General features: G+C 42.3%; 3 long non-coding RNA genes across 14 annotated transcripts; 1 reads left to right on the top strand and 2 right to left on the bottom strand.

The window, feature by feature from the left end:
- Positions 1–4,906: 4,906 nt before the first annotated feature.
- Positions 4,907–80,603, bottom strand: LOC100758509. Of its 11 annotated transcripts, none has more exons than XR_004769329.1 (10): positions 79,510–80,603; positions 31,585–32,529; positions 31,168–31,298; positions 30,070–30,171; positions 26,633–26,735; positions 20,011–20,076; positions 18,639–18,721; positions 18,206–18,252; positions 14,369–14,445; positions 11,976–13,219 (listed from the first exon to the last, which is right to left on the bottom strand). It is a non-coding gene; the product is annotated as an uncharacterized LOC100758509 (long non-coding RNA). The 11 variants fall into 11 exon arrangements; XR_004769328.1 differs by having other exon boundaries at positions 20,059–20,076; XR_004769323.1 differs by lacking the exon at positions 20,011–20,076 and having other exon boundaries at positions 31,585–31,682; positions 32,031–32,529.
- LOC118237825 lies at positions 23,670–37,400 on the top strand. The gene is made up of 3 exons (XR_004769331.1): positions 23,670–23,861; positions 24,408–26,771; positions 36,108–37,400. It is a non-coding gene; the product is annotated as an uncharacterized LOC118237825 (long non-coding RNA).
- A 319-nt stretch (positions 80,604–80,922) lies between the features above and the next one.
- LOC103159467 lies at positions 80,923–114,493 on the bottom strand. Of its 2 annotated transcripts, XR_003483313.2 has the most exons (7): positions 114,477–114,493; positions 112,441–112,548; positions 106,632–106,762; positions 92,213–92,319; positions 87,436–87,623; positions 82,131–82,240; positions 80,923–80,989 (listed from the first exon to the last, which is right to left on the bottom strand). It is a non-coding gene; the product is annotated as an uncharacterized LOC103159467 (long non-coding RNA). The 2 variants fall into 2 exon arrangements; XR_003483312.2 differs by lacking the exon at positions 114,477–114,493 and having other exon boundaries at positions 112,441–112,833.
- Between the last annotated feature and the right edge of the window lie 7,403 nt (positions 114,494–121,896).

Here is a 121,896-nt window from a genome sequence, read left to right as displayed (position 1 = left end):
TGTATGCCTCTCTCCTTCTCTCTATGGCATTTTGGGGTCAGGCTAATTTGGGAGTTCCCAGTCCCAGACTTTGCTTTCAAGGGCCTGCACAAGGGATTATGTGTCTGGAGCTGTTGATCCTTAGAGGATCATGGTAGGAATAGAGGAAGAATGGAAGACATGGAGCTAGGGAGATAGCTTATCAGATAAAATTGCTTTGTAGGCAAGTATGAGGACCTGAGTTCGAGTCCCCAGGACACACATAAAAGCCAGATAGGTAGTATATCTGTAATCCCAGCACTCCTATTGGGGAGATAAGAAGCAGAAACAAGAATATCTCTGGAAACTCATAAGTCAGCTAGCCCTACATATGCAGCAGAAAATCAACAGAGACCATGCCTTGGAACAGTTGGAAGGTAAAACTGATCCAGGACTTCTCTTTGACTTCTGCAAGAGTGCCATGGCATGCACTTGCATTCCCATACGTTAACACACACACACACACACACACACACACACACACACACACACACACACACTCACACTCACACTCAGAGAGAGAGAGAGAGAGAGAGAGAGAGAGAGAGAGAGAGAGGATGAATATCCCAAGAGAACTCCTGATCTTTGCTTCTTTGTCCCATATTAATTATGGGCATCTTAAAGTTTGCTTTTGCCGATGCCTTGTGTTTTATTAATAGTTTATTCCCTGAAGCTACACAGTAAGAACCTTGTGTCTGTCTGGGTCTCCAGACAAGTAAGGTAAGTAGAGTGAGAACCAAGGAGGATCCCCTGATACCTATACTGGGCGTCAGTGGTGTAGAAGTCAGAAGTTCAGAGTCCTGGCTTTGGCAGTTCACATCTTTGCTTCTCCCTGGGAAAGGAGGGTGGAGCCTGTTGGGTCCTAACTGTTTATAAGATTGTGTATGATGATGAGATTAAAATTTTTGGTACTGGAGAGTTGGCTTAGCAGTTAAAAGTACTTGTTACTCTTGCAGTGAAATTCAGCCCTTAGTACCCTCATGACAGTTCACAACCATCTGTATCTCAGTTCCAGGGGATCTGACACCGTCTTCTGACCTCTGTGGGCATCTCGCACACAAGGTGCACATACACACATGCAGTCAAAACACCAATACACAGAAAATAAAATACATACATCTAAAGACCTTTAAAGAATTCTTCTTGTTGCCCTGTCAGTTGGCACACTCTCCTTTTGAAGGTTGCTACGGACAGAGTTGTTTCTGAGACTGTGACACTGATCTAGTAAGGGCAGAGAATATCTCCCAGGGCTTCTCCTCTGTGGGGGATTGAAGTAATGAAACATTCTGGTTTCTTGATTACAAATTGAAACTTCTTTTAAAAAGTTTAAGATTATAATCAGTTCAAAGACGATTGCCAAAACAATTTGTACTTTTTAAAAAAGGCCATCTGTTCATATTAAAACAGCCCCACAACAATTTTAACCATAATTTGAATAAGAGTGAATTCAAAAGCTCAAATTCTGTATTTTTATGTCAATACCAAGGTTCAAGGAATCTTGACTAATATGTTTGTCAGCTTCTCATTGTAAGACCCCCGGAAAGCAGAAGCCTCCAGGATCTTAGCCCAGTACCGCGGCCACCCCAATCATCATGAGGAGTAAAAAGCTTGATGCAAGCAGCATGAGGTTTTATTATAGTTGTTTAACAAGCTAACCCTATGTTAGCTCGGGCCTTCCATCCATCCACCATGGTGGATGGCTAGGAAAGACAGCTGGAAGCGGCTGCATAGAGATCTTATAGGGCAGTGTAAGGGGAGTGTCTAGGGGTACGCACAGGCTCGGGATTGGTGTGCCTCCAGGCTTGGAGGGTTTGCCCTGTGTTGATTGGCCAACTGGTTGTTATGGCCCATAGGCCCCCAGCGTCATTGCTGTGCACTTGTCAGTAAAGCATACCCAAAGCCGTAAAGCATAGCACCACCGCCTAACTTCTGATTGGTCCCTTGCCACGAGGCAGGCATCTGACCTCCTAGTGACTAAGACAAGGTCAGACAAGCACGTGTTCGGCTGTTATGGCTGCCGAAATTGGAAGCTGGTCCCTTCATCACCACTGTACCAAAATGCCTGTGACAATGGACTTGTAAAGTGAAAATTTACAAGCTCTCAGTTTTGGAAGTTTCGGCCCATGATCAGTTGACCCTACTGCTTAATGTCAGAGTGTGTGGTGGGAGCAAGGCATCAAGGAAGGAGGAGGGAGAGGGAGAGAGGAAGAGGAAGGGGGAGGGAGGGAGGGAAAGAGGGAAGAAGGGAGAGAGAGAGAAAGAGAGAAAGAGAGAGAGCACCCAATTATCCAAAGCCTCTCAAGGGCTTCCAGAACCTTCCATTAGTGCCAACCTAAGAAACATACCTTTAGAATAGGAGCCTTTTGAAGATATTTCAGAACCAAACTGCAGCACCTTCCATACAAATGCTTGTTAGTTATTTAAAAAATTTTGTGAAATGCAAGAACTGAGATACAACGTATACTCAGAGAAAATAATAGAAAACTCCAGAGTGAAGTACTTATGTTTAACCAAATATTTGTATATTTTATGTAATGTTCTTGATTAATACTAACTGGCAAGGACTTTACATATATTATCTCACTTAATCCTGCAACAACACTGGGAGGTAGGAATTAGCTCCATTTAGTTGAAGCCCACTGGGTTAGGCCACTTGTTAGCCAGCAAAAACCCCAGACTTGAACATCAGCCTCCTTGATTCCAAAAACTGTACCCTTAAGCTCCTGCATCCTATCCTATAAACACTATTAACAGTGGAGAAAAGGGTTGGTTTGGTTTAGTTTTTTTTTTTTTTTTTTTGTAGGAGTTCTAGAATGGCAAAATGATGCTGAGGCCCTGGATTCCACTCCTTACACAAAAGAGAAAGGTGAAAGGGGGGAGGAAGAGAGGAAGAAGGTGGGGAGGAGGAGGAAGGCAAGGGGAAGCAGGAGGAAGAGAGGAGGGAAAGAGGATGAGGAGGAAGAGGGGAGGGGCTAGGGATGGGAAGGAAGAGGAGTAGGAACAGGAAGCTGCCTAGAGAGGAGATGTGGCGGCAGGCCAGGTGGTGGTGGTAGTAGAGTCACCAGTGAAAGTCAGTTCAGTCCTCTAGCTGCCTTTCTCCTCACAGACTCCAGTACAGAAGGGGACTTCTTCAGCTGCCTGAGGCCTGTGAGTACCAGCTGCAGATTAGGAACTGAGCTAAATGCCAGGTTCTTAAATGTTGCACGTGGGAGCATCTGAAACAGATCTGAGTCACTTGGACTCTTCCTTAAACACCCACACAACAGAGACGGACCCCAGTGCATAGGAGGAGAGCAGAGCAGCTGCACACCTCAGAAGACTCGGCTGTTTGAACCCATGCTCCTTCACTCTCTTGCTTTAGAAGTGGGATTTCCATCGGCTTTTCTGAACACTGAGAATTTAGACTTCTCCAGATAGGGAGGATATTAGCTAACTGCAGTTTTCAATAGCTTTTTAGAGAAACACTGTGTTCAATTGCTTTCCAGTTTCATTTCTAACATACTCCTACCCCAAATCTGGGAATTTATAAAATCCCACCAGATGTTGACAGGGTGAATTGTTTAATATTGATGAAATTCAGCAACAGATTTTCATGTGTGTTTTTTGGTTGCCCCAAGACAACAGGTCTCTAACCACTGTGGGAAAATGTAAAGCATAAAACTCAGAGTTCAAATCCTTTTTAAGGAAATAATTCTTCATAAACCTAATAACAAACACATACCAAATTTGTCATCTTAAGTATTTTTAGTGTATGCAGTGTGTAGCCCTAGGTACATGCACACAAAATTCTAGAATGTTCTTATTGGCAGAAATGATGGGGGATGTCCTTCTGTATGCTGTGAATATATGTTTCTCTTATTGGTTGATGAATAAAACTGTTGTGACCTATTGACAGGCAGGATGTAGCTAGTCAGGAAGTATCGGTGAGGCTACTATACCAGACTAGGAAGATTCTGGGAAGAGGAAGGCAGAGAGTGAGTCACCAGGGGGATGCCATGTAGCCACCTGGAAGGTAGGATACCCGGGAATTCTCCAGTAAGCCAAGACCATGTGGAGATACACAGATTAATACAGATGAGTTAATAATTAAGAGAGACCTAGCCAATAAGAAGCCTGAGCCATTGGCCAAACAGTTTATAATTAATATAAGCTTCTGTGTGTTTATTTTGGACTAAACTACTGCAGGACCAGGTAGGACACACTTCCATTTACACAGAAACCAAACTCTACAGCCATTAAACATTCTCAGCCCCATCCTATATGTTTTCTATGGCTTTGCTTATATTTCATCTATATGCCTTGTATGAGCAGAATGACATTGTATTTGTATTTCTGTGACTGGTTTATTTCATTCAGCTTATTTTCTTCAAGGTTCATTCATGTTGCATACAATAGTCTTTCCTTTCCTTCCTTCCTTCCTTCCTCCTCCTCCTCCTCCTTCTCCTTCTTGGTTTTTTAAACAGTCTCATGCAACCCAAGCTTGTCTCAAACTCCCTATGTAAGGTCAGGTGGTGGTGGCACACACCTTTAATCCCAACACTCATGAGGCAGAGGCAGGTGGATCTCTGAATTCAAGGCCAGCCTGGTCTACATCACGAGGACAGCCAAAGCTACACAGAGAAACCCTGTCTCAAAAAACAAAACAAAAACAAAAAAGCTCATTATGTAGTTGAGGACACCTTGAACTTCCAATCCTCTTTCCTCTACCTCAAGTGTCAGGATTACTGGCATGTGCCACCATGCATACTCCCCCTCCCATTTATGTGGTGCTGGGGAATCGAAGCCAGGGCCTTGTGTATGTTGGGCAAGTAGTCAGCCAACTGAGCAACATCCACATCTTTTGTGGTTGCTGTTGTTATATGCTGGGTGTTGAATACTCCATTGTACATACATCCCATGTTTTGTTTATTCATTCATCCATCCATGCCTTTGACAGATGATTGGGTTGTTTCCATTTCTTAGCTTTTTGAGAACATTTGTTGCTATGAATATAGATGTTCCAGGAAATAGTAATTTCTTAAGCTGAGGTACTATGTTGCCCCAGGGAAGAATGCGAACAATTGAGGTCTCACCGAGGAGTAGGGGCAGTGGAAGAGATATCTTCACGATGCTTTACAAAATCACCAACATTTCAAACTATGCCAAGACCTCAAAGAATGTTGCTGGCAGGATCTTCAGCGTATATGCTCATTTCCTTCACAAACAAAACAAATTATTTTAAACAAAATTGCTTTCTTTTTTCCTTTTGGACTTGCTGACAGTGTTTAGTGTTAAATGAAATATTCTGAAATAAACATTGCAAAGGATGTAGAAACATTACACTTGTTAAAATCTTTCTAACCACCAAGTTTGGCCCATCTACTTATTAGTAAACTAAACTAGTTCCATGGGAAGACAAATAAAAAGTGGTTTCTGATGAACATCTGATTTATAATCAATATTAATTTATGACCATCCTAAATTGGATGTTAACATCATCTTATTTCAAATTCATTTTGATCCTCTTAAATATCTTGAACCAATTATCATCTCATTTTTATACCAGTTTTATTAGATTTTGTTTTAAATGTTTGGGCTTCCCACTGGACCCCCCCTCCCTTCCCCCTGAAAAATGGAAATGAAGGCATTTGGAGAATAGTGGCTGCAGTTAATGCTATTTCTTTTCTGCCTGAAGTAATAACGGTAGAAAGGTTTAAAAGCATTTGCAAATGTATGGGATTCCTTCCCAGCAGCAAGCTTACTTTCCCTATTGCCCTTCCAAAGAATAAAGAAAGACTAAACTATGAATGCAAGAAAATCCTGGAACATTGTAAAGACCCTCCATCATACGAATATTATGCATATTTTATTCCTGTCTAAAGGATTGTGAGACAGGATGAGAAAAACATCTGTGTAGAAAAAAACTAGTTTACCTAGGGATGCACTTTGGAAAACATGAATTTTGTCTTCTTTGTAGTGGTTATTAGAGAGACCACAGAAATTTCTTAATATAAATTTCCCTGTAAGAAATAACATTCTAAACCAGGTATATAAACTGTAATCCCAGCTCTTGGGAGGCTGAGGCAGAAGAATGGCTGTAAATTTGAGGTCAGCCTGAGCTACAGTGTGAGACTCTGTCCCAAGAACACAGCCCAAACGAAAGCAAACAAAAAGGCCACCACATTCTTCCCTGTTCAACATGGGGGATTTTATTTCTTGGAATTCATTTCCAATTATTTCTAGTTTTCATTTTGTCTTAAGATCGGATCAACTCCAAGCAGATTAACATCAGAGACCCAGGAATCAATCGAGGCAGGAGTTTATGGTGCAGTGTTTGACCAAGTTCCTGAATGTGTTAATCTTTACAGGAGAAACGAGGAACAGAGAGGCTTGTTTGACTACACAAAGAGAGCAGCCAGTCAGAGGGAAGTGGGAGACTGCCAGGTGCAGAAACACGCCGTCCAGAAAAATCATGGATTGTAAAGATCATCCTTTCTCCTTATATAAGCGACCAGATGTTGTTGCACTCAAGCTTTTTAAAAAGCTCATGAGTCATAGAGAGCAGCAGATCTTAGCAGCTCCATTAGCTACAGCACGTTGTGATATGTGTGATAGCAATTTACAAAATGAAAAGAATTGATTCTGTATCAAACAATTTAAGAATTCCAAGGACTCTTTAAGTTATAAATGTGAACCATATTGAAAGTGAATGCTGGTTAAGTGAATGAGAACTTTGTATACAGTGTGTGATCTAAACACAAACAAACAGACTGGAGAGATGGCTCAGAGGTTAAGAGCACTGGTTGCTCTTTCAGAGGATCTGGGTTCAATTCCCTACACCCACATGGAAGCTCACAACTGTATGTAATTCCAGTTCTAGAGGACCTGACATCTTCATAGAGACGTTCATGCAGGCAAAACACCAATGCACATAAAAATAAATAAACTTTTAAAAACAAACAGCTAAATTAGGGCCAAATCAATCTAAAATACCCTGGAAGACATTGAGTTCTCGATAGTTGTAGTTGTACTTTATTATCAAGTAAGTATAGGTATGTCAGGGTTGATTTCCATGGTTCGTGGGGGTGGTAGTGGGGGAGGCAGACAATTGCAGTATGAGGCAGCTGGTCAGTCACCTTGCCTACACAACCAGGAAGCCAAGGGCCATGAATGTTCTACTCTGCTTGCTTCCTTCTTAATATCCAGTGCAGGGCCCTTGTGTAAGGGTAGTGTCATCCATGCTCAGTATGGGTCTTCCTTTCTCAGTCAAAGACATCTAGAAACACCTCATAGACAACTCCAGAGTGTTATCTCTTAGGAAACCCTAAGCTCAGTCAAGGTTAACTATCACAGTGAATATCTGCACTATCGGAGATAAGAGAAAAATGCCCTTGACCTTTGCCCATTCAGAAATCTTGATAGTTTAAGAGAGTTGAAGGATTTGGGGAGGTCTAGACTGTTACAGTTTTTTTTTTCCTTGGAGACAGAGTTTCACTGTGTAGCTCTGGATGTTCTCTCTCTCTCCATAGACCAGACTGGCCTCAAACTCACAGAGATCCACCTGCCTCTGTGTCTGGAGTGCTGGGATTAAAGGCCTGTGCCACCATCACCTGGCTTTATATTTACAATTTTTAAAAAGTGCAGCAGTAGACTAGTCCACATGGAAAGGAGGTTGACACATAATTCTCTTCAGAAATGTGATTCATTAGAAGGAAATGTGTCTAAGCTATGACTTCTGGGCCTGCAGGTAGGAGGGAACATTAGACAGAAGATGGTTCAATGTGTTAATACTACATAAAGGAAGGAGAGGCTGGAAGAAAGAGAGAGAGCATGCCATGAGAGGGATAGGGTGGAGCATGGAGGAGGCTCTTCAGAAAAGTGGCTTAGGGTCTTCCGAGAAACCCCCAGAGCAAATCCCAACGACAAGAAAATATGTGACTTTTATAAGATTTTGGTGAACTGATAGGAGGTTTCATGTCTCATTATTTAGTTCAACATAGCATATGCTACAAAGAGCAGGAAGGAGCTGAGAAGGCTAAATTAAGAGCCATGGAGTCACAGTAGAGAGTGCGTCTCAACTCTTTGTCCCAGAGAAACCTTCAGGAATGTACAACCTGATGTCTTAAAGGAGCAGGTCCTCACGGGCCATCACTTTTACAATGGCTACCTCATGCCTCAAGTGGCACCCCAGGGCTCTTTTCAGAAAAACTGTGTGTGTGTGTGTGTGTGTGTGTGTGTGTGTGTGTGTGTGTGTGTGTGTGTAAGACCCCCGGAGGCTCAGGCCCCCAGGATCTCAGTCCAGGACCTCAACGACCCCAATCACCAGGCGGAGTCAAAAGCTTGATGCAAACAGCACGAGGCTTTATTGTAGTTGTTTAACGAGCTAACCCCATGTTAGCTCGAGCCTTTCATCCATCCACCATGGCGGATGGCTAGGAAAGACGGAGAGAAGCCACGACATAGAGATCTTATAGGGCAGCGTAAGGGGAGTGTCTAGGGGGTACGCACAGGCTCAGGATTGGTGTGCCTCCAGGCTTGGAGGGTTTGCCCTGTGTTGATTGGTCAACTGGTGGTTATGGCCCATAAGCCCTCCCAGGGTAATTGCTATGCTCTGTGCATCATTGCTGTGCACTTGTCCATAAAGCACACCCAGAGCCGTAAAGCATAGCACTACCAGCTAACTTCTGATTGGTTCCTTGCCACGAGGCAGGCATCTAACCTCCTAGTGGCCAAGGCAAGGTCAGGCAAGCACGTGCTAGGCTGTTAAGACTGCTGAAATCCGGAGCTGGTCCCTTCATGTGTGTGTGTGTGTGTGTGTGTGTGTGTGTGTGTGTGTGTGTGTGTGTGTGTGTTGGGGACAGAAGCCAGGTCCTTGTATGTAGTAGATAAGCACTCTGACACTGAGCTATGATTGTAGCCCTAGGTCTTATCTTTAGTATCTTACAGGATAGAGAGTGGAGATGAATATCCTTCTGACATCAGAATAAATCCAGGTTACCACATCTCTTTCCTTCCAGTGGAGATCAGGAATCTTTCTGCTTGACTATCAGGGTCAGCCTTTCCCCAGAAAGTAACCTGACACCCCAAACCTCTACCATCCCTAAGATCTCCTTGGGGTTCCATTATTCTTTCTTTACAGGCATTTCACTTCCCCTCACCATTTTCTGTCTTTCTCTGTCTTCTTCTTACTTAATTTTTTATTATTTATGATACTGAGAACTGACCAGAAGGCTTCTCACATATTATCCCAGTGCTGAGCTATAGCTTCATAATTCTCATTTGAGAAAGTGTCTTATTAAATTGCCCAGGCAGGCCCTGGACTTGGGATCATCTTGTGTACACTACCCTGGCCTGGCTTACACTGTAATTTTAAAATATGTTGCCAAAACTGCCCATAACATGCTAGAAAGTCAAGTTTATTCCTAGGTCAATAGAACAAACACCTTTATTACTCTCATGTTATTCAATCAATAAGCATTTGTCAAGGCTTTTTAGCATGGATGTGGGATATTTCAATGTAATCCTGTCTCAAGATGGACATATACACTGTTCAGGTAGGGATGAAATACTAAAACTTATGTTTATTTTTCTAAGTCTGAAAATCAGACCAAAAATCTTACCAGCATTTATCACATGGCTGCTATGGGAGCTGTCACTCAACCATATGCAAGTTGTCACATGAAAGTCCAGTTTTTAAGGTAACCTACACACCTCTGCAGAGGTCATGGTCACCCCTTCCGCAGTCCCCTCCTTCCTTCCTGGGACCGGCCTGACCTCCCATCCTCTCCTAACATCTTGGGATCTGAAGGAATTTCATTACCAGCAAATTAAATAAAATTAGACAATTGGGTGGGAAGTGTAGCTTAGGGTTTTCTAGAATGCATTATTTCTATTTCAAAGGGAGGGAATAGCTTCCTGATGCCTGGGAGGGGATGAGTGATCTCTCTCTCATTGGGAAGACACAAGTGTCTACCACAGGAGCAGAGCAATGCCAGACTGTTCTGAGAGGTTTTCACTGTTTGAGAATCCCAGAAACTGGCAACCCATCAGAGGTAGCCAAAGAACACAGAGAGACCTGTCTATCTGCACTTCACTTTTGAGTACGAAACTGAAACTAATAAATTCCAGTCAGTTTATAACTAGGCTTTTTAATTCTTTTAGAAAACCCCAAAGTATTGCTAACTTTATTGATTAAATAGCCCCAAATTTCTAATATAACACATATACTTTACCCACCCTTTTTTGCTTTGTGGTGTTGGGGTTGTGCACGGCAGGAAAGGATCCCACTATATAGAAGGCTTCGTAGCCCTACTCTGTTACATTAAATCTTTCTGCCAAAAGCCACTGAGCCCCACCGCCACATGTAAGCTTTTCGCCAGCCGCCCGCCTGAGTTAGGGCCCAAGTGAATACACAGAAACTTGTATTAGGTACAATGCTGCTTGGCCAATGACTAGGATTCTCATCTGTTAGCTCAGTCTCAATTATCATAAATCTATATATTTTATAAGACTTATCTTATCGGACGCCTTAATGGCATCCCTCCTTGCTGGTGGCTCACATTGTGCCGCTGGAGCAGGAGCAGAAGGGAAAAGAGGGCCCTTCCTGTTTCTCCTTCGCTTAAATATGAGTCTCCTTGCTATGTCACTTCCTGCCTGGATCAGCACTTCTCTACTACATTTCCCAGAATCCTCTTTGACTCCTAGTCCCATCTACTTGTTGTCTCATTGGCCAAACAGTATTTTATTTAACAATCAAAAAGATAAACATACACAGTACATTCCCCATCACCACTCCATGTCTGTGATGGTTGGTGTCAACTTGACAGAATCTATAATCATCTCAAAGAGGGTCTCTGGGTATGTTTGTGGGGCATTATCTTGATTACATTAATTGATTTGGGACAACCCACCTTAATTGTGGGTGGGGTCATTTTCTGGCCAGGGGATCTTGGACTGTATAAAATGAGAAAAGTGAGCTGAGTGCTAGCCTGCTTTCATCTTTCTGTCTCTTGACTGAATGGTGCAGTCATCTCCTTCCAGCTCCTGACTTCCTTGCCAGGGTAGACGGCAGCCTGGAATGGGGAACTAAAATCCTTTCTCCCTTAAGTTGCTCTCCTTAGGTTTTCACAACAGAAAAGTAACTAAATTAGTTCCTCACAAAAGCTAAATAAATATATGGATTTGTTGCTAATCAGATTTTATGTTTTTGGAGTGGTGTGAGTAAACTCAGGAGTGTCAAACCCCAGTAGAGTTTCGAAAGGGAAAACAAAATAATGTTTTTCCCAAGATGACATTCTTGCATGTCAGTGTCAAAATAGTCTGATACAAAAAAATCATAGAAATGGTTAAACTTCTGTGTGTTTACTGTTTTTTATTTTCTTTTTGGTGCTTAAATATACAATTCTTTACAATTTTGGGATAGATCAATTTTCTTACTAAACTGAACAAACATGATCCTCACAAGTGATAATGATGCTTACTAAAATGCAAGACTTTTAAGAAAACATTTCTAAGCTGCATACATCATGGACAAATTTCCATTCAAAACTAAGTGTGTATCTATTTTTCTAGATCCTTGGGTAGAAATATGGCATAGTGGGAAAGTACATACAAAATATGAGTTTTTATGAATTCAGCTCTACACGATTATTAATCAGTAACTTGAGTATGGAACAAAGCCAGAAGTGACTCCCTTTGTGACTTCCCCCTTGGGGAATCTGGGCATGGTCTGTTTTCTTCTCTGGCTGAGACAGACAGGGATATGCAGGGAAATCTTTCACAAGTAAAATTCCTTGTACTTACAAAGCAAGTTTAGGGAGGAAAACAGGAAAGCGGCAGATGGCTCCTGGCTTGATGTTTGCTTATCTTTGTGCATATTTTGGATTTACTCCAGGTTAACCGGGGGATAGGTACACACAGCCACGTATTTAGGCTACTGGCTCACACACATTTCAGTGACTAAAAGTATATGAACAGGAAGCAGTTCTGAATCATGTCTTTATTATTATTATTAATTTAAGGGACTCTACAATATAACAATACACGACAGACGGTTCAGAACCCAACAAAGGCTGTTTAGTTATTTATCTTGCATTTGCTCCTTTTCGGAGGCAAGATACCCAGCACTGTGGACTCTTGAGCTTATTTTTAATTAAAATCCCTATAAATTAGGAAATGTCACATATAATGGTGTTAATAGGGATGTGTGTGTTATGAACAAAAACTTCCGTATGTGTGCTTGCTTCCTCTGACACCATGGATTGTGTGAGAAGTCATATAAGGACATTTAGCTAAACAATTCAACCTCTGCTCATGTTTAGGATAATATTTAACTCTCTTATTCTTCCATGCAAATAAGAGGGAAAATTTACACTTGCTTAGTGCTGATTTTTGAAAATACCCTCCGTCTCTCAATCCCACCATTTGTCCCTGTCCCACGTGAATAAAAGGATTCGTCTCAGAAGGGCAGGCCTTGCTGCCATTGTGTTTTTTCTAATTAAAATGCAGAGTATTAAACACAGTTGAGTACATCCATGCACACATGACATGCTGTCATCACATACAGGAAGCGAAGCTCAAGAGCACGCAGTGAAGGCTCATTTCATAACATCATTAAGGTTCATTGTACCCGCACTTCTGAAAGGCTTTGTCAAAGCAGATAATAACGTCCTGTCATGCCGGGCAAACACTCTCACGTGAAGCTGTCCTTTTGCTCCTGTTTTATTGAGGGAACTTAGCTGCGTTGTTACTGTACAGGCTCAGAGCTAAAGCGAAGGGGGCGGCAGTTTCCTATTTCTGTAAAATGTTATAAAAATTTACAGCATTGAAGGAGTTAAGTGAACAATATTTGAGTCATCGGGTGGGAGTATTCCCGGGAAGAGCCACTGAATGTAGTGACTGTACTAAAGCAGAAGGTGTTTTCGGGAGCATGAAGGTGGGTGGGATTTTGCGGGATCAGAAGGTTAATTTGGAGTGAGTCAAAGGCAGGCATAGTCTTCTCTTCCTGAAGAACCTTTGGTATTTACATTCTAATCTCTGGGAAAAAGAGCTCATTTTTAAAAAGTCTTTTATACCCCACTGAGTGAAGATGGCTATGGAGACAGAGTTTACACTCTGGCTTCCTGAGTAGAATTGTCGTGTTAGCTGGGAAAGAGATGCTGAGAGTTTTGCTTCATCATATTCAATATTTTTCTTTACCGTGTTCATTGATCACGCATATGTGCTGAAACAGTAGAGGGTGAAAAGACATTAGGATTTTATTTTTAGTTTAAAATCCATATATAATGTGTTAGATGCCTTTATGACATTTTCAACAAGTGTATTTTGTGGTACCCTGTAGTGTGAATCAGACCACGCCCTAGAACTTGCTGTCCCAAAAGTCATTGGCTAAATGGATCGAAATCCCACAATAGTACCCCTTCCCCTCATCAGCATCAGTTTCATAACAAAACATGAGGCACAAAAAGTATGATGACAGGCAGCCTGACATCTTGTGATAGTTACTGTTCATTTAAACACGTGTATATTTATATGAGTGTACAAAATCTAGAGACCCAGTCAGTGCTCGACAAAAGATGATTTAGCTTTGAGCCCTAGTCAGGATCTGGTTTTAGGCTCCCCAAAAGTAGGTATATTGAGGCCACAGTATGGTTGCCCTTGGTAAAGATAGTTTTCCATCAGTGAAATGACAACTGCTTGATTGAAAGGAGAAAAAAATATCAGGAAACACAATCTATACCTGTTGGCCCTCTTTTGGATAGCAAGAAATATGTTAGGACCATGGAAAAGGCTGAGTAGTGAAGCCACGGGAAAAGGGGCAGTCCTAGAGACTACAGCTGGCTGTATTAAGGATGCACTAGGCATTGCTACTAGAGAGCTTATATATCCAAACCCATGGTCTTGGGGACCTTTGGCTTTTTAATTTCTAATAGTGAGACATTGGTTGGTCACTTTGGGTACTTAGTGTTGTGGGTACCAGGCTGGAGATTCTGTTTCTGTGTGCTGAGATAACTTCTTCCAATGTCATGGTAATACCAACAGTTGTCACATACATACATGAGATGGCATATAGAATATTGGCTCCTTGTGATGACTGGCTGGCCATTGTCAATGACTACAGAGAAAAACCAGTATAGGGCCATTGTTCTGCTTCCCTTTTCTCTCAGCACAAAATATGGATAAGCATGACATGTTTCTGTCATCCTGATACCTTGTAGGGTACTGCAAGGACTGGAAGAAATTACTGTATCTCCCAAAGTGTTCCCGTCACAAAGTATACCTACATTTTACTACTATTTTAGTAATTTGCTAAATTGATGCTAGTATTAAGGTCTTAGGCAAAGAGGATTAGGGTTTAGTATGCAACACTTACATTCAGGTCTTGGAAGTATTCATTGTAATCTAAGGCATAACCCACCACAAAGACATCTGGGATCTCAAATCCAGCATCTTAGCAGAAAGGGACAAGGAAGAAAGTTTACAACATGTAAGCATACTATTGCCATATGCTGCTGTGGTACTTACATGGTAAACAGAAGTAAGGAGTAGTGGCAGGACAAACCCTGTGAGTGCCTGGAACAGAATGATGGCTTGGGGACACAAGGGAAACAAGCAAACATGGATGAGCAATGGGCCTATATGTAGTGTACAGAGTTGAGGAAGGAAGGGTTTAGGAGGCCCAGTGGCTTTGTTCACATTGAGTGGTATGTAGTGTCCTAATGCCTATGGAGATTCTCTTAAAAGCACAAAGGACCATCCAAACAGAAAACATCATGGCACTGCCATGCATAACAAGGTGTGCCTCAATAACCGAGAAGCAGTTCTCCCACTGTGTCACTGTCCTCAGCCAGTTGAAGGACTGGAAAGCAAAACCTGGGAGACAAGATGAAAGGAAAAAGGCTTGTTCAACTTGAGGGAGAGAATGCAGAGGGTTATTTCTATGCTGATCTGTGCATCTACAATGCAGGGGTCCTAACTAGCTCTTTATGTCTAATGAGCATGGACTGAGAGGAAATGGATGCAAACTTGTGTTCAGCAAAAGAAGATGGTTGAAAGGGAAATGGTGTTTATTAAGAAACAGACAACAGGGGTCTGGAGAGATGGCTCAGTGGTTAAGAGCACTGGCTGCTCTTCCAGAGGTCCTGAGTTCAGTTCCCATCACCCACATGGCAGCTCACAACTGTCTGTAGCTCCAGTTCTAGGGGATCTGACAACTTCACACCAATGTACATAAAATAAAGTTAAATAAATTATTTTTTTTTAAAGAAAAGAAACAGACAACAGTTCTCTCCCAGAGATCTCCAGGCAGGATAAATGTGTGTGGCCCATTGGCTTTCAAACTTGCTTCAGTATGTTGGAATCTTGCAAATTCATTTATTATAATACAATAGAAGAGAAAGATGTATGCCTAGTTATATGAAACTGCCCTTCTGTACAGCCTGTGGACTAGGAGCATAGACAGTGATCTTCATGGTCACTGTCATTTTTGTTGTTGTTTTCTCTGGAGACATTGTTTCTCTGTATAGACCTTGGCTCTCCTGGAACTCCCCTCTGTAGACCAGATTGGCTAGCCTCCAGTTTGGGTTGGCCTGTCTCTGCTTCCCAAATGCTGGGACTAAGGGCATGCACCATTACCGCACAGCCCATCATTTTTATCTCTATGACCTAATATGTCTTCAATTTATAGAAAGTGCTACAAATAAAGGAACCCAGGGGCCTGAATTATGGGTTCACTAAGTAGCTAGCCTCTCTGATTCCTTGAACTTGCTGTTTCTAGGAAAAATCATCCAAGAGGAACTGTGGAGAGTGGTGCGTATCTGTAATCTCACCGAAGCCAGGAGGCTTTTAAATTCAATGCCAGGCAGGGGCTACACAGGCAGATCCCACCTAAACAAAGAGAAACAAATTCCAAGAGGAGAAGCAAGGGCAGAAGCAAAGACATTAGCATTTGAGCACATAACAAAGAGTCAAAGACTCAAAATGCTGTCTGGGCACTCCAGAAAGGAGAACCTGATTCTGAGCTCCCTAACACAACAGAGTTAGAGTCCAGGAAACCCTCCTTGAACAATAATGGACTTTCTAGTGGGCAGTGTAGCCCCCACAACACAATAGGTGTGCAATTCAGACTGTGAGAACTGAAGCCCAAAGCTGTGTAGAAGGCCAAATATAGTGATGTCATGGGATAAGGAACCAATGAGTCAGGGGCTGTCAGGAATCAGAGGAGCCCATCACTCACTGATCAGTGCAGCTCCTGCAGTGTTTGTAAATGTTGTGACCTGAAGCAGATTGCCTGGGCTCATTACTGGCCCTTTTCATGTGCTTATATGACCCTGGAAAGATATTTAAGTTTGTTGCGGCTGTGTTCCACTTCTCCATCTGTTAAATGGGCATAGCAATAGCAGCTGTTGTGAAGACTAAATTAACTAACCCTGTATGCCAGTACAAACCTGGCCTGGCACATCATAGTTTCTTACAGTGTTAGTTGCTGGTGTGTAAAAGTGTGTGTGTGTGTGTGTGTGTGTGTGTGTGTGTGTGTTGTCTGTGTCTGTATGTCTCTGTGTGTAGGTGTGCATGTGTACTGCTGGGATCTAGGGTACTTTTTGACAAGTGCTCTACCACGGAGTTACATGCCCAGTCTTAGCTGCTCTTATTTTATGTTGTTATACAATGACACAAGAGATTCATAATTGAATTCGGTTTTGTTTTATTGTGTTTTCTTGAGATGAGGTCTCACGATGAGGCTGAGGATGGCCTTGAACTCATGATCCACTTGCAGCCTTCTGAGTCCTAGGATTGTGGGTACAAATCATCATGCTTGCCCTGTTTGTCTTTAATGTTTTATTTTTATTTTTAACTCTGTGGGGTGTGTGTGTGTGTGTGTGTGTGTGTGTGTGTGTGTGTGTGTGTGACTGTGGAGCCCAGACATATCCGATCCCCCATGAAAATAGAGTGACAAGAGGCTGTGAGTTGCCTGGTATAGATGCTGGTAGAACCTAAATCCCCTGCAAGAGCAGTGTGTTTTTAACTGCTGGGTCATCTCTCCAGTCCTATATTTTCAATGTCAATTAACACAATTTCCTCACAAAATATCCTTAATAACTTTACATAATGATAGTGACATACAGACCAGACCCCAAGGCCACCAACCACCAGGAACAGGCCATGGGCTCTGCAGACCAGACCCCAAGGCCAGCAACCCCCAGGAACTGGCCATGGGATCTATCTATCTGTCCCGAGGTGATCTGGTGTGCAGTTAGGAACCTAGCAGAGAAGATGTTTGTTACAATGAAGAGACCCTGGCTCATGACTCTTCTATACTATTCCTCTTTGTTTAATTTTTTTTCAGCTTGCTGATGAGAATTGGAGCCAAATTATCCTAGGGGCTTTAGAGCAAACACAAGTTAGAGAACCTTAGCTGATATCTGCCTTAAGCAAATAATAAAAAAAAATCTGCCTGCCTCTTGTTTAGAATAATAAACAATTAACTGGTTTGTTTGTCCTTCCTTATAACAGAGCCAATCTTATTGTGAGGACAGCAAGGTACCCTGGACAAGGAAAGTACCCCGGAGCACATGTCTGAAGTAAAGAGTGAAGATGCCACCGGGAGAGCTCTGCTTGCTCAGGTGGTGTGTTACTGAATATTTGTTGGAGGTAGCAGGGAGATGCCTCATTAATATGCAGGGTCTGGAAGCGGGTAGGATAATCCTTCTAAAGCTTTGTAGTGCCTCTTTGATTGGTGGAAAGAGCCGCCAGTCAAGGATCCTGAATGTCTGAATTGGTTTTAGGGGAGTAAGTTTGTGTCTACCCTAAAACTGACCAATTGCATAAAATGTAACAATAGAAGTATCGAATGGATTCAAGGTACCAGGGTGTTGTGGGGAACAGCTGTAATCCCAGTACTTGGTGAAGCTGGAAGAGGAGGGTAGATGCCTGGTGGAGGCCAGCCTGGCCTGTGTAGCTGAGTCCTATAGTATTCTGAACTGAATTACCTACCAGGGAAGTTCTTTAAAATACAAACAAACAAACAAAATTCAAAATATAGAATGGAGTTGTTGTGAAAGATGCATACCTAAGATGTGGACTCTGAAGGAGCCTTAGTCTCCATTACAAGGTGGTAGAAACAAAGAATTTGCAGGAGGACTATTAGTCGCACACGAAATGCCAAAATAAAATAGCATCAGAAAACCACGCCAAACCCTGAAACACTTACAGTCAGGTTTGAAGCTGTCAATTCTGGCTGGTCTTTTCACCAACAAACTGCCATTAAAAAAAAAAAATTCACTTTAACTACTCCAATAAATTGGGATGTAAATTGCAAAGAGAATTAAATGCTGTTGAGTTGTGTACTCTGGTCTTTTTTCCCTCCTGCCTTTGCAGCTACAGTATGGCATTGCTGTATGTGCTGAGCAACTGCAGAGGGCTCACCCGGCTGCCAGGGAAGCATGTGGAGAACGGCTCCCATTAAAGACCTTCTGCTCTCTCCCCTTTCTCTCTCAGGCTACCAATCAGATGAGCTATTTGTCAGGGTGTCCAAGCACAGCAGCCCAGGTTCAGGACCAATGGCTTGGGACAGTGTTCTGGGAAAGGATGCCTCTTGGTCTTGTTTGGAAGGATAGAGCACAGTGCTGTGGCATCTGACTCACCTGGCTATCTTTACCATGTTGGGTTTGTATTTCTCGATGCTGCTGAGCAACGCTTTCATGGTCCTCCCGGTTCCAACAACGTCCTTTGCAAAAAAGCAGAAAGTTCAACAGAGCAATTTGTACAGCATACTGCTCTTTACATTTGCAGAGCAATTCCTTAGTCATAAAATGCACATTAATTTCAAATGCCAACCAAAAGGAGTCATCATAGGAAGCAGAATCAGTTGTGTGTTCATGGGCATATTGTTTGGAAGCGGGAGACTATGCTGGTGAATATTCTGTTCTTGCATCCTTCAGCTGTGTCGAAGGATTCGGTTCAGCCTCTGGAGAGCATGTGGGCCGCCCTTACTGAGTGTACCCGTATTCTTGCATGCACAGTCAGGGACTAAATTTGGCCCGGAGGTTACATTTCACAAAACAAGAGACACATGAATTTTCATGGACATGGGATGTACATCTGAATACACAGAAAGGATAAATCCGTCCTTGGCCTCCCTACTCCTTAGGGGATGCCGTGGCTGGGAGGCTAAATGTGTCTGGGCAGCAGCTGGTGACAGCCAGGAGTTCCGAGCTCCTGGGCCGCAGTGAGCACAGGGTCTCTGCTGCTGATGAGCTGTGGATACACAATTATACGGAACTGGAGGCTGCAATTTATTGTCCTCCTGACAGAATTCAGCTGCCAGGAGCTGATGATGAACACAACAGGTCTGAGGCTAGCCAGGGTCCGGTGACTCATTTGGCTGGAGGGTCTACTCCTGGAATTGTGTAGAGCCAGAGCTGTGCATACAGGACACAATGACAAATGTGGAACAAAAGCCTGATGACAAAAAGATCCTCTGGCTTTTTGCTGGCTGATAAGACACCATGCTTCTTGGGAAAGCATGGCGGTTTTACTGTGGGAGTCTGCTGCAGTCACAAGACAGCCTTTCTATTTCTTTCTTAACAGAAAAACAAAAACAAAGACAAAAGACCCACCACCACCAAAAACCCCATAACTTTCCCTTGGATTGCCATGTTAATTGATGGAATTTATGATTTTTGAAGGTTGAGAACATTTGAAAGCCATTAGAGATCATTGGGTGAGGAGAATTCTAGCCTTGGTTTTCCTGTTAAATACATAACAGTAAATGTATTGACTGGTTCTACCAGCTAGTTTACTCTCCCCACAACTGGCTCATAAATCCACCAAGAGCCGATTGTGATGTATGTGAGATTGTATACAAAACAGGATCACCTACCTAACAGTCATTGTAAAGAGTTGGTTTTAAATTATTTGAATCCACTGGCTATATTTGGCTCCCATTAAATACATTTAAAGAGCTACACACACAGTGGGTAATATGATAAACAAGGCCAGCATTTGAAAACTCACCATTAGATTCTTGTAACTTGCAATACCAAAAAGGAAAGGCCAGCTTACCTCAATAATAAGGACATTCTGGGGGGAAATAAAAAGACAAAAAATTCCCAACATTTCAGAATATGATTTTTTTAAAAAAACCTTGGTTCACAAGATAAATGCAAGTTTTGCTTATAGTTGGAATTTCTTAATATGCTTAATAGATCTTCCCCATTCTGTAAGTCCAATCAGAGGAAACCTAAGTATCCCAGATTCATTTTAACATCCCTGTGGAATTACCCGATGTTGCAATTTTATTGTCTATATTCAGGTTAGTAGCAGGCTCATGTCAGACCTTGCTGCCTGTTTGAAGCAACTATCCATAAAATTATGACATCTCAATAGTGCCATGTCCCTCTGTGTTCCATCTTTGGGATGCCAAGCTCACCGGCAGGAAAGCCAGCTAATATAAGTTATACCATCAATGGAGCTCAGGAGACAATCATATATTTAACAGTGACAGCCTATTCCTATGTAGCCACCAAAATTCTGGGTGTATCTACCCTTGGATTTTCAACCCTGAAGAATTGGAGTGGGGGTGGGGTGGGGTGGGTAATTGAAAGAGCTTTGAGGGACCCTCTGTGTGTTTTTACTGACATGGTCAGATCCCTTGCTACATGCTCACAAGGTATTCATCAACTTTCCCCTAAGAAACAAATTATGTTTCATCCCAATTTCTTGTTGGATAGTTTCTTCCCCCACTAGACTCTAAACTTCATGTAGTGGAGGACTGTGTTTGTCTTGTTCACTGCTGCATTCCCAGAACCTACTGTATTGCCTGTGTGCAGAAGCAACAATTATTTTCTAAAAGAGTAAGGGCTGTTAAGCTTATCAATGAATTAAAATCAACCAATCAATTGGATTAGTAGTAATATGTCAATGCTGCCCACCGAATTATGACTATTATAATATACCATTCCAATCACTAACTGGGAAGAATATTCCTTGAAAGTAATAGGGTTTTATTTTGTGCTTTTAAATATTTTTAATTTTATTTATTTTGTGTCCATGTGTGTGGGCACATATGCCAGGCCCCTGATCTTTCATTCATCCTTGATTAAGTAACTGTAATATCAGATCAAACCATAAATTTCTTATTTATATCTGATACAAAAGAAATTTAACAAATAAAAACATTAACAAGTCACCTCCCTACACAAGAATAATGGTAAAGTTATATTTTACAGTCCATGTCAAACATTTCTGGAAGTGCTTTTCTATTAGGTATAACATTCTTATTAAACCTATTTATTAAGAGTATTAATTTTCACTTGGGAGACAGAAGTGGGTGGGTCTCTGTGAGTTTGAGGCTAGCCTGGTCTACAAAGTGAGTGCCAAGACTGTTATACAGAGAAACCCTGTCTTGAAAAAAACAAGAATATTAACTTTATCATCAAGATGAAAGGCTGTATTGTCTTCTTTCTGAGCCCTTGTATCCTCTCTATGTCACTACACATTAATATCATGTGTGGGGCTGAGCCCATCAAGTCCTCTAAAACTCACACGATCAGGAAACCCTTTAGCATTTCAAACATGGCTTGCTATGGCCTTTGCCCTCCATTCATAGCACTTAACTTGGACTTGTAGTTTCAGTTTGATGGACCAAGCCTATTAGCTAAGCAGGATGCTTAGAAAATGCTGGGGTTAATTGAATTTCCTTATTTACCATCCCTTTTTGGTCCAATTATGTAAACAAAAATTTCTTTCCAAAATATGTTGGTATGCATTCTTGTCTAATTAAGTAGGGAGCCCTGAAAAGAATCATCTGTCTGTCTCTCTCTCCCCCCCTTCCATTTAGAAACTATGTAAAATAGATGCCATCTTTAAAAAGATTAACCACAATTCTAAGACGGTAGGTAGGAGGTGGGACTTGGATGTATATTGATTCTGAGATACAGTGTCAAAATCATTCCAACATACTTGAAGTTTGAAAGGTTTTAAAGAAAAATGCCACCTCCCACATCACCTCTCCTGTCCCCACTTGCTGCTGTAAGAGGCAGTCACTTGAAGTCCCCACTGCCATCCTGGCTGGTATGCCTCTATTTCTCAGATGTTCAGGTACTTTACATTACTAAAAATACACACACACACACACACACACGCACGCACGCACGCACGCACGCACGCACGCACGCACGCACGCACGCACGCGCGCACGCGCGCACACACACACACACACACACACACACACACATACACACACACACGCACGCACACGCACACGCACGCACACGCACACGCACACACACGCACGCACGCACGCACGCACGCACGCACATACACACACACACACACACACACACACACACACACGCGCACACACACACACACACACACACACACACACACACACACACACACACAAACCCTTTTTTGCAAGGCTGAGATTGAATGCTGGACCTGAGGCCCACCAGGCAAGTGCTCCAGCCTCATCCTGATATATTTGCTAACATGTCTTATGTAGCTATTTGGTTTTTAAATGTATTCAAATTATGTTTGAAAACAGAAAATCTAAAGATTTTCTCTCTTCACTGCTTCCTTCCTTCCTCCCACCCCAAATATACTAGGTAAGCAAGCACTCTTCCACTAAGCTGTAACCCAGTCCTGAGCTTTTCTTAAGTTTTGATGTGTATTTAACTTTCAAGAATTTAAGTGTATTCGTGTACTTTAAAAAATATTAAACTTACCATAACATTCTCCATTTTATATAACCAAAATCTCACATCTAACAAAAATGGCATTCTTAATATCACATAAAGCCAACCACCCATTCAAATGTTTCCAGTTGTTCCTAAAATGGCCTTTGTAATTTGTCTGTTCAGTCTAAGACCACTCATTGGATTCTACTGTACAGAGTTCCTGCATCGGAAAATGAATCGCCAGTAAACATTAAGGTGGGGCCCAATAAAGGTGATCCAACCATGTGTTCTGTCCTCAAGAATAGAGTGCTGCCATCATTGCAAGAATGGGATAGTTGTCTTAATAGCAAGTGAGGTTTGTCCCCTTTCAGTCTCTCATTCCTCTTTCTTATCTTTCCACCCTCTACCATGGGATGATACAGTATGAAGGCCCAAGGTATAAAAGATGGAATTATCACAACCTTGGAAGCATTTGTGTTAGTATCTAAGGGAACCCATCCTTTCATTTTCATGCACCAAGATTAGGCTCATCACTGACTGACAGGAAAAGGTGATCGAGAAAGGCTTGTGTTCCAGGTATGGTGGTGTATACCTAAGCACTGCACCTGGGAAACAGCACCACACCTGGAAGATAATGAGTTCCTGTCAGCCTGGTTATACAGCAAGACTTTGTGGAAGGGAGGGAGGGAAAAATTAAGGAAGGAAGGAAAGAAAGATGGAGGACCAAAAAAAAAAAAAAGAACTCTGTGTGATAAATGAATAATTTTGACTCATTTCTTTCACTTTCTGTAGCTCATTTTCTTATGAGACATCATCTCCATCTATCTTTAATGATCTGCAATTCTTCCTAACCGACCTTTCATTAGTGTCTACAACTTTTAATTTGCTCTGAGCAGTCTACTAAAATTCCCACTTTCTGAGTGGGCAACCTTCAGGATTTTTTTTTTCAGAACTCTCTGTGCCTCCAAAACACTTCCCATCTGATAACTGTGATCGCTGAATCTGAGATGTTTGCCAATTACTGTCTTAGTCATCTCCTCACACCTAGCTCACTTCCTCCCAGAAAGCCAGTAAAAATCTGCGGGGGCTGTAGGCAAAAATTCTCTAGTGGCTCTCTAGACTCTGGTGTGGGGTTTGTTGCTATTCTGAGGTCTGAGTGTTCCTAATGCAGAAGGAAGCAAGAAGGTAGGGAAGAATTATGCAGCTAGAACGGATTTTCTTAAGATGTCTATTCTTACTTTCAACCTTTGAAAACACAAAGCGATCAACACACCACACTGTCTCAACAGCAGCAACAGGGGTTTGTGGGTGTGGTCACCCTCAGAGGGATTGGCATGGCAATGGTGGGCTGGAGGGTGGCTGCTGACTGTGAGGAGGAGTGTGAATATAAATCCCACAGAGAAAGGAATGTCACTCAGCATTTCATTTTATGTGATAACTCACAAAATTGCCAGAGTCATCCATCAGTGGGCATTTCCACTATTGTTCTCAGCCTAGTCAGAGGCAATAAAAGGGAATGATTTAAACAGTTAAGGCAGCCAAGGAGGGGTGGTGGTGGTGGTTGAATTTTGGCAAGTTTCAATGCTTCATTCTGGCATTTGATTAGAAACTTATTTGGGGGGTGGGGTGCTTGTCCCGTGAAATCTTGCAGGGAACCTGCACAGCTGTGCGTCTTCAGTGCCAGATCTGGGCCTGCTTCCCTGCCTCTCTGGTTTTCTTTCACCCTTTCAGGGAGTTCTCTTCAACATGAATAGAATCCTCCTGCTTTAATGGAGACACACATTTTTATGAAGTGCCAGGATTAAATCAACTTGGGGAAGAAGAAAATGAGAGCGAGAGTGTGCTGTGCCGACAGCTTAAAGACACCAAGCAAATGCTTTTAAGCGCCAGAGGTGATTGAACAGAACCGGTGAGGGCTCGTTTTTGTTCAACAGCAATGACCTATTTAGAACCGTGACTCAGCCAGCTAGCCTCCCTTGAAAGTGAAAGAAGGCAAGGAAGAAAAGGAGAAAGACAGAAAAAAATCTTTTCTCTTATTTGAACTCCAATATCTTAAGAGGACCCAGAGCTGTTGGTAACACACATGGCAGAGCTGAAAAGGGGGAGCTGTTTCCATGTGCTTCTGGAGGTTCTTCTTTCATAAAAAACATAAGAAACATGTCTATGCCTTCCCCTTCCCTTTTGCTGCAAGCCTTGCTTTGCAGCTTTGCACACACAGGCAAACCCTCAGGGTGGTTCTGCTTCTCCTCGCTCTTGCACTTCCTTCACTCTGCTTTTTTCATATTAAATTAATTTATCAGATTAATATTAAATTAGTTAATTGATTGATTGGTTTTTTCTACAATATCCCACACTTATATTCTTTTCCCCTTAAGTAGCTCCATGATGTCACCTCTTCCCTAACTCAGCAAGTTCAACTCTTTCTTGAGACAGTCTACATTAAACCCAACTCAACTGCATTTGCAGCTATTTTATCATTTCCTTGTTCAGTTCCTTACTTGTTTCCTTAGTCATGCAGGGCCAGCCCTGTCCAGCTTCCCTACTTTTCCTTCCCTCCCCCATTCTTAATCTGGTTCTCTTTTCACTTCCTTCTGCAGTACACCCCCCCCCCCATCCCAAGATCAAAATTCCAAGAATATTTCTTCTTCTTTTATCCAGAAAAAGGGTTTTGTGGAATGACTCAGGAAGTTATTCTTGAGGTGCTCAGCACTGAGACAGAGAAGCCATGCCTAAATTCCTGGTAGGGTAATAACACGATAAATGCAAATTTATTGACTGACTTGGATTGTATGATGAGCATATGAGGAAACAGACGGTTAGATGGTGAACTGTAACAACCTAGCCACCCACTGCAGATATTTATTACAGTTTTAGACTCTTCTACAACCACCCAAACCAGGGCCCATTAGGTGTTGAGTGCTTTATTCTCTTAAGTTTGCTCTGGCTCACACACAGTCTGCATCATTGGGAAGAGATTCTGAATGCTGGAATTTATGGGATTTCTTTATTGTCTTGAAAACTCTTCTTGGGCAGACAAGACTGAACAGGTGAAGGGTTGAATATAAACTGTCCTCCCAGAGGCTCCTGTGTGGAAGGCTTTGTGCCCAGGTGGTGGCACTACTGAGAGGTGACTGTGTCATCACTATGCTGTTTGGAAGTGGCGCCTTATTAGAGGCAGAAGGATGCAGGGACATGTCTTTGATAAGTGATGTATGTCCTGTTTGGAGATTCCCCCCTCCCACCCAGCCTCTCCTGTCTGTCTCATGCCTTTCTATCATCATGTTCTGCCTCACCACAGGCCTAAAGCAATGGAGCCAAATGGACTGAGATCGCTGAAACCGTGAGCCACAATGAATCCTTCTTCTCTTTAGTTGTCTACTTGAGTATTTTGTTATAGTGCTAAAAAGTCTGAGTAACACAAGGTCCTTATTTTATAAGGAAAAGGATATCCTTAAAGTTAAATAAAAATTTTAATTTTTTTTCCAGTACTTGCCATCCAACCTAGGGACTTGGGAGTGCTAGGCAAGCACTCTAGCTATCACTGCTACACCCTAAGCTAGGCAAGCACTCTACCAGTGCTATACCCCCAGCTCCAGTTATTTTCACTCCCCCACCCTTATCTATGCAGTATTCACTTCTTCCATCTTCCTTTTAAGTTTCATCAGTACTGAAGCCTTTTGCCTTCTCTAGGACACTCAACTCCTTTCCCCTCCAGCCCTAAATGAAATCACCTAGTTTGATGTGTCCTTTCATAGCTACCTTCATTAACTTTTGTTGTTCTCCAAACCATTCTCTGTAAAGCAGCCAAAGTGTTCTTAAAGTATAAGTTGGATCCCATCACTTGCCACCAGAGGCCTTGCCAAATTGGCTTAGATTTAGAATTTTCCTCTGCCATGTCCTTGCTCAAAATTAACTGAAACTGTCTTTCTGATTTCTACATGAGATGATGCACTTACTGTTCATCCAACATTTATTCCAACCTGTGATGGACGAGGCTGTGTACGATGCTGGAGATGAGATGGTGAACACAGTGGTCTCTGCCTACTTCACACCGACTTTCTGGTGGCGAAAGGAAAATAAAAAAGGGGTTCCTAAGTAAGTGCTAAACTGTAAATTGTAGAAAGGGCTCTAAGGGAATTGAGCTTGTGCATAGGTGTATACTGGGCTGGGGGGATGGTGGAAGAGTACACCAGTGATGGGGGATGTCCTTCTGTATATATGCTTCTCTTATTGGTTGATGAATAAAACACTGTTTGTCCAATAGCCAGGCAGGAAGCATGGGGGTGGGGCAGACCAGGAGAAGGCTGGGGAAAGGAAGAGAGAGGGAGGCCGAAGAAAGAGACACCATGCTGCCAAAGGAGTAACATGCCAGGTTACAGGTAAGCCACAGCCTCATGGCAATACATAGATTAATAGAAATGAATTAATAATTAAGACAGAGCTAGTCAATAAGAAGCCCAAGCCATCAACCAACAATTTTATAATTCATATAGTGTCTGTGTGTTTATTTGGAGCAAAGCAGCTGTGGGACCAGGCGGTACAGAACCTTCATCTTCACACCAGGTGCCTCCAATTCCTGATAGCTTTGTAGGGAAGCCATAGTGTACAGAGCAGATATTGGGATTCTGGAAGAGGAAAGTGGGTTCCAGGAAGAAGGCATAGCTTGTCCACGGGGTTGGCAAGAAAGAGTCAGCTAGTTAGGGTGGAGTGCCATTAAGCCAGTGAAGTATGAAAATGTGGTAGGGGGTGCCAGTCAGATCAAGCCAGACTTATTGTAGTCAGGAATTTGGCTCATATTTATGGAACATCAAATGATGGCTTGCTAGGTAAACCACAAACACCTAATTACATTTGAAAGTCAGGTAACCAGTGAATAATTTTTAGGGTATGTCTCCAGTACTACACAGGACAAAGTTACAGAAAATATGTTTACTATATACTTACACTGAACATTTACACAATATTTGAAGTTTAAATTTGACTGGGCTGCTTGTTTTTTGTTAAGTCTGACAACTGCTAATTAAGAGGCCACTAAAAGATTTCAATTGGCAAGTGGCATGGCTCAGTTTTTATTTTAAGAAAATCCCTTGGGAGGTTTTGTGGAGAATGGTTTAAACCCTACCAAGACTCAACTGGATGCTAAAGTTTGTTAGCACCCAGGTGCTGGCAGAGTGCATCACACTGGCTCTGTACACAGGTGCAAATTGTCCCTTTAAGAGATAAGCTCTGCCTACTTCCACTCTTGTTTTCTTGTTGTTCTTCTGAAGAGGCAGACAGGTCTTTGACTCTCCTCACTCTCTCTCTCAACTGTGTGTCTCTCTCTCCCCTTCTCTTCCCCCAACAAAACTTTCCACACAAGCTCCATCTGTATGGTATATTAGTCCCTCACCTGCCTTGGTTTGGATTCACCCACCAAGGCCCAATCTCATGCCCTATCATAACAAAGTTCAAAAAAGCAAGTTGGGCTCCGAGGGTGGTTCAGTGGATATAGTAGGTTGGGGTGGGGTGTCCAGTGCTTTGCAAACCTTGAAGTGAGAAGAGACCATCTAGGAGGTTGCAATTAGGAGCTCTGGTGTGGCTCCCGAGATTCTGAATTTCTAATAAGCTCCTAGGTGGTCTAATAAGGACCTAGGTGGTGCTGACCTTGAACCAGCAAGTTCCTAGTTATAACTATGGCCTCAGAGCCACATTAGGCCTCATCCCTGTTTTTGCAAACAAAGTTTTATTGGAACACATCCATTTGGTTCTGCATCACCTCTAGTGCAAAAGTGACTGTTAGTCCATGCTGTCTAAAATATTTGTATTTTTGGCTCTTTGTAGAAAAACTTGCCTGCCTAGATTATACTTTGAGTAATAAGGGTCAAGACTTAGAAGACAGCCAGGAAGGTAAAATTCACATAAACACCCAGGCAAGCTGAAGATGTGGTGGTTGGGGGATCGGCTGCCCTGGCTCACCTAGCCCTTCTCTGAACTTCAGTCTTTAAGATCAAGTGGGGTTGTCAGTTGTTGAGTGGCTAGTCATTGTTGCTTTATCTTACAAGTTTTTGGCCCAAGGGGTTCTACTTGGCAACTTTTTAAACGTATAGAAATGTTTCTTCACAAACAGGAGGGTATAGATATAATTCTTTAGTGTCGGGTAGCCTGAGAGAAACTGTCTTGTCAGCAGGAAGATGAGGTTGACTCCTGCTTGTATGATCTCCTACTTGTTCACCTTTTCCCCTGAATGCACACTGGCTTTGATCTCTCAGTAATTTACAGCAGGGGACACCAAAGCCAAGACCCACCAAGCCTTCTGCCTACTCCACCGCAGATAAGAAGCCACCCCCATTGCCATCCCCACCCCCAACCTCTAGGGCTCAGAGGGTATACCTGTGCTTGTTTAAAAGGAAAATCACTTCAGAACAAAATGGAAAGGTAGGAGAGAGGAAGCCCGAATGGAATCCTTTAAGAGTTGTCATTGTGACAGTCCTCTCATTAAAAGCACAAACAAGATGTGGGCCATGTGTAGTGCTAACTGTGTTATGGTGGAGGTTCCACCCAAGCCTCCTCCCCCATCTCCCTACAAACCCTGCTGGATCTCAGAAAGTCGCCAAATGATGGCCCCTACCCCAGAGATGCTCAAGACCACTCCCACAGGTTATTTAAACTGCCCCCCAGAAACCAGACTGGTGCTTTTTCCCCCGTCTCCCTTTCCCGTCTCCTCTCTTGGGGGGGGGGGGGCAGAAGGCCAGTCGGCAGAGTTGTATCCATTAAATGTGGGCTTTTTCTAATTCGGTTTGATTTGGTCTGATTTGGATTGTTGCCTCGGCAGAGAGGCTTATGGGGGTCTAGAAACTTTTCATCTGGAGGTTCCACTGAGAGGGCTGTTTTTCCCCCCACTGGTTCAAAAGTGGGGGGCTGGAAAAACACCCTTCTTCCCCACACCTGCTCTCCACCAGACTAAGATCACAATGCTCCCGGTCGCCTTCCAGCCCCCCAGAGAGGAGATGGGAAAGGGAGACCAGAAAAAGCACAAGTCTGTTCTCTGGGGGACAGTTTAAATACACTGGGGGAGTGGTCTTGAGTATCTCTGGGGGAGGGGTCATCATTTGGCGGGCTTTCTAAGGTGCAGCAGGGTTTGGAGGGAGAGGGGGGAGGGGGATTTGAGTGGAACCTCCACCATAACATCCCAGACTCTTTGGGTATATGAATGCCAGTGACTGGGGTAAAGCTTTTACCATAACATCCCAGACTCTTTGGGTATATGGATGGCAGGAACTGGGGGTGAAGCTTCCACCTTAACAAACTGTTTGGAAAGAACTAAGCTAGAATGACTTAAAGAACCCTTCCAGGGTCTTAAAAGCTTTGAATTTCAGGAAACTGCTTGAGTAGTTTAGTTTTTCTAGGCTAATACCTGCCGTATCGTAGTACTGTCAAAAGATGCTCAGTTATGTTAGCCAGTTCGCTTCAGCTGCCACAGAACAGAATTCACTACTCATGGAACCTACAAGGCGGTCTTCAGAGAAAGAAGAAACTGTTTTCAGGTCATTGTCCATGCAGCCCAGTAGCGTCCCAAACATTATGATATGTACTTTTATTAAATGTGGCTGCTGTTCTGCTTTTCCCCATTCGGGGAATTGTTTAACAGTCACAGCTGCCAAGAATGAGAGATTAAAATGTGTTTGACTCTTTCTACTTAGAAAGCTGAAGGGGTTTTTTTGGGGGGTGGGTAGGGGATGTTCAGGCTAGATCAGGATAGGTGAAGATAAGCAGATTCAGCAGTTGCTAGTTGCTTTCACTCCCAGTGAATCTGCATTTCAAATCACTCCACTAGGATCATGTGCTTTGTAAAGCAGCCCTCTCTTGGAATCCCGGAATTTATGTTAGAATCCAAATAGTCCTTTCACTTCATAATTAGTCAAGGGCAAGTTTGGAACTCCAAATTAAAATAGGGTATTCTTTCCCCAACCCCCAAAGTCTAGTAGGTTTCATTCTTTGTGTGGGTGAGGGTGTCGGGGTGTGTATGGGGCTGTGGGAGGGTGGGTGGGGGTAAGGGTGTGGTGTTGAGGGTCGGGCTATGGGGGTATGGGCGTGGGGTTGTAGGTGGGGCTGTGGGTGGGAGTGTTAGCCCTTCCTCAAAGGACTAAAATCTGTGCTCTCAAGAAGCACCTTCCAACACCTCATTGTACATTTCAATAAACCTGATTAAGTGTCTTACCACAGTGCTTGCTGCAAAGCAACGGACAGAAACTCAGACAAAAGAGAAAGCTTCTTTTGAGGGTAGAGGTGGCTCTGAGGTAAGTAGAAAGAAGCCCAGCAAGGGCCCGGGGTTTTGTGGTCTGAAATAAGATTGGAATTGGAAGCCTGGAGGATTCCGTCTGCAGCACGTCCTAGAAGCTTTCTTTCTACTGGCTGTGCTTTGGACAGGAGAAATCATTAAAGGGCCTCACACATCTATTTGCATGAATTAGCAAACCCGGGAGAGCTGCTGAAAAGCATTTGGAGCTCTGACCTGACATGAAGGTCACATAGATGTCCCCAGAAGTGTACACCTCCTGAGAAGTTACATTAGCAAACCTTTCCAGCCAGTGTTGAAAGGTCTTCACCTCCTATGATCTGCATCTCACCCACGGACTGGTCATTCTTCGGAAATCAGGGAGTGGGGAGAAAAGGAAGACAATGACTTCAGTGCACAAGGAAAACCTTAAAAGCACATTTTCCCATCTCCTTGGTTAATGGCTAGATTGCGCCTTGCAAATACAGTGCACATAGCTAGCAAGGGCTCATGGTTGCCTATGGTTACCAAGAGCCACTTTCCTTCAGGCTCTTGAGACAAAGCCAGCTAATGACTGGCTGGCAGGGAAAGACTGTAGAGGGAGATGGACAGCTGGAGAGAGGATAGACAGACATAATATACCATAGACAGTACCTGTACTGAGGCAGACACATAAAATAAGACAGCCACTTGTGGACTTCACTGAGATGAGGAGGTTGGGAGCTGCAGGAGCGACTTCCATTAAGCCCTAGCTGTGGGTTGCAGTGGAGAACAATCAAATTCTCATTTCCTAGGAATTGGAGCCCTTACTTATTCTCTGTCCTTGGAAATTCAGCCCCTCATCTCATGACAAGGGCCACTGCAACAGACCATGGGATCAAGGAAGATATGGTCTTCTGACATGAGAGACAAAGCCTCAGGACCCTTCTGTAGCTCCAAGAAGATGAGAACCAGGGAGATTTTTTCTTTTTCTTTTTTAAGTACAAATCTTGTAAGAGTGGGTATATCACTCATTTTTCTTCAATGTGTAAGTATGGAACATTCTAGTGTCCTAAGAAAACTTCAAAGAGCAAGCATGCACACAAAAAAACAGTAAATACCTGCTGTTTTAAAGTGTACCTCACTTGGGGGAGAACTAAAATGGAAGTCATCGTCTGCTTCTGCCTCTGCCTCCTGATCAGAGGAACTGAACACATCAGAGGAACTGAAGCAGACAGACTCAGTCAGTCTGCTCCACAACCAAAGCAAGAATGTGGTGATGTTGCAACGCCTTGATACAAGGATAAACTTGAGAAGACAATCATATGTGTGCTGTGCTGAAGCAGGAGATGTCCTCTGTTACCCACACAGACAGCTTTCAGTCTTGGCTTGACAAGGACTTCCCTCATTCTGGAAGAGTTCATCCCATAGGGGCAGGCAGGGATGGGCTTAGCAGTGCCGAGAAATCAGCTCTGCTGGAGGCTACTGCCAGACTTAGAGTTTCTAGTCACTCAAGCCACTTCCTGGAAGAATTTTCTTGAGCCGGTTTGAGTTGGATTCTGCAGCCTACAGGTAGCAATCTGTCAGGATACAGGGTTACTTTGTCAGGGGCTTGGTTGCCTGAGAAAAAAAAAAAAGCCCAAACACCAATATGACAATTCTGCCAGTAAAGTAACTTTGTCTGACAAAAAAAAGAAAAAAAGAAAAAAAGAAAGAAAGAAAAAAGAAAAAGAGGATCAAGAGTGGAGAGACCTTAAAAATGTTCACTCTAGCTGGGTGTTGGTGGCGCTCGCCTTTAATCCCAGAACACAGGGTGGTTCTCTGTGAGTTCCAGACTATCTAGGTCTAGTTAGTTCCAGGACAGTAAGACCCTGTCTCAAAAGAACCAAATAAATAAAAGGGTCACTTCTACTTGCTAAAGCATTTCCACTTAGTGCAGTGTTGGAGGGAGCATCTGAAAGTGAACCATTGAATTAGATAACATAACAGTCTGATCCTTGAAAGAGAGGACTCATGGGAACCCAGACTTCTAGGCTTTTTTTTGTACTGGTCATCTAATCATGTTCGAAAACAGTTATGATAGTGGCTAAGAACTTGTGAAACAATATCAAAGGAAGGCTGGAGAGTCAGCTCAGTGGTTAATTGCTTTTGCTTGACTCAAAGAGGATCCAATTTCGGTTCCCAGACCACACATCCAGAAGTTCACATTAGCAGTTCCAGGGCATCCGATGCCCTCTGTGGCCTCCAAGGACACTCACACTCATGAGGCATACACAAACACATCTATACATGAACCAAAATCTTAAGAAATCTTAAAAAAGTGTCAAAGGAGAATGCTTTCTTGTCACTCATGGGAACATGGAGACACCGGACTTAACATGGGGTGATCTGTGTAATAGAGTGAGTTATGCTATAACCAGGAGAAACACAATTTCAGGCCAGTGATAATCATAGCTGGATGCAACCACAAACCACAAGGCACCACGTAACAAGTGAGATTTGGATTAATGGATCAGAGTACATTTTGAAATAATTTTGTTATTCCACCCACTCTGTCAAATGTTTATCTCTATCCTATTGTTTTATATTTGTTTGTTAAAAACAGAACAACAACAAAAAGCCATGGACCATCAGAAAACTAAATACTGGACTCAAAGTCACATAGCGTGCTGCCAAGTGAGTCTCATTTACAAAGGCCTGTTTTAGTCCAAGTTTCTAAACATGTTTTTAATATTAAATTTGTTCTTAACCCATCTGGAAGTTATATTTTCTGAGTGTGTATATAGTCAATTATCCCAACACTCTTTACTGTATTATTATTTTCCCCTATAGACTGGAAATGCCCATTTAAAAAAATTACATTTTTATCCTCATGTTAAAGGGTCAGTTTCTATGTTTTTTCAATCTAACATGCCTATTCTAGTATTAATTAATCTGATGTGGCCAGTTAATTAATTTAATTTGCTAATTAGTTATAAATAGGAAATAAGGAATTAGCCTTTCCTAATATTAAAATTCTATTGTAATATTCACAGTTTTTAAAGGATATCTTAATATCTAGTAGAGTCTTTTTTTCCCCCCTTTTTCTGTCTCATGTCTTGGTTGTTTTTGTTCTTGCTCTTGCTTCTTCCTGTGGGTTGTTTTGAAGATCAAATGAATTAATTTCTGTGGAACACTGGGAACAGAGAATGACAAATGGCTACTTCCTGGTCCACCAGACCCTCACAGTTACTGTTGGGATGTCAAGCACCCTAGCACTGCCACCATGTTGTCAGCTTGGTCTACACCTTGGTGGTCTGGGAATATGGTAGGACCTTTAAAAGGTGGGGCTTAGCAGGAAGGAGAGCACGTCACTTGGGGCTTGTCCTTGAAAGTGACACTGGCACTCTGACACCCCAATCAAATTTCCTGGACACAGGACCCGTGGCATTGCTGCCTCCATAGTGTGATTCCTCACCACAGGTCCAAAAGCAATGGAAGCAGTCAATCCTGGACTGAACCCTCAGAACCCTGAGGCAAAACAAACCGTTCCTGTCTGTAAGCTGGTTATCTCAGGTATTTGTTACAATGGTGGGAAGCTGATGACAACTAAACTTCCTGATCATTCTTTCCTTTTCAATCCATTAGGAAACGGCCTCTTGCCAGGCACTCAAGGGTCTGCAGCTCCCCTGGTTTAGTGACTCTAAAAATAAGTGGGGTTTTTATTTTGTTTTTTGTCTCCTTCTGAGACAGAAAGGGGAACCAAGAGATACAAGTTCTCCATCTGTAGGCTTTTGACCAACCTTGCTGCTGTCATTCGGTTCAGCCCTTACTCCAGCTTTTAAGACAGTAGCGACAGCCTCCTGAGCTTTTCAGGGAACTTGATGGCCGCTTCTCTCAGCTCCTCACCTGTTGCTGAGGTTCCTCTCCACAGACATTCACCTGGTCACTTTCTCTAGTCTACAGTGTTCATCAGCCGGTCTACTTTCTAAGCTTAAATGCTGACCTTCCCTGCCCAGGGAGGACTTCTCTTTCTCCTTTAAGTCCTCATGGGCAAACATTTTATTTCTTTGATCTCATTCAGTTAGAGTGGGAAAACTCTCCTGGTAGAAACAATAGGATCTCTGGCCTGAGTGGAGATGTAACATTCCAGTCAGCTGGGTCACTCACTTGGCTAAGGGACCGCACCTAGGAAGGTGAGCTCAATGGGCAGAATAATGAGTACTTTAATGAGATGTTTTATTTTCCTTCCTCTTATCCCTACCCCTAGTGTAATAGCTTGCAAGACCACAGCAATATAGCTTGCAACTCTTCTCTTTCTTAACACTTTTGAGTTTCCCCAGCGATTGGATATCCTTATCTTCCTCTAACACCTGCCCCTCTGCCATGTGGCTGCTTGTCAGCCATACATCCCATGCCAGCAGAAGCAGCATGGCCTCTTCATCTATTCTCCATCCTCTTCCTCCAGGCAGCAGCCGAAGTTTACAGATGGCCTGCCTTTTTTTTTTTATAAACTCTAACAAAAATGTTTTTGGAATTCTGCTTAGGTCTGTTCTTCAAATCTTTTATTAATGAGCCCAAGAACCCAAAAAGGAGGACATGATGTCTCCCATATCAATTCTAGCAAGGCTTCAGGAGGGGATAAAGTTAATTATATACATCCAGTCCACAGTCCACTGTCTTTAACCATGACCTATAGCTAAAGGTTCCCAAGCAGCATATGCAAACTATCATATGGATCTAGGGTTGGCGTATTTTTTAAACTTGAGGTTACTCATCAGCACTTCATCTGACTGACTTAGTGTGTTCTGTTGCTGGATCTTCAAAAACAGATTTGTGCTAGCCTCATAAAATAGACTGGGTGGTTCCTTCTCCACCCCACATCAATTTAGAAGAGTTTTTTTGAATGAATGGGTTTGTCTGTTCCACTAAGGTGCAGTAGAGCTCAGACGAGTTGATGGAGCCACCTAGCAGACATGGTCCCGCCCATCCCTAGTATTCCTAGTAGTGAGAAGTACACAGTGGCTCTTGAGGGCTGCATGGGCAAGGAGTGAAGTAAGATACCATAGCAGAAGTGGCCAAGAGAAACACCATGGTATTCAAGCTAATGATAAAGGAAGTGTGGACAGACTGAAATACTAAAGGTAGTCTCTGACATTTAGCTCTGCCATTCTTAAAAGAAATATTTGGAAAGTTAGTTTAGGTGACTTTCCTTCCAGGTACTGCGTGCTACACTCAGCAGGCCCAGACAGCCAATCGGGCAACATGTTTCTGCATACAGAATTGGATGGCTTAGATATCACTTAGTGAAAAACAAACTGAGGAAGAATAACTACTGAAAATATCCCGTCCTTCTGAAGAACCAGAAGAGGAAAGACAAGACTATAAATAAACAAAAGAGCCATTCTCTAAGCCATTCGTTTTCCAAGTCAGAGCAGTTTGCTTTGAAACCTCTTTGTCCTGAGCAACCCCAGCCTTCTCCCTCCCAGGTGCCTCCACTTGCCTATGTCCTGAGCATCCCCAGCCTTCTCCCTCCACAGATGTCTCCACTTGTTGTCTGCTCATGCTCACTGCTGATGCTTCAGGAAATGGACAACCATGAAGAACAGAAATATTTCATTACATGAAATTTTAATGCTCACTATGGAAAACATCTAGTTAAGATGTTGCACAGTGCTCAAATTGAGTCCTTTCTTCTTAGTATATTTGATACCAAGCCAGATAATGAGGATAGCTGAGCTGGGTCTGGTGTCTCAGTTTTCCAAGCATGTCCTCCAACCCCCTGTGAGGTTGGACATGACTCTTAATTGGGTCTCTCGGTTCTTTAAGCTGCATGGGATGGCACAGCACAGCCAGGATACGAAACAGAGCCTCATGTGTTATCTGCATGAGTGCCTGCTTCCAACTGTGTAGTCTCTCTTGTCTTACTTATTGGATTCAAAGGAAAATGTGTATGCGTGTGGGGGGGGCGGGGGTGGGGGAGGCAGGGACAAAGCTCCATTACTAAACCCAAAAGGCTGAAAACTACCATGCTAATGTTTGAGGATTTATTATCCCTTGTCATTGTCTTACTGTTTTGTTTTATTTTGGTTTTCTGTTTATTTATTCATTTATTTTGATTTTCCAAGACAGGGTTTCACTGTATAGCCCTGGCTGTCCTGGAACTCACTCTGTAGACCAAGCTGGCCCCAAACTCGGAGATTTGCCTGTCTCTGCCTCCTGAGTACTGGTATTAAAGGCATTTGCCACCACTGCCTGGTAGTTTTCTGTTTATTTAAATGTATTTTGCTTCTGAAAGAATTTGTTTAGAAACCCATTTTGACCATCTCTGGTGGTAAAAGAGAACCTGGAGACAGAGTGAACAGATACCTTGTGTTCACTACCCTAGAACAGACCCCTGGGTTACAGTTATAGGTGTGCCTCCCCCCAACTTTTTTTTTTCCTAGACAGGATTTCTCTGTGTAGCCCTGGATGTTAAGGAACTCAATCTATAATCCAGGCTGGCCTTGAACTCAAAGATCCACCTGCCTGCTCCTCTCAACTGCTGGGGTTAAAGGCGTGCATCACCACAGGTTCCACACAGGTTCCTTTTAACAGGTATATGAACTTGAAACAATTTAACTTCTCTGCTTTAGTTTTGCTGTGCATAAAAAGAGTGCATTCATGTTCTTACCTCAAAGGGTTATTGGGAGGGGTGGACTCATGTGCACTGAACGTTGAGAAAGGTACCTAGCATGCAGCAGTTAACAACACTTGCAGGGCACACTCTCTTCTTACCATCTACCTGTGGTCTGAAGTAACAGCTGCACCTGCTGTTTCTTAACACTGGGGTTGTGATTTAGTCTTTGTCTGAGTTACTCAATACACCGAATACGTGTAAACTGTGTGCTTTGTGGTTGTGGTCCACTGCCGATGACTGTAACCCATGGCTGGTTGACTGCAACCCCGGGAGGCATGTGGTTAAGAATGGTGTGCTTCCAGTGATGCTCTGAGTCATGGTCACTAGTGTTTGGAACAAGTTCCTCTGTGAGTTTCTTTGGGGTTTCTTAGTGACTTCCCAGTTCCTAAGGCAGGTGCTTCACAATGTACTGTTGTTGGGCATAGTTTTTGTCCCCCTTCGCTATATTCATCAACTGAAGCACCAGGGATAATGTTTTGAACTCATGTTGGATTCAAGTTGGTTTTTCTACCCAACTGTGGATAGATGAGTAGGCACGGAGCTGACCTTAGAAGTGCCTTACACTGGGGGGTGGATTAATCCCAGCACTCAGGAGGCAGAGGCAGGTGGATATCAGCAAGTTGGAGGCCAGCCTAGTCTACAGAGTGAGTTCCAGGACAGCCAGGGCTGCACAGAGAAACCCTGTCTCAAAAAAGTAAAAAACAAACAAAACAAAACAACAACAAAAAACCAAAACCAAAACCAAACCAAACCAAAACAACAACAACAAAGGGGCCTTAGAAGTGTCTATGGTCTGGCGTGCAGTTCAGTGACAGAATTTATGTGCAGCATGCATAAGGCCCAGGGTTGGTCTCCAGAACATTAAAAACCATGGTGACAAAAGATCTAGATGGGATCTAGAAAGGATGGGTAAGTTTTTGATTGTTCCAGATTGGACTACACTATTACCTGCTTAAATAGATTCGTCTACTTGTTAGCAAAAGAACATTTCCCAAATATCAAAGTTACAGAAAACTTCAATATTCATAAAATTTGACAAATGTTATGAGTCCCTTATTTGTGAACGAATTCACCACTGCTGATAGATGTCACTGGCTGCAGAGGACCCTGGGTGCCAGGCATTCACCATGGCCTTTGTCCTCCAAGTCATGGTTTATATTTGTTCGTGCCACATTTTGCCATCTTTCTTCATACAGGTCATTATTATTACTTATTTATTTTATTGTGTGTATCTCTGAATGGTGCCTGTGTATGGGCATACATGTGTGTTCACATACATGTGGAGGCCCAAGTTTGATGTCAGGTGTCTTTTTAGATTGCTCATCACCTTCTAGATCAAGGCAGGGTCTCCCACCTGAACCCAAAGTTTGCTGATTCAGTTAGTCTTGCTAGCCAGCTTGCCTTTTGAGTGCTGGCATTACAGGCAGGCTGGCATGCCTGCCTGGCATCTGTGTGGGTGCAGGGAATCCCAACTCTCTTCTTTATGTTGCACAGCAACTGCTTTACTTACTAAACTATCTCTTTAGCCTAGAAATTCTTAATCCAATTGCCTGGACTTGACTTTTTTCTGTGTTTCCAACAATGTTCTACAAATATCCGAATGTTAACAAACCATGACAGAATACTTTGGATGCTGAAATTGCCAAGAAATAAACTCTTCAGGCACCACAACCTATTTCCATTCCATTTGTACCACTGTGACTAGCACTTGGCAGGATCCAGTGTTTGCTGAGGCACCAGAAGCATGTGGGCACAGACACTTTGCTTATATTTTAATACTTATCCCCTTACTCATTTTAGACAAATGAGTAAGTGCAGGTAGCAGTTGGGTTTTCTTGCTTTCTACTCCTTCTCTAGACTCCCGAAGGAGCTCATTTTCAAAGAGAGTAAGATAAGGACCTGGAGAGATGGCTCAGTGGTTAAGAGCACTGGCTGCTCTTCCAGAGGACCCGGGTTCAATTCCCAGCACTCACATGGCAGCTCACAACTCTCTGTAACCCCACTTCCAGGGCATTTGATACATCCACACCAATGCATATAAAGTTAAATAGGTTAAAAAAAAGAGAGTAAAATAAAAACAAACCAAAATGATAAACAAGCACATATCAAAAAGTATCTGTAAAGATAGATGGAGGGTAAGGAACGACTCTAACTTTGGGCATCACGGGACATGGAAAGACGAGGAACATAGAACCACCCATGTACATTTCCTTGTTCTCATTACTATATGTTATATCACCTCCCAGTCTCCTCAATGTTTTTTAAAAAGCTGGAATGCAAAAATCCACGTGAATACTGAGCATTAAAATGAAAATTATTGACTTTTATTACCAATAGTAAAGGATACATTAAAAATGCCAATCTAGCAATAGTAATGATGAATATGTGTACATGTGTGTTTTACATGCACAGTCGAGTTTTCTTTGCATTCCCTGAGTTATCTTTGCGTTCCTAACTTTGTAAACATGATGTTACTTTCTTCCATATCTGAATGGCTTTCTGTTTAAGGACAATGACTTACAAATCGTTTGTGATTTGTGCTCTCTCTACCCCATCCTCGAGAGGTTTCCTAGTTAGCTAAGAGCAATCTCCAGTTGACAGAGCAAGTTCTTGAGAAATAAAGGAATGTTGGATCAGAAAAAGGGGCCACAACAATATGAAGAAAGTACAGACCAACGGGAATAATGAAGGGTCTCTGAGAAAACGGAGAGGGATAAGAGCAGAAGCAGCATAGCTTCCACTTGGTTCTAGAAAATTCCAGGAAAGAGGAAATGGAGTTTCCAAACAGATCCATGAACCTTGTCTGAAACCTTGGCACAGGGCAGGATATCCTTCTGTTTTGAACCGTGGTATGGACTTATTGTTTTGATTTAAATTATGGTTTTAAATCATGGAGCAGGACAAACAAGCTGAGCCTCTCCACACATCTGTACACTCCCCTCCGCTCCCCCGCCCCCCAGAATATTAACACACACAAAGATTGTAGTAGAGTATACCTTAACATGTACATGGCCAGATCCCAGAGGTGACTGTTACGATAAATCTTTCTGCCAAATGTCGCCTGAGCCCCACCGCCACGTGTGAGCTTTACGCAAGCTGCCCACCCGAGTTAGGCCCAAATGAATACATAGAAACTTGTATTAGGTTTAAAGCTGCTTGGCCAATGACTAGGATTCTCATCTGCTAGCTCAGTCAATTATCATAAATCTATATATTTTATAAGACTTATCCTGTTATTTTTTTCTCTCATAAGCCCACATATATTTTTAAATGTAGTGTAAACCTTAGAGGTTTTTCTTTATCTGGATCTGTCTTCATCATCTTGGTAGTGCCGAGTCCAACGCCCAAGAGCACCGAGACCGTGCGAGCATATGGAAGCTGCTCTGATGCCTCTCAGCGGCCCGACAGGGCAGGCTGTGGCAGCAGGTTTCCCTCTTTCTCTGGAAAGAGGGATGGGGTCATCCCGCTCACTGACACCAGGTGACTACTTCTTACAACACAATTTTCTGCAGCTTCCTCTCCCTCCTTTAAACAACCCAGGAAAGATTCCTCACTAGAACTTTAAAAACTAGCTAGATGACTCCTGCCTGGGGCACTCACAAGGGTGAGCTTACTGCTATTATTCTGCCAAATGGACCTAGCATCAAATTGACCTCTCCCTATAAATCAGTGGAGCCCTCCGACCTCATCAGAAAAGGTTCTCTGTGCAGTGGATGGTGACTGATGCAGAAATTAACACCCCAAGAGGTCAGCATTCAGAGAATAAGAGACTGTGGGGCGCTCAGACACAGTGGTACATCTACTTTACATGGCCCCACCACCACCACCAAGGTTCAGGGACCTTGGCAGAAGAAGTAGAAAGGTTATAAATCTCAGAGGTTGGAGGGGACTAAACCAAAATAGTGTCTTCTGGACATGACAGGACCACTGCTCTCATGACCTCACGGCAGCTGTGTTTGCCTGCAAAGGTCCCACACAGGATCAATTCAGTCAGCACTCTAGCTCAGAGCAAGAAGGATCTTCAGGGAAGGAAATGGAGAGTCAATTTTCTGTCACGGTGTGGCCTGGGAAGGTCAACCATGTTCTCTCTGGTAGATGCCCCATACCCAGAAGAATATGGACAGCACAAATTAGAGTCTATGGACCATTGTATAATAATTTTAAAAAGAGGACACAAAGTTGGGGAGTAGAGAGGTGGGGGTACATCTGGGAGGAGTTAAGGGGAAGAGTTAGGGTGAATATGTATACAATGGTGAAATGCTCAAAAAAACAATAAAAATATTTAAAAAGTAAAACAACAGCAATAACAACAAAGCCAGATGAGTGCTGTTCAAATCTTAAAGCTGAAAGGTTCAGGCTTTGATGCTGATCGTCTCTACCTCTTTAAGAGACGGACCCCTCCCCTTGACAACAGGGCATTCACAGGGACGTGCCATCACCACATCACCCACCACACATTACGGCCTGTGTGAGGACTCTGGGCATGCGTAGAACCTCAGTGCGCATGCACAGTCTTCCCTTTAAAAGTTCCAACTTCCCTGCTTCTCTCTCTCTCTGCTTCCTCTTCTCTCTCTCTCTCTGTTTCTTCTTGGTTCTCTCTCACCTAACCACTCTCTCTGCCTCTCTATGGCGACCGGCCATGTCGCTCAGCTATTACCCCCATTCCTCTTCTCTCTTAGTCTCCCTACTCTCCCAGGCCTTATAATAAACTGCTTAGTATGGTTATAATAAACTGGTTAACATGTCTCATCTACCTCTTTTCTTCTTTATCTTTTTCTTCAAAAAACATAGCAAAAGCAGCTCATACATTTGTGTTAGGATTGCTAGACATGGCAGGGATAAGAAAGGGTCAAGAGAGAACACTAGGGGAAGATGTCTTGCTGGGAAGCATCTGGAACATTCATCTCTTTTAGGCATTTAGACTAGATCTTTCTTCACTCCCACCCAATGTCTCTAGATTCACCTATAGTATCCTGCTCATCTCCAGCTGTTTCTAAAGATGCCATGCCTGCAGAAAGAAGTCCCATGTTGAGGCAGTTAGAGCATATTGCAAATACCAGAACACAGACGTTTGTTTTTATTCTTTTAGGTCTTCTGAGTTTTTTCGTTTCGTTTTGTTTTTGGAGACAAGGTGTCTCTGTGTAGTCCTGGCTGTCCTGGAACTCACTCTGTAGAATAGAATGGCCTCTAACTCTGACATCTGCCTGCATCTATCCCTTGAGTACTGGGATTAAAGGCCTGTGTCATCATATCTAGCTCCTCTGAAAGTTCTATAGCTGAATGAGCTTGCCAGAGTTGTGCAAGTTGGACTTGCCTGGAAATGAGTCTCCTCCCCTCCCTCTAGTACTGTTTGTGTTGAGGGTGGGGATGGAGGAAAGGGAAGAACTGTCGACCTGGAGGACAAAATGGTCCCGTATTTCCAATTGGACACCTAATTCATCAGGCCAGGCTGCCTGGATAACACTCTTCCTTCCTACCTCTTGGCTCAGAAGTAGCACCTGGGTCCCCCTCAGCAGACCTGATCTCCAGATGATCCTACACTCTGCCCCTTTGGGGCATCACCTGTGGTGATGAGCCTAGATGCTTTAGCTCAGCCCTGACAGAACTACCTTATCTGCTTTTGGTATTTGGACCTTCATCTACCCTTGCCTTGGGCAAGCCTGATGGTCAGAATCATTAGCTAAGAATTTCCTAAGTGTTAGCTATGCTGGGTACACAGCTGTCACAAATCCCAAGTCCTATGCAATATGATCTAGCAATTACGATATTTACCTACACAAGTTTAAAGAAACATGTCTGTATAGAAACCTGCACATGATAGTTTTACTTAACAACTGTTAAATAACAGAGAGGTCTTAGTGTAGGCAATGGCACATCTAGACAGTACACTTGGTTATTTGGTGCTAAGAAGTGAACTTTCAAGTCATGAAAATATAAGAAAAAAAAATTTAAGTGCATATGTCTCAGTGAAAGAAGTCACCCTGTATCACTCTAGCTGCATGATAGACATTCCAGACAAGATGGAACTGTGGACATAGTTTTAAAAAAAAGATTAGTGTGTACCAGAGGGTGGGGAGAGAAAAAGCAAGTAGGCAGAGCTCAGGAGTTTTAGGGCAGTAACTATTTCATATGGCACTTCCATAGTATTGTAGATATAGGCCATTGTATAATTGGTCAAACCCATAGAATGTTCAACACAACGCGTGAGCCCCAAGCCAGGAACCCTGTCACATGTTTTTAATTCTAGCTCTTGCTAGGCAGAGGCAGAAGGATCTCTGTGTGTTCCATCCTAGTCTAGTTCCAGACAGGCCAGTGATATACAGTGAGACCTTGTCTCATTAACACCCCGCCTCCAATACAAACAAAAAAGAGTGAGCCCAGAGTGAACTGGGTGCCGGATGATGGTGATGTGTCAGCACAGGCTCCCTGATTGTCAGGCTGCTGATAAGAGGGAATTTTCATGTGTGGTTGGTTGGTGGTGGGGAGGTGCTCTTTGTACCTTCTGAGCAACTTTGCAGGAACCTAAAACTGCCCTGAAAACAATCTATTAAAAATTCCTGCTAGGTAGGGGGAGGGTGAAAGGGCAGAGGGCAGATTTGAGGAGATGGGGAGATAAGTGGGATCAGAATTCAGGATGTGAAATCCACAAAGAATCAATAAAAGGAAAAAAATGTTGCTAGGTACTGTACCTTATGCTAAATAATCTTGTGTCTTTGTTACTTTTTAGCTACAGTAACCCCAATACTGGGTAGAAATGAGGAAGTCAGGATTCTCCTCAGCTTTATACTTTCAGATTTCCAGTCCATCATGGCAGGGAAGGCATGATGGAGCAGATCAGTTTATAGTGGCAGGAGTGTGCAGCCAAGGCAGGCAGGAAGGTGGAGAGAATTCAAAAGGGCTGGAAGGAGGGGCCAGGCTGTATGTGAGCTTTGCTTCCAGCAGTGGCAGCCATTGACAATACCACTATGGCCATCAACTCAGGGACACTTGTTCAAAACATGGGTTAAAATCATAATACTTTGCTAAGTAACCTTGCCCAAAGTCTCCCAACTGGAGAGCAATATTGTTGGCAGGATACACAAAATTCAAGGAGCCAGAGCAGCCGTTCTCAACTTGTGGTTTGTGACCCCTTTGGGGGTCAAAATACACTTTCACAGGGTCTCCTAAGACCAACAGAAAACACAGATATTTACGTTATGATTCATAACAGTAGCAAAAATTACAGTTCTGAAGTAGCAACAAAAATAATTTTATGGATGGGGGTCTCCACAACATTAAAGGGTCACAAAATTAGCAAGGTTGAGACCCACCGAGCTAGAGAGGTGGCTCAGTGGTTAAGGATGCTTATTGCTCTTGCAGGAGTCTAGTTCCCAGCACCCACGTTAGGTAGCTCACAACTGCCTGCAATGATAGTTCCAGGATTTCCACTGTCCTCTGAAGGCACCTTAGACACATTGTGTCAATATAGACGAATGGACATGGACAGAGTCATAAATAAAGGATAACGAGTTTGTAAAAGGATTTCAATTTCCCCTTTCCAGCTTGTTGTGAAGCTCCTGCTTGGGGCATGCTTCCCAGTCTCTCTCTCTCCCGTCTGATTACAATCTACCTTTCCTTGTGACTTGATTCTCTACATTCCTTCTCTTCCAGAGCTTCCCAGCATGTTTGTATCACTTGCCCAAATTGCGGTTATGTATCTCTCCTCTTCTCCCTTTTCCTCGGCTTTCTTCTTCTCTCATTTTTTCCCTCCTGACCTCCTGTCTTCTTTTCCTTGCTTACTTCTCTATTTGCAAGAGCCCAGATTGACCTCAGATAAGATCATCTCCTGCCTCACCTTCCAAATGCTGGGATCCTGGAGGGCTCCACCATGCCTGGCTAACAGACTAAGTTAACAGTTAGGCTAACAGACTAGTGTTCCTAAGGCGCTCCCAGGAAAACAGGGATGCTGCAGGACCATAGGTCACCCTTTGAGTAGCCAAGGTGTCCGTTCCACTTATACTGGCTAAGCTGAGTACATGCTCTGCATTTTATTTTATGCCTGCTGGTGCACCATCTACACAGAATGTCTCTGCAAAATCTCTGCCCTTTAAAGTCATAATCCCCCATAGACAGCCAGACTGAAGTCCGCTTCATTGTGAACTATTGCCTGACTTCACCTCTTCCACCAGCCTGCTTCCTTTCAGTCAGTGCCAGTTCACAAAGCACCGTTGCTTCCTTCCTGTACAGCCTCTCTTTACTCAATGTAGCTGCATCTGTTCACCTCTGCTTCTTTGAAAGCAACCTGGAAGCAGTTGTGTGCCTGTGTCCCACAGAGGTTCCTTACCGCCAAGAAGGCCTGACTCTGTCTGTCATTCGCTATCATGCCCACTCTTTTCCGTTTTATGTATAATAAAAGAACATTTGGTGCAGCAGATATTTACCAACCTATACTGGGTAAAGGACTTTAAATATGACACTTAAATTAAACATCATGATGACACAAAAGGAGAGGTGTCATCCCCACTTTATAGGACCAAAGAAAAGTCAGGCCCCATCTTCTACACCATGTTGTTTTCTGCATATAAGAAACCAGTGTTCTCCTACATCCCGGGAAACTAAATCGTAATAAAGCATGTTTAATACACACTCACCATGGACTTCTGTCTTTGAAACTCAAAACAAGCAAATCTAAGATGAGGTGATGATTTCCAGATTAAATATGATCATATAAGGAAACGACACCAATGGTTAATGACTGACAATCTCCAACAAATCACTTTATTTCTCCTTTGTTGTGCATCTCCACTTACTGGTTGAAATATAATCACCAATGGACTGATACTAAGAAGTGGGGCCTGGCAGCTGGAGAGAGAATTCGGTGGTTAAGAGCAATTGCTGCTTTTGCAGAGGACCAAGGTTCAATTCTCAGTAGCCACATAGTGGCTCACAACCATCCTATATTCCAGTTCCTGGAGATCCAGTGCCTTCTTCTGACCTCCACAGGCACATGGCACACAGATATACACACAGGCAAAAGCATTCATACACATAAAAGAAATCTTTAAAAAAAATTAAACAAGATTTTTATATTTTGGTCTTTTGAAACAGGGTCTCTTTATGTAGTCCTGACTTGCCTGGAACTTACTATGAAGACCAGGCTGGCCTCAAACTCAAAGAGATCCTCCTGCCTCTGCCTCCCAAGTGCTGGGATTAAAGGCATTTACCACCATTCCCAGCCTCAAATGGGTCCTTGTGAAAGGAATAGGTTTGATGTCCTTATAAAAGTGACACTGAGAGCCACCATGTCCCTTCTATTATATGGAAGGTGGTATCTGTGAACTGGGATTCAGTTTGCAGGTGTTACCATGGACTTCCCAGCCCACAGAACTGTGAGAAATAGATTTCCTTGTTTGTAAGCCACTTGGCTTATGGTATTTTGTTATAGGATCCTGACTAGATTGAGACAGTGCCTTACCTGCTCCTCAAAACTAATGTAAGAATAAAATGACTAATATATTTATGCATTGAAAGAAACCTTACCAAGCCAGGTATTGGTAATCCCAGAACTTGGGAGGCAGAGGCAGGCAGATCTCTGCCTGGTCTACAGAGTGAGTTCCAGGACAGCCTCCAAAGCAATACAGAGAAACCCTGTCCCGAAAAAAAAAAAAAAAAAGAAAGAAAGAAAGAAAAGAAAAGAAACGTTACCAATTTTCCTTGGGCAAAAATTTTTAACCGTAACTTTATGCATAATACAGAGCTTAAAAGGAAAGGTAAGGTAATTTATGTGAAACATACATAGAACAGGAGACTGGGGGAAGGCCAAATACCAAGTGCTTCATCTTCTGTTTTTAATTTTTAGATTTATGATTTTCCTCAAACTTCTCCAAGTATCTAATGAGATATCATCAATATACACTAGGGTCAGAGGGCAGAATCTTCCAGAGACACCTTTCATTTAAAAAATGATGTAGTATAAGAAAAGACGGCCTATTTGATGAAGGCATGCTGATCAGCAGTGCAGGCTTGCAAATACTTTGAGTATTAAGTCATGTCTTCAGAGCTGGGTGGGGCGCTGAGTTGTTACATTTTCTCTTTTCCTCTGGAGGCCAGGGCTTGGAAAGCTGAAGACTACATGTGAAATGAGTTGGGTGGTCTTGGGAAAATTCTGTGTAAACATCATTGCTCATCTAAAAGTGGCGCACCAGGCTCTGTACATGTGTCTCTCCCTATCACCCAAGCAGAAGCTGGACTCCAATCACATGCCCCAGGAATACATTGTTCTCTAATAAACCTTTTCGTAATCACAGTCAGAAGAAAGTCTTCAGCAAACAACAGGAAATGAGGCTGCCTTTTTCACCCGTACTGGTGGAAGCCTGGATGAGTTCTCCAGGAAGGAGGAGCACAGTGGTGTCTGGATGAGAGGCCCAGAGCTCTCTCAACAAAGGGAAAAGGAGGGTTCACTCTAAGAAGCTCCTGGAAGGGGTCTTACCCTAGTCTGCCAAGGAGGAAGGCAAGGTGTCTGGGGAGAGTCACGTTTGCTCTCAGTGTCTGTGGTATGATCACCCTGTTGGACAGGCTCTGTGCTCAGAAGGCCACATGATACAGCAGAATAAGAGTCAGCGGTCATGAGTCAGTGCGCTTGGGGCTCGGTTGTTCTCCATCAGGCATCACCAGCAATAAAACACCTGCTCTTCCCCTTTGCTCTCGTCAAATACTTTGTCATTGTCTGAGGGACACAGGGCCCCCTGTTGCATGCCGGAGGTGGAGGGGAGTGAGGGTGGTGGTGATGGAGGGAAGAGAATAGGAGGGTGAAGGGAAAATACTTCAAGCAATGAATAGTGTCTCGTATTTGAGACAGGAATACTAATTGCTGGCATGAGGCTTCTGAAGCCAACAGAAGATGAGGTAGGAGGAATTCTGGGAATCAGGCCCTAGGGTCCCAGAATGCTACAGTCTTTAGGAGTGGAGCAAAGGTGCCACTTAGACTTCCTGATGTTCCTGCAGCCGGCTGGACCTCATCATGATGACTTCTTAGATCAGGAAACCTTGCGTGGGCCCTATTATCATTTAACCTGCCCTGTCCACCCACAGGCTAATGTTTTGAAGGCTTCTTCTCCAGCTGGGTGGTGGAGGCCCTAAGTATACACTAGGGGTGGGCCTTTAAGGTGATCCTGACCCCTGACCCCTTTCACGGTCTCTGGTTTCTGCTCTACTGTGATGTGAACAACCCTGTTACAGGCTCCCACCACTGTGAACTAAACTGCCTGCCAGGCTTTCCCAGCCACACCCACTGAAATCCCTCTGTGACCATGAGCCCAAGTCAATCTTTTGTTCCTTAGATTGTTTCTGTCATATATATGTATATATATATATATATATATATATATATATATATATATATTCATGTGTGTGTGTATGTGTGTGTATATCTATATATATATATGTTCCTGTGTGTATATATGTGTATATATATATGTGTGTGTTCGTGTGTGTGTGTATATATATGTGTGTGTGTGTGTGTGTGTGTATTCATGTGTGTGTGTGTGTGTGTGTATTCATGTGTGTGTGTGTGTGTGTTTTAAATAACAGCGACACAGGTGACTACAGCCACTGGCAGAGGGAGGCAGCCCAGGCTCAGGACTAGCCACCACAGCACTGAGACTAGAGGTGCCACTGGGGGCAGTAGCTCTGGCACATCAGAATGTCTCGGTAGATTTTCATCACTGCTGTGGAGACCTCTAGGAAGAACTGGCTCAGCATCTCTTGCTGTGAATGGATGGATCCCTGTCTATTCTGGTTGCTGTGGTCAGAGTGATAATCTGCTTGCTCCATTGCTGCAGGTAGATGGAGGGCACAGTCCTGTAGATCTTCAGAGACATGGCTGACTTAATTCCTGGGCATAGCAATGTAGTGTACAGCTAGTTCAGCAGCCAGCAGCTTCTGGAGCAGCAGGGGCTGTGCATCCTGACTCCCACTGCCTGCTGGAACCTGGAAGATGTGCATTCCTCTGAAGCTGGCTCCTTTTACAATAAACTGATGGAACTCATGTTATAAGAGACTGGAAGATTTGGAGAAAGGGCTACATACCAGAGGAATAGTATGTTCAGAACTGTTTTGGGCTTTCACGTTCTAAAAGGGACTCAATCCCACATCATCTCCAGGACCACTAACTTTGCCCACTAATAGCATAGACATGGCCCCTCTCAGACTTATCAGCACAGCAATCACAAATGACCCAAACAAGGCTTGTTGGGCAGAAACATGGAAGCAGGGCCTGCAACCTGGCAGGTGGAGGAGGTGACAGTCACCTGGTACTAACTATAGTTGACTGACGTATGGATATTCATGAGAAGCCTGAGAAGTAATTAGAGAGGGACTCTCAGATCTAGAAAGTGGAAAAGGTTTAAATTCAGTGTACTTTTGTACACATCCATAAGTAGATCCAAATTTGTGTACACTGACTGGTAAACAACGTTAAGCTTGCCTTGAATTTGTGGTCCTGGAGAACTTTACGAAATCTTGTCTCAAAATAAAAAAGGCTGTGGTACAGCTCAGTGGCAGAGCGCCTGCCTAGAATGTATGAGGCCTTGGGATCTAGCCCCAGCATCATGGAGTAGGAAGAAAGAACACGGCATAATTCCATTTATATTCGCTCCATAAAGCAGAGGGACTCATAGAAATGAAAAGTAGAATGGTGGTTTCCAGAAACCGGACTTGCTCCACGGAAACAGAGTTTCCATTTTGCAACATTAGAAAGTTCCAGAGACGTGCTAACAACAAAGTGAATATACACACTGCCACTGCCCTATACCCTGACAAATGGTTAGCACACACTGTTTTATGTTACATGATCTTTGTAAAACTACAATTAGACATGACTTAAAAATACTATTACATTAAAGTGCTTTATAATTTTTGACATCTGGTGAGCGATTACTATGCACTGAGGCAAGAAAATGTTGAGAACAATCAACTCATTAAGATCACACAAGAACCGACCCAGACAGTAGAACTAGAAGTCAAAGTCATTGCAGCACTTATCAGAATGGGATTCTGTGTGTCCCAGCAGACATGTTATATACTGCCATGTCATGGAGAGAGCCATGTGGCAGGAATGGGGGTGGGGGAGCAGCCCATAGCTGACAGCAGGCAAGAAAGCAGGGCTTCAGACAAATAACCTCAGAAAAACAAATTCTGCCAACAACCCAAAGGGACTTGGAAGCAGATACTTCTCCTAATTGAGGTATTTGGAGGCAGCCAGATGACAACCTTGATTTCTGCCTCTAGAGGCCTGAGTGGAGGCCCCAGCCACGTCAGGCTAGACTCCTGACCATGGAAACTGTGAGATAATAAAAGATTTCTGTTGTAGGATCTGAAATCTGTGGTAATTAGTTACGCAGTAAAAAGAAATCTGTGCAGCTGGACGGGGTTGATTGATTATAGATGAGGCACTGCAGGGGAGCTAGATGACAGAAATAGAAAATGATACTGGGAGCAGGGGCACATGCCTGCAATCCTAGCACTTAGGAGGCAGGAGGACTTGAAGTTCAAGGCTGGTCTGGGCTACAAAGTGAGACTCTGCCTTAAAAAACAAACAAACAAACAAACAAACAAACAAACCCAGAATAGGAGACTTCCGGCTAAAAACAATGCCAGTGAAAAACTAGTGGATCAACACACTGAAAGTATACACTCACGTGACTTTCAGCATGGCAGAAGTGTACACCCAGCTAGCAAAAATATAGTTCAAAACTGAAGGTGAGAGGAAGGGCCGTTGAGAGGAAATGTGCCGTGTGTTCATCAACAAGAGACCTTCACTGCAAAACGTGTCAAAGGCATACCTCGGGCAGAGGGAAAAGTGTAACAGAAGGAAACAGGTATGTGCAAATAGGAGAACATCAGAAATGCTAATTATGCATGAGATTCTCCTCTCATTGAAAGCTGTTAAAGCTGTTAAAAAGCAGCTTTCAAAGAATAGCTTTTAGATTTAGAAAAGTTTCAATGTTATTACAAAGGAATCCTGTATAGTCATCACCCAACTCTCATTGTTTAAATGCTTTACACAACTCTGGTATATTTTCCCACAAATATTGATACATTACTGTTTCCATTCGTCTTTAATTAGATGTACTTCACATTTATTATATGATCAGAGTTTAAGTGGATTAACTATGTTCCATAATCTAACATATTTAAGAAAGAAAAATCACTTGAAAATTAAAATCCAACCCAGAAGGAAAGTGTTTAAATGTAAAGAAAACAAACAAAAAAGGGTTCATGGGGTCATTTTTTAATAAACAGGTAACAATATATGCTTGCAAAGTTTATAAAAATACTGACTCTTAACATTTTCTTACAATTAGAATATTAACTTCATTAATTTCAAACAGTAAGTAATAATAATAGTTGAACTGGTGACGGATACTGGGGTGAGTTTTACTTAAATAACCTCATTTTCTAGATGGGAAAATGAAATCTTTCTAAAATAACATTTTATTGCTGCTGCTGCTGCTCCTGGTGTGTGTGTGTGTGTGTGTGTGTGTGTGTGTGTACCGTGGATTTGCTTCTCTTCTCCCACCTTTGGAGGTTCTGGGTTCCAGCATGGGTTCCAGGACTCAGGTCACTGGGCTTGTGTGGCAAATGCTTTTCCTTGATGAGCCATTCCAATTCTGAAAATGGAATATTTGGTGCAGCTGGTCCAAACCCACCCACTGATTGGCAGAACTAGAATGTGGACCTACACTTGTCCCATATTGACTCCTGTGTATAACTTCAAGTTGATACAACAAATCAATGCTCATCAACCTGGCAGTGCTGTCTGTTGGTGTTGATAATCAAAAATGTGTCCTTGTAGGCTCCCACCTTTTCATGTCTATTTGGAATGTGACAAGGTAAAGTAGAGAGTTCATGGCACTGATAACACTATCTCTCATGAGATTTTCAGAGGAAGAATTAGGTAAGCTCTGCTGTCTGACTGCTGACAGTGATGCTCAGGCTGAGTCATGGTCTTGTGTCTCTGCCTCCCTTGCGAAGACTGAACATTTGACCATTAGGCAGGCTTTGGACAGGACACAAGGTAAGCTGAGCTCTGCATGGCCACATGTGGTGGCTTTTCTTCATTCAGAACTTGAGCTCTGTGATACCTGGGAACAAACCTAGACTTATGGGTAGGACATGTGGCTCCTCTCCAGGTTCCATCTTAACTATACCTAGTGATGCTCTGTTTTTGAGATTTTAGGAAATATCCCTTACAAATCTTCAGGGCTGATATAAGCTTGAAAGCCACCAGCCTCCTAGGAGGCATCACAGTACTATTGGTTAGGCTTGTGAACTTGCAGTGTGACAACTTGGGTTCAAATCCAGGCGGTGCTGCTAAAGATAGTGTGTCTCTGGCCAATAAACCCCTTGAAGCCCCCATTACAGCTGGGTTTGGTGTAGGCTACCAGCAAAGGAAATAATTAGTGCTACAGTAGGAATCCATGAATGGGAGATGAGATGGAGGGGTTAGGTCCAAAGGCAGAGGGGGAAAAATGTAGGCTCACATGGACAGGTAAGGGATCTGGCTCCTCAGACAGATTGGATGACATAACCTGTCATCATACTATCCAGCATCTCCTGAAAGTACAAACCTGGGTATCCCTTTAGTGGAAAGAGAGCCCCTCTGTTATTGGAAGTATGAAAGTTGAGGTCGGGGAGCCTATCTCTTGTCGATATTGATGCAAAGTCCTCTGTCTATACAGGGGACTTTGGCTTTCTCCTGCAGATTCTAGACTTCCTTATTCTAGTGAATAAAACAGCTGCATGTTTCACTGGGGAGCTGTAGGGATGGCACACCAAGGGCAGCCTGCTCTTGGGGTTTTCTTTCACTGTTATTCCAGTGCTATCACAGGGCCCAAAGCTCACACCAGACTGTCCCAGTACTTTGATACAAACAGAGAAAGCTACCATATTTGAATACAATAGTTTACACATTTCACGTGCATACATATAAATGTAAACATAACATAACTCATATAATGAAAGGATGCTTCAAATGCAAAAGCAACAATGAGGTTTTAGCCCACCAGGAAATAGTTATATTAGTATTAACTCCATTATACTAAACTTCCTTTCACATACTTTTCAGACCTCTTAAGATGTGTGATGTGCATCTGATTTAAAAATAAAATTAAAATAGGTGTTGTCGTCAGCTCCCCCCATGCCCGTCCCCTCCCCCCCTACTTGCCTTTCTTCTGCTGCTCTGACACAGCAAGTCTGAAAGTCTGAAGCCTCAGCCAACAATACCCTGCGACATTGTGAGCATGCATAAGACAAGGGACTTCAGGGAGGCAGCAAGTGCCCTGGCAGAGAAGTGGCCTTTCTCTGTTCCCAGCCTCCTTGTGAGAAGCCTGGTCCACTAAGGTCAACTTCCAACACAGACATGCTCATTTCAGTCTGCTCCCCATGAAAGAGAGAAAAAAGTGAAAGTAAATGCGGCCCATTTGACAGGATGGAGAGGCATCCGGGCTCTTGAGGGGACACCATATCTTGTCTGTCACCCATGGAATAGTCACTAGAAAAAGGTAAGCGCCACAAAAGAAGGATTAATTGTGTGTGTGTGTGTGTGTGAGAGTGTGTAAAAGAACTAAAAGGCTTTCTCACCTACCTCTAGTCACTGAATCTAAATGTTAAAACAAAATGAAATGAAACAAGATTGCTTTTGCCATCTTGGGTCATCTGAAGATGTCAAAGGCCCTAATAGTGTCGCCTTCGTGCAACAGAATGAAAAAGATATTGGTATTTGGGGGGTGGTGTCAAAATTAGACCACGTGATGTTTTGATAAAACCTGTGGATGGCAGGAAATTCTGCTAGCATTTTGATAGGGTGAGTCAGTCAGCAAGAGAGGCAGCCATGGGCTGATAAGGGCAACATGAGCATGACACACTAGAACTGAAGGGGAAATCCAAGGCTTCTTGGTAAGTATGGCCTATTTTTCCCAAGAAACTCAAACTTGAAAAACAGAGAACAATGTGCTGACACTGTCTGCCTATCAAATTGGAAGCTGTATTAAAGAACTGGAGTGCTGCTGGAGGTGGCAATAACATGAAAAAGGACACTCTCACCAACTGCCTGTGGAATGAACATATGAAATACAACTGTTTTGCAGGGAACCCGGACATCAGTTTTCCAGTGTACTTAACTGTGGGAGCAAGCCCAACAAAAGATGTGTGCACAGCATTTGTATTAAAAAGTATGTTTATAACAGAACTAAGAATCTAAATGTATGCAATAGAACCCAACCATGCCAGCACCTTAGTCCTGGACTTTCAGTCCCTAGAACCAGGAGAAATACTCTTATATTGTTTACACACCACTCAGCCTCTGGTATTTCGTTAGATCCGTCTGGGCAGATGACTAAGGTGCTAATAGACTATTTAGAAAAAGTGCTAACACAGCATCTTTGCTTATGCCAAGGGCTGAGCTCCAGATGTGGACCCTTGAGAGAACCCAGAGTGACTGGCCTAGCATAGTTGGGTCCACTGGGAAACTGCTGGGATCCAGAAAGCAACTCCAATTTGTGTCTGTGATAATTTCAGTTGGCGAAAGTATTTCCCAGTGCTTTCTTTCCACAGTAACTGGACCTGATCTTCTGAGAGGTGTAAGCCTAACCATGTCTATTTCTCAGTGAAGAGCTCTGGGTAGGGATCACACTCCTACAGTTGTATGTGACTACCTCTGGCTATGGTGCTCGTGGAAGATCAGATGACGTGAGTTGCCAGCACTAACAAATGATTTCATGTTCCTCACAAAACACATGCAATTGCTTGTCTAGAACAATTTACCCACTACCTCACAATACTCCTAGAATATAATGATCCCTAGGTAAACGCAACACAGGATCCACAATGCTATCCCTAGAGATGCTCACTTTGTATCATCTGCTTTATATAGAGAGAAACAAAACACAGTGTGGGTCTTTGAAATTTGAGTTTTCAGGACAACAGACTGAGATGGTTATGATCTACCAAACAGTCAAATGCTTTAGTTCAGTTGGGGAATCCCAATCGTGCTGTAGGAATTGAGCAATAATGCTGCTTTTTGTGGGTATCTTTGTTAACAGTCCTCTGAATCTCCTTTCTGATATCAGTGATGGAGGGAGCAGGGTAGAAGATGGACCTGGAAAGAACTTCAATTTTATTTGGGAAGATTGGTGGAGATCTAGGTAGCGGCATCTTAAAAGCCAATTAAAAAGTCAAGCATGTGGGTCACACCTGAAATCCCAGAACATGATAGCTCAGGGGTTGGGAGCACTGGGTGCTTTTCCAGAGAACCTGGGTTTGATTCCAAACACTCACATAGTGGCTTGCAGGCACTTGTAGATCCAATTCCAGGCGAGCTGGTGCCCTCCTCTGATCTCCCCGGGCACTGTGTGCATGCATACAGCACACAGAATGGTACATAGACAAACATGGAGGTAAAATACCCATAAAATAATAAATCTGAAAAAAAAAACCCCTCAGAACATGTGAGGCTGAGGCAGGGGGAATCGTGGGTTCCGAGTCTGAGCAACTTGGTATGACCCTGTCTCAAAAAAAAAAAAAAAAAATCAATTGAAAAGAAAACTTTAGGCTTTCCATTAATAGGTAGAACACCAATCTACCCTTCTCCACTCTATGTCAGTTAAAGAGAATGAATTAATAGTTGTTTATCTCTGCAGAAACGGTTTTTCAAATACAAACTGTCGAAATGATGCAAGTGTATGCTAATTTTTGAAAACTTCAAAAAATAAAATAACTTGAATGAGAGAGAAACCTAAGGGGAGAAGCGAGAAATGTTACAACCAAGCTTGGAAGCAGTATTATATAAACGTATTGATCTGTGTTGTGGGGTTCTTTTCGCTAGTGAACAATTCTGAAGAGGATGCAAAAAAGAATAAAAAGCTATGGATCTCAAAGAATGCATTTTTTCCTACCAGGTTACTCCATCCCCACATTAGATGTCACATTTCTTCTTTACTTCTGTTCAAAATTCTAGAAGGGTCTAGAGTTGCAAAGGTTGATGGAAAAATTCCAATTTCCAATTTCTCTGAGGTTATATGAAGTATCTGATACAATGAAGTATCCGATACAAAGCTGCAGCCCCAGAGCTTTTAGCCTCTTACTTTCCATTCTTCTGGAGGATTGAAAACACAGACCCAGGGCAAATGGTTGCTACATTGATTCTTTGTGGGAGGGGAACAAGCCTTGCTATTCAGCCTGCCCTGCCCTCGACCTCCAAATCTTTCTACCTCAGTCGCCCAAGTACTAGGATTATGGGCATTTGCCACCATACTGATTCATTTTTAGAATTGAAAACAAAGCAAAGCAAAATGAAAAACTATGGTAACACAGTTAAGTTGGCAAAGATTCAAGAAAAATGTTTCAAATATAAATAAAATCTACACGTAAGACCTATATTTCGGAAACTAAGGACTCTGCTTCCCAGGCACATCACTAAAAAGGGAGATTATTTCCTGGCAACTTTTCCTAACAGGTGGTTGAAATTAAACTTTGAAATTTTCAGCCCAATTAGTAAACCTTAAGTTATCAAAATACAAAGTAATTATGACTCAAAAATCAATTTGTAGTATTAGAAAAGTCAAAATTCCCAAAGAAAATTCTTTAAATCATACGCTTTAGACAGCATTATACAGTTTTACAGACAATTGGTTGTGGTTGTGTCTTAGTTTCTTTATGAATGTACACATCAGAAGGCCACAACGAAATTCCCTCTATTGCTCAAGTGACCATGTCAGACTCCCGTTTCCTTTCTCATGTGTCACTGAACAGGCTAAGAGCAAGTCAGCATGTCTCAAGAAAGAAATGAAGTGGTTGTTTCTTTGTTGGCATCGTGTCAGCAATTAAGAGGAGGAAAGGGAAGCAGCAGGCTGGATATGTTGTAATCGGGGATAAAAGGAGAAGTCACAGACAGAAGGTTGCTTCTCAAAGAGAAGACCACCAGGGCCTTGGTGTACTGATTCACTAACGTGTGCTGCTGTTGTTTTAAGTAAAAGCAGAACAACTTCATTTCTAAGATTTCGTTCGAATTATTTGCTGGCAGAATCTCCGTAGTTAGCATTCAATTCCTCTGTATTCCCTGAGCCTAGATGGCTACCCAACAGATGGTGGATGGATACCCACCTCCCCAACAGATGGCTTCAAGGTAGAAAGTCTTGTCGCAGGTCTCACTCTCAAGGGCCAGAGGCGGGAATTTCATCAGGAATCTCCCTGCCATTCCTGCAGTTATCTGTGGAGTGGGAGGTTGTTAGTGGGAGGCTGAGAGCCAAGCAGAGGGCTCTGTACCAGTTCGTCCCATCCTGACACAGCTGGCGCTGCCATTGGCAAAGAAAACTATGGCACAGAGCATAAGAAAGCTCAGAGCAATAGACGATTACTCATCAAAGCTGCTAGTGGAATTGCATGGCAGTGGGACCAGACTGCCCAGGATTTTTTCCCCCCTTAATCTTTAAATTGCTCTTTTGGAAAGCAACAATCCACATTCTAGTTAGGAATTAATCCCTGCCCTGCTTGATTGGCCAACTCATCAGGCTGTGGACTGATGCCAACAGCTCACTGTTGTGGGGCCCCAGGTTATTTTGATCTGCTCCATGGCCACGGACGGCATCCTGAACTGCAGCTGGACACCTTCTTCTTCTTCTTCTTCTTCTTCTTCTTCTTCTTCTTCTTCTTCTTCTTCTTCTTCTTCTTCTTCTTCTTCTATGTCTGTCATCAGAACCTCAGAGCAGGAGTAGACTCCAGTAGTTGTTGAGTCCTCACTTTTGACAAGTGAAAGACTCAATCAGCTGTGACATCAGAATCATAACCAGAATCTAGAATCATAAACTCCTATCCTGCACAAACTGTCTCTCAGGAAAGGAAGCTTTTCCTGGGTGTTCCATGGGAAGTTGATGTCTACATTTTCTTTCACATTTGAACCAAATAAAAATGACCCCTGGATTAGGGAGCATTCTTCTCTCACCAAATAGTGACAAATTTGTAAATTCAGGCCTTGTGAGTTAAAGGAAGCAAAGATCATGCTAACAGGAGTAGTGTGCACTCTTCCTTCTTCACTGTCTTGTACTTGGATATGAATGTTGGTTTAGCTTTTCATTCATTTATCCTTTCAACACACATCTGATGGTGTTATAATGACTCTAACAGGTGAGATTAGTTATTCAGCACAAATTGTCCCATATAAAGGGAATAATAAAGTCTAGAGATTTTTGAGGACAAACAGGATTGAGTTTTCTTCACTAAATTATTGACTGTCCCCTTTGACTCTAGACCAACATAGCAGACAGTTGGAGAAGTCCTTAAATCCTTCCTTCCTTCCTTCCTTCCTTCCTTCCTTCCTTCCTTCCTTGCTTCCTTCCTTCAACACAATACCACATTGTAGCTTCAGCTGGCTTTAAACTTGCTTTGCAGCTCAGGCTGGATTTGAATTTGCTACCCTCCTGTTTCAGCTTCCTGAATTCTGAGGTTAGAGGCACATGCTACCACCTCGAGCCTCTGTTTCTGTGATGACACACAAACCTGTTTGCTTAGTGGAAAATTCACTGAACTGCATGTTTATGACCAGTGTGCTTTTCTGAATGTCCCATACCAACACAAAATCCATTAACCATGCAAACAGAAGCCATAATTCCAGCAGTCAGGGAATGACTATTCTGATATGGCCACACTACAGTGGTTATAGAAAAAGCAGTGTTGATGAGCACCAATGTCCAGGACATCCATCTGCTGGGCTAGGCTGACCAAACACAGGCCCTGCTCCTGTTGGTTTGGCTTTCCTTCTAGTCTATGCTTGTTCATCACAGCACTCTGGTGCTCTGTGAAGTCCCCTGGCCATCATATGAGGCTGCTGTAAAAGAAATATGAACCATTTTATTTCTTATAGCCTTGTTCTATTCTATTATGTCATTTGAAACTTGTAGCCTTTTAAAAATTACAAATGGAACTATTAAATTCTTAAAATTAACAAAGGTACCTCACCTTGATAATGAAAGGAATTACTTCAGCATTGTGAGTGAGCTATGTGCTCACAATGATATATTCTCTCTGTCTCTGTCTTTGTCTGTGTCTCTCTCTATATAGATTCGCAAAACAGAGATTTTCACAGGACTTCTGAAGTTGACAAAAGCTGGTTCTGTGGGAAGTACTTTTCCTCCTCACCGGATAGAACCAAGGCCCACTTGATCCTAGGCAAATGCTCTAGCAGCCTTGGGGAGTGCCCACTTCTGAGACAAGTTACATTATCATGTGTCTCCATTATGCTGTCTCTCTTCAGATGTCTATACATCCAACTGTGCCCTTCCATCAAGGTCATGTGCACCAAAGAGCTCCTGGAGGCTCTGAGGCAGGCATGCCAAAGCACATTAGGGAGGCACTCCAGCCCGCTGCCTGAAAGGCTGGGCCACATTGGGCCCACAGCTCTACAACTGTCTATGCTGACCCATGGATCATGCTCTGACTTTTACAGTCCACAGGCTTTTAAACATTTTTATTTATTCACTATCTGTGTGTTTGCTTACATGTGTCACCTGTATATGTGTGGAGGTCAGAGGACAACTTTATGGAGTCTGTTCTTTCCTTCAACCTGTGTGGTTCTGGGGACAGACCTCAAGTCACCAGGCTAGAGTGGCAAGCGCTTTTACCTGCTAAGCCACCTCAGGCTCCCCTCTTCCAACCTTCTTACCTGGAAACACCCTAAGGACACACCTAAACTTCTAGAGGCTGCCTGTGACAGTGACCCTGGAGGTGTCTATAGATGCCTAAGCCATGGTTTACAGAGAAGTCCCTTACTGTATCCTTTTTGGGGTGGAGGCCTTTCCTTCAGTCTGTGTGTAAATATTATCTAAAATCTTGTCTAACATCTCAGTCAGTTCCTGCCTTTAGCCAATCTGGTCCATAGTATTGATTTCTCCCTGCATGCTGGTGACTCTGTTGTCATCTCTTATTAAGGCATCTCTATGGCACTGAAGCTCATCCTTCTAAATGTCTACTAGGCATCTCCATATAGGCATCTACAGGGTCCTTCAAAGCTGTACAAAACCATCTGCTTCCCCTGCTAGAGCTCCCGTTTTTCTGAGCTCAGCAGGGCTCATTAGGTATCATTAGGTGCCTCAGTCAGAAGAAATGAGTCATAGAATTCTCTCTCTTCCTCCTATCAAACAGATTCAGCCAGCCATCTATTAAGTCAACCACTTAAAGGAATGAATAGTTATTGCTTATTTCATAAAAGTCTAAGAAAGTGGGAAAGGCCATGTAAATCATTAATATGGCACCTGAATCATAAGGAGTTGGTGAATTCACCACTGCTTACTGCTTTGACCAGTTGCTTAGATAATAGACACATAGAATGAGTGACAGCACTTTGTATCTGTCAGCTTACATTAATTATACATTCAAAGATACTTATAGGAAGCTCTGTTCAGCCCCTAGCTGTCTACTGAAGCTGTTGCTGCAGCCTCTGAGCCCTTTTCAGGGCCCCAACAACACTAGCCATTGTTCCCAGGAAGGTGATCTGCCTGTGTACTGCATTTTCTTCTGGCTCTAGAATGATGAAGAGAAAGTGCAAGGTGAACTTGTTTTCTTAGAAGCAAACAAAATAAGATTCGAAGAAAATACATTGCAGCCAGTAAAGAGAATTGAAAATGGATGAGATAAAATGTACCTGAAAACAGTTGATCAGCCATGGGTGACCTGCTACCTTAGACTTTTGTTGAAAGCCAGTACCCTAGGGACTATGATGTTTTCTTTGAAGCCTGATAAAATAATGTAGTTCATTCCTTTTTTAGGCTTGAGGTATCACCTAATTCAAAGGCAACAGAAGCCCAGGGAAAGCTACAGTGTGAACATTAAGCATCCCTCCTTTAGCAGCTTGAAAAGCAAGTCTCCATCACACTTATAAAATAGCAAACTTATTTTGGCTTCAAAAGAAATAGGCTTAATGTTGAACTAACATACTTGTCCGTGTTCTCAAGCAATCAAGGTGAATAGATAATTAAAATGTGAACATTACAGCAAGGAAAATGGGAAATGCAGCCAAAGCTTTAAGATGATCTCCTGGATTGGTATTGCCATTTTGTGTATTTTAAATATAGAAGAATTAAAAGGGTGGGTGTGGTGGAATATTATTTTAAGGTGTGTTACATTTACCTATGCTGTGGAACATTTGTCTTAATGATGCAAAGATATGTTGCATTCTTTTATGCTGCATTTGTTTAACTCAGTGAAGCTGTATTACTTTGCCTGTCTAAAATTCCTGATTGATCTAATAAAGGGCTGACTGGCCAATAGCTAGGCGGGAGAAAGGATAAGCAGGGCTGGGAGGCAGAGAGAATAAAAAAGCAGGAGAAATCTGGGAAGAGAGGATAGAGAATCAAGAAAAGAAGGAAGAGGACTTCAGGGGCCAGCCATCTGGCCACCCAGCTACTCAGCAAGGCACAGAGTAAGAAGTAAAGAAAGGAATACAGAAATAGAGAAAGGTAAAAGCCCAGAGGCAAAAGGTATATGGGATAATTTAAGAAAAGCTGGCTAGAAATAAGCCAAGCTTAAGCCAGGGGTTCATAAGGAAGAATAAGACTCCGTGTGATTTATTTGGGAGCTGGGTGTCTGGCCCCTAAAAGAGTCAGTAAGAGTAGAAAACAACAACAGGTGGGGCCAGAAGAGAGAGAGAGAAAGGCATTTCAAAATTTCTTCATTATATAAGCATGGACCTTTCTGGTACGTGATTCTCATTGCAGGTTATGTTTACTATGTATTAAACACTACTATTTCTCATGCTATATTTGGCATTCCCATTCATATATTTAATGTGAATTCACACATATATGACACATATCATATATATGATAATATGATAGATATATCATATACATATGATGCACATATGATATGTATGTTGTATATATCATATATGATATGCAAATATATATATGAATTCACGCATATATCACATATATATATATATATATATATCTTTTATAAAGTGTTCTAGGCTTCACAATATAGCCTTTCATTGAACATTCTGTGATCAAGATACCAAAATAGATAACTTTCCACAAGAAAAGCATTAGATGAGGCAATGGACTCCTCGTTTAAACATGTAGTGGTAGCATAACAATGCTTCTAAGTCCCTTGCCTCAGTGGAAAGCATATAGAATGCCACTGTCTCTTGATATCTGACCTTTTTGTTTCAGTTTCAGGAGATTGTGCGAATACATTGAAACAAACAAAAAGGATCACTGTTGTGATTTCCTCCTAGAGCACAGATATCAGGCAAACAGAACAACATTTGAAATACTTTTTGAAGACTTCCAAAAGGACAAGCAATAAGGCTCAAATCATATCTAAAAGATACACATAGTGCACTTTAGTCCCATGATACTTTGTTTCAAAAGCAAGCAGCTTTTATTTTATTTATACTACTTCATCGTATCTGCCGGTCACAAGACATACTCTGCAAAAGCCAACATATAGTGAAGCCATGGCTTTGCTTACTGAGATACAAACAATGCCATGCTTTAAAATAAACCATGTTATAAAAATATAAAAGGATTTACAGTGTCTTATAATGTAGCAAATACTCTTAGGATGTGGGGACACTATTGTGAATAAAACAAAGTGCCCATCTCTTGAACTCACAGCCAGGAGAGGCCACAGATACAGACAGGCAACCAATATATCATTGACACATTCTTTAAAAAACAACACAGGATAAAAGGGACCAAGGATGGGGAATACTACTTTAGATCAGGTCTAACAGGTGACATTTAGGGAGACATCTGAAGGAAGGAAGTACAGAAATTTTGCCAGGCGTTGGTGGCACACGCCTTTAATCCCAGCACTTGGGAGCCAGAGGTAGGCGGATCTCTGTGAGTTGGAGACCAGCCTGGTCTACAAGAGCTAGTTCCAGGACAGCCTCCAAAGCCACAGAGAAACCCTGTCTCGAAAAACAAACAAACAAAAAAGTACAGACATTTCATTTCAACCCAGTTAGAATCTTTAATGAAGTATGATTATAAAGATTTTTACAGACAATAAAATTAAGGTTTGCAAGATTTAACAATTTGCACAACTGGCTTCAAGTATTTTCACAAAATTTCATGCTAAGCGAGTGCTGTCTGCTTTCCCTCACCTTGGTCTCAGAACAGCCTTTGTCTATCCTTTGCATCCTTAGGTTCTGCCTCCAGAGGTCTAGGTCAGACAGAGGGACTTTCTATGATACAAAGAGGCTATCAATACTTCAAGTCTTTCCTTTTCTTCCAGCCCACTAAACTCACAGGGTCCCAGCCAATCTCTCAGAGACAAATGAGGTGCTACCTGTCATCCTATGCACACAGTACTCTGTCCATCCCAGTTTCAGGTTCCCTCCTGTTTCTGAAGATGCATGAGGGTCTGGAGAGCACTGTTTCAGCTGTCTTTTCCTGTTGGCTGCAAGGAGAAGCCTACCATAATATCTCTGTACTTCATGTCTCAGCCAAAGACTCCTCCCTTGTGCTGCTCTTGTCATCTGCCTCCATGCTTTAGCAAATGCCCTATTGTGGTACCAATTACACTGTGACTGACAGGCTTTCTGAAGTCAGCAGAGGCCAGGGCCTGTCATGAGGCTTTTGATAGACTATGAGAACAATCAAGACTTACTGTAGTGTAGAGTCATTTGGATCTTCATATAGCATGGCCATGCTTGTACATTGCTTCACAAAAACGGAATAAGTTAGTTTTTATACTTGTATGAATAAATGATAGCTCACTTAGATACATGGACAGAATATGGATCCCACAGATGGTTCATGAAAAGCTGTCTTTAATTGTCTGTTGTATGTGCAGCCTTGGGACTTCTGACCAGTTAATAATACACATTTTAATTAAAATTAAAAAAGGAGGTTGCTGTAAGACTCACTTCACAGGTCAGTCACAAAGCCTACATGTAGAAGACTCTCCTCAGGTGTACCAAGGGCTGGCTTGAGGTCTATGCATTGTTTGTTCCCATCTGAGCATGACAGACTTTGGCTCTAATAGGCCTGGGGCTGCCTATTAGAGTTGAAGACACAGAGATGTTAGAAGTCCTGACATTCTTCTTGGCTTCACCTCTAGTTCTTTATATTTGGAATACAGCCACATATATGTGGCCACTTAGAATATGAGGAGGCCTACTTACTGTTTTCTAAAATGAATAATTTCAGAAAAATGGGATGAAATAGCTAAGTATGAAAACAGAAAATTACCCAGAATACTGATGGAGATACAGGATGGAGATAGTGAATTTCATAAATTATCGATTCTGAAGGATAAAGGCATAAATCTTGAATCACCAGTTCCAAAAAAGAAATTTTTTCCTATCAAAATGCAACATGGCTGGTCTTGATTATTTCCCTTTACTTGATTTTTGACTATCCTGGGTAGTTTCATCAAGGTTAGTGAAGAAGTCACAACCTTCCAAATGCAATATCTAACAATAAAAATATTTAGAGTAGTTGCTTTCTTTCATTTTTCTGTCCTTTTTTTATTTTAAAACTACAACTCAAATCATTTCAAAGCAAAGTTTTCTAACACAGTATAAATAGAAAACACAGAATAAAAGATCATTTCATTCTGGAGCCAGGCAACAAAATGTCATGACCTTTGTCCTTGGAGTTTGATTTTCAGTAAAATTTCTTCATAGACTTTTCTAGTAATCAAGTGTTTGGAACAGTAAATGTGGGAAAATTTTACTTGAGGACAGCACTGCTTTCTAGGATATGATCCAAGACTTTTGAAATGAATACTGAATGGGGCCCTTTATAAGAAAGTGTATCCAACATTGCTAGATCCACAGCAAAGGCCCCAAGGCCCAGAGCTGCATCACACCCTTGAACCCCACCACTGAGAGCAAAAGACCCTCCTCAATACATCTTTGAAGGATTACATTCAGTCATACATGCCTTCTGTCTTTTGTAAAGAACTGGGGGACTACCACACTGCATTTCAAGGCACCATTTTTATGCAAAAGAATGCTTCTGTACTTTGATGATTTTCACAATCTCATTCAAGTAGAAATAAATCAGTGAGCAGCCTGGGCTAACATTTTTCCTCAGTACTGCTGTCATGGGCAGGACTCAAAGGGCAGAGCACTGGAACATTCCATGCACTACTGTAGTAGTTTGAAAGAAAATGTCCCCCAAAGGGAGTGGCTCTACTAGGAGGTGTGGCCTTGTTGGAGGAAATGTGTCACCGTGGAGGTGGGCTTTGAGGTGTCATGTATACTCAAGATACGCCCCAGTGTCTCAGACCACTTCCTGTTGTTTACAAGATGTAGGATTCAGCTATTTCTCCAGCACCTTATCTGCCTGCACCCTGCCATGTCATGATAATAGACTAAATCTGTGAAATTTAAGCAAGCCACCCCACTGTTTTCCTTTGTAAGAGTTGCTGTGGTCATGGTGTCTCTTCACAGCTACAGAAACTACTTCTCCTCTGACACTGGTGAGTGAGATTATAGGAAGCAGGGGAAAGCATGGCCTTTTCCCAAGTGACCACTTTGATTCCAGATAATGTGAGGGGGAAAAAAAAGAAGAAATCAGCATGAAGGAAAGAGGATAAATTCCTTAAACTTTCTTTTAAAATTTCACTTTATTTTTGTGTTTGTGTGTACATGTCAACTTGACACAGGCTGTGGTCATCTGAAAGAAGGGAGTATCTGTGGAGGAAATACCTCCATTAGATTCAACTGTAGGGCATTTTCTTAATTAATGATTGATGTGGGAGGGCCCCAGACCATTGTGGGTTGTGTCGTCCCTGGGCTAGTAGTCCTGGGTTGTATAAGAAAGCAGACTGAGAAAGTCTTGTGGAGCAAGCCAGTAAGCTGCACCCCTCTGAGGCCTCTGCATCAGTTTCTGCCTCCAGGCTCATTCCCTGTTTGAGTTCCTGTCCTGACTTCTGTTGCTGATGAACAATGATACAGATGTGTGAGCCAAATAAACCATTTCCTTCACAAGTCGCTTTGGTCATGGTGTTTCATCACAGCAATAGTAACCCTACCTAGGACATGAGTGTTATATACTTGTTGAAGAATTGTCTGAAGTCCAGGCTGTTTCTGGGACTGGGTACATTCTGAGCTGTCTAGGTTTAGCAACTTTAGCCATCACAGTGATGTGTAAGTGTGAGCCAAATAAACCCTTTCCTCTCCAACTTGCTTTTTGGTCATGGTGTTTCATCACAGCAATAGAAACCCTGGCTTGAAACAAGTCCCTTTAATTTAATAGCAAAAGATTGATATGCTATACACTTGATGCTAAATTTGGATTTCATATGTACTCGTTCCCTAGTTTAGCCTCTAACACAGAAGAGTGATACTTTGTTTCATCTTGCTTCCTATTCCAAGTCTATGGAGCTTTTCGCTCCTCTGTGAAATGATGGATGCACTTCAATTAGCAGCCAGAACTCTTCCTTAGAGCCCATAGCCAGACACTACTGGCAATGTTGGTTTCCTATCTAGAATTTATGAAATAAACAACCTTTTCCAGTGAGCTGAACAACAGCTGAGGATTCAGATAAAACACAATCTTGACATTTTCTCATGTACAAGTGGTGGGGGTGCTGAGGATCCATCTCATAGTCTTCCGGATGCTAAGAAAATGCTCTATTCCCTGGACTACACCCTAGCACCGGTGCACATGTATTTGAAGGACTCGGGGGAGGAACAGGAGGGGTGGAGTGGGGAAGGCGGGGTTGGGAAAGCAAAGTACTTTGAAAACCTGGTAAACCTAAGTCATAATTTTCATTTTACAAGTTGGCTGACCACAAGCAAGTCAGTAAACAATTCATGTATTTTAAAATCTATTCTGTGTGCGGTGGAGATAATGATTCCCACGTCAAGAGGCTGGAGGCAATTAAGATAACGCACACAAAAACACAAGTGTAAGTACTGTCATCATTGTGAGCTGAGTACGAAGCAGCTAAAAACCTTCCATTTCTGCCTGTCAGGATTGGGTAGGGCACTTTCCTCTAATTACATATCCACCCAGCTTCACCAAAACTAACTACAGCGTGCAAAATTATAAGCCTACAAAGTAGTTCAAGCCCACTTAAATTTTACTACAAGAGAATAGAAAACAAACCACCACAGGATTGCACTAAATTAAAGCTGAACTGGAGGCAGTTGACGTTCAATACAATTAACAAACATTGCTATTACACGTGACTTTTTGTATTTAAATAAAACCAGCCCAATCAGTGACTATGACATGCACCTTATAGCTGAGGAGGTAGATATGTAGAGAGGTAGGGGATTTTTTATTTTACAAGATTGTTTAAGCATGGTACATCTGCATATTCGTTATCAAATCTTAGTTAAAATCTGCTGACCTCAAACACAAAATGCAGTAAAAGTTAGAATTTCTTTTTACAGAAAATCAGTTTCTTTGAGGCAAAAATTCCATACATCAAAATTAGCATTTCATCCAGTGAATTATGACAAATGTATTCAGCCTCAAGTCCTTCATTATAATCCTGACACAGCAGACTATTCGTCTCATGCTGTTCCTGGTAACCCTTTTTATGTTTCACTTTATTTTATTTTTTAAATTTCATTTATTATTATTATTATTATTACTATTATTACTATTACTATTATTATTGGTTTCTCATGACAGGGTTTCTCTGTTTAACAGCCCTGGCTGTCCTGGAACTCATTTTTTTTATATATATTTTTATTATTATTTTATTTTATTAGTTCAAATTAGGAACAAGCTTGCTTCAGATGTCCATCCCTTCTCCCTCTCCCTTCCCTCCCCCCCAACATCCCACTGCCCCTAGCCATCTCCCCTCCACTCCCCAGGCAGGGTAAGGCCCTCAAAAGGGATGTCCTGGAACTCATTTTATAGACCAGGCTGGCCTCCAGCTCACAGAGATCTGCATGCCTCTGCCTCCCAAGAGTTGGATCAGAGGTGAGCACCACCACCATCTGGCTTGATGTCTCTTTTTAAACTGTCTCTTTGGTGTGACTGTGGCCTTTCACAAGTGTTGTTCTGTTTTCTGCCATAACTGTTTTGTTTTTTTTCCTAGAGTTTCATTTAAATGTAGTCATGTAGCCTTTTGATTCCAGCTCTTTTACTGAGTCTAACTCATCTGAGACCCTTCGTGCTGCATCATAGCTGCTCTCATCCTTGCAGACAGCGTATCCGTTTTGGTTGCTGAGCGGTGTTAACTTCATGGGTACACCACCATTGCCTACCCCTCCAGCCATCATGGATATTTGGAACGGTCTAGTTTTAGTAGTTATGAATACAGTAGTCATGAACATTTGCAGACAAGCCTTGGTGGGAAATGTCTTCATTTCATTTGGATAAATGCCTAGGTGAAGGGTTGTGGGTCGTGTTAAGCGTGTGTTGACTTTATAAGAAACTGCCAAAGCAATTTCAAATTGGCTGGACCATTTTACATTCTCACCAGTGGGTTCCAGCTTCCCCACCCACCAACAACTGTTACTACCTCACTTCTGGACTGTGAGTATCCTAGCAGGTGGGAAGGAGTGGCCTTCTGATTCTGCTTTGATCCACTTCCCATGATGCTGACAAACTTCCCACTTCCTCATTTACTACTTACCTGCCTTTGCTTGGTAGACAGCGTAGTCAACTCTTTGACAATTAAAAAAAGTTCAGTTTCTTGTCCTCTTTTGAATGAGTTATAAATGCCTTTTGTATTTGGACACATGACCTTTATCAGATTCTTTTAGAAATTATTTTGTTCAATTGGTACCGGTTTCCCAAACTATGAGGTCACCTTCAGCACCTTGAACTTTGTTTCACCTCCCATGCAGTCCTGGTTCTAACTGACACTGCACACAGAATCTCAGACTTCATAGCCGCCACAGCCCTTCCATTCTGGCTCCCAGCTCTTACCCAGCTCTTTATGGCAACATTTTATCTGGCTTCTATGATTCTGCCCAGCTGTCCATTCCACCCTAAACACAAAAATCTCTGCCATCCTGTGAAACCACAAACCAGACCATGCTGCTCTTCTATTTGCCCTGAAGGCTTCTCTTGACCAACTTCAAAAAAGCTACAGGTGTTTACCAAAATGGAGACAATTCCGTTTATTATATTCTGAGAGCAGATTTGGCAGTATACTATAACACTAAAATATAAACGTGGCCTCTAAATGTTCCCTCCCACTTATCATCAAAATGCAACACATTTTATGGAGAAAACAGTACAATTCAAATGGCCGCCTAGCTTTCAAGTAGAGCAACTGTGGAAACAGATAAGCCCATAGCTTCCCTGGCTGACTCAGAGGCAGCTTAGCTGAGAAATGAGAGCACAGCACAGTCAGGGAACACTGCTTGATGCCCCTCTTTGCTTGATCCTTTAGATAACTGCACCGGTATTGAATAGGTCTCTGAGATTATTAATTGTGTGATTTCCAATTATTATAAATTCATCTGTTGGGTGTTATAGTTGTTACTATGGCTCCAAACCCTTTAGCCCATGTCAAGTCTAAGCTCATAATTCTTTATGCTCAGATAACAGGTTAAGTAAAATTCCCCTACGATCATGACAACCAAGAGGTTAGAACCAAGGCAGGCATCAAACCTCTTATCTGAATGCTTAGAAATGACCAAAATGACCCTTCCAAGTCTGCCCAAATGATTTAGCATGCCTCTATTAGAGTATGTTTTCATTTTTCAGAAGCAATAAGGATAAAACCCCTAGGGACAATGATTTCAAAGCAAGCTTTCAAATTTGTTTTTCTATAACACAGAGACTAGCCCTCACCTCCTGAAGGCCAGCAAACGAAGTAGCTGGCTTCGAGAAGCATGAACAACTCCTCCTTGAATCTCACATTAGAAACAGGATTTCCATGGTTATTTTTGAAAAGGGATAGAAGGTTTTTAAATTCAGGGACTAATGAAATTTTATGTTTCCCCTGGGGAAACCATTAGACTTCTGGGAAATATCCATGTGCCTTGGTTTTTTTTTTTTTAATGTTGATAAATTGAATGACCATGAACTGAAATACAAAAACTGAAATTCAAAACCCACACTGTTCCTTGAATGTTTCAGCTCAAGGGCTCTAAAGGTATAACGTTTCAAGCCAGATAGACAAAAATAAATCATAGGTTCAGAACCCCAAATCATATATTTAAATAAGAAGACAAAGTTAATAATAGCTGCAAGTAAACATTGTTTTAGACACTGAACCCACTCGCTCGAGTTTTAAATATTTTCTTCAAGAGTGAGGAATATGACTATTTCTGCAAGATTCCAATTTGGTCTTAGTTTCTGTAAAAATAAAAAGAAAGCCATGATGTGCTCTTAAAAACCTATTCCTTAGGCGTTTGCTATCTGCTTTCTATTTTGTGAGCCAGTGAGAACAAAACCAACGCCCTTATGGACACAGGACTTCAGTGTGAAAATAGATGAGGTCAAGAGTGAAAACAGAACAAAGGTGAGCCTGAGGCCACTTAGTGCCTGGCAACCACATTCTTCCTGGCCTGCCAACACCCTCAGGCTACAAGGTGTTCACTGGCCCCCAGCCTCCCATGGGTGCAGGAGTATCCTAACCTTACAAATTCGAGAACTGACTTAAAGGGCGGAGTTTCAGACAAGTCAGTGACATTTATTTTGGAATATATCAAGAAAACATGACCCCGAGTCCTGCTTTGCTTCATATAAGGTCCAGCCCATGGAAACGCCTTTGAGGGAATTTGATAAAGTGCAGCTGCATTTTCCTTCTCTAGCTACACTCATGTCAAAGCAGATAACGCTACACTGGGCTTAACTCTGAGACAGTAGTAACAATAATAGCTTTGTTTATTGATCTCATGTTAGGATGATATAGCACCAAGGATCTCCCCCATGGCATCCAATTTATTACTCATAAAATAACTTCTTGTGAGATTTGCCCATTTGCTTTTATTTAACTAGGAAGAACACTATGATTAGAAACGTTCAGTCACTTGGTACCAAAACATAGTATGTGATACTGAAATTTGTACCGGTTACATCTTTCTTTTTCTTAAAAAAAAAAAAAAAAAAAAAAAAAAAAAAAAAAAAAAAAAACTTGCTACATTTTTATTTGTTTACTTGTGTGCATGCTACAAAGTGCTTGTGGAGGTCAGAGGCCAACTTGTAGGGGGTCAGTTCTTTTCTTCCACTGTGTGGGTTCCAGACACTCAGGTTGTCAGGCTTAGTGACAAGCACTTTCATCAGCTGAGTTATCCCACTACACACACACACACACACACACACACACACACACACCCTAGTCTTGCTACTCAGTCTAGGTTGGCCTTGAACCCCAGTGCTGCTAGGATCAAGGGTGTGCATCACCACACTCAGCGCAGGCACATTCTCCTTCTGTATTGTGCTTACGGTGTCCATATTGCTTTGTGTTTTGCTTGCTTTTCTTCAAAGGCTTCTGGCATTTGGACAGGGACATCAGTCTGCCTTCTGTTATCATGGTTTCGACGCAGACAAAACCTTCACAGACCATGAAAATCAACACAACAGAGCTTCTCGTTTTCCTTCCAGTGACCCCTTCCCAAAGTGGGCTTCCATGACTCCATGGGTGAGGTGAGAATTGCACAAGCTGCCCAGCCATGGAGTTACTTTCAAACTTGACTCTGCTTGCTTCGACTCTTGGGATTGGTTGCTGTGGCTGACGCATCACCATTTATTGGTGCCAGCAATGTGGTTCAACTTGGTAAGTATGGTCGTGGGATTTTAATCCTCTTTTCTTGGTTTGCTGTTTGTTTTGATGCTCTGATTTTTGCTTTTTGAGACAGAGTCTTGCTGTGTAATCCAGGCTGACCTCACATTTGCAATTCTCTTGTTTCTTCCTCCCAGGGGCTGAAATGACAGGTGGGGTTTCAGTCTCTCTGACTGGTTCAATTGGTGCATCTCTCTGGTGGTAGAGACTTCACTGGTTTTACCCTGTTATCCTAATTTCTAAATATTCAGATGCCCTGGACTCAGCCCCTAAGTGTGTTCTTCTATATAGAATTTTTCTCTGTGTACTCTCATTCTCTGAATCCATTCTTTATCAAGACGACATCTTTTTATATGGTGACCTCACTAAGCCTTCTGACTGACACATCCAGCTGCCCACCCAACTTGGATACCTAAGAGCGAACAGTCCCAAATCAAACTCCAGGTTCCCTCTTCTCCTTGCTAGTGACTGACAACCCAGTTTCCACCTTTGTTCCAGCCCAAGAGTGGAGTCCACCAGGATCAAATTCCTCAAGAACAGCTTTGTCTCTCCAAGCTCCAGCTATAATCCACACACTTCTCACCAGGCCTTCTGAGAGTTTTCTCCATCAAGCTACCATTGTCTCTCACTGCACTGGATCCCCAAACATCTCCCTGCTTTCAACTTTGACTTAATCCTTAAAACACCAGTCAGATCATGCCACTAAACTCAAGTCCCAGGAAAAACTTCCCACCTTTTCAGAGCAAAGGGCAAAGCCCAAACCATAGCCTGCCAGACTCAACAGTATTTGTCCTTGTTTACCTCTCTTAGTCATCTAATCATCTCAAACTGGCTTTTCTTGGCTGCCTATGCTTTTCTTCAAATGTACCAAATACATCCCCACTAAGGGCCTCTAACCTTGCTGTCTCCACTTTCCAGAACTGACTTCCTTGTCCCCATGTTTTTTCCAAGTCTCTGCTTCAAATGCTTAAATGCTACTGCCTGGACCTCTGGCCCCTCTTCCTTCAAGCCTACCTTGTCTCTCTGACCCACTTTAGTTTTCCTCCTAGTATTTTCCACTGATATATTTCATATCTTCTATTTTATTTCCAATGTGTTCTACCAAAAAGGTAAAGTTGGAAATGCCAAAGCATCGATTTTGTTCACTACCTAAAACTTCATCACACAGAATAGGGCTAGACCCTCAGTGTAACTATTTGTGGAGAGAACGGTGGCACAACACTGTGTCCACTAGAACCCTGGCAACATTATCTCTTTCCTGCCAGCACTGCCAGGACACCTAAACTTCAGGTCTTCCCTCATGGCCCACATGCCATATTGACATTTTCCCATTAGTCATTAAGGTGCTGGCTCACTGGTGCCGTTGAGGACCCTCCCTGCCATCTTTAGTCAATAGCCAAACCTTTATACGTAGCCATCTTATGATCCCAAGAAAACCACCATGGTTCCAGAGTTAATTTAAAGTAATATATTGCTTCACACACAGAGAGATTCCTTACATTAGTGTATTTTTCTTTAACTGGGGAAGAAAACTCTTTCCTCTGGAAGGTTCTTGGCAAGTCTCCCTTCCCCACGACAAAGGCCAGTATCTTAGAGCAAAGGAGGCTGGGAAAGCAAGGTGCTAGTGTCAGCTGCCTCCGTGACTGAGGCTGGGAAGTGTGGTGGAGAGTACGGACAGTTGCTGAAGAGGGAGCAAGAGCAGCTACAGAAGTGCATGTACTTTTAACTGCAGAAACAAATCCTTTTATTTGTGTTCTCTTGCCATCTTACAGACTTGATTTTTGCTTAATGGATATCAGTTACTTATTCTGTATCCATGGGAATAATATTTGGACATTTTCTTCTGTTTCTATTGTGCTCTACAAATATGAATCCATTAGTGTCTTCAGAATGTTCTCAGGACTAATGCGTTCATACTTATAAAACACTTGTGGCAATACTTTGATACAGTAGCCTATGAAGCAATATGTATTATAAATCGAGTTGAACTTTAAATAAGCTCAATCAGTGCTATCATACTAGAAAATATCTGTTATCTGTATATCTACCATCTATCATCACCTATCCATCCATCCATCCATCCATCCATCCATCCATCCATCCATCCATCTATCATAGTTCTAGAACTCAAACTCAGGGAATTGTATATGCTCAGCAAGCTTTCTGTGATTAACATCCTAACCCTTGGTTTTACAAGTGGTGATCTCATTATATGGCCCAAGCTGGCTTGAACTTAACAATTATCCTGCCTCAGCCTCCTAAGTGTTGGGATTATAAGTATCACAATGTGTAGTGTAAAGATGTCTTACTTTAAGAAGCACTAGACTGTCAAAGAAAATCTCTAATTTTTAGAAAGATGTTAATTCATCTTTAAGTGATTCTCCAGAACTGTGGCCATATTCATGGGATCACAAGAAGATGGGCAAAAGTAAGGGATTTCTCTACGTGAGCATCCCTTTCTGATTGTTGGTTTTGTTTTGTTTTGTCTGCCTTTTCATATTTTAACACGAGATTCCAGCCTAGCCTGCTAGGAAAGGGTGTACATCCTCTGGGGAGCAGAGATTCCCATGGGAGAGATGTCTTTTTCAGCTGTGGAATTCCAGTGTCGTGCATAGAGGTCTTTTCTTCAGATCCATTCAGTTTCTGCTCAGAACACCCAGTGTCCAATTCTGGTACTAGTGTGGGCAGAGAGTGGTAATATGTCTAGCTGATTGGATAGGGCACTGGCCATCTTAGAACCTCATGCAGAGAGTATAACCAAAGCAGTTTTACTTAATAGCCACCCTTTAGACAATTTTCTTTTCCTTCCTTCCTTCCTCCCTCCCTCCCCCTCTCTCTTTCTCTCTCTCTTTCTTTCTTTCTTTCTTTCTTTCTTTCTTTCTTTCTTTCTTTCTTTCTTTCTTTCTTTCTTTCCCTTTCTGAAAAATTTATCTTCAGTCTCCTGCAACAATGGGTAACTGGGTGTAAGGGGAGGTGAGTGTGCACCAGTGTAAATGGGATCAGTGACCAAGATGTGCAAATGGTCTGTACAATGACACTGCCCATGTCCACTGTGCCTGCTGTCTGTAGAGTGCCAAGTCTCTCAAGGTCACAACTGCCCTTCTCTGGTATCTTTTCCCCAGGCCCTGAGGTCTAACCTCCAACACTATTAGGCTCCCTAACTCTGGCTTTGCTGTCTCTTTGCTGCTCAGCTTCTCATCTGAGGTTTTATGTACATGTTCAAGTCATTTTAATGAAGAATGCAAAGCAAAAATGAGGTGCAACCAGTGTTTTTTTTTTTGTTTGTTTTTTTTTTTTAAGTAAGATTACATAAACTCAAATCTGTCAGGGAACCAAGTGAGCTTGAAGGCCAGCCTTACTGGTTCCCAAAATAAGGGGAAGCCCAGAAAGAATAAGGGAACCAAGGTCACTGGAAGCAGAATAGAGAGGCTGTTAGGCTCTGATTCTTACAGGGGTCAGACAGCTTAATTATGCATCTTGGTCTCTTTCCCAATTGGCTTTGTGACATTTGGCACTTTCTTTGTCTCATTTTCCTTCTTTGTAAATAATAGTAATAGTAGTAATAGTAATAGTAATAGTAATAGTAATAGTAATAGGGGGTAATAGTAGTCACCTAATTCATCAGACTGGGGCCCACAACTTAGGGATTAACAGGCCTAAAAACACTTAAGAGAGTACTTTTTTCCTTACTTGTTTTTTAAATTAATTTTTATTTAAATTAGAAACAATCTTATTTTACATACCAATCCCAGTTCCCTCTCCCTCCCACCCTCCCAATTCCCCAATAACCCCATCCCAAGAGAGTATTTTTGAGATAGAAATAAATTATTTTGGATACATTCAACTAAATGTTTGTACTAGAGGACTCTCATTTTATTATTTATGTGTATACATGTTTTGTCCATATCTATATTTGCATGCCTGATGCCCACAGAGGCCAGCAAAGGGTGTCAGTCCCCTGAGACTGGAGTTACATATGGTTGTAAGTTGCAATGTGGTGCTGGGAATTGAAGCCAGGCCCTCTGAAAGAAAAGCAAGTGTTCTTAACTACTGAGCCATCTCTTTAGCCCTAGAGAGATATCTTAATTTAACAAGCACAAGAGATAATTTTCTTTGTAGATTTGTTCTGCAGGTAACAACTGAACCAACAAAGTAGCTGATAAAGGGAGCGAATGCCTCTGGAGAAGCCTTGGCTCATCCACCTCTGACATGGGTTTACTTGTATCAAATGAAAAATTATACATTACCCAAGTTTTCAAAACAGTGTCAGTTATCTTCTAAAATTATTGACAATTCTAGCTTTTAAGAATGCCATGCAGTATCCTTTTTTCTCTGATCTGCCCTACAAGGGCACAGGATGTGGCTGTCCTGGCTGTTGTTATATGAACTTGACACAGGTTAGAGGCATCACGGAAGAAGGCAACTGAGAAAACGGCTCTGTTAGATTGCCAGGGAGAGGTCTGTGGTGCATTTTCTTTATTCATGCTCGACACGAGGCCTAGCTCACTGTGGGCAGTGATGCCTCTGGGAAGGTGGTCCTGTGTAGTAAAAGACAGCATTCTGGAATAAGCCATGGGGAGCAAGCCGGTAAGCAGCACTTCTCTATGGCTTCTGTTTCAGCTCCGGCCTCTGGGTTACTGCCCTGGCTTCCCTCAATGATGTGAAAAGCTGATCAAATCAGCACTAAGATGAAATAAACCCTCTCCTCCCCAAGCTGCTTTCAGTCGTGGTATTTATCACAGGAATAAAAAGCTAACTATGAAGGTGTTGGCCTAGCAGGTGCGAGGCCCTGGGTTCAATCCCAAGATCCATTGGAGGAGAGTGAAACAAAACAACCATTTGTGAAATTGATTTGTGGGTTAAGTTTATCTCAGGTAGAGGTAGAAACTGTGATGTGTTTCTTCTGCAGCCAAGCATTTGTCTGCCTGCAATGTGACATGTTGCTACTCTGTGTGACATGGTGATTAAAAGAAACAGCAGGAGGAACGTCACTTCCTGAGAGACATGGGCTCGGAGATGGGTGGAAAGTATGCAGCCGTTTTTTCAGAGCTGGGGCTACAGCTCAAGGACAGCACTTGCCTTGTTGGCCCTGGTTTGCACCCCCAGTGGTACCACCAATTACTTAATTAATCTAAAGATAAATTCTAATCTAAAAATTATAATATGAGGAGAGATAACATCACACGTTCTCATTTCTTAGATATCAGAGTTGGCTGTTTTGATTTTGGGGGACAAGAGGAGTGCTGGGGATCAAATGCTTCAGAAGTGTGCCACAGCCTTTTAGCTGTTCTAAGTACAAGATGCTCTCCACTCAACCAGAGGTCAGGGAAGCCCACTCCAGTTCTTTTGTTTCATTTTGTTTTGCCAGACAGGGTTTCCTTTGTGTAGCCCTGGCTGTTCTGGAACTCACTCTGTAGACAAGGCTGGCCTTGAACCCAGAGATCCCCCTGTCTCTGCCTCTGCCTCTGGAACCCTGGGATTAAAGATGAGTGCCACCACTGCCAGCCCACTCCAGTTCTTCAGCAGTGACTTTCTGGGTGTCACATACCCAACACTTCTCTCTAGACCAGTGGTTCTCAACCTTGCTAATGCTGTGAACTTTAACACAGTTCCTCATGTTGTGCTAACCATCAACCTTAAAACTATTTTTATTGCTACTTTATAATGCAATTTCCCTACTGTTATGAATGGTAACATAAATTCTATTTTTTTGAAGTCAGAGGGTGGTCAAAGGGGTCACGACCCAGAGGTTGAGAATCACTGCTCTAGGCTGTAGCAACTTTGTCAGTGAAGGCACAGCAGAGTTACTGTGGCTTCCAGTCCCTGCAGATGCTTTTCCAGAATCAGGCCTGCTGTGGCTCCCAGCTGTGGTACGGGTTGCAGGCTCTGGAAATATGTGGAACCGTTTTCCTCACTGGCAATCATCCTATTTTTATGGCATGATTTTCTAATCTGTCACTATCTTTTTCAGTTTTGTTTCTATTGAAGTAGAGAAAAAAATCCTAGGCAGACTGACAATTTGTAAACTCTGCTGCCAGGGAGTATCAACTTAATTAACAAAACTAAGTAATTCTTGTCGGTGAAAGTTATGAAACCTTAACATTTCAATATGTTAAAATTTATTGTTAGTGATAGGATTGTCCTTAGCAATGCTAAGCTCAGGCCTTAAAAGAAATATACCCTACAATTTAAAAGAGGAAGAAGGGGACTGAAGAGATGGCTCAGTGGTTAAGGGCACTGATTGCGCTTCCAGAGGACCCCAGTTTTATTATTAGCAGCCACGTGATGGCTCACACCATTTGTAACTCCAGTTCCAGGAGTCCAGTGCTGCCTTCTGACCTCCGTGGCCACCAGGCACGCACGTGGTACACAGACATACACGTAGACAAAATACCCATACACGAAGATAAAAGATAAAAAAAAGTTAAAAAGAAACAGGGCATTAAATTCAAACAATGACCACCACAGAAAGTTTTTAAAGAGACACTATTCCTGTGAAAATTTTCTAAGCCATTTTATTATATGTCTGTGTTTATATTTTTCCCCTTCCAAAACCAAATTATTTTTGTAAAAATGGTTGACAAAGGCCCCAATATTCTCATAAAATACATATGGAACATATAAATTTATAATGGTCTTCAACATCAGTCACTAAACATTGGTAAGAACAGCCTAACTTATAAAGGAAAATTAGTTTATTGCCTGTAATTATTTTTGTGCAGGAAATTAGATGTTATGTGGTTATAACAAATTACCACATTGTTATAACCCTTTTGAGACAAGTCAGATACAAATAAGTAAAAGCAAATTAACATACGAAGTGTATTTATGGCATACTTCAGATCCATGGGACCAGTGTGCTTTTGAACTACAAATGAAGAGTGCAGGTGCAGGAAATGTACTGAATCCCAGAGGCATCATGGGAACAATATTTGCAGTGCACACAGACTCTGTTGGGTCAGGTCCTAATTGGTTTCAAGGTTCTGCAGCCCTTTCCTAATAATTAAGGTACCCTCACCTTCTGGCACAATGCTACAGAATTACTAAGATAAAGCTGGTCCTTAGGTGGGCTGGGGTCACTGCCCTTGCAAGGCAGGCAAACAGAACCCAGTACCAAATGCCATTATTGTGCCTCTCTAGCTAGCTTTGGCCTTTCTGCCTTATTCTCAGGATTCAGCTCCCACTGTATGTTTTGCTCTGTAATGTTCTAGTTCCTACATCCAAGTCTCTTGCTTCAAGTTCACTCACCACACCTGAGAGAGTATGGAGAGATGCTCCAAGGTGAAGCTGTGGTAGTTTGAATGAAAATGGCCTCCATAGGCCCATAGAGAGTTGCACTATGAGGAGGTGTGGCCTTGTTGAAGTGGGTGTGGCTTTGTTGGATGAAGTATGTCACAGTCTCTTCCTGCTGCCTGTGGATCTGGATGAAGAACTCTCAATTACCACTTCAGTACCATGTTTGCCTGTGTGCAACCACGCTTCCCACCAAGATGACAATGGACTAAGCCTCTGAACTATAAGCCAGCCACAATGAAATGTTTTCCTTTATAAGAGTTGCCATGGTCATGGTGTCTCTTCACAGCAATAGAAACCCTGATTGTCACAGAAGACAAGTTGTGATTACAAGCTGTGGGTCTAGAATGAAGCAGAGCCTCACTTTCCAGAAGTGAGTCCTGGAAACACAGCTACAACTGACCTCAATAGCCTTGCTTGCAAAGGAACTGTAAGTATCCCTGACTTGATGGGAGGCTGCATGGGATGGGGGAGGCGTGGCCTGTGAAAGTTTAATGAGTTGACACATACTCAGAACTGTGGTCACCCAGAAATGCTCAGTGAATTGCGTTTTATGTGCAGTAATACTCACTTGCACAAACTGATGGATATTCTTGCTTACTTCCTGGGACTGTGGCCTGGACTCAGCTAGTTTCTACAGCCGCAATGCCACGTTCCAAAGTCATGTCTTCTACTTCTCCTGGTTCAGCAGTAACCAGGTTCCACTTACTGACATAGGCAATAACTCTATCCTCAGAAGACTTTCACTAAGCTTGGTTTCCTGTATACTTTAGCAGCCTCTTCCTGCATTATTCTCTTACTTGCTGTCCCACCTTTTGATTTTCATTGGAGAAGTCAAACTTAAACAGACATCTCTGTAGAAAACTAAATTTGAATGTAAAGAATGCACATTAACAGTGCCGTTGAGATAGCTTGATGGGTAAAGGCATCTGTCACCAAGCCTGAAGTTCTGGGTTTGACTTCCAGAACCTACATGGTAGAAGGAGGGAAGTGACTCTTGCAAGTTGTCCTCTGACTTACAGACAGACAGACAGACAGACAGACAGACAGACAGACACACACACACACACACACACACACACACAAACACGCGTGCGCGCGTTACAATAAATCTTTCCACCAAAAGCTGCCTGAGCCCTACAGCCACGTGGGCGGTCTCTGACAGGGCCCAAATTAATGCACAGAGACTTGTATTAGGTACAAATACTGCTTAGCCAATGACTAGGATTCTCATATGTTAGCTCAGTCTTAAAATTATCATAAATCTATATATTTTATAAGACTTATCTTATCAGACGCCTTCCATCGGCTTCCTCCCTTGCTGGTGGATCACATCCCGCCACTGGAGGAAGAGCTGGAGGAAGAGGAAGACCACTTCCTGCTTGTCCTTCCTTAAATATGAGTCTCCTTGCTATGTCACTTCCTGCCTGGGGACACACACTAAAAAATGTAATAAAAATAAGTCTTCTACAAAGAGTGTACATTAATAAAATCCACATGTATTTATTAAATGAACATAAAGAACAATAAAACTAACATGTGTTGAACAGACTAGGGGTCCACTTTAAAGAAAATAGCAATAAATGCCTTTAACTTGATAGAAATCTCAAAGTAGCCCTGCCAGATACATGCTGCAAGGAAGGTTCTTTAACCATGCATGTTGAAATCCAGTAGTAAATATATCTCATGATCCAGAAGTCAGGGCCTAGAGAGATGGATCAGCAGGTAAGAGCACTGGCTGCTCTTCCAGAGGGCCCAGGTTTTATTCCCAGAACCCATATAGCAGCTCACAACTACCTGTAACTCTAGTTTCAGGGGATCCAGCACTCTCTTCTGGCCTTCTACAGGCACTAGGAACATGTGGTAACATACACACATGGAGATAAAACACACATGCACATTTTAAAATATCTTGGAACAACACCAACAATAAACGACCTTGATGTTAAAGAGAAAGGCAGGTGGTCCAAACTCCCTGCTTCAGGATGAATCTGAACATGGCCACAGCTCATCATCTCTGTCCAAAGGCCTCATAAACATGATACACTGACTTTTACACCAACTTCCTATTAATTTTAATGTTTTATGTGGCTCAATCTAAGCTAGGCCTATCCATGGTTCATTATTTATCAAAAAGGCCATAGAGCAATGTTACAGGATCCAAGATTTAAGAAGAACCAAAGAGTAGAGACAATGTTTTCATACTATTTTATTTAGTCAAATACTTGGCAGTGATATTGCTAAAGGGGTGGGAGAGAGAACTATTACATTAAAAAAAATCAATTCCAAATTGCATATTTTTTTCACTTTTACTATCTCCAAAATCAGGATTCACTTCAACAATCATGTCATGGCTTATTTTTCTCCTTTATGGAACATAAAGAGAAGTGTAATTGACAGCCAATTTAGATTTAATGAAATATTTTAGACCTTTTTTGTCATTCATTGACCCTTTTGTTTTAGGTTACCTTCCTCATCCTTTAATTTAGCTCTCTCTCTCTCTCTCTCTCTCTCTCTCTCTCTCTCTCTCTCTCTCTCTCTCTCTCTCTCTCTGTGTGTGTGTGTGTGTGTACTTACACACCTGCTTTGAACAGATCCAATATCCCTAAGAGCTGTTGAACTCTAAAATACTGAAGTCTTGTGTCTTCACTCTAGGTCCAAGATGAGACTCCAGGAAGGGCAAATTTCCCGCTGCCCAAAGAAAAGGAAGAATTTAGCTCAATCTTCTTACATGAGGGTTGGGGGGTGTGGGTAGACAGACAGACAGGGAGAAGAGAGACAGACTGACATACAGAGACAGAGATATAGAAATAACAAAGGACATTATATAAGTAGGAAAATGACATAATAAAACCATTTATTTTATGTAACTAATAGACTCTCAGAGGAAGAAAGGAACAATACCCATTCAGCAAAGGCCTGGTACAGGTCAAAGTGAGGGAGACAAATCCTGAGATACTGGGATGCTGTGGCTGCTTTATCCAACCTGTTCATGCTCACCAGTATGGATTACCCAGGACTGACTTAAACCTTTGTTCTCAGCTGTGGCAACAAGAGGGGAGAAAACAGATGCTAGCTTTTCTCTGCCTTCTTGGGAACAGGTCTGTGGTTAGCCACTAGCTTTGGAGTGCCTCTTTAATGCTGATGCCAGCTTCCCAGGGGCTCACATCCTTGTGTGGTTAATATCACAAACCTACTGTGGTAATATTTTGGGTTGTGTTTTATCTCCTAGTTTTTTCTTTCTCTTGATGTTACCTCCACAAAAGAATTATGAACTAATACAAAGCACAGTATATTCAAAGACCTGGTGGGGTAGGGGACTGTGGATGCGGGCGAAGTCAAGCCTGTTTAAAATAGCATCTCTCCTGGAGCTCTAAAGCCTTGATGCTTGAATACTTTCTGTGCTCACAGGTAAGCTAACCAAATTGGTAGAAAAATCAACCGATTCTGAGTGCTATACCCTCACACTGTTTATGTGTAAGTTGATGAACCTTTAAACTAAGACATTTAACAAGAAAAAGAGAAAAGTTTGGCAAATACCACAATCTCATGCAAAAAAGTTGGCTGGAAATCTATTTTCTGCCCCTAACAACATTTGCCTGCAAGCCCAAATCTCCCATATGTCTACCTTCAGCCCATAGAACAGGTACTACAGAAGGCCTCTCAAGCTCAGCTGCATTTAGGTGAAATGAGAGTTTGTTTATAGGAGACTTCCCTGGATTGGCATGCTCCCTGCAGAGAGGTTTTGGACTGGCTTCTATAGGGCAACATGAAGACATTGTGGACTGAGATGAGTTTTAAAATTCAGGTCTTAGAATGGTGTTTCTGAAACTACAAAGGTAAAGTAAGCTAAGAGTTCAAGCTCCATGTTTTACAGATTAGTGTTTCAAAATCACACAAGAGGCTGTGTAATAGTATGCTTGCCAACATTTGTGACAACCTAGGTTTGGTCCCCAGAACCACACACACTAAAATATTATACAGGAAAAGAGTTTACGTTCTTCTTATCCCAGTCAAGAGAGATAAACTAGCTTTTTGGATCTCCCAATACTGAAAGGATCCTCCCCCACAAGGATATGCAGGCATGGCTGAGGACTCTGGCTTATTAGAGGAGGGTCTCATTCAGCTTCCAATTTTATTTGAATCCAAGACTTTTTCATCTGTCTCTATATGAGTATCAAAACCAGACTGCCAAAATGGATGAACTTTTACTCCAGTCTCACTTCCGCCACCGTTTACATTCGGATATCATGCTTTTCATTTTGGCCCCTGAATATTTCTTGCCTTTTTGTGAGCACCGCTAAGCACTTGAAATGCTGTATGAATCCATTTCCCCTAACAGTTTTAGAGGCTTGTAAGAGAAGGGCTTCCAGTTACCCACAGTAGTCCAGACAATTGCCACGCTAGTTGTCTCACTGTGAACACACATGTGTTGGGTTTAAGAAAAATAAACGACTTTAAGTAGTTTAAGAAAAAAAAAAAGGCTTTAGAAATTTAAATATATAAAGCAGTAGCGGAAAATACATGGTCACAAGACACAATGCGCCTTTGGGTTCTAGCAGCTGAGCAGTGCAGGCCCACACACAAGTAAACTCGTACGAGAGATAATCAATTTGATTTCTCATTAAATAAAGTAAATGGTGAATAGTAACATAAATTTTGTCACTATTACAGGACAAGCTACTGAACACAGACACATGTGTGCATATGGAATGTCATACATGTAATTTATTTTCTTTCATACAAGATTTTCAGATTTGATTGTTTCTTGAAAGCAAATTATTACATAATGATTACAACTATTTACACATACTTAGTATTTCTCTTGTGTGTATTTTAAGAAGAAAATATAACTGATTTCTTAAAATGTTAGCAAACAGATCAATAGCTTATAAAATGATGAAGTTTTCTGGGAAAACCATGAGGAATTCTGTGGGAAATGTTTGCATGTTACATTGGACACAGGCCTGAGAGACAGCTGGACATGGATTACAGCACCATTGCTACTGTTTTCTGGCTTGTGACATTGTGTGACTCAGGTGTGAGAGAACCCTAGAGGATTTCTGATAGGGTTAAATAAGACATGACTGCTATGAAGGATGGGGTGAGGCAGGAAGGAGGGAACTTTTGCAGTGTTAGGGAATTCAGGTTGCCAGGGCCCCCCTTCCATTAAAGAACAGGAATATTTACCATGCCCATAATCCATCAGTCTCACGCTGGAGAGATGATTCAGTGGTGAAGAGCACTGGCTACTCTTCTAGAGGTCCTGAGTTCAATTCCCAGCTCCCACATGGTGGCTCAATCATCTATAATGGGATCTGATGCCCTCTTCTATCTGATACCCTCTTCCATCATGTAGGCATACATGCAAATAGAACACTCATATACATAAAGTACAAAATAAATAAATCTTTAGAAATCTTAAAAAATACATCAGTCTTATGCCAATTTCTAAACAATCGCTCTCTAGATTCTTATCATTCATGCGAATTCATTTCATGTCCTCTATAAAGTTCAATATAAGAACAAAGACAAGGTGGACTGCCTAGATCCCTGAGTTTTTTAAAGCCATCTGTCCCACAAGAAGGTCCAATGGGGCATCCTTGGAAGAGTACTCTTGATATAACCTACAGAGGCTGAGTGAGGGCTGGGAAGAGAGAAGCCAACTTTCCTCTTGTTAGCCTCAGAATCATATCATAGCTTTCCCAGGGTACATGAGGAAACAGCTCCTACCCAGGGCTCTGAAATGTAAGAGTAGCAAACCATTACTGTCATTCAGTCTCATACTTAATTTACCCTAGTTTTCATCAGACAACAGGATACAAGTTGTGGTGGTTGCTCTTCACTTTCCACTTACAGCAGGAGAGACATCTATCTGTGGGTGCGTATGTGAGGGCATTTTCAGAGTGATGAACAGACTGGTGGTGGTGTTGTCATTATGACCACAGTACTTGACAGAAACATAAGAAGAAGGATGCATGGTCAGGGTTGCAGTCCCCAAGGTGTAGAGGAGCAGACCAGCTGGAGCATGTGGCACAGGCTGATCTCATCACAGCAAACCAGGCAGCAGAGAGAGCAAGACAGGAGCTAGATCCACACTATAATCTTCAAAGCATGACCCCCAACCCAAGTGGCCTACTTTCTCCATCAAGGGCCCACAGCCTCCCAGAGTACCACCAGCTGGAGGCAAACATTTAAACATGGGCTGTGGAGGTACAGTCAGACTCAAGTCATCACACAGATAGTTTCAAGATGTGTAAACCCTGTGCAAAGGTGTGGAGGAGTGGAGAAGTACCAGATGCCTCAGAGGAAAGTGAGTTAGTCCCTCCTCCTCATGTAAAGTGTTTTGTTTTTATTGACCTCTGCCCTCAGGCATGCTGAAAGAACTTTGTAAGGGGATGACCAGTTCCAGCATGACCCAGCAACTGAGGCATCTCTGAATGGGGACAGCTTGTGTGCCATGGGTGGAGAGTTGCTCATGCCATGGGTCAGACTATAACGATGGGTTTCCCCTCCATTTTGGGTGATACGTAGTTAGAGGGATATCTTATCTGAGTGAGCAGGCAGGTGACTGTTACATGAGGTAATGGCTTGTGTTACCTTGGTGATAGACAAGAGGAGAAATATTTGACTAGAAGAGAAGAGACATCACAGTTGGGGTTCAAAGGACTTCAGGTGAGTAGCAGAAACAAAGATGCACAAGAAGTGAGATTGGATGTCAGTGGTAAAGAGATGATGTCAGTTGCTGCCTCCCTTCTCCCTGGGAGCCCCAGGTAAGAACCACAGCATCCCCATCCCCAGGAAATAACATGGCAACTAAAAAAACGCCTGCCGAGATGAAGTGTTAATGAACACGTCTCTGTTTTAGGAATGAACGCATTTTCCTGTATCATACAAGGGTGGCTTAGCATATCTTTTAAGTTTTGGAATGTGTACCTCTAGGTGGAAACCTGGGAAAAGTAGAGAGAGGATGTTCAGAGACATAGACAGTGAAAAGGCTCCAAAGTGTTAGAAAAAGCACGGCACAGGTTAACATGGTATGGAGTATAGCACTGTTGGCTTCAGCAAGACAGTAGACCAAGCCTCAAAAAATTCAAAAGGACAGAACGGTTACAAAGTATAATTTTTTTGAAACAGAATTAGAGCAGAAATAATAAAAAGTCTTTGGAAACCTCTTGCAGGTGGTTGAAAACTAAACATAAAATAACCAACGAATGAAAGAGGAAACTGCTGGTCAGGATTCTTATGTCAACTTGACACAAGCTAAAGTCATTTGGGAAGAGACTCTCAACTGAGAAAATGCCTTCATAAGACTGGCCTGTGGACAAGTCTGTAATACATTTTTTGATTGATGATTGATGGTTTGATTTGATTGATGTGGGAGAGCCCAGCTTACTGGGGACAGTGGCACTCCCATCACAGCCATGGCAAGCAAGCCAGTAAGCACCAGACTTTCTTTACATTGACTACACTCATCAGCTTTAGTCACATGAACAAATGCAGGAATCATTTCCAAAGAGTCTTTCCACATATGTGAAAATAGAAGAATATTATTTAAATTCTTATAATCATCATATTTTTGTACATTAAAAGAATTACACTCAAGCTGGGCATGGTGGCACATGCCTTTAATACCAGCACTTGGGAGGCAGAGTCAGACAGATCTCTGAGTTCCAGGTGAGCCTGGTCTATAGAGTGAGTTCCAGGGCAGCCAGGACTACACAGAGGAACCCTGTTTTGAAAAAAAAACAAAAACTATACTCATCATTTTCATTTCAGTGTTTTAGACACAAGACTTCATTTTCATAACTTTACTAGTTCTTCTGTACTAAGGAATTGTGAGTTCTGATAATTCTGCAATAAAAATGGAACATGCAATGACTTACCTTGTAACTTTTTAGTCTGATGAAGTAAGTCAACCTTCATAGAGACAAATCAATCTGAGTTTCGGCTGATGTTCTTGAGGTGTTCTACGAGATCAGCACAGAATTTGTAACCTCCTTTCAGCACACACAGGACCAGAATATCATGGCAGCCTATGTCTTTCATTATATCCTTTGCCAGACGCTCAATTCTGAAGAAAGTAAGAAATAAAAGGTATATTATGGTACAACTGGCAAACCGTATGATGTTTCATACAGTTCAAATCACTTTGATGAATATGGAGAAAAGCTTGGGAAAGTGAAAGCTTCAGGCAGATAAGTTCTGTTAAGGTGAGAACAAAGTGTTCAAAACATACTTCCGACAGCGACATCACGGCTCCTGTGTGTCAGAAACAGTGAGCTGTTAGAGATCATACATGCTACCTATCATCCTATCATTACAGAACCTGCTTGTTAAAATGTTTTTATGGTATTTAGTGATAGCTTCATTCCATAGCAAAGAAAGTGGAAATAGAGTGCTGATCGTTTTTTGTCAACTTGATACAAACCTAGACTTAGGTAGGAAGAGGGAATCTTAATTGAGACAATGCCTCCATAAGTTTGGCCTGTAGGAAAGTCTGTGGAGTACTGTGCAGGTTAATGATTGATGGAGGAGGGCTCAGATCACTGTGGGGGGTGCCATTCCTGTGCAGGAGGTCCTGGGTTGTGTAAGAAAGCAAGCTGAGCAAGCCATGAGAAGCAAGCCAGTGAGCAGCCTTCCTCTGTAGCTTCTGCTTCAGTTCCTGCCTCCAAGTTCCCACACTGCTTGAATTCCTGTCCTGACTTCCCTGTTACTGTTACACTTCCAGGCTGTTACCTGGAAGTGTAGGGTGAAATAAACCCCTTCCTTCCCAAGCTGCTTTTGGTCCTGGTGTTTTATCACAGCAAAAGAAACCCTACGACAGGGAGTGACTCACTCACCTTACACTGGAAGAAAAGTCAAGTTCAGAGTAACTTTAAAAAAAAAGTCATATACTCACCAAAGGAGCATACCACATATGGGAAAGATGCCCCCATACAATGGCAAGAGGTGCAATACAGCATGAAATCCAATATGGAGGATGCTCCCTGGAGGCAATGAACAGGCCTTGGCCTGCCTCCGGCAGCTCACTGGAACTACCTTCACAGGCTTCTACTCCTCCCATGTCTGCAAGGACATAGCTACTCCCCACACAAAACTAAAAAACTTAAACAGAGGCAGGATATCAAGCTTGTGCTGCAAAAAGAAAATCCCCACTAGCATTTAAAGTTGGATTACATTAAAATGGAAAAACTGAATTATGTATGTATGCATACATTTTTATAATCGCCATGCTCTATATATGTGATATGGATTCTATGTTACACTTTGCAAGTGTTCATATATATACACATGTAGAATGTTAGCTGTTTTCAGGTAGTGTTTATCTAAATTTTATCACCCAAAGATTGTACATCAGAATATCTGACATGACCTTAGGTATTTGAATTCATAAATTTTCCATTATACTTATTTATTTAGTGTATTATGTATATGTACATACATACCATAGTGTCTCTGTGTGTGTATGTGTATGTGTGTGCATGCATGTTTACATGCATATATATGCAAGTTTATGTATGTTTGGATGCCTGAGGTCAACCTAGCATATCATTTTGTGGGAGTTGTTCATCATATTTTTGAGATAGGGTCTCAGTGGGTCCTGGAGCTTACCAATTAGGGTAAACTGGCTTCCCTGCCTGCCCCAGGACCTGCCTGTCTCTGTCTCCCCAAAGCTGGAATTATAGGTATAGCTTACCATACCAGCCTTTTCATCTGGGTTCTGGGGCTCTAGCTTAGAATTGCATGCTTGCACAACAAGTACTTTACCCCCGAGCATCTCCCCAGCTCCCCAAATCCCACTTTAAACATAAGGACTCAGATTAAAGTGAAAGGATAGAGAAGGACATGCCATGCTAATAGCAATCAAAAGAAAGCTGAAGAAGCTATCTTACTTTCAGTCAGAATATAGGAAAATGATTAGGACTAAAGACAGTCATTGCATCCTCAGCAATCTCTGTCAGTTCCTGAAGAAAACATAAAAATTCCTACTGTACACATATACACGTATACTGTATACTGTATACTGTTCCCTAAGGGTGCCAGATGACTGATAGAACAAGGAGAAACAGACACATCTACCACTGCCTTTAGAGGCTTCTGCACTCTCTCTACCAGGCATGAAAGATCCAGCACTTGGAAAATCAACAAGGATAAAGTTGAACTGAACAACCCATCAGTAAGCTGGATCCAGTTGATATGTGTACAGCACTCCACCAAACAACAGAATATAAATTATTCTCAAAAGATTCCAACAAGAAAATGACAGAACCAGACAAACTGGAAAAATATAAATCGTAACCTAATAAAGGAGTTGTATCTAATATATCTAATTATATATTTATATAATTTAAATCATATTTATATAAATTACATTATTATTAATTATATATTTAAACCTTTTATAACTCAACAGGAAGACAAACAACCAAATAAGAAAATCGACAAAGGGCTTGAATAAACACTTTTAACTCCCACAGAAAAAGACTGTGTAGCCAATAAGCACACTAATGGTTCAGAAAGTATAAGTTCAAATCACAGGGAGATAACATTATACATATACTAGGATGTTGGTGACCCAAAGGACAGACAATACACGATGTCAGCAAGGATGCAAAGAAAACTGGGGTCCTTTTGGGACCAGCCTCTTTGGGAAACAACCTGCAGTTGTTGAAACTCACCAGGAAGCCCAGAATTCTACCCTAAGGACCCCATTGAGGAGAAACGAAAAGATACATCTGTACCATGAACTCTACATATACTGTTCACAGGTCCAAATTAGGAGTCCAAAAGTTCGCTGGCTGCTGGATTGATGATTAGATACTTTATGACTTTATTTCCATGACACATTCAGAGAAATTTCCAGGGAAACAAAGCTGATAAGAGACTGTCTGGCAGTAGGTTAATGTAATCGCAAGACTGGATAGTGGAGATGGGGCCCAAGTGTAAAAATATACTGATATCATGGAATCATTCCCCCATAATGGGCGAATTCTGCAGTCTGTCAAATATGTCAAATTCTTGTTTTAAAGGTGAGGACTGAAATCCTGGGCCCCACTCTGGACCACTGATGCAGGGTTTTTTAGACACAAAGGATAACAATACACACTCCACCAAGTTCACTGGGCGGTGCCACTGTATAGGGAAAGGGCTAAGGTCATCTTACCCAGACACAACCATGTTTTCTATCAGGGTACGGTTAACTAAAACCACAACATTCAAGTGAGAAAAGTAAGAATTTGTTTACACATGGAGCCTCCCAAACTGATACTAGAGGAGACTGCATTTGAGGTGTATGAAAAAGCTAGTAAATGAAGTTTCTTTTTGCACACATTAAGTTGACATAATTATTTAAGTCGAGAGCCTTCGTTACAATTTTCAGGGAGCGGGGGTGTGTGGCAAATTTCCCAACCTTTAATATGCTAATGAGATTTTGCACATTGGAAAACTGTAAAATTCCCTAAATTTATTTGATGGAAATTCTTTCCTTCTAAAGATCAAATGTAGTTGCCACGGGAAATCCATCTTAGGCCATGATAAACTCCAAACTGGAACTTAATTTTTATGATACCCTTTTGAGTTGAGACAATAAGCAACATACAAGTCTTAGGCAATAGAAATCTTACACAATCTAGGAATTTGTATGAATGAAAAGTCCTTTTTACTGACAGGGATTGATAGAAAGATAATATGTAGGAGTGCCGTGTGGATATGTTTGAACTTTTCTTTTGCTTTGAGGACTTGGTTCACAAAATTAAATTTATCCTCACAAGAGTATAACAGACTAAAAAACAATAGAGGTCAAAATGGAACATAGGGAAGAAAGAGCCTGGGGACTCCAGCTTTTCAGTCTCCACTGTCTTCCTCTCTGGATTCTGGGCCTCTTCAGAGTCACTGATCTCAGACCTTAAGCATCTTCCTTTGAAGGTGAAGATTTACTTATTCAGTCTTGGTACAGGAGTGGGCTAGGTGGTCTAGATACTGAGGCAGTTCTGTTAAAGGGCTACACCTACAAATCCGGAGTCATGGCAGGGAGTCAAAGGCAGCCTTTTGAAAACCAAGAGTAAAGTGAAGCATCCAGGACTAGAAGTGAAGGACCTGGTAGGGGAGAGAAAATATCTGTGCCTTCCACAGATAGTTTGAGATTGCAGATTCAATTATTCTCCAAGCATTACCGTTGATAGACACAATCATACACAAGCTGACTGGCCGACCTGTGACACACTGTTTGTTCCAGAGGAAAGGAAATTGCAGGGAAAGTCAGGGTTTTAAGAACACGTCCTGAGAAGGTAAAGTTCACCTCCCAACATTCCCTGGTTAAACCAGAAGTCTGTGAAAAGCATGAGACAAATGTTTCTGGGTGCAAAGCCATGCTTTACCTCATCTCTCTGGTTGGTACAGGGCATTGTTTTTTGTTTTTTCATTTTATTTTGCGGGGGCGGGGTATTATTTATAATAGCTTACATGTGTATAGCCTTCTTCCCAATCTTCCTGAGTAAATGCCTATGTACACCATTCAGTGAGTGCACTTGCTCCTTGGGTTCAAATTCGCTACCCTATAACAGTTTTCCCAGCCACCAAGGAAAGTCCCTAACAGTACAGTAAGAGTCACACAAGAGGGGGCCACCCCAATGCAGTGCTGACACAGGACACAGCACTCACCTGTCCACTAAGATGCCGTGAGGGATGAGCACACACTCCAGGTCACTGAAATAGTACTTCGGGTACGTGAATAAATCCAAGTCATATCCTGGCCAATTACCCATAAGCTGTAAATCAAAGTAGTTTGGTTATGGTACTTTTGTTATTTGTTTTTTAAATATAAATAATAAGGAAAAGAACCTGTGATTTGAAAACAGAACAAAGTTGAACACAGACATTAGTTCTGCATATTTCAATACATTAATATATTCCCTCCAGCTATGAAAAACTTAGTAAGGGGTGATTGTGTAACCTGATAGAACAAGGGAGTACTAAGATCATCTGTGTTCTCCATTCAACTATTGGCATCATACATTATAAAAATGAAAACCTAATGTTTTTTAAAATTATTTTATTCTTTTTATTTATTTGTGTGTGTGTGTGTGTGTGTGTGTGTGTGTGTGTGTGTGTGTGTATGTGTGTCTGCATGAGTTTGTGTATACTACATGCATGCAAGTATCCTCAAAGGCCAGTTCAGAGGTCAGAGAGCATCAGATGCCCTGGAAATGGAGTTACAGGTGGTTAGGAACTACTTGATGTAGGTACTGGGAACTGAACCTGGGCCCTCTTCAGGAGTAGTAAGTACTCTTAACTACCCAGCCATCTCTCGAGGTCCTAAACTCAGTGTCTTTTAGCTAACCCGAAGGAACTTTATAGATGCACAGTATAGGTGCATCTCAATAACAGAGCCTAAACTTAGGCTCTGGCATGATAAAAAAAAAAGAATGTATGTGTAAGCATGTACTTTGTGTCTACATTATAAAAATAGTATGACTACATTATAGCATTTATGATCATATAATATATAGCATTATGATATATTCTGCATTTCTCTTCACTATGAATTGGCTCATATACCTGGGAAGGTTTACCTATGAAAAGTATATCCCAGGATCACAGTTGACCCAGACTTCTAGGTGCCAGGGTCAGTGCAGTAAAGACTGAAACAGGATGTCCTTTTAAAGGAACTTCAGCCAGTCTTAGGATGTGGTGGTTCAAGAAAACTGGCCTATTCACAGTACACAGACTGGTAGCGAGCCAGCAATCCTTTCTCTTGCCTGAGACTTCATGCACAAGTGTTCTGGTTAGAGTAATAACAAAAGAAAATGAAGGTGAAAGTTGCTTTTTCCTTTCACATAAACAAGGTAGGATGTAACAATGAAATTGTTATATATGAAAACCTTTCTGTATAAGGTTTCATAGCTCTCTTTCTTTAATCATTTTTCCACTTTTTCTGAACTACCATGCCCAGATTTGAGCCATGAAGGTCTATAATGATACAACCCAGCCTGATTTTCTAGCTCATTTCTACATCTAATCTATGTCCTCAGATTGGTTTCCAGTCTAGTCATGATTCTATGTATGTATATGCATGCCTATGTAATATTTTATTAAATCTGTGATATTTTGTACATGCATACAATATATTTTGACCACGTTCACCCCCAACTCCTCCTAGTTTCTTTCAGATTGATCCTCCTACTCACCACCTCTCCTAATTTCATGTTTGTTTGTTTGTTTTTTAACCCACTGGGCCCAATTTGTGTTGCCCTTATACTCATGGGGTTGGGGCCATAATCCCCTGGAGAATGGTTGATCTACTAGATGCTACACCCTTAGAGAAAACTGACTTTCTTTCCCACAGAAGCCATCAGTGGTCACTAGTTCCTTGACTAGGGGTGAGGGTTTATTAGCTCGTTCCTCTCCAAGTTAAAATGTTGACTGGATTGATCTTGTGTAGGCAATCACTGTTCAGCTGGAACCTCCAGCTTGCTCCAGGAAGTCCGATTTCTCTCTCTAGACCCCGCCTGTAAAGAATCTCCAATAAAGAAAAGCCAACAAGAGCCCAGTTGCGTGTTCCTGGCTCTTTCCCTGAAGTTGCCAGCAGCCCCAGACACCCCCTACCACCCTTGACCCACCCAAAGAATACCATACTTGGGCACAAACTCAGTTTGTGGTGCCACATCACCAAGTGTTTACAGGGTATTTAATCCCCCTCATTTAGTTCAGCCATGTGATTTTCTTCCTCTCCCTTCTCCCACCTCAATCTCTGGGGGCTAGAGAATCACTCAGGAGTTGCTTTGCCCAAGTAAACCTTGTCTTTTACTTTTCAAATTTGTCGTGAGCTGGCTTACTTCGTCAGTGGAGAAATCTATTTTCAGGGTACAGAAAACATATTAACCACAGTTGCTGTGAATTCATAACTGCAGTGGTCCTGTCCTGTAAAAAAGACAGTGTTGCTCTCAGATCCTCCCTGACCTCTGGCTCTTAAAATACTTTGGCTCCCTCTCCTGAGGTGGTTCCTGGGCCTTAGGGAGAAGGGCTGTGTGAGATAGAGATGTCCCGTTTGTGGATGAGTACTCCCTAGGCACTTATTCTCTGTACTTTGTGGGACTCTGCATTAATGGGCATCTAGTGCACAAAATCCTTCTCTGATGAGCTCTAGAGCTGCACTAATGTATGGCTAGAGAGACAGGACTTTTGGTTGGTTGGTTGGTTGGTTGTTTGGTTGGTTGGTTGATTGGCTTTTTGAGGCAGGGCCTCTCTGTGTACTGTGTAACAGCCCTGGCTGTCCTGAAACTAGCGTTGTAGACCAGGCTGGCCTCAAACTCACAGAGATCTGCCTGCCTTTGCCTTCTGAGTGCTGGGATTAAAGGTGTATGCCACCAGGCTTTGCCTGAGAGACAGGAATTTATAGGGCAGTTTGATACTATGTCCATTTAGAAAAATAACTGTAAAAGGTTTACTGCTGCGGCCTATGAGTTCCCCAACCATATTTGCAGTACCAGGCATGTATTTCTGTGGGACAGACCTCAAATGCATCAGAAAATGATGGTTGCCCCACAACATTCAGGCCACTAGGGTACCTATAGGCGTATCTTGCCATGCCAATCAACCTCACAGGGCATAACACTTTACAGTACTATGAAAACTAATTAGCAGGGAGGAAGCTTCTTAGCACCAACTTGACTTTTCCATGCCCTGTGATCAAAGTGTGTGTGACATTTTCAGCAATAGGGTCTTACTATCAATTTCTGGTGGTCAACTGAGGGCAATCAATGGCAATAGCCGGCAGTGTTTTCAGGGGTCTCCAGGACACCTAATTCTTCCCAGCTCTGACTTCCTTCATCTCTCTTACACACTCACTGCCCTTGTTTCTTTACTCCCTCTGTCTCTGTGCCAAAGTTCACCTCCTTGGAAGCTCAGATCGATCCACTTCTTCCTGGAAGAAGCCTCGCTGACTGCTCTCACGTTGTCATCCTCTACCCTATTCCCCTGGGGTTCCCTGCAGCTCTGTTGTAGCCAAGGCTCCACCTCGGGCTCTTTGGGAACAGTTTCACACCTTCCATTCTCTGCTCTATCTTATCTGCTTGCAGCTGGTTTAGAGTCCATTCCCAACCACTCCGTCTTGTGCTGGGACAATCCCCACCCCACTCCCACCCTCCTCTGTATGAAGAACTCAAACCGATTCCCTTTGACTGGGGTTTTAGAAAGGGTGTTTTATGGTAGGGCCCAAGTCACTCTCATCCTAATTTTGGTCTCCAGTGAGACCAAACTTATGTTATTTCCCCATCCCTTCCCTATCCCAGCACATTCTTCCAGTTTTTCAAACTGAAACTTTGGCAATGGCTTCATTTTTCCTTTAGTCTTTATGCCACTTGGTATTTTATCCTCTCTCCAATCCCCTCCCAGTGTGAGCAGAACCACACCTTTGCAAGCTCCCCTGCTCCCTCTCCACCCTGATCTGGGTCTATGCTGCCATCATTCCATCCTGGACTACCACAGAAATGACCAAGCCTGCCTTTGCTTCTCCCACCATGGTAGCTGTGTCAAGCTTTGTGGAGTGAATTTCCCATCATGACATTTGCCTGCTCAAACTTTTTCAAGGACTTCTCATTTCATGCCCAGTAAAACCTGGAGTCCTCCCCATGGCCATCAGAATGTCCTTCTCTTGATTCTCTGGTATTTTCTCCGTCCCTCTGCTCCAACCACCTTCTCCTCACTGATTGAATCTGTTGAAAATGTTTAGTATTTTTCTATTTCTTTAACGTACAATACTCTTCCTGCAGATGAGCATGTGGTTTGCACAATCTTTTTCTCTAGTTCCTGCACTGTCACCTGTACAGAGAGCCCTTGTGTGACCACAAATATAAACTGACACTCCCCTCCTTTCCCATCCCATTTCTGTATTCTTCATATCTAATTTTACTTTCCTTCATAGCATGTATTACTATGTGTGTATGTATGAGTGTGTGAGTATGTGTGAATGAATGTTCATGCGTGTGCCTGTGTGTATTAGTGTGTGCATGACTGACTGCATGCACGTGTGTGTATATGAGAGTGTGTGTGTGTGTGTGTGTGTGTGTGTGTCCTCTGTCTTGGCTAGAATGTGAGCTACTTCTGACAGAGACTTCATCTCACTCTTTGTTCCATCCCTAGTGCCCAGACCACTGATCTGAGATCTGGTGAGTACTTAAAATATTGAACTTTCAAATGAATGAGACAGTCTTTACCTCAGAACTCCAAGCTCAACCCTCAGTTTGTCTCCTTGTAATGGGAAAAAACAAAACAACAAACAAACAAACAAACAAACAACAACAAAAAAGCCCTACTCTTCAAGGTTCCAGAGATTCATAGCTGCTGCACTGGCCAAAAAGGGGTACACCGTCTGCATACTCAAAAAGTGTTAGACTGCTACACCTTACTAGCACACTGGTTGGTGTGACTGGTGAACTTGTACAGAGCAACTCTGGATCCCACCCTGGAAATTCCAGGAGTCTGCTGTGACCTTTAACACCAGAGTGTCTGCTCGGTGACATAACAGCACCTGAATGGCCTACAGCCTCTGTGAGAGCCCCTGGCACAGTAACACCCATCCAGGGAGATCATCCAGCGCTTCTTCCGGCTTTCCTTCTGGACACATGATGCTACCCACTCTACTTCCTGGAGCTCTTCCACTCATGACACTGGTAATTAATGGTCTCCTGAACTCATACCTCCTGCCATGTGAATTCTTACAGCTCTTTGCTCTGAATCTTAGAGATTAGTCTGTATGCCAAGATCATGCTCCATTCTGATTTTTACTGCCATGAGATTAGGAGAGCCCGTTTTCCTTTTCTTTCTTTGGTTTTTGAGACAGAATATCACTGCAGGCATGATTATCCCGGAGCTAGCTATGTAGGTCAGGCTGGGATTTATATTCACAGAGGTCCACCTGTTTCTGCCTCTGTCTCCTGAGTGCTGGGATTAAAGATGTGTGACTCCCTTTTCTTTAAGATACGATAAAACTCATGGAGTGGATGATATCAATAGTGAGTGCTATGATTAGGGCATAACAAATACTGAACAAATGCAACACCCCCCACATGTATGCCAAAGAAAAGGAAAATACAGCAAGAAAATCATGAAACAAATCTATACGTGAAAATGGTCAGAGCAATCAGTAGCTCAGAGCAACATGAGTAATGGTGGCTATCACAGATTTCAAAGTCTAACTCCTCTGGGGCAAGTCTGGTAGCTATGGAACCTCGGACATTGTAATGTCTCTAAAATAAAGTCAATACCTGCCTCACATGGCTATTGTGAAGGTTAAATAAGACAGATAATTAATATAAGACTCACTAGTGTGTGGTCTATAGTGCTTATGCAATGACATAGCCATGTAACTATACTGAAGCATTGGTTTTCTGTATAACCCACATAACCACTTATTTATGTTTTAACTCATTTAAGGAAAAACCTCAGTGTAATTTGCCACACTCTTACTCCCCAGATCAAGCGATAAATGTGAATCTGGTAGAAATGCATTTCTCTAAAACTGTTCCAACAATCACAAGTGGCCATTGTTTCCAGTTAATCTGAAAGGGTGGTTTCACTGCGGAGATAAGACAATCAGAGACAAGAGGCTCTGGGTCTGTTTTGCTGTCTTTGCACACAAATTGTGTTATGAGTAAGTCTATCCCTGGAGTGACGCAGGGTGGCTATGAACCTTAAGTAATGGATTCGCTTGCTTTAAAACAAAACAAAAAAAAATTGAAAAACAAAGCATCTTTAAATAGTTTCAGGATCACAGATAACATGCTCCAAGTTCACTCCACACAATGCTCTCTCTGTCCAAAGAGGCAAAACATCTCCAAGCTGGGGAAGTGACAAACACAGTAACTGAGTCATTTTATACCACGTCCAGATCCAGAACCCATCTGACTCTCTGGTTCAAATTTGAAGCTACATTAACAACCTATTCTTTCTTCCTTAGACTATTTGCACTTAGCCCTGCTCTCCCTTGCAGACAGACTCTTGTCATTGGTTTTCATGGCTGTGCCTGTTTCCCCATCAGCACAGAATCCCAGACAGCCACATCAATAGGCCTAGCCCAGAGCCCAGCTCAACAATGGACAATGGACACAAGTGGTGCTGAAAGAAGAGCCAGGTAACACTGTTGTATCCCAGTGCCTCCTCTGCTGCATTGTTCTTCTTCCTCTTACTTATTCTCAGATATTGCTACTCCATCTGCATGGGAATGAGAGTTAAGCATAAAAGACACTCAACAGTAATTTTTCTCATCTTTTCCCAGACTTCCTTGAGTAGATATTAATTATGGATCCTTTGAAAACACTTTAGTAAAACACAAACTGGAGAGACAAAGCTTTCTGAGAACCTGACTCCAAAAGCCTGGAGGGCAGAGACAAATTTATCTCCTTGAGAAATAACCAGGATGTATCAACTACACAGCTGGTGACTACTAGCTCCAAACCAATCGACAACCAACTGTGAACAAGATATCTGAACTCAGTTCATATCTGTTCATTTAGCAATTATTGTATGGTACTATTTATTCTTTATAATGCATTAATACTCCTCCTACCCCACCTCAACTGAAAGTCACTGGCAGATAAGACCTATTTTAATGCTTTTATTAGTAAGTTGTTATTTCACATTTTCATACATGTGCACCATGCATTCTAGACCGACCCTCCTTCCTTTTCTCTCTGGTCCCTTCCAGCCACTACCCCGCCCCCCATAATTACCTTTTCCCTATTAGCTTTGGTTTTGTTTTGTGTCCCATATTGTTTCACCACAGCCATCTGTGTGATAATGAGTTTGAACCTACCATCAGAGCCTGGTGGGCTCAGCAGTGGGTACACAACCATGCTTTCCCCTGAAGGGACCAGCTCCCCATTTCAGCAGCCATGACAGTAACACTTGCTTGCCATGACCTTGTCCTAGTCACTAAGAGGTCAGATGCCTGCCTCGTGGCAAGGAACCAATCAGAAGTTAGCTGGTGGCACTATGCTTTACGGCTCTGGGTGTGCTTTATGGACAAGTGCACAGCAATGACGCGCAGAGCATAGCAACCACCCTGGGAGGGCCTATGGGCCATAACAACCAGTTGGCCAATCAACACAGGGCAAGCCCTCCAAGCCTGGAGGCACACCAATCCTGAGCCTGTGCGTACCCCTAGACACTCCCCTTACGCTGCCCTACAAGATCTCTATGCAGCCCCTTCGAGCTGTCTTTGCTAGCCATCTGCCATGGTGGGTGAAAGACCCGAGCTAACATGGGGTTAGTTCGTTAAACAACAATAAAGCCTCATGCTGTTTGCAGCAAGCTTTCGAATCTGCCTGGTGATTGGGGTGACCGCAGTCCTGGGCTTAGACCCAGGAGTCCTGAGTTTTCTGGGGGTCTAACACCCCTCTTCCAGGATCTGGGTTACCAACAGATCAGCAGCATGTGAATAAGATCCTGTGGGTCCCATCCCTCTTCATAGATGACTTCTGTGTCAGCACACCCAGCTGCTGTGAGTTCATGGTTCCCATCCCTACATCCTGCTCTTTCCCAGCCCCATTCTCCATCCTGAGGCTCTTACATTCTTTCTGCCCTTTCTTACACAACGTTCCCTGAGCCTTAAGGAGATCATCACATCAATGTCTTGTCTGTGGCTCACACTTCAGCCATCCTTTATTTTTACCATCTAGAGCAGCCATGGGTCTTTGCCTTTATTTCTATTCCCTGGAAGGAGACACTTCTCTGTTCAGGTTTCCTTGGTCAGGTAGAGCTAGGCTTAAATTTCTTAATAGGCCCTCTTCTTACACAGATTGTGCTTGTGTCACGATTAAATCATTTGGCCCCATTCCTCTAACCACCTTTGCCATTGCAGCCCTCCTGACCCAGGTTTTTCCTTCCTAGTCACTGATAAACACCTTGGGTGCTTTACTAAAGCCCACCTTCCTGATCGTTCTAACCGATCCGACTTGTAGCTCCTTCAATTGTCCCCCTCAATTATTTTATCCTAATTCTATACTAGCAACACATTCCCATAGGCCCACCAGTCTGCAGAGCAGCCCTATCTCTAAAGTTACAGCCTCCTGTGTAGCATGGGGTTTAAAAGCTCTCTCAATTCTGCTTCTGACACCTGCTCATTGTGTGCCTAGCCTAACTACATAATGCTAGGCTTTATGTATTCCCTCAGAGCTCTCATTTTTGTTTCTGTAAATGAAAAGTATGGGATACCTACTTACAGATTCACTCAGATTAAATGAAGGACTTGACAAAACCACAAAAGAAGTGCCCAAAAAAACACTTGTTTTTTTTATTATTTTAATTTCTTTTTTCTACTAGCATTTTTATTGTTATAAGTTCCTTTTGATTTTTTTCATCCCATCCTTAAGAGCTCTCTATTTTGCCAGCACACCCATCTTCTCTAGCTTCCCTAGCCCTTTCCTTTAGCACCCGAATGGTCTCTGAACTTTACTATCCAAGTTCTACTGGAGAAATGAACATATTTAGGGGCATTTCCATCCTGTGCTGGTTACTGCCAACCTTGGGGGAACTTGTGCAGTTCAGCAACCACCCTTGGTGCCCAAGCCCCACACCAGCTGGTGCACATCGCCTGTCCTCTCCTTATGCACCACTTGCTATGTCCATGCATCTCTCACAAGAGGGCCTCCGTTGACACTAATAGATGGGACTATCATATTTACTCTGCTCTTTCATTTGCTTTTTAGACTTCAATAATCTAGTACATCTAGATTTATCTCCTTTTGATTTTTAATAATCAGTTGTGCTGGGGATGGATTCTATGCAAGGCAGATGCTCTGCCTCTGAGCCACAGCTCCAGTCGGATCATGCCATTGTTCATTAGAAGCATCTAGTATTTATAATATAGTGGTACTCTAAGCATTCTAGGGATGGCTATTTGAAGGATACTCCACACTAAAGGCCTCCTGCCCACCCTCATCCTACTTGCTCTCTGGCAGCATCTGACACTCTCAATGATCTCATGACCCTGGCAAATCCACTTCCACCGAACTGTGATCTCCAGGCATCTACTCTTCTGCTTTCTCCCATACAGCTCTGCATTCTTGGTGGTCCCTTTATTTGGCTTTGTGCCCACCGTGTAACTCTCACATTTTCGGTTTTCCAGGCATCTGTTCTTAACAGTTGTTTTTATTTCTTCCGTTTTCCACTTCATTCTTCATTTATTCACAAAATATTAACTAACCTTCTGATGATGGTTTCCCAGATCTACCCTATCACATTCTGGAGTTTCAAGTATGAATTTCAGGTTGCCTACAGGGTAACCTGACCTGTGAGCATTATAGACATAATATGGGAGTCAATTTAATATTTCCTCTTTCATATTTTCGCCTCCTCCCATCTGGTCTACCATACTCACGGTGGCTGGAGTGTTTTTATTGTCAAAGCACAAATCAGACACAATGATCTCCTTTTCCCTTGACATGAGTCTCTGTGCCTTGGGTCCCCACACGGGGACCGTGTTTATGCTTCGTATGTTGGGTGAAATGTCACTACAACTCTTTGATCATATGAGCAAAGACACTGCTCCCATCCCTTCCAGTAACTGTTCTCCTCCTTCCTCTTGTCCACCTGGCTGTCAGAATTATCTTGACTGTGTGTTTTCACTCTGCTTGCCTATGCCCCTCCCCTAGAATGCACATTCCGGGGGGATAAAGAGCCTTTGTCTTGTTCCAACACTAAGACCAGACTAGCAGGGCAGACTAAAGGCACCCCTCCCTCATTTACGAAAGGCAGGTCTTGCTGTTAAATTAAGAGCTGAACCCCACATTTCAACCGGAGCAGTTCTATTAAAGTGAGAGGTGTTTCCTTCCCAACCCACTCATTCTAGTTCAATCCATTTCATTTCCATAAACAGATTAACTTTGAATTACGCGCTGAGCTACGGGAAGAGACTCTTAGTGGCAAATCAGCCCCACCCACCACCCTGACACCTTTTCACACCAATCCTGGTAGCCATAACTACCACCCGCTGGAGCTTGATTCCAGGATTCTGGGAGGTGGGTACCCTCTGGTTGACACCTCAATGATCCCTAGAACTGAAGAGGTTCGGATCTGGCCCCACCCTCCATCCTTCCATCTTGACACACCACTGGGTATTTCACACATCCACCTTGTCTTTCTTCACAGACAAGGCACAGGGCACTCGGGCTGCTGACTTCTGCAAAGCCGCGCCGCAGATTTAAAGCTCCAATTCCATTCACTTGTGCTACTATGTTTCTTGGCTGCCCGGAAGAGTTATCAGTAGATTTTTTTGAAAAACAAAACAAAACAAAAAACAAAACAAACAAACAAAAATCTGGAAATTCATTGAAGTAAGGAGGCAGCGCTGGTGAGAGGGCCGCTAGAGCTGCACGCTGGGGTCTTCCCAGACCCCAGCTCGAAGGCCAGGCTCTTTGTGGCTAGCAGAAGTGGGGACCCAGTAGGACGCAGGCTTCCAGGCTGGAGACCCGAGGGAGGGTGGAAGGGGAGGAGTCACAGAGAATTCGGGATGGCGGAGCGACTTTAGTAGGGGTTTCGTCAGACGGGGTGGAGAGGGGAGGTCTGGATGCAAAGGAGAAAGCGATCCCCCTTCGGAGGGGGAACAAAGCCGTGGCAGGTCCTCACCCGAACGCATTTCAGCTAAAGGGGGATGCCACGAAGGGAGGAGAGGGCAGTGAGCTAAGGAGTCCGGGGTACGGAGTTTGCATTTACCACGACGCCTCTCCGGGAGTCTGGCGCCTTCTCACTGCTCCCGGCCATGTCTCTCGTGGGGAACGCGGGAAAGACAGACGCCGGGAGGATGTGGAAGCCGGGCTGCGCTGGGGGATGGGATGCGGGGGATGTGGCTGGGGCCGCCCCGCCCCCCAGCCTGCGGGCGGGAAAGCCGCGACCTCAGCCGAGCCCCATTCCCGAGGCGGCGCGGGAGCAGCTGTGGAGCAGCGCCTGATGCACCTGAGCGCGCTCCAGGGAGCATCCCTGGCGACCCGCTGCCCATCCCTCTGCCGGCTCCGCACCCCGCGGGGATGTAGGGCAGGCCTGAGACCCATACTGTAGCGAAAGCAGCCTCTTGTCATTTACCTTCCCAAAGCCCATCGTTGCAGCCCCAGGCCAGCAATCTCCAAGACTTCTCTCCCTGCCAGGTTTTAAATGCACATTTGTCCTAAGTCAATGCATAAAAGCGGCAGTGTTGAGCGTTCTCGGGCTTTGGGAGTGGGCCTGAGTATCCCAGAGGGTTTCAGATTCTGGCGCCCAGCCAAGAGTTGGAAAGAGCCACAAGCAGGCATTTCCTCCGACCAAACCCTAGTGATGCAATGGACCTAGGGAAGGAACTTTTTACAAAATACTGTGTCTAATTTACCACTTGACTCTAATTGTTTCAGGTTGTAGCTGAAGGCAATAGCTCTATTCAGATTAGAAAGACTTGTTTTATTAATCTATTGTCAAACCCAGCCCTTAATCCCAGCTTTTTTTCTAGCCCAGTGCCCTAGCTCTTTGTTCTTTCCTATGAGGTCCTCGCTTTCTGTTTATGTGTGTCATTGGTCTTGCACAGACCCTGTGCGCCAGACCCTGCACACAGCCCACTTTGGGTTAAAGGCCTCACGTGGATATAGTTCTCTTGAGTCAGTCTTATCCAAAGATATTTGCTGGACTAGGGTATTGTCTAGGATGTGAAAGGCCATAGCAATACCACCCCCCCCCCCCAAACACACACACACAGAGTCTTTTTCCTTCTTCACCTTTTGGCTAAGATCAATTGCAAAAGAAGTGCTCAATATTCATTTTCTGGCACACACTGGCAAGATGAATGCTAGTTGTGTCTGATTTGAAGGGAAAATAGTTTTTCATCATTTCATGTTGCCCTAGATTGGAATAATTGTGTAATAATATTGCATTTATGTGTGGCAGACAAGCCATAATAGCACATTGGCTGTTAATGTCCAGTGCCAGAACTGTGGAAGAACTAAGGGTGCAAGGTGCAGGCTCCCTGCCATTAGGCCCTGTACTTGCCGACTGGCTGTATCAGTAGGTGGCGTTCCCTAGCATAGAGGTAAACGTTTTCAGCCATTTTTTTTTGTAGCTGCTTCTCTCTGCTTTCCATTTTTAGTTTTCAATACTGGGCCCAGAAAATATTCATGTGCAATATAGTTGAAATTTCCAGGAATTGGGCTGGAGAAATGGCTCAGTGGTCAAGAGTACTCAATTCTCAGTGCCCAGATGGTGACTCATAACCATCCATGACTCCAGTTCCCGGGGATCTGACACTCTTCTAACTTCTGTGAGCACAAGACATGTTTCATACATGCAGGCAAAACACTCACATACATAAAGGAAAATAAAATAAATCTTAAAAAGAAAAAGAAATCTCCAGGTACTGAAAAGTGATGTTGTTAGGGAAGCAATCTAACTCTAGAATCCAGAGAGCAAGTTAATGCAGTTCACTGGCCACAGGGTGGGACTGTGGGTAGTTCACAAACCATGTTTGAAGATAACAACATCACTTGCGTATCCAACTGCTTCAGTGTCAAACTCAGCTTAAAGAATCTCATTGTGAAGTCATAGAACAAGCTGGGGGACAGAGGACCGCTAGGCATTTGTCTCTGCAGGTCGTAAGGATGCTCATTGGCTGAAAAATGGCAGATAGACTTTTTCAAAAGACCATCGGTTTAGGCATATTCCCCCATGAATTCACAATGAAAAAGATATAGCTTGCTTGAAGGACAAGAATATTATGAATTTATTTATTTATTTTAAATTCTTTTAAAGAAAGATTTTATTTATTATGCATACAATGTTCTGCCTGCATGTATGCCTGCAGGCTGGAAGAGGCCACCAGATCTCATTATAGATGGTTGTGAGCCTCCATGTGGTTGCTGGGAATTGAACTCAGGGCCTCTGGAAGAGCGCTCAGTGTTCTTAACCTCTGAGCCATCTCTCCAGCACTTATTATGAATTTGTATTCTAGAACATTCTATATATACACCATTGTAGGACATTCCTAAAGAATGGTGAATAAACTCTTTTAAATATCAAATTTATTTTACTTCATACCATTGTCTTTTATGTTGTCAGATTATAACTGGTGTTCTGGACCACATGAATGTAGTAAAAACTTGGAGTCAGATATTAGGGGGTGAAAGCGAAAAGATCTGAGAAGGTCTTACTTCTCTGAACTCCTCAGACCGCACTCAGAATATGCTGTTCCACAAATGCAGGGAATAACGTGCATGGAATGTGGGGCAGATGTGATGATATCTTGTTTGTGCTCTAACAAATAAAGCTTGCCTGAAGAACAGAGGGCGGAGCTAGCCATTAGTTAACCATAGAGGTCTGGCGTTCTTACAGACAGGAAGTAAGATGGCAGGAGGAGGCAGGAACTCAGTCTCTTTTCCGTCTGAGGATTTGCTAGAGGAAAGAACTCTAGTGGCCCCAACATGAAGGGCTGTGAAAGATGGCTCAGTAGTTAAGCGCATTTGCTTCTTTTGTAGAGGACTTGGGTTTTGTTCCCAGCACCCACATGGCAGCTTACAAACATCCAGTGCCAGCACCAGGGAACCCAATGTCCTCTTACCTCCATGGGCACCAGGCACACACACACAGTACACTTGAATACAAGAGAACAAAACATTCATACACACAAAATAGAAATAAGTTTTTAAAGAATTGGCGTAAGATTCAGAGATGCTTATAGTCTACAAACAACTGGGGACTGATATGACTAAAGATACAGAAAAAATTTAGAGATCTGCCTGCCTCTGTCTCCTGAGTACTGGAATTAAAGGTGTGCACCACCACCACCCAGCCAAAACTGAGACAATAACAAAAGTCATGGATTTTTTTTTTTTTTTACTAAAAAATGATATGTTAGTTCAGCATGTCCACTCATCATTCTTTTGAGGAGCTACAGGAGCAAAGATACACATCTTTGCCATGTTGGTAACTAGTGAGTGCCCTGAAATTTCCAAGCATCCACTTTTCCATATTTTCACTGCATGCACTTCTTATTTTAAATTATTACCACTACCATGGTAGAAACACAAATATTTATCGTTAACTGAATCCCCTCCAAGCTGGAAGTACTTACTAATCATTTGACATTTTGGTGACACTTGGACCTTTGCTAGTGAAGGAGCAATTCCATCTGCCCACCTTGTGCCCAGTCACTCAGTGACACTAGACTGGAAATTCAGAAGGATGTTTGATTCTTTCCAAGTCCTGAAACCAGAAAATAAATAAATAAAAAATCCCATAAGCCTGGGAATTGTGTTGAAATACATAAACATCTGAAACTTGGTGACTCAGCCTATTAGTCAGAATTTCTGGCGAGAATCTGGAGAGAAGCCACAGTGGAGGAAGGCCAGTGATAATGATGATGGCATTTTGGTTCTCCATCACGCTGAACAAAACACTTTACAAAAAAACAAAACAAAACAACAACAAAAAACTTTTCCTCCAGACAGTCAGTCCAACTAAAAACCTTGCAACCTCTGAGGTAATTTCCCCTCTCTGCAGTAAAGAGAACTGTAGCTGTGAATAATTGTAGCAAAAATCAACTTAAACAAAAGCCTCTTTCATATTCAGTAAGCATGGGAACGCATCTTTCCAGCCTCTCATTGCAGACTGAACCCAACGTGTAGTCTTTGAGAAAACTAAAGCCCGCAACTAAAGCCAGAAGCTGCTTGGGGTTAGCTTTTATGTATGGCACCTTCTGTAATTAACTTGCTGATGAAGATCACACTGACGGTAGGTAGGAGCCCATTCTCTCACAGTAGTGTCATACATGGGCAGTAGCTTCAGCAGTAAGCTGCTGGGTTGCTTCAGAACACCCTCTGCCTATCTCCCCATGTGATTGGAAGAAGAATTGGATAGCTTCAGAGAAAAAGAATAATGTGTTCATGTGTTCCTCCAGATTCCAAGTCCTGGCAGCTGACCTCAACTCTCTTGGCCACCATTAAACAGTCACTGAAAGGACACAGCTGCAGGAACTCTCAACTAATCACTAAATAAACCCACAAGGTTGGAGGCAAAAGTTCTGTACCTGACCCTAATAAGGTGTGGTTTTGAATGAATGGATTAGCATTTGATGATATTGTGGCAGCCTAAGCAGAATTAACTGACTGCCTCAGCCAGTGCTAAGTCTCTAAAGGAAAAGTGTCTAATTCAACCAATCAAAACAAAGCCACATAGAAACCAAATGAACTTCCTAAAGTCTACAACTTTGGCTAGTACACGAAGAAGACTAACAGCCTACTGGGCTGGTGACAAGCTATTTATCCTGCTTAGCTGTGTAGATATCTTCTCAGCATCCACTGGCAAGGAGGAAGTGGGGGCAGGGGCGGATGCTGGGTTCTGGGTTGCATTTTAGAGTTAAGGTTGGAGACATTTAGGAGAGAGGTTGAGAGTTGTGGCTTCAGGGTGAAAAAGACCAAAGAGAAGAGTCTTGTCATGTTTTTAAACTTTTAAAATGCTTTCAAAAATTACATCAAAGAAACATGAAAATGAATAGATATTATCAAAATTTTTCAAACTGCAAATTGATAGTTTTTGTTCTGAAGAATATGCAGTAGGAAATTTGAAGACTATAGCTTAGTTATATCTCAGCTCATCAAAGACCTTTGACTTGGCAGTTTGGGTCATATTCCACGTTGACATGAATCTTTATTTTTTTTCTACCTTTTATTTTTTATTTTATGTGTATGGATGTTTTGCCTGCATATGTCTGTATAGGCACCACATACATACATGACTTACAGAGTCCAGAAGGTGGCATTGGATACTCTTGTAAGTGCAGTTACAGACAGTTGTGAGTGCTGGTGTACAACTTGGGTCATCTGGAGTAGTTAGTGCTTTTAACCACTGAGTCATTTTTCCAGTCCCAAATCTTTATATTTGTCCTAGAAGACATGGATCTTATTTCTACCTGCCTCACTACCCAGGTGTCAACAATATCAGCCTTCTAAGTAGCCACAGAGAAGAAAGCCACTGTGTTGTTTCCTCTTGGCTCTCTCAGTGGCTTGTGAAGACAATTGTTTTTAAACTTTGTCAGCATATAGAGTAACTCCTGAACCAGGAAGCAAAACTGGGATGAGGTATCAGGAGCCACACAGGGTGTGGGCGGCTGAGCTTCTGGCTTACAGCTCAGAAATGGGAGCAATGGCTTGTGAATGAAAAGTCCAAGTGTTTGTATTTCTAATCAGGGAGGTTAGCTACACTCTTTCCTTCGGCAGTGCTGGTGGGAATCTTTGCACATTGAACCTATCACAGAAGATCAAACTAGCTGAGGGTTAGCCATTCTGTTCATAACTTTAAAAGCAAGTTTAAAAGATATCTTTCTGTTTCATATTAGCATGTGAAAATTGATTTCCTACCATGCTTTAGGCCCCAGATTCAAGCCCCTTCTGCCCCATCCAAAAGGGGGAAAGGAAAACAGAGAAAATAGAAGTAAAGTTCAAAGGCATTTAAAACCCGGGTTGATATCTTCAGGTTCTGTGACTATGGAACGTTCATCTTATATAGTTGTTGTTAAGCCTGAAAATTGGGAGGAGAAAGACTGAATCCACAACTGTCCAACTGAAGCAAACTTTATTAAATACTGGCCAGGAAGATGAACACTGGCCAGGTCCATATTGAGAATTCCCAGAGAAATGGTGCTAAATTAGGTCAGCCTGGTGCCTATAAAGGCTACAAGCCTAATCTTTCTGCCTTTGTCCAATCAGGGGCAAGCATACATCCTGAAGTACTTCCTGTCTATGTACCTCCCACCTAGGTGTAATCAAGCACATCCTGTGCAGTTGGGGTATCCAAGCTTGTTTACTGAAGCAAAAAAAAAAAAAACAAAAAACAAAAAACAAAAAACAAAAAACCACTTGCCTTGTTATCTTACATGAACAACAGCCTCCAGCATTCCTGGAAGTTATATGTCCTTGGGCAAATGGGGCTTACAGGTTAACTTTAGCCCTTACATTGTGACTAAATTGTACTCTATCCTTCTGCACTTTTCTGTTCATTACACTTCAAGTAAGACCAAAAGAAAACACAAGTGTTTTTCCATGTTATGATACATTATCAACATCTTTTAGAATACCAGGGTCATCATTTATTTAACCATTCCATTCTTTAATGTGTTTATAAGTTACTCACAAATTTCAAGTTTAAAAATTTATATAAATTAATATGTTTGTAAAAAAAAAAGCATGTACTTCTAGAGGATAAGAATCTCTAAATTAGGAGAGAAAGAAGTATTTTAAGGCTTTTGATGTACACTGCTAAATGTAGGGTGTAATATTAATGGAAAAATAGTAAATCTTACAGGTTGTTTTAAATATCAAGTAAAATTTTATTATGAAAACATTTTGAGATTTAAAGTTAAAGCCTGTTTGTTAACCAACATATGTAAAAGCTCGGTAATTGGAAGTAATAAGAAAAGTCAGTTTGAATTTGTGATTAATTCTCCCCTATGGACTACTATAAAAAATGTGGTTTTTACATAAAGTTATACCTAGACCAATGAAAAATTTATGGTGCTCTGTTCCAGGCTTTTGGCTCCAAGTTATGGTTTTCTGTTTCAGATTCAGTTTTAAAACCAGACTCCATTTCCTACCACCTGACCCTGGGCAAATTTCTTAATTTCTTTGCTTTATTTGCTACATCTGTTCAGTGAAGGTAGTGCCAGCTTTGGCTTATTAAAGGCACATATAGAGCTTGTGGGAGGGCAGCAGGTAAGACCACTGGTTGTTCTTCCAGAGCGTACATGTTTGATTATCAGCACCCATGTGGCAGCTCACAACTGCCTGTAATTCTAGCTCCAGGAGATTCCAGTACCCTAGCCTCCCGGGCCTCTGCATTCATGAAACATACCTACACATAGACACACATAGCCTCCCCCCTACACACACATAGATGATTAAAAATAATAAAAGCTAACCTTTTTAAAACATGGCACATATAAAATAATATACTCAGGGACTAGGTAGGGAGGTCAGTGGTGGAGCATTTGCTTAGCATGTACAAGGCCCTGATATTGATATCATAGTAAAAATGAAAAATTAAACAATACATGCCGAGTGTCGACTACTAGAATACTGCTTAATACATTCATCCAGTATTTAAATTGAATTTTTAAAAGTGGAATTATCAATCAGTTAGGATTTCTGCATTAAGGGGCTGGAGAGATGACTCATCAGTTAAGAGCACTGTTGCTCTTCCAGAGGACCCAGGGAATCTGACCTCTGTAGGAACCAGGCACACATGTGGTACATAGATATACATACAGACAAAAGACTCAAACAAGTAAAAAAATCTTTAAAAAGAATGTATGTATTAATAAACAAATTAATTGAATTATAATAAATAAACCAGAAATCTGAAAAAAGGCTCTTTATACAAGTAAACTAAAAACTTTTCATAAAGTTGTGCTTATTTGTTCCCTCTGTAGAATGCTGTAAATTTATGAACATGTATGTATGTCTAAGTACATAAAACAAAACAATCTACAAGAAACTTATCTAATTATACAGTGGTAGTCTAAATTGAGGCCTAGTTTTCAAACCATTGTCTTCTTATTTATTTTATATTATGAAGCAAATAGCTTGGTTCAATGCTCCCAATGTTTGGATTATAAAGGACAACAATAAAACTCTACTGCAAAATTAATGAATACATCAGATAAATTCCATATCATATATAAATATACAACTAATCTCAATATTTATAGTGTGTCTGTAAGGAAAAGTATAAATGGATCAAATAAAAATCCTGAGTTAATAAATAGATTATAATATTTTCCCAAGAAGTGCTGAGGAAGGAGTTATATATAATGAAAAATGTCTCTTGGTATTGAGGGGACCCTGTCCTACTTTGGTTTCTGTTTCTATTGTCAATGCAAAAACAGTACTGAACTCAAAAAAGGTAAGAGGTGGCTTTTTTTTTTTTTTTTTTTGGCAAATTTGAGTGATCATGGCCCAGAAACACAGATTTAGGTTGTCCCAAATTTCATGTTCCAATGTGAAAGCAGACTCATGAAGTTTTTATAGAAACAGAACAGAGAAAGTCCTTTATCCAGGCACTTTTCAAGTACATTGGTGGGAACATTTATTACATGATTATAGCAAAGTAGAGAAATCTTAGCTCTGGGCCTGAGATGTTTTCTTATGACTCTTAGGCCTTTTGGTTGGTGGAAAATTAGACTTTCCTTAATTTATCCTGAAGGTTTTTACCTGTAGTCAGGATGTTAGTTCCCATACAGAGGTAGCAAGCAGGGAATGGCTAGTCAGTAGTCTGAAGCTAGCCAAAGATAAACTGTAATTAGGCTCTGGACCTGCAACATTTCGCACTCTCCACAATCATAGAGGGTTCACCCAGTCAATCAGCAGGGCTATTACCTACCTGCCCAGGGATGGCATTGCCCACAGTGACCTGGGCCCTCCTGCATCAATCAACAATCAAGAACTGCAACACAGGTATGCTTGTTGGCCAGTCTGACAGAACCATTTTCCCAAGTGAAGTTCCCTCTACCCAAATGACTCTAGTTTGTGTCATGTTGACAAAAACTAACCAGTGTATAACCCATAGTTGCTTTGGGGCTGAAGCAGCTTTCTGTTTTCACAGGCCATTTGAGATGCAATTTGATCACTGTGGTCCATGGTTTTATTCACCTTGCCTCCCCCCCCCTCAATCCCCACCCTACTCAGTTCCTTCTGAACTCTACTCTCACTCAGACCAACATGGTCAGTTCCTGACTACTTGAAAAAGTTCCTTCTGGTTCTTTTTGGTTCCTATCAAACTCACAGTTAGCAAACAATCTAATAATAAAAAGTCACGCAATTGAGAACATTTCAACAGGCTTTAAATTAAAATGACCCAAAGGAATAGGAGACAAGAAAAATCTCTTTTACCTACTAAGTCTTGACCATCCTACACTGTCTTCCTGCCTCCAAGACTGATGTTGCTGGTTTTTCGTTCTTGGGTTTCTGAACAGCACAACTGGCCACAGAACAGGTGACCTTTTACAGAGAAAGAGACATGAGACACGGCTGAGTCAGTCTTCCCTGTGGGTCTGAGGGCTTCATTGAAGCTTAAGGGGTGTAGACTGATGGCTTCAATAGTTGTACAAATCATAGCTGGATATTAAGCCCCTACTTTTCTCTACAGAGTCAGGCCATGTTACTCTTTCTTTCCCTGCTATGGGACTTGAACCCAGGGCCGTGTCCACATGAAGTGAATGTTCTATAGTATTTGCTACATTTCTGGCCGTGTTACATTTTGTATTGAGTTTCTGGAGTTTCAGGGTTGTCTATGACCTTTATGCATTCTCTTTCAACTTGTTTTCCTGAATCTCAAATCTGACTTATGTTTCTGAGTCCTTGAATGAGTCACACATCCTGCCATAAATCCAGTTGTCTAATCAACTATGTCGAATTTTTAAAGTGACATACATAAGGCTTGGGTGTGTAGCTCGGTAGCAGATTGAATGCTTGCTTAGCAAGTATGAGGTCTCAGGTTAAATTCATGACACACAAATAATGGAAAAATAAAGTAGTAAGCTTGAAAAATGGTAAATGCTGGAAGTGACTCCCTAAGTTACCATTTAAATGGCTGTCCAGAAGTCATTCTGTATTTGTTTAGAAATGGACACACATAGGTTTCCAGTGATTTTTCCCCATTCATAGAGACAACAGAAAAGGTTTAAAGGTTTTTCCAAATATTATTTTTTTCTTATAAAAGAGAAAAAAAGGAAAACTCTGACATTAAAAGTGAATCCTTAAAAATTATGTAAAATGACAATCAAAATTTCCAAAAGTGTCTGCAATTTTATAGACAGTATACAGAAGGTAGTGAAGTGATAACCACAGGAACAGCCTTCCTTCACAGGGCACATGATCTGATGATCTGAAGCCTAAAGGGAACACAGTGGTCTGCTGTAGGCAGCACTACCACTTTGAGGGTGCTCTGGGGACATACTGTGCAAGATCTTGTTCTTGGGCATGTCTGGGCATGTAAGCTCCATGCATTTTACCTGGTTTCCAGACAGGGCTTCTCCACATTAGCAATACAGACAACTTGAGCTTTATAATCCTTGTTATGACATATCTTCTACTTTGTAGACTAGTTAGCATCATCACTGGTTAAATACTTCTAGTTGTGACAATCAAAAATACCTCCTGAAAGTTGCAGATGTCTCTTGGGGTAGTGGAGAATGTAACATTGGTTAAAATCCAACAATCTTAGATTAAATAATTCATAAACTGGTCTCAATTGTTTTCTAATTGGTTTTCAAGAAATTAAAGAGAACAATAATAGACGCATTGACAATAGTTCTATGGTCCTTATGGATATGTATGGTATGAGCAGAGTTTGGAGAAGGGCTTTATTTATTCTTTCTGAAATACAGGAAGATGAATGTAAAGAAAAAGTAGATGGTATTACAAATACAGAGAAACAAACAAAATTCAGGTAAAAACACAAACCTAAAACTCAGAATTTATACTTGCTACTTGATACCCAATGACTTTCTATTTTCACTTAGCTCAGTGGTTCTCAACCTTCTTAATGCTGTGACCCTTTAAGACAGTCCCTTGTGTTGTGGTGACCCCCCAGTCATAAAATTATCTTCATTGCTACTTCATAACCATAATCTTAGCATTGTTATGAATTGTAATATAAATATCTCTGTATTCTGGTGGTCTTAGGCAACCCTTGTGAAAGAATCATTTGATCATCCCCAAAGGAGCCGTGGTCCACAGGTTGAGAACCACTGGCCTACACTTTCAAAACAGGAATTGGGAGATTGTAATATACAATTTTATTAATGTAAATATATAATGGTTGATCTTGATTGTCAACCTGCTGGGATTTAAAATCAGCATGTAAACAAACCTCTGTTCCTGTCTGTGAGGGATTATCTAGACTGGGTTAAGGTAGAAAGACTCACCTAATATGGGTGGTACTGCTCCATGGGCTGAATAGAAAGCAGAATGTGAGCAGGATACAGGCACTCGAAATACAGCTTGACTGTGGACTCCATGTGACCAGCCTCCCCCTGCTCATGCTGCCATGATGGACTCTATACCCTGGAATTACAAGACAAAATAAATCCTTCCATCCTTAATTTGCTTTGGTTGGGTGTTTCGCTACAGCAATCAGACGAGCAAGTAATAACATAATATTAATAGAATTCTGAAGGTCATTAATATTATTCATTTCTCATAGAAAAATTCAGGTGTCTCTGCCACCTTCATGGGCAGCAGACAGACAAGCCCTGGGAGGCAAGGATGAAGTTCAGTTAGCCAGTGTTGGTTCAAACATTGGGAGTCTGACCGGAGTGGTTTATTTTAGGCTTATTTAAACACAGCACAATCTGGTGAACACTATTCTTATGATGATTAACTCAATCCTCAGTGTTCAACAAAGCATGCCTAATTCTCTTTGAGGAACAAAGTAAGCAAAATACAGATCAGATGGAACAACGTCAAAACTCTTCGTAAAGTACACATGACACCTTCCATAAAGATGGGTTCTATAGATTGACTGAGAAAAATAAGTAGTTGAGAAGTGTGGTAGAACATTATTTTAAGGTGTGTGACTTTTGTTTATGCTGCATTTGTTTAACTCTGTGAAGCTGTGATTCTTTGCCTGTCCAAAACACCTGATGGTCTAATAAAGAGCTGTGTAGTGATGTGTTGTTTATGATCTAATAAAGCCACTGGGGATCAAAATGCAATGCTAGCCATAGCCATAGAGTCAGGCAGTGGTGATACACACCTTTAACCCCAGCAGCCACAATAGATAGCTATAGAGGCAGGAGGTGGTGGTACACACCTTTAATCTCAGGACTCGGGAGACAGAGGCAGATTGATCTCTGTTAGTTCAAGGCCACACTGAGCTACATGAAATTGATCCAGTCTAAAAGAAAAGCAGAGCTCATGCAAAGGTGATTTCAGCACTTGGAATCACATGCCTTTAATCCCAGCACTTGGGAGGCAGAGGCAGGCGGATATCTATGAGTTTGAGGCCAACCTGGTCTACAAAGTGAGTTCCAGGACAGCCAAGGCTATTACACAGAGAAACCCTGTCTCCAAAACCAACCAAACAACAAACAAACAAAAAAGCTGGCTAGAAACAAACCACCTAAGACCAGGCATTCATAACTACGAATAAGTCTTCTTGTATTTATTTTGGGATGCTGAGTGATGGACCCCTCAAAATGCCAAAAGAGCAAAAACAACACACAACAGAGAAAGGTCTGGAGGAGGGTCTGATGCTGGAAAGTCTCTACTACACAGGGAGTGCAAAGGTCACCAGGCTATTAAGCACATCTGCTTCATCCTTCTGGGCAGAAAACAGGTTTTGCATTCTTTCCCTTGAAAGAACAACCTTGTGTTCTTAACATTCCAGGCTTCCCCAGTGCATGCTTCTGAGTACATAGACCTCTATGTCCCCTACACAGAAAGGTAAGTGCATCTCAGGAGGCTGAGCATCATACTTGAGACTGCCAAGAGCAATGCTATTTTAAATACACAAGGCTTAAAGCAGAATTCTGTTGTGGAATATTAGTTGAAGATGTGTTATATTTGTTTACACTGTGGAACATTTGTTTAATGATGCAAAGATATGTTGCATTCGTTTATGTTGTATTTGTTTAACTCTGTGAAGCTGTGTTACTTTGCCTGTCTAAAATGCCTGATTGGTCTAATAAAGAGTTGAACAGCCAACAGCTAGGAAGAAGAAAGGTGGGGCTGCCAGGCAGAGAGACTAAATAGGAGGAGAAATCTGGGAAGAGGAGGAGGAGAGAAAAAATAAGGGGCCAGCCATACAGCCACACAGCCAGACACAGAATAAGAAGGAAAAAAAGGATACACAGAAATAGAGAAAGGTAAAAGCCCAGAGGCAAAAGGTACATGGGATTAATTAAGTTAAGAAAAGCTGGTTAGAAACAAGCCAAGCTAAGGCATGCATTCATAAGTTAGAATAAGACTCCAAGTATTTATTTGGGAAGTGGGTGGTGGGCTCCAAAGAGTCAGAGTTAGGAAAACAAAAAACATCAAAACAGAATTTATTTGGAGACAGGGTTTCTCTATGTAACAGTCCTAGCTATCCTGAAACTCCCTTTGTAGACCAGACTGGCCTGGAACTCACAGAGCTCTGCCTGCCTCTGCCTCCTGAGTGCTGGGATTAAAGGTGTGCACCATCACTGCCTGATTTAAAAGCAGAATTCTAAAGCAGCTTTCCCTCTTATAACTCTTTTTAATATAAAGCCAAGCATGCAATGCTGAGCAAGCCTTTGTACAGGGCACTGGCCTGTACAGGGTACGGGTAAAACCTAAAATAAGGGCATCTGCTGTGACTTGTCTTAATGTCCACTCTTTAGAGTCAGCCTCCGTGGGAAGAATGAGGCCCCCTAACTAATTCATGTGATCATGATCTTTATGATTATGTTAGTATTGTTAGCATGGTCATTCACATGCTTGACAAAATGAACTGAGGGTCCTGATAGGCAATTTCTTACCACTTAGGGTGATTTTTAAATCTCCAGATGGTTAGATGGCTATGGAAGTAAAGAGGTAAGTTCTCAGTGAAAACAATTAGGCATCTTTGTTAAAGGTCATCCACCCTAGCAGGTGCCCCTTTTACTCTTGGGTCCTTTCCAGAGCACTGTTTCATTTCTAGAAGTTCCAATTACAAAGAAGTGTAAACCTTCTGGATTTTATTCTGGGAAAACAGAGGCTTCAACTCTTGTCTTGTTCTGTAATGAACTATGCAAGTCATGGACCTTATAGGGTTGCTACATAATTTTGTGTATGGAAATGTCAAGTACAAAATAAGGTACCAGAGGGGAGGTGCAGGCAAGGAGAAGAGGCTGGTCTGTGATACACGGTGAGCATTTTGTCTTAAAATGAAAAGATGAGAGAGAGAGAGAGAGAGAGAGAGAGAGAGAGAGAGAGAGAGAGAGAGAGAGAGAGAGAGAGAGAGAGAGAGGAGAGAGAGAGAGGAGAGAGAGAGGAGAGAGAGAGAGAGAGAGAGAGAGAGAACTAATTCCATTGCTATGCAACCCTCTGAAACATTCTCTCATCTTATATTTAATGGACTGCTTGACTTGGAATGGCACAGAATTATCTGGAATCTAAACCTTCTGTTAAAGAACTGCTAGTGAGTATGGATTTTAAAACTTCAGAGCAAGAGACCCAATTGGCTGAGAAAATAATTATATTTGGCTTTGCCTGTGATGTAGTTTTGATTTGAAACAGCCCCCACAGACCTACATGCTGCTATAGGTTGGTCACCAATCTGTGATACTATTGGTCTTGATGGAATGTTTACAAAGTGGGGCCTAGTGGGAGGAATCATTGTGGAGTATCTTTGAAGGGGACACTGGGACCTTCCTGTCTTACCAGAGATCTGAGGTAAGCAAGCTATGATATGCTATGTTGTCACAGTGCTGAGCAACCATAGATTTCTAGAACCATGAGCCAAAATAAAGATTTCCTACTCTTAAGTGCTTATTTTAGGTTTAGACCACTGGCAAGCACAGCCTGGAACTCACCAACACATGATATCCTTAAGAATACTTCACGAGAATACACCAAGATGTGGTTCTATCTACCTAACAGAAGAACACGGTTTAAAAACTGACTCCAATGGGAATATGAATTAGATGCTGTGGTTTACTCTGGGGGTCCTTATGCCAGCTGCAGAGTTAGAGACTGGGAAATGAAATTTGTGGAAGACTTTTGCATTAATTGTTTTTTTTTTTTTTTCTCTCTTCACTGTGTAAAAAACACTCCAAAGAAGCATGTTAAGCTCACAGTTTGAGAGGATGCAGTTCATTATGGTGGGAAAGGAATGGTGGCAGATGGCACTTCAGTGGTGTGATCACGCAGCTAGGGTCCCTCATCATCTCACATCTTAGTGTACAGTAGGAAGCAGGAATGGGGGATAGAGTACAAACCTCAGGCGGCACTCTCCAGAGAACCACTTCTTTTTCCAGTGAGGCTCTGCCCCCAGAGGATTCACAATCTCCTAACATAGCATCTCCAGCTGTTCTAACACATGAATGTGTGAAAGAATTTTACATCCAAACCATAACACTTTGCCACTGCCCCCCCCAGGCTCATGGACATCTTGTAATACAAAATAGAGCTAGTCTAACTTCAAGAATCCTTGAAGTTGTACAGTTCCAACACTATCCAAAAGTCCAAAGTCTGGTCTGAGACTAGACTAACTTGTAACTATGAGCTCTTGTGTGGTGGTTTGAATAGATATGACCTCCACAGACTTATGTGTTTGAATGTTTGGCCCATAGGGAGTGGCACTATTAGGAGGTGTGGTCTTGTTGGAGGAAGTGTACCACTAATCAGGGCAGGCTTTGAGGTCTCATATGCTCAAGCTACACCCATTGTGACACAGTTTTCTTCCTGCTGCCTGCAGACCAAGATATAGAACTCTCAACTCCTTCTCCAGTATCATGCTTGCCTGTGTGCCATCCACCGTGGATAATGGATTAAGCCTCTGAACTGTAAGCTATGCTCCAATCGAATGTTTTCCTTTATAAGAGTTGCTATGGTAATCAGGGTGAATTTTCACAACAATAAAACCCTAACTAAGACAGCTTGTGACATAAAAGAAAAATAAAAGACTCCCAACATATAATGGCACGGAATAAATGTTTCCACTCCAAAGAGGAAGAATGGGGAGCATTGCAAGGAAACATTGGACCATGGCTAGATTCAGCAGTTAAGAGCATATAAGGTTCTTGCAGAACACCCAAGTTTGTTTCCCAGCACCCACATCTGGAGGCTCACAGCTGCCTGTCACTCCAGCTCCAGGGAGCTCCAAATCCCTCTTCTGTCTTTGCAAGTACTGAACTTACATGCACAGCCCCCACCGAAACATACATGTCACTCATGCATGCATGTGCACGCGCTTGCGTGCACGCGCATGCACACACACACACACACACACACACACACACACACACACACACACACACACACACGAGAATGAAATAAAAGATTGGCCCAGAGTAAGACCAAAATACAGAAGGGCAAACACCAACCCTGCATGTCTACCATCTGGGTTTGTAATGGCATCATCTGGGCTCCATATGGCCTGGGCAACCTCCAAGATGCATCTGGCTCTCTTTTGAGCCAGCTTCGTGCAGTGCCTGCAGCTCTCCTTAGTGAGGATCCCATGTTTCTGTCATCACCAATATCCTAACATCTCCACTGCAGTGTGGCTTCACTGTCACAGGTTGACAAGCAGCCCACTCAGGAGCTCCATGTGGAGAATCTGACCCCACTACAAATAACTTGACCCCAGTGGATTTCTGGAACCTTGGTTAAGTCTTGGTGAACCCCTCACTCTTATTTTTACCTGAAAAACCAGCAGCAGAGGGACAATGCCTGGTTCCATTACCAACTCAAGATAGTCTGTCTCTCTATCCACTCAGACCGTATCAGCAGCACCTGTGGGAAGCCAGTTCTCTAGGTCCTTTGTCCAGCCTCAAGGCTCTGTTTTTCAGGCATTTTCCTCTCCATGAATTGATAATGCTAAACTCTGGAGCTCTAGATGGGGGAGACTTTGCCCTTAAGGCACCTTTCTTATTATCCCAGAGCAGAGCAAAGCCTGTAGCTTCTCAGTGGAGCTAATCTCTCTAACAAATGCAGATGCTTTGTCTGCACCTGCAGACAAGCCTTGTCGTGCCTCAAGTCCTTGATGTGCCTTTCTTCACTGAGACACACATCTTCCAGCACCATATGCTGCTCTTTCTCAATGTATCTTGACTTAGAGTCATGAGTAACAGCCATGGCACAGCCTGAGTGCTGTACTGACTTGAGTTTTCTTCTGCCAAATCAACAAGGTCATTACTTGTATTTTGAGAAGCTCTCATGAAATGCAAGCTGACTATAGCTGAGCCCTGCTTTGAGCTCCTGATCCTACTGTCTCCACCTCTCAAGTGCTGGAGTCACCAGCATGTACCATTATGCTCAGCTTAATCTGTTATTTTCTAATTCATTTTCACTCAAATATTCAGGACATAAACAGAATACAGCCTTTTTTTATTTTGCTAAAATATAACATGAATGTCTTCTGGCCCAGTTCCTTGGTCCTTTCTGAAACCCCATGAGCCTTCATGGTCTGCATTTCTGTTGGCATTCAAGTCTTCCATACCCTTACCAGAATGACCTATTAAACTCTGTTTGTAGGATTCCAGAAGTTCTTTAGACCAAATCGTTTCTGCAAACCAATCACCAAGGCCAAAGACTTAATGGTCTGGGTTTTTCATAATGATGCTTCCAATTTCCAATGTTATCTTTAATATTATTTATTGCTATGATAGGACAAAAGTAAACAATTTATTAGGCTTGCTGTTTGAGGGAATACAGTCCACCATAGTGAGGAAGGCATACTGGCAGGTGCCTCCATGGTAGTGAGAATATGCACGTGGGACTCCTCACATCCTGGTAGGCTAGGAAGAAAAAGTGCAGGAAGTGGAGCCAGGCTATGAACTTCAAGTCTCACCCCTCAGAAACTTACATCTTATTGCTAGGTTCCACTCCCCAGGGGTCCACAATCTCCTCAATTCTCACAACCAGGTGTGTGTGTGTGTGTGTGTGTGTGTGTGTGTGTGTGAGTGTGTGTGTGTATGTGTGTGTATCTATATGCATGTGTGTATACAGATATATCTTGTGTATAAGTGTATATGTTTGTGCCTGTGTGTGTGTGTGTGCTCGTGTGCATGCACACATGTTTGTACGTATGTATATATGATCTCTGTGTATGTTTATGTGCATGTATATGTGTGTATGTACACCTGTGTCCTTGTGAATGTATGTGTATATATGTATGCATCTGTGTGTTTATGTGTGTGTAATATATATATATATATGTGTGTGTGTGTGTGTGTGTGTGTATGTCTCTATTTTTTGTGTGTATGTATATATGTATCTGTGTATGTCCCTCTGTGTGTATGTCTCTCTGTGGGTATGTGTCTCTGTGTGTATGTATGTCTATGTGTATGTTTGTGTCCACAATCTCCTCAATTCTCACAACCAGATGGAAACCAAGCGGTCAAACACGAACCTGTGAAGGTCATTTACATACAAAGCATGACAGCCTGAACAGTCAGGCACCTAACAAACAAGAGATCCCATGAGATGGTATGTAAGCCATGTTGACTTTCTCTTGCACTGTAACACTGTCCGTTTTTCCCCAATGGGCCTATTTCTGAACATCAAAACACCTTTCCTCCAAGAGACTTCCCAGCTCCCCCTGAACAGTCTGTGCTACCAGCTCTAATTCCTCACACCCTTTCCTTATGTGTCTGTGCAACCTCCCTCAGAATATGTTGCTCC

This window comes from Cricetulus griseus, chromosome 3 (genome assembly GCF_003668045.3).
Source record: "Cricetulus griseus strain 17A/GY chromosome 3, alternate assembly CriGri-PICRH-1.0, whole genome shotgun sequence".
Lineage (NCBI taxonomy): Eukaryota > Metazoa > Chordata > Mammalia > Rodentia > Cricetidae > Cricetulus > Cricetulus griseus.
Note: the sequence above shows the minus strand (reverse complement) of the source record. Positions and strands in the feature narration are given on the sequence as shown.